Here is a 144,179-nt window from a genome sequence, read left to right on the forward strand (position 1 = left end):
TCATGCAAATAGCCCCCCTGACAATTAATCCCCGCCACGTATAAATATAATACAGATATTACTTAACACGTCTCGTGACGCTCTATTATACTTAATAAAACATATACTGATGCCATTACCAAAGTTTAGCTGTATTATACATACATATGTATCTAGCCTAATAATATTTTTTATTTTTTTTAATACTCTTTATAACAATTTTGCTCGCACCGGTCACCGGTACAAAATATACAATACGTATACTTTCTTCGTAAGTGTGTTGGTTTTATTGATATTTTAAAAATTCTGTATTTTGCTGAATGAAATAAATTAGTATTAATATTGATTATTCGTATTAAACATTATTTTATTAAAATAATGACCATTTATTATAGATAATAACAACTTATATAAAATACTTATCTCTATTAATCGTCAGGGGGGTTATTTACACGGGGGGTTAATTTTCAGGGGGCTATTTGTCAGGGGGTTATTTGCACAGGGGATTATTTGTACGAGGGGTTAATGTCCAGGGGATTTTTGATGGAGATATATGTCCAGGGGGTATTTGTCCTGCGTTTACGTGCACTTAGGATAGGAATATTTAAGATACGAAAAAGAAGGCCAAATTAAATTAGATATTTTTTAATATATTCACTGTCTATGCCAGAGGTCAGAAAATTACGGCCAAATCCAGCCCTCTGCTTATTTTAATCCGGCCTGCAAGTAATTGATAGATTTGACATATAAAAAAATCTAACAATCTAACAATCGAGTTAAGGAGCTAGCTATGTATCACCTTATAAGGTGCTCCTATTGCTTTGTATTTCACCGTGACGTTATGAACTTTAAATTTGACAGCATCTTCAGTGCCCACGTAACGCCTTTTGCAATAGATTTGTTCGTTTACCAGTTTTTCGGCGAGAACAGTTGCTAAAAGATAAGCACATTGTGTGTAACATCAATAGACAACTAAATAGCAGTTTTTTTAACTCAATTCAGTGGTTTTAAATTATTTTCGATTAACACCATTGCTTTTGCATGGCTCTCTAAGTCAAAATATTACATGTAGCCTTTGCCAAATAGTTAATATTTTGTATAAGTAAAGGGTTATGTATAAATAGTAGCAGTATTTATCCATTTTTAAAGGCTTCTGCAAACAGTAAGTTACTAAATAAGTTACTGGTTTGCACTAAATTATTTATTCAAGCAGTCAATGCTATGTTAAAGTGACAAAAAAAATAGTTTTGATGAATAGTTTGCATGGAACTACTACAAATGAAAATATTAATAATAAAGTTGAAAAACGTTAACAAAGAACATTTTAAAGTGAATTTCGAATAAAATGTGTAACATCTGATGGTGGTAAAATTAAAAGCAGAACAAGTATAAGCTTTTTTAGAAAAAATATGATTTTTGTAAAAATGCACTATTCACCAACAGGTACTATAGAAAACATTTAAATTTATTGTGTATTATTAAAACAATTGTAATAACCGTAAACTTTATTAACTATCATGAACTTAACCGTCATCAGTTCTGTGACTATTTTTTTATCATAATATAAGCCGTATATTTCGACTTTCTCTACCATACAGTAGTCCAATGGCCCAGTCATGGTATAGGTTGACTAAGATTTTTTAAATCATAGGAGCGATTAAAATTTTTTTCAACGAAAAACCACGCCCTCAGCTATTATTATCTGAAATTAAATAGATTTGAGAATTAGCCTTTGCTGCAGATATCATGAGATTTCTTAACAGATTAAACTTAAAGCTAAAAACAAAAACAGTGCTTATATTTAATATTTACACAACATTTGAATATTTGAGAGAAATGATAAAGCTCATTTTAATTTTGCTTCCTGGCCCGCTGAACTTAAAATATTTACAATCTGGTCCTTCACAAAAAAGGTTTGCCGACCCCTGGTCTATGGTGTTACACGAGCAAAATAACCTTGTCTATATTCTTCAGTCATATGTTTTACAGAGAGACATTCAAAGCGCGTCATGGCGATTTTACAACTTTATATTTAGATTGTCTTGTATAACCGGTAGTCCTTAAGCCGTTGAACTGATATCCTAGAGACTATCGGTTCAGGTCCCCGCAGCAAACTAAACATTTTAATATTAAGAATGCGCTATTATTAAAATTAAGCCCTAACTGCTAAGCGACATCTATTGATTGTAAGCTGTAATTATAGTTAACAATATATAATAGATATCACTAATTTACAAACCGTGTTTTAAATCTTATTCAATTAAACGTGTAAGTGTTGATTATGTTGTGCATAAACGACTTTTAACAATAGTTTTTCAATGACGCATATTTGAGTCATCCACCTTTAGAGTGTAAATAATAAGTAATAAATTTATATAAGTACAATACAATCCTAAAACTTACTGAAAAAAACATGTTTTACAAGACTTTTAACCCTTTCACCGCGGATGACTTCTATAGGTGTCATCAAGAAAATCGCCAGTACTCATTGGACATTTAAAGGTGCCGTAAGCATTTGAGCCTAATAAAATGGCATTTAAGTATAATTTAAGGCTATAAATCAATTATTTGATCCATAATATTTTTAAAAATATGGCATGAATAGGTGTCCCCACATATTAACAAATTTCGAAATGGCGCCCAAAAATATCAGCTGTGGTGATAATCTAAATGCAATCGGGGCCAGGCCTCACCTAATTTTTTTGTACATAAAAAAAATTAGATAGGGCCGGTAAAGTTTTATTATATTTTGTGAAAATGATCAAATTTTATATTTAGACAAATATTCTACAAGTTTTTCGTATGTATTTGCCCATTTGAGGCAGAAATGATAAATATTACATTGTTTTTTTGTGGGGATCTGTTTTGGATTGGCAGGCGTTCTTACACCTAGAACGAACCAGCGTAGCTTGGCCTCGTGGCTTTATTTTTGAATTTTTAAGTATTGAATTTATTAAAACAGTTTTTAAAAATATAATTATAATTGATCGTAAAAAATGATTACATTAAAAGAATATCCTAAAACTTAAAACTTTAAATACTTGTACAAGATTTAAAATTGGTAGAAATAGTCTTAGCATAAACGCATACTATTACTGTCACAGTAATAATATATTATTATATCATCATTCGTAATTATATGGATAATTTTTAAAAGAAAATCAATATATGTATTTATAAATAATTAAAACACAGATTACTAATTCTGTTTTACATAATTTAGCTATTTACTAGCTCGAAAATATATTAAATGTGTCGAGACTAATATTATCGTTTGAGTTGAGTACCCAGGTCGATAGTTGTCAATCGCTCATTTTACTAGTGCGAGCGAGTAAGCGAGCTCTGCTAGCATAACGGCATCTCGCTCTTTTTTCCGTCTTAAAAATTTTATTTTTATTTCATAACAGACACACAATATAAAGTAATAATTATGCACAATTAGAGCATATGATCCCGTTTCATCCCATATCATAAAAATATAGATGCCCTTAGAAGGAAAAAATCAGTTTTAAAGCATTAATTGACAACCTAAATCTGTCAAGTCTAGCGCGATGCCGTCCTAACAGCGCGCGCTTTGACCATGTTCCGATGAAAAATTTTACAATAAACTTACACTTGTAAATTTAAGATTATTGAGTTATTTGCATAAGTTAAAAATTCAATATTACTGAAATGTGTTTAACAGAAGTCTTTTTACTATTAATAAATTTAAATTTTCAAAATTTGCTTGAACACAAAGCCAATAAATGCATTCAAAGTTTTGTCGACATATTGTCGACGTTCGAGTACAACGCTTAAAATACGATGTCGACACATAGTCGACTTACGAGCGCAAAGGGTTAATATAGAAAATAAATTTTAAAAAAAAATTGTCGTAATCATACACTTTTTTATATGTAAAGTCTGTATTCGAATTTAAATTGATTTCTGATTTATATTTGTTGATTATTTGACATTTTTAATATATGCTAGCTGTGTTTAATTTATTTTAATATTTGCTTTCTGTTTATTATTAATATTAAAGGGTGTTTTAAAATGAACGCAAGATTTGAATTTGCCGTAAATGTTGGCAACCCTGAAAAATTAATAATTTGACAGCTGAGAGTTTAAGGTTAGTAAAAATGGAGTGTTACACGATACAACAACGTGTTTTCATTATTGAACAATATCTCAAAAATTATGAAAGTTGAAAGAAAATTTAATACAAAGTATCGGAATAATGTTTTAAGTTCGTCAACTGCGAAGAGATTAATTGAAAAATTCAGAGAGACTGGATCAGTTGAAGACGCTAAACACACTGGTCGTCCAAAAACAAGCCGTTGAAATGTCAATATCGAAGCAGTGCGTGAGAGTGTTGGTGAAAATCTCGCAACATCAATTCGGCGTCGTGGACAAGAATTGCAAATTTTAAGAAGCTCTTAACAGCGTATACTCACAAAAGATATGTGTCTCTATGCTTACAAAATTCAATTAACACAACAACCATGCACAGCGAAGAGAGTTCGTTGAATTTAATTTCGTTCGTTAATTTTAGGACACCCTATATTTATATTTGTACATAATTCTACACATATAAAGATATGTTTATTTACACATCCTTTTAAACGAGTCCCTGTTAATTAACTCGTACCTATTAATATTCATTCAAAAAAATTATATTACGATGTTAAAAATACATAAAAATACTTTTTTTGTCATGGGGCCCGAAATCATTGTTTTCCCAAGGCCCGGGTACGTTTTCGGCGGCCCTGCCTCTATTAGGTAAAGCTCTTTTGTGAGATTTTTTCAGTTAATATAATTCTTTTTATGTATAAGAGAATTTTGATCGAATTTCATAAGGATCTAACGACGCTGTAACAGCGTTTAAAAAACATCTACCTCAGTTTTGTTAAAATAATTTTCTAAGCAGCAAAGCGATTAAATAAATAAAAACAGCGCAGCGCGTTTACTATAAAACTTTGTGAGATTGCTCAACTTTCGCCGAGCCGAAATAAATTGGATCCGGCAGCACTGCGAAAATTACGAAATCGTATCACTTTTATAATTAACGATAAAAATGTAATCTCTAAGGTCGCTGCGCGCGATATGCTCATCCGTGCGATAGTCATTTTATCACGCGTTCGGATTTTTTACGGGACGGTTCCAAAATTTGAAACCGCATCTCTCCCGGGAGCCATATATAAAGCACGGCGTTACTGAATAACCGCCGCTTTCGAAACTTTCAGATGTCGAATTATCTAAGCGGCGAAGTTGCCGTCGCGTCGTCGAGCGGGACCGATAACGGACACGACGACAGGTAACAAAGGTCGCGTCGTATTCGGTGTCGTTATTTATCATGTAACGTTCGATAACACGAACGAATCGTCTATAAAACGTCACGTGCGGATCTACAATTACATACGCGCACAAAAGATCCCAAATTGCTCAATTTCCTAAATCGATTCATCCTAAATTTTATTTTGTATCTCACGCGACATTATATTCCCGTACAAATAACGACGCAGCTTTCGCATCTATAACAGCAATACTCAACCTGTGGCCCGACAAGCATTTTGTACGGCTCAACACTCATAATCGTCATCAAATATTTTTAAGCTGTGTGGGTTCTTATTCATGAAACTCACGCAGAAATTACCGTAACCAAAGATGATAATACAGATAAATTATACAATAGAATGTAAAGGATGGGACCAAACAAAAGCCCTCGATACGTCTAGAAAAAAGAGTTTCACATAAATAATATGCAATAATTCTCCGATGCATTGACAGAATATTTATTTGTTGTGAAACGGTCACGGGAAACAATATATTACCGGTAGACAAAACAAAAACACCATAAAGCGCAAAATTCCATGTCTATTAAGCAAATGTCACTTTCTAGAGACGTATACATATTTCGTTTGTTGAAGAAACGAGTGCAACAATTGGCTGGATAGTCGCTGTATGGTTATGATTCGTCAACTAGCTTTGCAGCCCTTAATACTTAAGGCTGATCTCTAATGAGGTGAGGACAGAAACGGAGACACGGCCCGAGGGCAGAGAGGGACTCCGCCAGACTATCACTGCAGCAGAGAGGAACTAATCTCCACTACACTGTCGCTGCAACAACCACAAGACCTCTGACGATCTTTCACCCTCCACCAGCTTCTCCACCATCGCTCGGAGAATATCGATCCCGTCCATCATAGTTTATTGCAATATATGTAATCTAACTAATAAATTATTACCAGTTTCCAACGGCATCTTTTTGGCTGCGAAGTCAAGCCCCATTTGGGTTAGTAAACCTTAAAAAACAATTTGCCGTGAAAATGTTATACTTACTAAAAAATATATAATTTTTCGTCACCATACCACGAAAAACAAATCATTTACTCACACTTATCCTCGCGGGCCTTTAAGATGTGAAAATTTTCTTTAAAAAGCCATTTCAACTACAAAAAAATATTATGTCAGTGCCAATATCACAAATATAGACTGAAATAATATCAGAATTTTCAAAACCGGTTGTCATTATTATTATTTTTATTATTTTTAACATATCGTTGTGAATCATCTTATTCTAAAATGAAATATGCAAAGAATGCATATAAAAATTTACTTACTAATTTTCACCTTAATTTATTAAGAGTAACATGTACCAATCAGGAACGTGATTTGTCTAAAATAGCCAAAAATTTTAAATAAACGAATAAATTAATAATTTTGTTATATTTTGAATATATTTGTGTATTTATATATTTTTTTGTTTGTTATCCATAAGCGATTTGGTTTAAAAGTATAGAGCTGCACAAGTGTATGTATGTATATTATATATGTACATATACAATATGCATACGTATATGAAATAAAAATAAGATAAAATAAAGTTACAGTAATTATTTGAGTTTTATTATTATATCATTATATTTATTATGCTGCGGCCCGTGTAACATAGCAATCGTCTATAATTGGCCCGGAGTAAAAAAGATTGAAAATTACTGATCTATACGGACGAGATATAAAACTAAAATATTAGCCAGATCACCTATCAGTGGTGGTTCGCATAACTGTTTGTATTTTTTCATATAATTCAATATATTACGAAACATATTCCTATATATTTATTTTGGAGAAGAACGCATATAAAAATAATATTATTAGCCCGTAAAACGTCAAATGTTTTTTTCTGCATGTTTGGAGCTCACGTCTTCTATCTTTGCCTTCAGATGATTCTGGCCATGTACATGAACCATTTTTATTATATGGGAGAAAGAAGTGTACCGGAGTATGTTTGGTTTTGTTGATAACATGTGCTTGGCGTATTATGTTTCAAAATTTGTTTGCATGGTTCTGTTGCTCAGTACAAAAGTTTTTAACACAGATAGTGAAGGCAGCAAAAAAGAGACCACCGGTGATTAATTTTTATAACAGAACAAAAGGCGGAGTTGATCTAGGAGACAAAATGATTCATTAACAGTCTTTATTAGTACGGGCAACAAGGCGGTAGCCATTCAGAATATTTATGGAGTGCATTGATATTATGGCTTTCAATGCCTACAAGATATAATAAATATTCTGAGTGGCGAATCAACGATCGATGCCGTCGAAAGTATTTCATACGCCTCCTATCAGTAGATTTAGTATAAAAATAAATGTAAATAAACGACAGGAGAACGTTTTTTGCGTAAACTGCAAAAGTTAGCGATAGAATTATTCGTGAAGACTTTTGCCTCCGAAGATCTTCCTACAATACATCGTCTTGTTTTGGTAATAAAATTGCGCGTGTATCGTGTTTTGTTTGTCACAGAGCTGTGTGTCAAATGCATAAAGTAATAAAATACCTGGATTTCTAGGCTCTTAGAATTTTTTAGTTAATTATTTTTGTATAATATATGTAATTTAGGTTGAATTTTTATTTAATATTATTATTTGTAGAGAAAAAATGTTTTATTGTGAACGTTTGAGAAGCCGCGCGTGCTTGACGTCATCGGGTCTGAGTAGGAAATGCGTTTGCGTGCGCACATAAACAATGACAAAAAGGCATATCATGGTCTCGTTCTACGCTCGATTAAAAATATTTCGGTCTCTTGGCAAAGCTACTTCGTTTTTATAAATACTGTTCTTTAATCGGTGCGTAAAGTTAGTATTGATAGAAAATCATGCGCGAACGTTAGTCTCCGAATAATAATAAAATAAACTCTAAATTTAGATCGACATTTATGTATAATAGCCGTTGAGCTCGTTTTATTTTTGTACCGTTAAAATAAATATGTCTAGTGTGGAATGTTAAGTAATAATCCTTAATAAGTAAATAAAATAATTAAATAAAAGCGAAGGGGAAATTTGTAAAATAAATAAAAAGGTACATGGTCGCGTTCGGCGGCGTTACGACTGCCGCCAGCAAGTGAACGGAGGAGAGGCGGCGGGCGAGGTGTTGTGCCGCGTGCCGAGCGATCGCCGACCTTCTGCAGCGAAGCGCCGCGACCGGTGCGACAGTCGCGCCGCCCCCGAGGTACGCCCCGACGCCGCGTCCCCCGCAACCCTTCCGCCTCCGTCGCGGGGCCCCCGCGGCACGAGGCACGCGAGCGCCACGTGGCTTTCACCCCGCCCCGCTCCCCTTCCCCGCTCTCGGCCGGGCGACCCGCCGTCGGACCCCGCGATCGTTTCGTTACTTCCCCGCGCTCTTGACGTTCTGACCGTGCGGGACGACGGGAATCCGCCCCGCCGTACGACCGTCCGTCAAACTGACTGTTGTTTTCGTTCGTCTTCCAGCGACCGAAACCGCCGCGGGGGATTACATAAATCTTATGTAACAGCGCAGTCCTAGACAACATGAAGATTCCGACGGCGCCCAACCCCAACGCCCCCTACTATCAGCAGCACGGAATGGAAATGAATCCGCAGTGGCAGGTAAGCCATACTGAAACGAAACACGTCTACGTTCTCTGTCCTAACTCGTATTCGATCCTTTCGCAGGGCAACGGTGTCGTCATCGAAGGGGGAGCTCCCGGAAACGGAGCTTACATATTGCCACATCACGTGATACCGGCAGGTGAGATTCCATATGTTTTGTCATTATTCCAAAATTTCATTTTTCGACTATTATTTCGGGAGACAATATCGTTACTTTTAACAAATTTATCATAACGTCGATGATATGTGTAAATGTCACTTTGTCGGGATTACAGTTTTATTAAAAGATATAATTAAGGTCACCCGAGCGCGTGACAAAACGAGATGATTTTCTCAAAAGGAATATTAACCCTTTGACGGTATAGCCGTACACGTACAGATACTTATATATTTACATATTATATTTTTTAATTTGATTTAAAATTAAATAAATGAACATAACAAAAAATGTTTTATATAAATTTCCAGTTCAATTAAAAATATAAAATGTTTTTATTTGTATTTAAAATTAATTTTATTTCTTCTATTGTTTATATGCAAACTATATGAATTGATATAATAATCATTACTTGATTGAAAGTTTGATAATTAAAACTATAAGTATATAATATATGTGAACAAAAAGTGCACAGAATTCTAGGGTATATTTATTTACAATTAAAATAAAGCTCTTTCAACACTAACTTGTGTTGCTGGAGCTCCTAAAACCACCATTGCTCTTTTGTATATTTTTATTTTCCTCCTTAACTTCTAAAATATGTTATAAATTCAATACCCACATCTGTAGAAATAGAAAGTCTTTTGCCAATTCATCGAACTATTTCATCAGATGTTCCACTAAATGATTGTGCTTGTTCATTTGTGATTGAAACTGATTTTTTTTTTAATTATAATTGTTGAACCGATATTATTTTTTGGCCCAGTTCCAGTTTTCAGTTCAATTTCGGTACGATGCCCTGATTAAAATACTATACTATAAAATAAATAACTACAGATATAATTATGGCAAAATACTAATTAACAAATATGTATAAATTAACTCACTACTCAAAACGTTTAATTCGATCGTCTAAAAAGTACAAACCGACGTTCAGACTCTTGCTCTCGAAACTGCAACGCGCTAAGTCGCCGTTTGTCATTCGTCGATAAGCGCCTTAATGATTCTATAATGATAAAATCTACTTCCAATAACTTCTCCTTTTGAAGTGCTCGTCCTTATTTTGCTTTCATTTTTTTCCTGTATGTTCTTGTTGAGTTCCTTTGAAATACCTTTATTTTCCCATCAGAGTTCAGCCAATATATTACATGATTTTTTCTTTTCAACTTTATCCATAGTGCATTGAAGAAAGTCGCGTAATTATTATTTTATTAATTTATTTATTTAGCTCAATAGCTAATTTTTACATCAAACAAATTTTAACTAAACATATATAAATAATATATAACATACGAGAGTGTTGTATTTTTATACTGATACTTTTTCTACGTTAAATGTTTTCAAATATTATGTAGAAAGAACCCGAAGCTCCAAATGAATTTTACACATATTGATCGTATTTTTTTCTCAAAAAGCGATAGTTTTGAAGAAAATGGTTTTGGCCACCCCGATTGCCAGATATAAATCTAATTAGTTACCATATGGATGCCAAGGCATGTGCACTTCTATCTTTTTTTAATGCTAAGAGATGTCCCTATTAGGGTTTAAAGAATATTATTAAAAAAATGATCAATTTTGTACTATTTTTCCCTGATTTACTTTTACAACTTCATTAATATTTATTTCTCACCTTAGTGAAAACGACAGAAGGGATTTAAGAAATGGTCTTTCATAATATGCAACTTAATTTTTTTGCCATTATTTTTTAATCAATTGTTTAAAAATGTTTTGATAAAGGGCTACTTTTATCAAAATAATTATAAATATATATTTTTTTATCAACTCTTGATAAAAGCTTAATCTTCTTTACGTTCGCACAATATTTTTACAAGTTTAAGTTCAAATATTTGTAATCCTGGAAAAAGATAAACAAGCTGACTGCAAATTTTTTTTAAAACGCATGACCGTAATTTTTTATAAATCAGATAAATTTTAATAAAATACAGTATTATATGAAAGATCAAATACAAATTTTCCATTAAACTAAAATTACAATTTTTATTAATATTTTTGAAGAAAAAAAACATATTTTTATCAAAAAATCTACCTTTATTTGGTACCACATCTTAAACTATTCTTGGCATTCTAATAACTAAATTTTTCAATGTAGTGGTAGAAATGTTGGCCCACCAAATCTGTAATCGTTCCCATAGGGCTTTTTGAGAATTTAATGATTGCTGGCGAATTTTCTGTTCAAGCTCATCTCCTAAAAACTGAATTAGATTTAAATCTGGCGATTGGTGTAGCCAAATCTCATATTCAAATATTCCTTCTTCTTTTATTTGTAGAAACCCTCTATAATTTAAAAGTCCTTTTGAGTGTTGACCTGTTGAAAAAATCTTGCCATGTTTAACACATTTTTGTTGTTTTTTTTCAATTGTTGACTGGTAGTGGAAGTCGGGTAACGTATTTCTACGACTGATTTCATTGCTCTCCGTAAGATCACAGTTACCACTACACAAAAAAACTTCTATATTTTTTTGTATATGATTAATTGTAATAAAAATCAATATAGTTTCGGTTTATATAGTTTTTTCAATATAGTTTTTTTGTCAAATTTATATTTGTATTAAATCTGACAGGCGTAAGCCCAATGCGTTATGAAGAGCAAATCTATACCAACTGATTACCCCTTTCCGGCATAGTGGTTGCACGGTGAGACCACCTCTTTGGGATTTTTTTCCGCGACTCGCATTCATATCTACGGATGAAACCACCAATGTGTACTTGGCCTATTACCTCCTCTAACCAAATTTTAGAGCGACATCGTCGATGGTCATTCTCGCTCGGGTGTGACACATCATTTCTTATTTTGACTTTTTCGCTGTGACATATTCCTACAGTGCATATTTCGAGTTATTTTTTTTCGTTTATATCTTTTTACCATATCAACATGGGTAAGTTAGTTTTTAAATATACATTATATGAAATGTATAGATTTGGAATATATAATGATTTGAATAGATTTTTGTATATTTCATACATTTATTTACTCCAATGTTAACCTAATTTTGTTTTTTTTTTCAATATTTAAAAAAAAAAATTCTAATATTTTTTTTTATTTAATTTAAACATATCTAAGGCATTTTTTTTAAATATATTCTGCTAAAAAAAATCCAAAAATTCTAGCTGCATCTGTTCGTGTGCCGCAAAGGGTTAAGTTAATTGAACATAATGAATATCTACAAGTATTATAACCACCAGGCTGAAAGTCTGGGAATCAGCGACATCTATATTATTAATTATACATTATTATGTGCTCCACAATTTGTAATCTATGGTGGGTTTGTTTTTTTTAAATAATAGTGCATTTTTATAAATAAAAATTTGAATGCTGCTTCAGGGACTTGAACCCGCAACCACAGAGTTACTAATCTGAGAGGTTATTGACTACGCTATTCCGTCCTTATAAATAATGACCTATTCTTTTATTTCACATGGTCAAAACCTCGAAACAAAACCGTATTTATGCCAAATTTTTAATGGGTTGATTATGTAGTGCAACTCTGTTCAATCCTTTTTTTTTATATACCTGGATAGGGATGGTTCATTGACATGGGGTTAGCGGAAAGGATTCTTTTGACACACTTGTCGCATTGTGATAGTTTTACTGAACTATTATAAATGGATCTTTAGAGTTTGAAAACTTATCATATTCTATACTTATCACTTAGCATATCGTGAGTTTAGAATTTAAAATTTTATTAAATTATATTAGATACTTTTTTTTTGCATGCAAATAATTCTGCGCGAGATCTCGATTTTCGCCCGCGCCAGGCAAGATATGGCATGGAATTATACTCGCAAATATTGTGTTAAAATTTTATTAAACACTGTATTTTTACGAGGTTTTTAACTCCCGCTGCTAAGAAACAACCCCACATCATAACTCAACCTCCATTTTGCCTTATAGTTAGCACAATACAGTCAGAACTCATTTTTCGCTGACAGTTTGTCTAACAAATTCTCTCCGATTTGATCCAAACTATTCAAATTTTGATTCGTCAGACCATAAAAATATCCAATTTCGATGCCTTATATTAGGGGGACTGAAAAGTAATCAAAAGTTTTGTTTGCTTGCAGAAAACATTTATTTACAAGATCATATTAAATGCTAATTAAAAAAAATCTATCATTGTCAATGACCTTTTGACGACGTGTAGGCAAATTTTCAATTTCGTTTTTGCAGAACTCTTGGTTTTTAAATAAAAAAATTTTATTTCGCCAACATTTTAAAAAAAAAATTCGTAACGAATGTTCTATTGACCTAAATAGATGTTAATCAGACATTGCGAGATCTGGTGAATATGGGGAATGGGGTAAAACTTCCAACTCAACCTTTTTTCTTGAGTCAATTTTGCAGCATGAGGCCTCGCGTTGTCATAATACAAAATTCTTTACTTATTATTGATCAAAACAAATTGTTTCTTTTAAATGTCATGTTTCAATTGTTCGAGTTGTTCACAATACACAATCGCTGTAACGGTTTCTCCATGTTAAAGCAACTCCTAGTTTATCACTCCAGAGAAATCCCATCACACACAAAGAAAGACCTTCTTTATTGTTAGGGTTGGTCGAGGGGTTGGAACAGGTACTTGCTCGGAAGAAAGCCATTGTTTTTCATACAGGATTATTGTATAACACCCATTTCTCATCTCCAGTTACAATATGTATTAAAAAATGGGTCAACTTCAAAACAGGATAAGGAATGCACAGATGGTACGGCGCTGATCGAGCACTGTTGCCGATTTATGGTCCTTTCTCAAATGGAACCTGGACTGTAATTGATAACTCTTTTATGGACTAACGAGGATCTAACTCCACCATTGATTTCAGGACATCATCGTCTAATTTTTGAGGTTGTCCTTGAGGTCCTTATTTACATTTTTATTTATTTTTAAATAATGGTGGCACTTGTAAAGTTTTAAAACATCACCATAAGTATTTTTGATAACCTGTGTTGCTTCGTTAGCCTTCATCCATAGATCGAACAAAAACAGCATATAATGGTGCAAATGCGTCTCAATTGTTGGCCTCGTAATCCCTCTACCTAAGGGTAAAATATTTTTATCAAAGTAACCATAAATTTACAGTTTTTACTTTAATATAATGATAAAAACTTATGTGATTACTGGACCAAGTATTGAAATAAACAGATTTGAAAACAATGTTTTTATTTGAAATTAATAAACTGATCCTGTTGTTTTGATGCAATTATAGGACTTCTAGATCGAGGTTTATTGCAATTTACTCTTGTATCTTTAAAAATGTTCACGTATTAAAGATATTTAGTTTTTTTTTTTAAATATATCAACGAGCTACAATTGCAGTTCTTTTTCTGCCATCAAATTATTGTTCCGCCCCATCTTAGGAAGAAATTTTTTTTTTTTGACGCCCACAAAATAAGACGAAACTAAATGAAAAAATGAACAAATTTTTTTTTTAAGTAGATTGTGATTTGTATAGTTTAGAATGTGCATAGATAAATATAGAATAAGAAAGGACGAGTCTAAAAAAATATGCCATAATATTATTATCATTGATAAATTAAGGTGGACTATGAATGTCGTTGCAGGTTTGGGTCTTAAACTTTTGAGTAGTGTATATGTCAGGGCTGTGGAGTCGTTAAAAAAAAACACGACTCCGATTGCGATATTTACCAACAACACGACTCCACTCCGACTCAAAAAAGTTTAATTTTATAAAATATTTTTGGCGTTTTTCTACACGTTTAATATTCATACGCTACACATTCATTATTACGCAATTAAAAATTCATAAATTTCATAATTTAAAAATTGCTCGGAGTCGCTCATTTTTCACGACTCCAACTCCGGCCAAAACACCACGACTCCAACTCCGACTCCACAGCCCTGGTATATGTAATAAAAGTGTAATTCACTACATCAGTAATGACGATTATATAAAATATATTACTGTTACAGGAAACTGTTGAAGCAAATAGAAAGTAAAAGTAAACTTAATGTAAAAGTATATTTTTATATTTTATTTAGTTTTTTTTTTTCTATTTCGAAAGTCGTAAAACGTGCCATGGGTTGTGTACTCCTGCTTTTGACACCAAAATGAATTCTTGATGTGACAAATTTCAAATCATTTGTGGTCATTATTGAGTTACAAAATTGTTCTTTAAAAGAATTATGTAGAATAAATAATGGGTCCGTTCCGTGCAGATCATTCTGTATTAAATTATTGTGTAAAAAAAAATTTAGGTAGTCTTCGAGTTATAACGATTTGACTCTCAAGAGACTCGACTCGTAATTTAATTAATACCTGTATAATAAATATTGTGTCTGTGCAAATTGTTTAGTAGCAAGTCAAAAAGATATTATTTTGTAAAATTAAACATTCTGAATTTAGATAATATACTGATTGACAACTTCTTCAAATTTTGTGTTTTGTGCACTTGATAAGAACTTATGATTTTTTTGTAAACCAAACATTTTTTCAAATAGTTGCGAGTACGCCCTGTTAAATTTCACTCAACTATTCGGAACACTTTTTACGTTTTGTACATGCGTTAAAAAAATATTAGTTATGTTCCTCCCTTCTCGTGAATACGGATGGGCTAATTTTATAACTACTTGTTCACCTAAAGGTGTTGAGAATCATGTTTCATCTTTATAAACCATTAAAACATATTTAAATTTCAAATCGACTTGTCAATCAAAATTTTATACTAAATTTATGTGGTTTATTCGGCATATATTGGGTGAATCGGCATCTAGATTTCGTTGGGATTAATTGTTCATCAATAGAAATATTTTTGTGCAGCAGATAAGATGAGTTTTATATAAATCTACTCCAGATTTCAGACACTAAAGCGAATTCATCCGTATGCAATCTTTCAGATCGTTGTGTTTTCTTGTCTGACTGTATGCACCATGAACTGAACTCTGGGCATTGTTTTTGAAAAGAAAAGAAGTCCCAATTTTTTGGACAACAGATGAGAAGCATATAAAATCGCTATAAAAATCTTCAATTGTTCAATTAAAATTGTCTAATCTTTTAGAACACGGCGCGCTTTTGTTTCCGTGCAGTATTTGATATATTCTAACATGCTTGTATCAATTATTAGTTCTGAAGCGCTTCACACATGATCTGACATCACATTCCTTTTGGAGTATCCAGTAGGTCTTGCGGCACCTTCCAATATTGCGTGAATGGGCCTGCTTCAAATCAGACGCATTATGTTCATCAACTGCAGTTCTTTTTGCATTGGTTTTGGAGATGGTGAGAATTGAAGATGCGCTTGACTTATCCTCGGAGTCAGTGCTTGAGAAAATGCACATCTTGTTCTGACAAGATGTGGTATATTTTCTTCCGTTTTAGGCGGATTCGGAAATCTCAGATTCGTATTCACTTTCACTTGATTTTCCTCGGAGCTAGTCTCATAATATGGAAACCATTCATTGATGATGGAAATTTCTTTCAATAATTTAAAATATTTTCTAGATTTTCTCATGGTAGCTAAAGATGTGTGAAGATAGAATAAATATTATTGCAAATATTTGGAGAAAAAATCTTACAATAAGTAGATTTTTTTTCTTTTTAAATATTTATACGTATTACTAAAATTTGAAACTTTGATCACATATTCACACAAAATCCACAACTCCATTACTGAAGATTTTTTACTTGCACTGATTCAGCCATAGGGTCAACTTTGCCAGGCTTCACCCCTTGAATAATGCACCCAATGCCTAAGGTAGTTATTCGAATTTTGGTTTGAAACAAAAATTCCTTCACACTGATGACATTCTTTCTTTATTACTTCACACAAATTGTTATACCTGCACTTCACTCTCCGAAAGTTGTCCTAGTGGAAGTTCGACCGAAGTCGGTCAAGGTCGCAGTTTTTCGAATAGCGTTCGCACAGCCGGGAATTTCATACGCGTGCACGTTCACACGCTTCTCAACCTCGCGTATTATAACTACGTGCGTGCTTTAAACACAAAAAAAATTAAAGCCAAATGGAGAAAAAGGAGATGGTGGATGATTGCAATGCACCGGAATGGATCAATGTTAGTAAATAAGACATTTTATGTTGAATCGAGGCTTCACTGTCATTAATAAATAATAAACAGGAAACGTTCAAGTGTGCAACTAATGAATAATTTCTATTATTTTTTAAGGAAAAGTATGGAAAGTCAATTTGCTGAATTGAGATTTTATATACAATATATAGCTTAGGTCTTTCTCTTTATGATACATGCAAAATTGACTGCAGATTTTTGCGGTTTTTAACACATTGCATACCTTAAAAATGTATTATTCTTAAAAATGGGACGGGGCTTAGTCGCGAAAGTTACGACCTAAAAATTTGTTCAGAATCACCAAATATACACATATTTAAAAAAAAACGATACCGGGTATGATAAAATGCTAGTCAAATACTTTTTCTTAATATAAAACAGCAAATTTGTGACATATACAATTTTTTTTTTTTACGCTACGCGGCTAAATTTTTTTATTACGCTACGCACGGCCGTTAAACACGGAATTCCTCTTCCTCGGGCTTACAATTAAAGAAATGTTAACGTCAAATTTAAAATACAGTTTTGTAATGATTGTAATTTTTTAATAATATGGTTACCGTGGTAAAATCAGTAAACGTCAAATTGTGGATCTCGTACTAATGAAATAAAATAAAAATTTGTTTGGAATGACTAAATATATACATATTTAAAAAAACGATACCGAGTATGATAAAATGCTAGTCAAATACTTTTTCTTAATAATAAACAGCAAATTTGTGACATATACAATTTTTTTTTTTACGCTACGCGGCGAAATTCGCACGACCGTTCAACACGGAATTCCTATTCCTCGGGCCTACAATTAAAGAAATACTTTAAATAATTGTATTTTTTAGCACTTATAATATTATATATTTGACTAAGAGCACTTATGGAATCAACTAAAGTGGAGAAATAATTTTGGCCGTCCAGATCGGGCAAAAATACCAAACAGTGCCGCGATCGTGAAGACGCCCATATTGAAATTGAATTCTCAGTTTGCAATAAACCATCTCTATCTCTCTCTCTCGTCACGCGAGAGAGCGAAAGGGGAAGTATCTCGCCGCTCGCGCTCGAAGCGTCTTCGGGTATTAACTTCGGAAAGCGAGGGAATTTTTGGAGGCGACGAAGTCGGCCGCCTCGACCAAAATTACCCCCAGTTTACCTCCCGTTCGCGGTGACCTCGGAGAACTTGCGAGAGATTTTAGCGCGGGGACAACCGAGCTCGACCGAAGTAAGCCCGAATTTTCACATTATATTTCCCGTCCTTGGCCAACTGTCGCCTACTTTCGGAGAGTGAAGTGGAAGCATTACACTATGATTATGTTGTTTCGAAAGTGATAGTTTCACAAATGGGACAAATTAAATAGAATTATTTATCAGGCCCGTCATTTTGCCATATGCCAGTAGAGATAGGAATATAGCGACCAGATTTTCAAAAAATAAGAAGTTTCCAGAAATAAAAATCAAGGAAATATATTTACATTATTAAATTATAAAAAGTCATAAAAACTTCCAGAAAAAAATTTTGTTTTGTAAAATTTGTAAAGCAAATTGGAGACCCGTCAATTTGACCAATGCCATAATCTCTAGTATTGATAAATATGGGGGTTTTTTTATTACTAAAAATATTGACAAAAAAAATAGTTTGGTCTTAAATTTTTGACCATGTATACTCGGCGTTATTTGGAAATCTAACTTACATTGAAAGTTAGGTTAGCTGCGATACTAATGAACAATTCAATTTAAAAATAACAATTAATTTCTCTCGTTTTTAGCGTATGGTCAACAACCTCAATATTACGGACCTGGAACTTCTCCACCGGCGCCGCAAGCCGTTGCTGCGGCTCAAGATTTTTCAGAATACATGTGGATGGAAAACGAAGAAGAGTTTGACAAACAAGTGAGTCAATTTCCACTATATTAACCCCGTCATAAGAGGGTGCGAAACTATTTAGAGCTTTGAATGCTCTTATTTATTAGTCTAGGAACTTTTGAATGTTATATTTTTAGATATATTATAGTGTATTTTGAACATTTTATATTATAACATTTATAATTAAAAAATTGAGCAGCAATCCTGAATTATTCCACGCGTTCGATTTGAAATTCAAACTATAAATTGTCATAATGCCGAGTAAAATATACATAAAATTTCTGAAGTAACTCCAAAGTCGTGCTGCAGTCAGAGTTAATTTTGTAATTGGGCACTTTTCTATCGGAAGTACTTTTCTAGGTGATGCAGCAACTCGAAGAAGAAGCTCTGATGGAACAATGCTTCGAAGCAATGATGGCTGACGAACTCGAAGAGCAGAACAGAGGGTGAGTTTCTTTCCTCAACTTAACTTGACTTAACCCCGTTGCATTATTAATCATTGTTTATCCCCGTTTAAGGGAAATTAGCTTGGAAGAACAAGTCTCTCAGTCGAAACTCAACCCGTTGGCTGCCGAATTCGTACCGACGTTCGGTACTTCCTCGGCCGCGCCTAGCACGTCAGGTAATACATTTCCGTCTGAACTTTTCGATATGTAGTGTGTCAAAGCTCACCGACGATGACGAATTTTGCAGATAGAGAAGTTCAACCGGCTCGATCTACCCCGTCCTCGAATTACACTAAATCGGTAGAATCCTCACTGAGTGAACTGTCAATTAGTCAAACCTCCGAAGCTACGACGGAAGCTTCCAAATCGCCGACGACGGAACCCACCGAGCCCGAGACATGCGCCTCGCCGGCGGAACCTAAAATACAAGCGCCCGTCGAGGAGGCGATCGTCGTCGTCGTCGCCGCCGCCGCCGCTGCTGCTGCTGCTGCTGCTGCTGCTAATCCGGTCCTCGTTGAATCTAAAACGCCCGTCGACGAAGACCTGAGTAAAAAATCTGTTGAAATTCAGAAGAACAAACAGAACGTCCCTCCGAAGGAGACAAAAGCAACGGCGAAGAGCGAACCGATCTCTACAAAAACAGAAGTAAAACCCGCCAAGACCGAACCGCCGGCGAAAAAAACGCAAGAGAACATAGCGCCTAAATCGAACAAAGGAGGAGCGCCTAAAGGCCGCACTACTAGCGAAAGTAAAAAGGAGCCGGAAGTCAAACCGCCGGTGCTGGTCGTCGAGGCTCCTGCGGTTGTCGAAATTGCGCCGTCTGTCTCTCCCGTCACCGTCGTCGAACCGGAGAAGGTCAGTTGTTTTGAATATAATAATTTTTATTGAACTCTACGGATAAGCGTTATTTTTTAGACTGAATCAAATGTTGTATTTCGGTTTCTTTCTAAACCGAAACTACTAAGTTCATTTCAAGGAAAAAGGGGATTGATCTTACTTTTTAGTTCAGCTGGTACTGAAAAACGAGTCCTCAGGAATAGTATTTTTACCCGCAATATTAAATTGACAATTTTTATTTTCTGTCTTTTTATTTTTTTAACTTCAATGAACGTGTTTTATAATGGGGCAAAAAAAAGAAGTATATGTTTCGTTCTTGCCGATCTCGGTGGCTATAAATACTATAATTTTGTATAGAATTACAAAAGCAATGTTCATCGTTGCATACTCTTAACCGTTTTTGTGCTACAATGCATATTATGTAGCAACGCGCTCAGTGCTGCGTATTTTTCGATTTTAAAAAGTGTTATAAACATTAGGAAAGCACCTGTTGACTCTCTTCACGTCTTTAGAAGACCTCAATGATGTAAATCATTTAGTCGTCTGCTTGATATTTATTTTAAATTTTACTTGCGAACGACATATTATGTATGGTCATAGTGACGGCCCTAGTGTCGCTCAAGAAAACAAAAAAAATCGTTGTTTTAAAGCACGCTATTCAAATTACCATAATTTAATTCGTCTCGCGCGGCACTAGCGACAAAATGATCGCACGGCATTAGAAAGATTAGATTTATCAATGCAAGTCAATATTGCTCCATTTTGATGATGAAAGGAATATAATCATCGGTATTTAGTTTTACCATTTCTTGTTATATTCAAATATATTTACTGTTGAACTTTTTTTTTTGTAAAGACAATAATTATTGCTGTTTTTCTATAAATGAAACTTGCTCCTTTTTGAGATTTATATTAACACTTTACCGACCGGCAGTTTCACTACCAGACTTACGCTAAATACTGACACTTTTTCGCAAATCTTCGCGAATTTTACCTTTTTTATTTAAATTTATGTATCTTTTGATACGGTCAGAATATTTCGTTGAATTTTTTTGTTTCGATCAAATTAATGCAGTAGAAAATTCCCAAATTCATATACCTTATCGAGTATTGCGAGTTCGACGGCGATGTGTCGTTATTTAGCTTTCAAAAAGACCGAATTTAAATAATTTGTTTTGTTTTTGTATAATTTGTTTTAGGTCGTACCTGCGCAAGTACCGACCGCACCGGCCGTGTTCAACTACGCCGCAGCCGCTCGCGCGAACCTTCCACCTAAACCCGCCACCGCCGCCACGGTGCAACCGGTCGCTTCCACGACTCCGCCGCCGGCCGTCCAGCCCGCGAAACAAGACAGCGCGCCCAAAGAGACACCGCCTTCCGCGACCGCGCCGGCCTCCGCTCCCTCGAACGTCTTCAAGCCGCACCCCAAATCCTCCGCCCCCAAGCAGAGCAAAGCGAAAGAAACCAAAGAGCCGGCCGCCGGCAAGCCCGGCGCCAACGCCGCCAGGAGTTACAAAAAGAACGCCAAAAAGTAACCCCGTCTTTGGAACGCTTCAGTGTCTATTCGTGATGTAAAATAATGAAAACATTGTATAAAGTTTGTCGATTGCGCGTGTATGTATCGCTTTTACGTATCGCAATTGTCGCGTTTTTTATGTTCAATTCAACTGTACATGTTTTGCCCTTTAAAATTTATTATTATGAAGTGTAATAGGTTAATCGTACGTTAGGAGACGCGTCCTCCTTTAGAGTTTTGTGCCTGGACGAGCGGCGTCGATTTTTGTAAAACTTAGTCGTTAGGTGCTTTATTTTTTTTACGTACTGAGTATCGAGAAATCTTTCAAAAATATATATACGATAGCAAATATATTTTTATTGTAATAATTGTGGGTGTTTAAGCTTTTTGGGTCGTTTTATAGGTCACACATTTTTATTATTAATCTTTTGATATATATAGTAGAAACTTAAACAAAGTGGAGTTCGGAGTTTTTTTTACTTTTATTATTTTTATTTATTTAAGTAAGTATCTTATTTAGTTTGATCGTAATTACGGTGTTTGAATTGTTTTACTTTCCTTTCTCTCGTATTTATATATATATATGAATTATATAACGTAGCGTATGATTTGTTTTGCACGCACGAGTGTTAGAAAATATCGATTAGCGTATTAAATTGTTAACTATACCTCCCAGAGGAACGTTTACCTATTAACACATTTTACGACGCTAACGTAACTCATACGAGACGAATCGTTTCGCTCGATTAAAAAATCATAGTCATAGTTTTAAAATATATGTAAATGTTTTCTTTTATATATTCACATATACATACATATATATAAATATTTATGTATTTCTTCAAAAAAGCGACTATTACGATTAATTTAAGTATACGTAAAGATCGTTTGTTTATTTATGTATCACTCGCGCGCGAATAATAAGACGTATCAGGGTATAAGTTTTTAAAGTTTAACGTAATATTATTTATGTGCTGTAAATTCCTCGGGATCAGAGGCGGGGGCGATTCGGGACGCGAGGGTGTAAATAGAGCCGCGCTCCCAACCTGTGATCTTGTTACTGTGCGTTGTTATAGAGTTTTAAATTTTGTTACGAACGCTCCGTCTCGTACGTCGACGCAAATCGTAGTGTTTTTATATATTCTACGTGTAGGATCTAGCTTACGCTTTTCATCAAATTATTATTATTAAATATAAACAAATATATATTCGTATGTATTTTCATGGTTATATTATTACGTGTATTAAATAAAAATCGGGACGAAGGTGTCGCCGACCCGATCGATTGTTCTTTTTTCAGATGTACATAATTATTAAGAGCGTTATGATGAAATACACACAAAAAAAAATACAAAATTCTAGGGTCTAAAATGAGATAGTATTTTTGTATCTATTTTAAAATTGTCTATGTGAAGTCGCGAGACGACGCCCCGGTAACGTAGCTAATTATTTTTAGATATTTAAAAAACGTTGACGATTGTTTCGGTCGATTCGCAGTCCGATCGCGATCTGACATCGGATCGCGTTCGACTGTAAAAATATTGTGGATAATAACAAAATAAAACAGCATTTTCCCACTGCACTGCTCGCCTTTCATTACACGTTTAATGTATAAAGAATATGATTCCTATATTTATAAGTTTGACGACCACCAATTTCAATATGTACCAAAACATCGGAAAAAGTTCATTCACGTAAACAGTAAAACTGACTAATTCTTATAGTAAATTCTGACTTAAAATTGTAATTCAAAATGGTTTTATTGAAAAAGTTCGTAGTCGCTGGCTGAGTAAACTTCTTGTTAACTCATTGCACTCGTAATCGTTTTTGTATTAGAACTCGGGGGGGGGGAAATTAAAAATGTTAAATTCTTATTAAAAATTAAATATGTAGAGCATAAATAGTAATAAACTAATACCAAACATGAAGAAATCAGAACAAATAATTGCATTTCTCTAAATAACGTTTTAATTTTTTTAGGTTCTCTCAAGTACCATTGGTTGACAATCAATAATAATAAATTAACACAATAGGGTGTTGATCCATCTTAAAATATTTATGGGACCAAAAAATGTTTAAATCATAAATAAGTAAATATACCCAAATAACAAAGACATGCTGCTCAGTTTTAGATATATCTACCAGCGAACGAAGAAAGCTTACATCGCTTGCATAAATACAAAATTGTACTGTTTTCCCACAAGATATATCTATATTTATATAAACTAATGTTAGGTATATTTTTAAAAACTAAAATACGTCCCATCGAAGGTCAAATGAAACATTGCAGTTAGTGTCACATTATTTTATATATTTCTTAATTAAAAATATACAAAACTTTTAATGAATAGCTGTATGGTACATATTTGTTTGTAATTTTATATATTCGTGCTAATAATGCATATTTTTATGTAAAAATAGACAGACTGATGCACGAAAAAGGGCACTACGTTTATTAATATGTGGGATGATGATTTATTACAAATTAAAGACACATATTATTTTTTATTTTTCTTAAATCTGCAAGTTCTATTGGTGTACCAACTCGTCAGCGTAAAATAATTTAAAATAATCTATAGGTTTGCCGCCCAGGATATTTACCACTTGATGGCAAATATTGGTATTTATAATGCACACTCATTACCAGTTTTATGATGTGGTGCGATTTGTTTGAGGTACCGTTTCTTCGTCACTATTATTTAAATTGCCTATATTCCATCTTTGATTCACGACAACAGGCCTAATTTCGACATCACTTTCTTCACTATCATCATTAGAAGATGGAAAATCAAACATGAAATCCTCCCCATCACAATCACTATATTTAGCCATAGTACTGTTTTATACAATAAAATTTAAAAAAAAATTTCACAATGAAATTTCAAAAAACGAAAAAAAAAAAGTAATTATAACAAAATTATCAATCACTACATAGTCTTACTTAAACACAATTTACGGACACCCGAGACACTGTCGAAAACACAATAGGCAATAAAAACGTCACCGATGCGTGTCTACTGAAGAACGATCGCCAACCAGTGCCCTCGGGAGAAAGCTACGGCACATATGCTCAAAAAACCCCAGCTTGATTCAAGTAAATATGATATTTTTTTGATAAGATATGCTTCTTGAAACTCTTAACTACAACACTGCAAAAACGCCAATCAAATCATGCGCAGGAAATATCCAAAAATCGACGTTATATTTCATTAATTGAAATGGTGCGCCTGACGCACCTTCCAAATAATATAAAGCCAAGCACTGGTGAGTCCCACTCACCTTACGAGCGCAAAGGGTTAATTCTATCCAATCGTAATTATCCGAAGCAATAATGGTGCAATCGATAGAAACATACACTCAATTACAGCTTCTTGAAAAATCTCAATGGAGGATTTTCACCGAGAGGTTCCAAACCCGCCCTTAGTAAAAATTAATATACTATTGGATTGAAGCACACAGTCACAAAAAATACAAGCTGTGTAACATTTGAAAAATATTTGGAACAAATTAAAAATTTTATAGAAATCAGTTTCAATCACAATTATATCGTGAAACATCCGATGCAAAGTTTTTAAGAAGTAAAGAATTAGCAATAGTCATAAATTTCCTATTTCCACAATTTGAACATTGAATTCATATGAATAACTTGAACCATGTACAAAGTTTATACAGAAAAAAACATATTGTAGAATTTTGGGTGGAAAATAAAAATACATATCCTCATTCATACAAAATTCTAATTATTATTTATTTTATATTATTGTATCAATTAATATAGTTTGCTTATAAACAATAGAAAAAATAAAATGTTTTAAAATATGGTAGAAAATTAATTTTTAATACAAATAAAAACATTTAGAAAATAATCACTCGGAACTGAACCGAAAACCGTAAAAACTGGTATTTATTCCGGAACCAAACCAATTTGTATTTTTTTAATTGAACTGGAACGAAAAAAATAATGGTTCAAATATATGATTTTTACCATATGGACATAATAATTTTAATAAAATTGTTTTCAAAAATTATCCTCATAAATATTTTGGCTTAGTTCATTCGCCAATCTGAACCACAATCTTGTTTCGAAAAATGGTAACTTAATAAAAACAATTAACAACAAAAAACTAATATAACCTTTATAAATCTCGTAAAATACTCATTTAAAATAAAAATACATCACATATTTTATAAATTCGTCGAAGTTTGAACAATGTTATTGCATAGTTTGCTATTTCCTAACCGAAAATTTTGGTCCTTTGGATTTTGAACTGAAGGGAGTTTACTGCATTAATTTGTAACGACCATAGGTATTACTTTGGGGATATCGTATTTAGGCAAACTCCAGTTTGAAAAAACAGTCGACATTGACCAAATTTTAATGTCTCAATATGGGTAATCTTAATCCTTCGCTGCTACCACGTTTTTCGAATTTCTACAAAATCATGTATTCATCGGATCACACTACACGATCATATAAAATATTTCACAATTTCGTTTACTTTTTTTACACTTGCTTAAGCTTAAAATATGATATTTTTCGAGTTCACCCCTTTTCAATTACCTAAATGTGTGGGAAACTATTTTTGAATTTTTAATTTCATAAAAAAATATTGGAAATTGAAAAAAGCGTTTAAAGGTTATACACAATCTTGCAGGTTTGGTCGACGAATTTCCTTTTTAAGACTGACGAGATGATATTTCAAAATCAGTAAATTAGTCAAAACAAATTCTAAAAATAGATCTTGTCTAGTCAATTTTACAAGTGATAATAAATAAAACGATAAAATGTTATTGCTGATGAGATTTTATAAATCTACATATTACAAATTTGAATTATAAACAGTACAAAGTAAAAAATTCATACATATATTAATAAGTATATTTTTATTATATTTAAATATCACATCGCGAGCGGACGCTCGCCGGTGACTCACCGCATATGGAAGAACATCAATCTGAAACGGACGATATGGATTTAACGCGGAAGAGGGTTTAGGTAACGCAGCGTCGGAAGCGCACTCACCCGACGACCGTGCCGATAACGAACATCGCAGCGTTGGAAGCTACAAACGAGACCAGAAACTCTCTATCTAGAAAGCGCGCTCTTCTCCTGTGACGAACGTAGCGCTTGAATGTCCTATTTCTAAAAAAATAAAATAAGAATCAGGATCGGTGACGCTTCACGTGTCGCATGAGAAACGTCGTCGGACGTACATCACGGGCGGCGTGTCCGTTTTACCCCGTTCGGCTTCCTATAACAGCATATAAAAGTTTAGCATATAACATGGAAATAATATTATTAGTCAGCGATCGTACTCACGTATCCAGAAGCAGGACTGAGCGACGGACTTTGGAGCGTACTAAAAAAACACGAGAGGTTATTACGATTAGTGATACCGCTTCTGTTGTAACGTAACGAATATTGCACCATCGAAGAGACACTCACTCGGTATACCTGAAAGACGGAACGGACAAACATAGGGAGTCGTACTCCGACTGCGTGTCTTTGGCGTCGTTCCCGCGGTAATTGATGAATATTTCTCCGAGCTCGTCTTCCGCGTTCGACTTGGCGGCCGGGCTGTTCGGAGGACTCTTGGGACTGAAACGACAGTTTCGATTGTGAAATTGAAAAAGCGACTTTTGTCATAATGATGCGAATATCGCACCTATAGGACGAATAGTTATTCTCTTTCTGGGCGTCTCTTAACATTTGCAAGAGCTGATCTATTATGGAATAATCGGGCGTTTCGCATCTGGAACTGAGCTCCGCGTTGGATCTGGCCATAGGAGTGTTCGGCAGGCTCTCGGGACTGAAATATAAATAAATAAGAGGACGCAAAAGATACCGATAGGGATATTTGGGGTAGTACCTGTCGAAGAAGCGCGACGAGGCTAACGACATCCTGTCTGAAGAAAAGTTGGGTTCCGCCCGGGCGTCTTTCAGCATCTGCAAGTACTGCTCGGCTATGGAAATCTTGGGCGAATCGCTCCCGGAGGCGACGCACACCCACGAATCTGAAACAATGGCGTCGTTCGAATTGCGTATTTGTTTACGTCGCTCTTCGGTATTTGTATCAGTTCGCACCGCTCAGCTGCTCGCCGACGGCCGACTCGGCTGCGCCCTCGCGGGAGCCCATGGCCGCTCGAATCGCGAGAAGCCCCAAATCGCAAAACCGAGGCGAACTTCCTGCCTTTTATGTAGGTAAACAGCAGGCTGACCAATCGCATCGACGTCGCGTAGGGACGTTCTTGGTAACCGCTCGCCACCGCGTTACTATTATCACCTGTCAAAGATATATTTTAACTTTTAAATACACCTAAAACTTTAATTCTTATTATAAATTTATTCCTAGTATTTTCAAAAGAACCAATAGTTTTTTTGCTAATTACGATACAAAATCTACAAAAATAAAAATACTAAGCAGAAAATATAAGCTCTAAAGCAAAAAAATGTGTTTTGGCTGGAAATAGTTTGAAATCGTGTTAATTAAAATGGCACATTTTAATTTTGTATTCTAAATAAATAATCTTTTTAATGACGTTTCACAATTTACGTTTTTTATTTTGTAACCCGCATCCGCTTCTACAGAAGCGGCCGTGCTTCACGGCGGCGCAAAGCGAATCGAATCGAACACTCAAATTTATATATACGCTGTCATTCCGCTATAAGCTTAAAGAAAGCTTTGAGAAAGATGGCAAGTTTATGTTTACACACTTACTATTAGCTCAAAAGCACACAATACAGATATACGCTCGATATACTTATCATTACTTCTGTTTATATTTTAAACAAATTTATAGAAATTAAAATCATTACTATATTTTTTATATCGGTCAATCGGAGTAATGATAAGTATATCGTACGTTTATCTGTATCGTGTGCTTAATTGCTAATAGTAAACTAAAACTTGCCATCTCTTTCTCAATATGAATAATGATGAAATTGATAGCTCTCGGACTGACTGTGTTAACGCTAATAGATTACAGTTTGGCCAACGGATAGTGACAAGTGGCAATTACTAATCAGTTTTGGGTTCCGGAACATTTTCGAGAATCACGATCGCGGCCTCTTTTGATGGCCGTTGGAACTAGGACATCCGCACTTGCCGACTCGCCTATAGCTGTGGCCATCCGGCTCCTTAATACGCTGGCATTACATATTGACTTATTTAATGTTAGCTACGAAGATCTGAACCAGTTTGTATAATTTAATTTTAATATTTTATAATTTTTTGTTATGTTTAAGTATTGTTATATTTATGTATATATACGTTTTTTATGTTTTATAAATTTAAAAATTGTTTTCGACCATCGTGGCGCATTGGGGTAACCTGTTAAGCCACGATGGTCTTAATTTAATCTAAAAAAATTTAAAAAATAAAAGTGAACAATGGACGAGACAGCCCGGCCGTTGTTTATCCGTCAAAGTCTACCAAGAGAATGCGCCGCCGTTACGTCAGTGTTAACAGAGTGCCGCCAAGTTTTAGCTATAATAAAATAAGTATAATATATACATAAACCGGGCCCCACAATAGTGTAGGGAGCCTATTTATATATGTATTTATTTATTTAGGTTTTATTATGGCCAAAACTTGGCGGCCCTCTGATAACACTGGCGTGACGGACACACTCTTCTCTTGGCAACTTGGCGGACTTTTATGCCGGTGCGGGCCCCGCGCACCATCCACTCACTCATTTACATTAATAACATGTAACTTCAAATCTAAAATAAAATACTACTGCAGCGGCTCAATTTGCTTCTAATTGCCACCCGTCACCTCCCGTCGCCAAAATAGTATTTCAATAAATGATTTTTCAAGGCAAATTCAAGTCACTCGTGTCTAAATGGCGGCGCAATTTTGAATTCACGTCAAAAAGCATAAAATCGTGCCGTCGTAGTGGAAACAATCGGTTATCTAGCGTTCATATTAAGACTTTTATACTGAAAATCGAATGAAGCACATCTAAACCAAATTTTGACCAATAGGAGAGCGAAAAAAACCATTATGCCTTCACAAAAGTAAAAATTTCAATAAGTGATATGATATCACTGAAATGACATAATTAAAAAATTATATTTTGGGATATGGGGGCCGATTTAGATTTGTTATGGCCAAAACTGGTTGGCACTTGAGTAGCACTGGCGTGAAAAATATCTCTCTACACTAGCAATCTTCTAGCGATCCGGACGTGCGCCATGGTGTGCGCGCCCCGTACCTTTAAAAATGTAAACAAGTATAATTCAATAAAATACTACTGCAGCGGCTAAATCGGTGTATGATTGCCACCCGTCACCATCACCGCCACATTCGAGAATGTTTTTTTATATTTTCTTTGAGGAACCCGAGAATTTCTGATTTGGAATCATTTCAGCTTTATCCAGTGAAGAGCAAAAGTTAGCCACTCAGCTGATGCTCCCCCTCTCCCTCCAAATGACGTCTTTATGCGATTGTGCATATAATAGTTGTTGTCCTATCAAATACCCAGTTTCATACAGAATCGCAAAAATTAAAAAAAACATACAATAGAAGAAAAGCTTGTTTTGCTTTTATTACCGTTGGTAAACATAAAAATTAAAATGAATAATAATGGCGGTTAAAAAAATATTATTGGAATATGCTTATTAAGCAATTAAAAACTGCTAACATCGCTACAAATCAAACCAAAGATGATGCTGATGTCCTCATCATCGAAATAACCATTGCAGAATCTGAACAAAAGACCGCCGTCATCATTGGAGAAGATATTGATCTGCTAGCTACTTCAATAGGACAAACATAACTACATCAGCAAGTAAGTTTCAAATGAAATGTGGAGATACGCATGTATTTGTCTAAAAGCTTCGACAAATATCCTCGTTTTAAAGAACATATCTTATGTTTCTACGCCTTCAAGTGGATGCGACACATCTGTGGTGCTTAAGAAAGGAAAACTGCAAATTATAAAAATGTTCGAGAAGCACCCCGATTTGTACAAATCAGCTGAATTATTTCAAGTGGAAAACTACCCTCTAAATATATTATTTGAAAATGGAATACATGTTCTTTTTGCAGTGTATAATGCTCCAAAATCAGAACATACAAGACTCAACAGACCGATGCAATCATCTCTTCCGCCTGTGAAGCACCTCGTCAGCATATCACTACTTCCAGATCCAAACTTGGTTAGGAAAGGACTTACGACCTGAGAAATGGGAGTGGGTTTTACAGAACGAGATCCCGGAGCCGACATTACTGTCGACAGCACCAGACGAATTATTGAATAGAATCTTTTGCAATTACAAGAAAGGTTTTTGTGCGAACTGTAGTTGTAGGAAAGTATGATTAAAACGCTCTAAAGTTTGTGGCCAGCGTCAAGAACAAGCATGCCTCATCGATATCAAATAATTTTAATGGAGAAAGTGAATTTTAATAAATATTTTTGTGACAAAAGTGATCCATAGCATAGGATTTATGTGGGTGGCAGATCTGTTTATTAATTTTGATTGTTGTGATAATAAATATACACTAACATGTAAATTAACATTAAAAAAATATTTATGAATGAAACTCTAGAAGTTTTTTGAATAAGAATAGGCGAATATCAAGAATAGGCTGAATTAAGTGAAATGGCCATTAAAAAAATATTACCATTTTAAACAACTTATCTTTGTGAACAAACGTTTTCTAAAACGGTAGTAATAAAAACAAAAAATAGAAATCGTATTCTATTAGAAACACTTCTTCGAATTGCAACATATAAAATTACACCTAGAATCGACAAATTAGTTAGCGATGATCAAAGTAAGTCTGCGTTGGAAGAATGAAGATGAATGTGAAATGAAAGAATGAATATTTTTTTGTTAAAAAAATAATATGCTTACTTCCAATCTAAACCTTGGGTTTATTTGATCTGTAAAAAAATATTTATTTTCAGGTTTGTACAAAATTCAATATCACATAGAAATAATATTTATATTTGAAGATTATAATTATATACCAAGATGTTAAGATTAAATTATGTGATTTTTATTTCTGTATGTGTGTATATTATGTATTCGCTATCGAACTAAATAAATAAATATATTTTTTTGAAAGAGATGAATATTTTAATAATTATAAAAATGTTTTTAAATCTACATTTGTCTAATGGGCCAAAAAAATATTACTGAGCTTAGGTGAGCCAAACGAATAAAAAAAATAAAACACAGAACTTATTAAAAAAAATTTATTAACTTATAATTAATGTAACACTTGTTTTTGTATATTGCTTGATATCTTTTTCACATCAACTGGTAATTTAGCCAACGCGCATCGCAGTTGATTGGTCGTGTTTTCATCGAGCAGCCTGCTACTAACAGTTTGTTTTTACTATATTTAATTTTGAAAAGAAAGAGTTGATTGTAATTCTATTAGTTCCATTTGTAAATTTGGAGGCGCTGATTCCACCTCTACGTTAAATGGAGTTAAGAATATTTTGAACATTTCTTCATACTTTTGAATATATGAAAATCTGGTATCGAATTCTTTAATTAATTTTATGATTTCAATAGAATATTTAAAAAATCATCACTATTAGTCATTTAATAATGGGAAATGAATTGAATTATTTGACCGTAATTGATTTTGATAAAGCTTGAGTTTTGTTACGAAGAATTTTATATCTTGATAACATTCTGTAATCAGCTTATTTTCACCTCGTAACTACTGATTTAATTTCATTGTTATATACGTTAGAAAACATAAATCTAGAAGCCATTGATTATCGTAAAAAACTCACATATATTATTGCTATCTCTGTTCATAAAAATTAGAATTTCTTCTCTCAATTTTTAAAATCTTAATAAGCAGTTTCCACGACATTGCTACGACAAAAAATGAGATCGCTGTATTTAGATTCGAATTCGGTAAGATATTCTTGAAACTGACGATGCTTCGATGAATTGTTTTTAATACAATTAATTACCTTGACAAAAACTGAAATCACATGGTACGTATTCAATACTTGTACACGTAGGTTCTCGAGGTGCAGAAAATAATGCCAAATGAACATTTCAAAATCATTTGTACTTTTTCCCGAAGCTTTTGTGTTCGAGAATTAAATTGATAGCACCAACATTTTTTCCATCCATTGAAGGGGACCCAACTGTCGCGATGCCTATGAGATTTTTCAAATCAATCCGACGGATTTGTGCACAATTTATACATCCTTAACACTAGGTTTACGGGAACTTTTTGATACCTATTATAACAGAAACCCGTCAAAATGACGATAAACAAAATCATATAAAATCGCTATAAAAATATTTAATTGTTCAATTGAAATTGTCCAATACTTTTTTAGTACACGACACGCTTCTGTTTCCGTGCACCCTTTGATGTGTTCTAAGATGCGTGAATCAATTATTAGTCCAAAAGCACTTCGCACATGACCCGACATCACATTTCTTTCGGAATATCCAGTACAGGCACAGTAACAAAGTTTGGTAACCACTGCCCCAATTTAGCGCAATTTCGTATAATGTTCGACTCGCGTATTGTTTATGCGGGACTTATTGGAAAAACCGCTATATATAAATATTGCAGTTCATTCGCAGCGATGAGTAAATGAGACATTTTTCGTTACAAGCAAACGAGAGTTAATCTACGATCTTTTTTAAATTTTCTCCTTTGGTAAAAAGAACGTTCGCGTTATGCAATTAAAAAAACGCACTCTTATAATATATCTTTATTTAACATTAAAATAATTATAATACTTTATAATAGCTATAAAAATATGAAGGTTTATTTCTTAATCGACCGGCTAATAAATTTCTAGCGAATTCCCATCGCTGATTGCGAGTTAAAAAACTACATACAAGTTTATACTAAACAAAAATTTAAAAAAAACATTCGTATTATTTAATTTCATAATACGCAACGATAGAATCGTAACATACTCGATAGAAAAACAGCAGCTATATAAAACTCTATAATTCTCTCTCGATATGGCGCATGCGCGATTGCGAAGCGCATCGAACGTAAGCTGCGCCGCGAACGATCGAATATTTACATAAACTTACGAACGAACTAGCGTCGGTTGTACTGTTAGGTTCCGTTTCACAGTATCTATGGTAAAATTGAAAACTAAACGTACGCCCGCACGTCGCTTCGTCCTCGCGGTGTAACAATTTATAAATTCTCATATCTACGACGCGCGGCGACGTCTACGCTCGAACGGATGCCTCGAGACGTTCGTTTTATTCGATCGGATCGATTTACGGACAATTTGTTTTCTATAGCTTTTTACGGGTGTCATTCTGCCATTTCGACGTCTGTCGTTACGACGCCGTCGAAGTTGAACGCGTCGCCGACGAGCGCTTCGTCCACGTCCATCCGGTGAGCCTCCGAACTGTCGACGTTGTCGGTTTCTGCGTCGTTTTGCAAATTTTTATCGCAAGAGAAATCAGAATTGGACACGAAGTTGTCGCAGATGTCGGCGATGATGTCGTCCGTTTCGCTCTCGGAGGGCGGAACGTTGGAGTCCGAGGGGATCCGATCGGGCTCCTCGGACGGATTCGAAACCTTAGTCTCTTCGACGTCTTCCGCCTGCGGTCGGTCCTCGCCGAACTCGGTCTTGTCCGGAGAGTCGATGATGTTGCAGTCGTCCCCGCTGTCGGACACGAGGTCTAACACTTCGCGTTCGGGCTTTTCGTCGTTGGACCCCCGATCCTCGAGCGGATCGACGAGCGTTTCGGATTTTTCCGCGTCGATCTCTTCGGTCACGTTAGAAGAGCCGTTCTTTTCCGGCGAGGATCTAGATTCGGTTCCGATGTCGCCGACGAGGGAATCGTCGTTGAGCTCCAATATCGGTCCTCGAACCGCTTCGCCGGTTGTTTTGTTAATATCCTCGTCATCGTAACGGAGTTCTAGGCTCTCCGGCTCGGTCGCTCTTCTATCGCCGGACTCTTCGTCGTCGTCGTCGTCGTAATTCAATCCGATATTCTCTAACGCGCTCGTCGCTTTGGGAGAGTTTCGTTTTTCAAAATCTAAATTTAAATTGTCGGGCAAATTTTCCGAATTATCATTATTTCGCTTATCGAAAACGAATTCTACGTCTTCGGCTACGTCAGTGCATCGTTTTTCAAAATTACATTCTACGTCATTAGCCACGCTCTCGGTTTTATCAGTGTTCCGTTTTTCAAAATTAAATTCTACGTCGTTACCTGCCCTTTCTATTTTATCAGTGTCCTGTTTTTTAAAATTAAATTCTATGTCGTTTGTCGCGTTTTCTACTTTATCGATGTCTCGTTTTTCAAAATTAAATCCTACGTCGTTCGTCACGTCTGTCGTTCTGTCGAAATTTAATCGAACGGCGTCGGACGCTTTGCCGATATTTTCTTTAACATAATTAAATTCTACTTCGTCTTCCAATTTGCTTATTATCTTGTCAGTTTCCTCTCCGTCGTAATTAAAATCGAGACGGTCCAATTTTTTTATAGTTTTGTCAATTTCGTTAAGTTCCGCTTCGTCGGTTATGTCCTTTTCGGGATTAAAGTCTATATTGCACAAACTGTTTTCCATCTTATCGGATACGTTCGAACTGACCGTTTCTGCGGTATCTTCAGTTTTCGATATAGTATCTTCCGATATGCAATTTTGCTCTACCGTCGGCGGTGTAATATTTTCGTCCGACGGAGGGCTTTCTTCGGCGACCGCGTTATTCTCTTCGCGGGGACGTTCATTTTCACAAATTGTCGGATCCGCTCGGACTCGGTCGAGTTCCGGCGCGTCATCCTCGGTTTTTTCGGTCTCCGGCCTTCTTTCTTCAGGCTTGGACGTCGAATCCAAAACACTTTCACTAATTAAACTATCAAAGTCCACGCGATCGGCGCAATCGTTGCCTTGCACCGACGTGATTATCAGATTGGCGACCGCTTCCTTCGCCCCGCCGTCAACGTTTTCCTGTTTCGTCGTCGCTTTCTTCGTTTTCTGTTTCTTTCTGAACGGCCTGTTGGAGAATATGCTCCGGAGAGAGATAAACGACAGGCTCTCCACTTGGGTGTCGCTCCTTCTGGCGAAGGGGTTGACGACCAGGTTGGGGTGAGCCGAGTCCGAATCGGATCCGGAGTCGTTGTTTTGGAAATCGGCATCGCCGTATTCGAGATACTCCTCTTTGATCTCCTGCTTAACCTCGGCGCCGAGGGGATTCTCCTGTTCTCTGAAAGCGGAAAGAGAGAAGTGAGAAAAAAAGCGTAATAAAAAAGGCACAATAGGAACTAACCCGTCGTCGGCGGGTTCCGATTTGACGATGACGTTCGCCGAAGAGTCGAAGGCGTCTTCGCTGTCGATCGGTTCCTTCTTTATGTGCTGCAGGAGGTTGTCGCACTTGGAAACGGTCACGTGGACGAGCTTCAGCGATTTTAAATGCGGATTGTTGGGGTTGACCTCGGGCGAGCTCTGCACGGAGACCGTGCAAATCTTTTCGTGTCTGCGGAGCTGAATGCGCTTGGAGAAGTGTCTCTTGCATTTGGAACAGTTTCCGACTGAAACGCGACGGAAGATACAGAGAGACGAATCGAAGCGAGACCGAGGGGGAAACTTACCCGAAGCCGCCGGCGCGCATCGATGCGCGCTTTTCAAATTTTCTGTGGCGAAATTCTTGTGACATCCGTCGCACACCGGATCGGGGACGATCTCTTCCGGGATGCACTGCCTCAGCGCAAAATGCCTGAAACGGGACGCGAGATTAGTCTTTCTTCGTTGGTATGGGATTTGATGACATTGGACTCACTTGTTATAGCTCTGGAGGAGTTTGAACTCGGCCGAGCATCGCCAGCAGCTGTAGAACACCGACGACGTCTTGTGCCATTTGTGATGATCGTCAGCCAGACGGACCGAGGCGAACCACTCGCGACACGGAGCGCATCCCATCCGGTCGCTAAATATCGCAGGCGAGTGCATCTGACCGAGATGCTGGCTGAAAAAGAAATTTGCAAATGGGCGTTCACTCACGTCGGATCGGCGTCGTCGAAACGTCGAAACTCACGTTAGCAACTTCTGCTTGGTGAATCCGGTCTTACACACGATGCAGTTGTACGGAGTGGCGATCTTCTTGGGCGGCGGAGGCGGAAGAGGCGGCAGCGCCGGCGCTTTGGCTCTCCTGGTCTCCGCTCTGGCTTTGACGGCGACGGTTTCGACCTTTTTGACGACAGACGAGGAAAACCTCGGCCGCTTTTCGAGAAGAGGCTGAGGAGAGACACACGACCGTTCCCGCTTTCTGGTGCCCATGCGCTCGGCTAGCAGAGACAACGGCTCCTTAGTGTGTCTGAGAGAGCGTTTGGCGTCCTGCGGGGAAGGGGAAGAGGGAGCGGGAGCAGGAAGGGGCGGCGGCTTCGAGGGGACTTGGTCTTGAAAAGACTGAAAGAATTAGAGAAAGGGTTAGAGAAAAGAGAAAGAGTAAAGGAAAAAGAAAAACGAAACGCGTACCACTCGGGGGGCGTCCGCCTTCCTGCGCCCGCGCTTGAGAGCCGGCTTCGTCCTGGCCCTGGCCGGCTCGTCCGACTCCTTGGAGACGTAGATGACGGGGCCCGATACGCCCAGGATGCAGTCCTCGGAGAGCTCCTGGGTGAGCGTCTGCGGCGGCAGTCCGAGCGAGGTGCGCACCTTGCTGTTGGTGGCGCGGCACATCTCGCGGAACTCGAAGAAGTCGTTCACCTTGTCGACGCACAGCTCGCAGATGAGCGGCGGCATCTTGTCGTTGGGCCGCACGTCGATGGAGCAGCAGTCGCGGATCTTGTGCCGCAGCTCGGGCTCGGCCAGGTGCTGCGGCGGCGACGCCTGCACGATCGGCATTTTGTAGCCGCCGCCGCTGCCGCACAGCCGACAAGCCTTGAACACCTCCAGGTACGAGTGGCGCCGCCCGAAGCGCTCCATCTCGCCGACGCCGACGCCGACGCCGGTCCTCCGGCCGGTCATGGCCGACGCGCGGTCGCTGCGGACTCGACGCTGCGTCGCGCGGGCGCATGCGCAGGCCGCCTATTGCGTCGGTCGACTATCAAATAAATTTTCAAAATATTATTTTAATGGCAACGCTAAATATACGTTTCGCCAACTGTTATTCGCTAAAAAATTCGCAAAAATTAATAAACGGTTTATTTTATTCTAAGTTTTTATTTATATGTGCAATACATCTCAAAACGACTACGACATGGGACTAATAACGAATAACAAATTGATATTTTGCTTTTTACCGTATATGTATGTATATCCAATATCTTGCAACGAATGGATGTATAGTTTTTTAATATTACCAAAATTTGACGGCACGTTCTTTCGGTCTCTTCTTCGAATAAAGGTTGGCTCACACTATCTGAGATAAATCAGACACTTTTATATTTTTACATTATTTTATATTTATGATAATGTAAGTGTAAAATACACATATTTATGACTCGATTACCATAATTATGAATATGTACATTTAAATCAGTTGATTATTTAGATATGGAATTATATTTTTTTTGTCTACAAGTAAAGTAAAATCGCGCGGCTACACTATACAAACTTTCGCTCAGTCGTACCGAAATGGTCATGGAGGAATAGCCGTTAATGACGATAATTGCACCATGTGTCCTTAAATTTTAAAGTTTTGTTTTAATAATTATACACCTTTGGCGACGAGTGGGATCTTATTATTTAAACTCGCGTTAATTACTCTAAGCAAAAGTGGTTATTTATCAATAAGGATAAGCTAGACCAGGGGCTCCCAACCCCGTGCACGCGAGCGCCATGGCGCCCGCGGACCGATTTGTGTGCGCCCTCCACTATTCGACCGCAATAGAATTTTTTTCACAAACACTAATTAAAATTTTTAATTATTTTTAATTATTTGTTAAGCCTCTACTAAGCTCTCTCAAAGTTGTCCGAACCGAAGCTACAGCTGAAATCGGCCGAGATCGCCGACTTTTTTCCGATTATAGCTCCTATAAGTGGCAAAAAAGGAATCTTTGACGAGTCAGGTGGTGCCTGCCGCCCTACCGATATTGTAAAACGCGCTCTAGGATACAAAAAGGTTGGGAGCCCCTGAGCTAGACAATAGTATAGTCACACAAAGTTTCGCGTGTAGGCAAATCTCTATTTAGGTTTTTCTAAACTTTACACGTTCGTTTTAACGGCTTTTATGAGCGAAAAATCCTAAGCTTTAAGATTTATCTTTGTGCCAAGTATATGCAAAATATGAAAGCTTCAATTTCAATCTTTTAAGTGCTGCTGCACTATCGGATATGTTAAGACTTATGCTTTTTTGCAAAGTGATTTCATATATTTTTTTAATTTTATTAAAAAAATCTTTATGATCGTTTTTTCGTGTTGTATTAACAAATAATTTTCTCGTTGCATATTTTCTGTGAATTGCCTACTCTTTTTCAAATTATAAGATATATTATTTTCATATTTATAGGTAATTTTAACAGTTAATAGGTAATTTCTTAAGAGGGGGTGAGTATTTTGTCTATCATTACTCTTGTCTTAAAAAGCAACTAAAAATTAAAGGTGCTTAAAATTTATCTTTTTATCTTTACAATATATTTGTTGTGTGTAGGGATACGCGTGCTGGTTAGTTCTTAGGTTTGAATCCAAAGACACGTGTGCTTGTATAAAAGCTTTATTGAGCTCGGCGTGGTCCAATCGCTTCGTAACGACGATCGGAGCCGACTGTTGTCAAATTCGGGGGCATTCCCGAACGCTGTATGACGGCGTTCGCGAACGCACACAATAGGCAAAACGGGCGTCAACAATATGTTGTATTAGTATATGATATTTTTTACAAATTGACTTGAAATACAAAAATTATGAAATTTTTTCGTTAATTTTTGAGGATGTACGAGATTAAACAATATTAATAGATAGTAGTCGCGTAATAGCAATAAGTAGCGACAACAAACGTTATCGATCCAACCGATAATATTTTTCTATTTCGCTCCCTAGTCGAGACATTCTCGGAAACGCCGGTCAATGGTCGTCGTGCGACTGCGGGCCAAGTTCGTTTGCCGCTCGTCAAAGGCTCACTGCGCGGAATGCTCTTTCTGCATTCCTGCGTCGAATCCTACGCTCGACTCTCGTTTTTCTACCGTAAGCGTCAGACCGTCGTTACGTCGTTTCGCGGCCTTTGAGTCCGCGGAATCTCGATCTACGCAGTCGCTGTCAGATCGAAGCGTTTTCAAACATGACGGGAGTTCGTTAGCGCGGAATGTTTATGACAGATTCCGACCTGTTCCTTTTAACCCCTCGCCCGTCGACCCGTCGACCCGACGATCCGGCGAGTGCGCGCTTCCCCGATCCCGAGCTCGAACCTGACTTACATAAATCGAAATCATAAGAAACATAACCTAAAATCTTATTATGTATTTTTAGATGTTTACTATCAACCAACATATTTGTTCAAAATTGTAAATGACATAAATAGTTTTTTAACCCAGTAAAGACGAAAGGTACGAGTTCTCAAGTGAAATAACTAACCATCTTGATTGATCTTAATGTAAACGTATTTACTATATTTTTACATTGCAGTTGCAAATTTAAACAATTCAAATGTACGATAATATCTGAAATTGCTTTTTTGAGATTCCAAAAATAATACATACATGTAATTTTCTTTATTTATTTCCTTTATATTGCATCTTAATCATATTAAAACTAAACAAATTGAACCATAATTAAAAAACGAATTATTAAATCGAATTTAAATTTCAGGATCACCCATGAAAATTTAAGTCTACTCGTTCAAGTATCACATTGACTGCTAGGAAATGTTCGGTTCGCCGAAGCCCGCCTTCGGGCAGACCGCCGGGACCTTCGGTAAGAACGCTTTCAAATCTCGTTTACCGATTGCCTCGTGACCCTCCATAACCTCCATGACCGTATTTCTAAGGCGGCTTCAATCCGACGAATGCGGCTTCGCCTTTCGGCCAAAACGCGTTCGGCAAACCCGCCACCGCTGGATTCGGCACCGCTGCGCCTTCGTTCGGCGCGCCGACGACCGGCTCCGCGCTGTTCGGCTCCCCAGCTCCCGCGACCGGAGGCATCTTCGGACAACCCGCGAACCAGTCCGGCTTCGGTACGTATCTCGTCCAATATGCGACTATTTTAAGGTTACAAACCTCACTGTTATCTCGCTGACGGATAGGATTCACACAAAACACCTCCGGCGGCGGACTATTCGGTGCGAACCAGTCGAGCAATTCGCTGTTCGGTCAGACGACTCCGGCCACTCAGACGTTCGGCGCTAAACCGGCAGGTAAATATTTAATAAATTAATCACAGTTAAGCAAATTGTTATCTTCGAATACTTGCAATATTTGCATGATTAAGTTCTCTCAATCAAAAATCGCAACTCAAGCTCGTAACAAAGATCTATAGATATCGAGTGACAAAATGTTTAGCGATGAGAGTCGACCCAATTTACGATTTCCCTCCAACAAATATAAACAATATTATCGTCGATGTATATAACTACGATTCGTCACTTTCGAACACAAAGGTTTCGGCGGTTTTGGAGCGACGTCCACCGGACCAGTGGGCGGTCTCTTCGGGGCCAACAATCAAATAGGAACCGGACTGTTCGGGCAATCGGCTGCTCCCGCCCCGCAGAACGCAGGACTTTTCGGATCCCCCGCAGGTACGGTTCGTCGAAACGCGAGTGGGTATTCACGACGGTGCTGATATTTTCGATTTTATCAGGAGGCTTCGGATCGACGGGTCAGACCGGGACCTATGTGAAGTTCGCGCCCGTCAGCGGAACCGACGTCATAGTCAAAAACGGCCAAGGACAGAGTATCAACACTCAACACCACTGTATCACTTGCATGAAAGTATGGATTTATTTTTATCAGGTGAAATACAGACGAGATTTTAACGGCCGTTTTTTATTTTTCAGGAATATGAAAATAAATCATTAGAAGAACTCCGATACGAAGATTATCTAGCGAATCGCAAGGGACCCGGTCAGACTTCCATGTTCGGATCCAACGCCGGAAACGTCGGAGGCGCCTTCGGACAACCGAGCACCTCCGGAACCCTCTTCGGTCAGACGACACAAGACAAACCCGGCGGAATCTTCGGTCAACCTGCGCCTTGTTAGTATTGTTCGCTTTATTCGATTTTTATTTATATTAAATTTTTAACTTTACTTTTTAAAATATACATATGTTATTATTAAAAGCAAATATCAGGGGCTTATTCATAACTTATTGCGAAATTTAAAGATAACGTAAATGGAATATTATAACTTTTACATTTTTCAAATTTAGATAAGAAGATAAATGTTTCTATTATGCAAGAACAAATATAATCACAATCATGAAAGATTAACACAATACATTATGTCGATTACTAGAGTAATTCAACATATACATTGAATTATCTTATCTTTTTGGCAAAAATCTTTTCTTGCAGTTGCAACAATCTCATGTTTACATTATCTTATACGGTGATAACGGTGAACACCTTATGAATCTTTTCCCAAAGAAAAAATCTAAATATTTACCTTACACAAATGCACAAACAATTCATTTTATGGAACAAAGTATTTATTTAAATGCAAATATCTCTTAAAATAATTCCCTGTTTAATTACACCCTATTGTAATTACGCCATCTATTGGCGATGCGATGAATATTTGCTATGTAAATATTGTTGTATTTATAATTTTACAATAAGATTATTTTTATTGTCGCGTTGCACTTGAATGTCATCGCAACCTAGCTCGACTCAGAGTCGATCGCCTCGAAAAAAAGCTGGAAAATATTAATCTGCGGTGATTGTAATCAAAATAATTTAACTTGTACCAGTCGTTAAAAAAATATATAATATTTACTCAAATCTAATTTTGTGCACGATGCTCTGTGGAGTAATAGCATCTATTTACATACAAACATAGCCCATTATTGCATATACGTAACATATGTAACTTCCGACCTTTTAGTTCTAAACGCAAGATTTATTTACATCATAAAAAGAATTGATTTCGTCGACTGAATATAATTATTCGAATTTATATAATTACAGCGGCTTTCGGTCAATCGTCAATGTTCGGAAAGCCAGCTACGACGGGGTTCGGAGCTCAACCCGCCGCCAGTGAGTATAGATCGAATTATAAATTCCGAGCGAGATGATAACCATAGATCTGTTTAGGTAATACGTTCGCTTTCGGCAGCAACACTACGAATCAAACTCCGATGTTCGGGGCCGCCAAACCGTTCGGTAACACGGCGGCTCCGGTGTTCTCGACTCCCACTCAAGGCAACACCTTCAGGCCTGCTCAACAGCCGACCTTTTCGTCGTTCGGCACTATGCAGCAGGTAGCGAACGTTACGACGTACGAAAACTAAAAGAAATTACAACCTAATCGGCCGTTTCATTAGCAGCCCGGTAGCATATTCGGCGCTAAACCTCCCGAAAACAACACATTCGGCATGCCGCAAACTTCCACGGCCGGATCGTTCGGCTTCGGACAAGCGCCGGCTCAAAACACGGGAGACATCTTCGGAGCGAAACCCGCTACCGCCTTCGGAGCGGCCGCGCCGGGTAAATTTGTGAATAAAAAAATCATCAATGCTGTTTCGATGTATGTAATTTAATTATTTTTTCTTAGTTTTCGGCAGCACCGCGCCGTTTGGAGGGACCGCCAACCCCGGAGGCACCGCGGGAAGTCTGTTTCCGTCTTTCGGGGCCAAGCCCGCCGAAACCGGAGTCCCCACGTTTGGTAATTTCAACGCTACCTCTAACGCGAACCCCGGTTTAGGTCGGACTCTCGATTACTTCCGCGCGTCTCCGATCTTACGTCTTTTAAAGATACGTTTTTAATTTAAGGCGGTGGAATAAATCTGAGCGGCAGCATGTTCGGCGCCAAACCGCAAGGAACCGGCCTGTTCGGAGCTCCGACGGGAACTGGGGGCGCGGGTCTTTTCGGAAACGCCGGTAACCCCCAATTGGTTTCCAATTTGGGAGCTCTAGGAGGTAATTCGATTCGAAACTAGTTTTCTCGTTTCCTTTCTGTCAATATCCATCCTTCGACTGTAGATAATTGTCAAATAATTATCTCAATACCTACCTAATATCCAGGATCTTTGGCGATATAAATAAATAATGCTTTTTATTAAACCTTCTTTTTGTGCCAAGCAGGCTCGACTTTAGGAGGCGGCTTAGGAGGAACGTTTGGAGCCGGCGGTCTCGGGACGGGGAACGCTTGGGGAGGACTCAACATGAATTCGAACTTAAACTTGGGTGGCGGAACTTTGGGAGCGAACACGCATCCCGGTGCTCTAGGGTTGGCGTCTGCGGTTTATATATATATAAATATTTTTCAAAGTGGTATTCAACGATTTTATCATTTTCAGTGGTGTCGGCGGCGCAGTCGCGGGAGCCGGAGTGCACGATCGCCTCATTACCTTAACCCGCGCTTATCCGTATGGCTATTCGGCGTTGCTTAAAGACATTTCTCCCAATTCAGGTAATTTTAAATACGTTTATTTCGACACTGATTCACGATTGACAGTATATAATATTTTTTTTAGATAAAGTGGACGATTCCTTAAAACCGACGAATCCGGCGGCTCAGAGAGCAGTACTGGAGAGCGATAAGTATCGCGTCAGCACGGGAAACACCAGGCTTCGAGTGAAACCTCTGCACGCCATGTCTAAGAAATCACTATTCGACGGATTGGAAGAGGACGATCCGTCCATTCAAAAATTAATCCTGAAGCCGAACGTCAAACGTCTCGTTCTGCGACCCAAACCCGCCAACGTCGACAGCTCCTCGAGTCCTGAGCGAGTCCAGAACGATGCAGCCGATCGGAACGCGGGCGACGTTTTGGCGTCCGTCGACCCTCCGATCGGCAGTCCGCAAAATCCGGCCGAACGCGACGATTCCGTTGACGCGCAAAGCCTATCCTCTACTAATATACAGAAAAGAATCGGGTTGACCAGTCCGCGCGGAAGTATTTTGAAAAACTCTTCGAATACGCCCGACGTCGGCACTGATAATAGCAACTCGGAAGACGCATCCGAGAACAGAAGATCTAGTTGGTAATGAGAATTTCTTTTTTAAACTATTTCTACTCTAAGAAAGTTCGATAACATTATTCGATTTTAGGTTAGCGACGAAGCAATTCCGTCCGCGACCGTCCGATTCTGACGAAAGCGCTCCTCTCGACAACACCGTCGAACAATTCTTAAATGCGCGGAACCCTCAGCAAGAGAACGCCCAGCACGAGAACGAACGACGATCCGCCGCCAATCCTAGACTCTATCCGGATCTGTCAGTTTATTATGAATTCGCCAATCCGACGAACCGAGGCGACCCTAGAGGCTTGCTCGACATCGAAGATAAAGAAAACATTGAGAATCCAGCGTCGAACGACGGAGAAGAATCGCCGACCGAAAGCCAGTCGTCTGCGCCTCATCCGACGGGAATCAAACTGACGAGATCCGGCTATTATACCATACCCTCGATGGACGCTCTCAAAGAATACGTCAAGCCCGATGGAAAGTGCATAGTTCCTCAGTTTACGATCGGAAGAAGAGGCTACGGAAACGTGTTTTTCGACTGTGAGATGGACGTCGCCGATCTCGATATCGATCAATTAGGTACGAAATAATCAAATCGGAGGCCTTCTCGAATGCGTGCGCCCGTCAATAATACCATTTTGTATTGCAGTTCATATTTTAAACAAGGAGATCATCATATACCCGAACGACGCCATCAAACCTCCGATCGGCGAGGGACTCAACAGACCGGCTCAAGTCACGTTAGACTACGTCCATCCGATCGATAAGACCTTAAAAACGCCCATCGTTCAGCCGGAAAAGTGAGTTTTAAGTAAATTTATTCGCACTAAAAATATCACAAATTGACAAATAAAACAAAATTTCATTCGACAGATTAGCAAAAATGGATTACGAGGGTAAGCTTAGAAGGGTCTGTCACAAGCACGGAACCCGCTTCATCGAATATCGTCCGCAAACGGGAAGCTGGGTTTTCAAGGTGCTTAAGGCGCATCTGTAATAATATATTCTGAACGAAACTGTTTTGATATTTTATTATTATTTCAGGTACCGCACTTTTCTAAATACGGCTTGACTAATTCGGACGAAGAAGATGAAGGTCAGGCCGATCCTCAACGAAAGCCTCCTTCGCAGCAGCCGTTGAAACTGCCGCCTCAACCAACTCAGCGAGGACTAGGAGGCTTTTTAATAGGTAAAATTAGCTTTAAATATAAACGAGTCGTCAAATTTTTACTCCTTTTTTTTGGTCGTCTACAGGAAACTTTCCGACTGAGATTCAATCCGGCATCAATCCGCTGATCGAACATAACAATCAAACCATGGACAGTGTAGCCGTCGATACCCCCTTCATCTCAAGATTGAACGGAGTCACTAAAGGTAAGTTAAACGGCGTTTAAAATTGTTTTTCTATTTTTATACATAAATTATCTTTTCAGGATTAGCTATGGACACGTCCGAAGAGAATAGCATGGATTCTGCCGCTCTCTATCCGGAAGCTGGTCACGCATCTTTTTATGGATCCAAAGGTATTTTCTAATCCTCACGTTTGAGCATAAAGTCAAAAATAAATTGTAATTTTTATATTAAAATTAATATATATAATAAAAATATTTATAAAAAAAAAAAAACACCATGAAACGATATTTTCTACTCCCTTTACGATTGTGTCACGACAAAAGCTCCACACGCCACTTGGTCCAACGATAATGTCTACAAACAAAATATTCAAAATGATTTTTTAATAGGTCGATGAATCGAGGGATGATGGAAATTAGCACATTACTAAACATAAGTAAGTCAATCAAAGCAGATCCGATCGCATAATACAAAGTTTATCGAGTGTCGAATTCTTTAAATTATAAAAAAACGTTATAATTATAGAAAAAACATATGCTGCTGAAACATAACACATCTTTATATTTCCTTAATTAAGTATCTTTTTATCAGTGCGTTAATTACAAATTATATACGCATGACTAATGTGTTATCTATTCAACAGATTATAAGATTTATCATATGATATTACGAGGTTTACGAAATATGTATTTAATGGTATTGATATATTAAATATACGCATTTTCATGTTTTAACCCTTTGAATAGTGAGCTAATTTACACACATTTTTTAATTTGTTATTGTACATCTGGGAGTGAGTTAATTTTACGTATTTACGTGAGCTAATTTTACGTAAAAAAATAGTAATTCTTAACGTTTTATTGCTTTGATTTAACTTATTACGATGTACAAAGTTTATGAGTGTCGAATTCTTTAAATTAAAAAAGAGCGACATAATTATGCAAAAACATATATGTTACTAAAACAATACATCTTAACTGTGTATATTTAGTTTGCACGATTTAATAATTTAAAAATAATAAGATCGATCATTGCTTTTATTTTTTTATCAATGCGTTACTTACATATGCTTTCGAAAGTCGATAGAAAATTATATATGGGTGCCACAACATATCAATAAAATATTACAGACAGTAAAAAGATTATAACAATTGAATCTCAAAAATACATAAAAAGTAAACAAATGATATAAAAAAGTTTTATTTAATATAATTGTGACTTGTTCCTCCTACATAAGTTTCCAAATTATGTATTATTTGTCCAATCAGCCCTGATATCTCTAATCCTTTCTGCTAGGAGAATATACTTCAACCGTTGTTAACGCCAGATTATTCCTGAATTTGATTATTCTATGTTTTTATGTTTTCGCTTATTTAATATGAATAAGTGACAATTTTAATAAATAATTTTTTAATTTTCCCTTTTATTTATTTTTATTAAAAACTTCTTTTAAATGCTAACTATCTCTGATTATTTATCTTATTTCGTAAATAATATGATACTATTGGTAAAAAAAAACAATCAGCGGATGGTGAATGGTAACACATTGAGTGCGCATACTGTTATATAATTCTTTCTTCGACTTTCAAAAGCATATGTAATCAATGCATTGTATAATTATGACGCTCTTTCTTAATTTAAAGAATTTGACACACATGATAAACTTTGTAAATTGCAATCAGATTTAATTTGAGATACTGTGAATTTAAATTTTTAACGATTCACTTTATTTATTATAACATGAAAATGTATATATTTAATATATCAGTACCATTAAATACATATTTCGTAATTTTCGTAATCATAATGTGATAAATCATTTGGTACTGTTAGTAAAAATATAACGTTGATAATAAATGGATAACACATTAGTCATGCATATATAATTTGTAATTAGCGCACTGCTATAACGATATTTAATTAAGGAAGTATAAAGATCTATTATGTTTTTTTGTATAATTATAATGTTCTTTTTTAATATAAGAAATGATACTCGATAAATTTTGTATTAAGCGATCAGATTTGCTTTGATTGGCTTACTTATGTTTAGTAATATGCAAATTTCTGTCAATTTATTAAAAAGTCAGTTTAAATATTTTGTTTGTGGATGTTATGTCATTGGACTAAATGGCATATGGATCATTTATTGGTTTACACATTTTGTTGTGAACGTTTAGTGGTTGAACAAGTCCATGGAGTGTTTGTCGTGAAATCCGTTACGATATATTTTTATTCATATTTACTGGATTTCTTACTTATTATAAACGATTAATTGTTCAAAATGTATTTCTAACTATTCGATACTTTGCATATGGTGCTGATTTTACGAGTGAAAAAAAAGGCGATTTTGCTTATTTTTTGTGACAACTTGCACAATATAAAAGAAATCTTTAAGGTTTTTTAACCCTAAAGGGTGTGATTTTGCAGCCAAAAAGACGCCGGTGGAAATTGTTAATAATTTATTAGTTAAATTTACATATTGCGAGTTACTATAATGCGCAAGATTATTTTCTCTGAGCGGTGGTGAAGAAGCTGGCGGAGGGATGATGTCAGTGGAATATCCTCAGAGGCCTTGTACGTGAGGCAGCAACATTGTAGTGGAGGTTGGTTCCTCTGCTGCAGTCGTGATGGTCGTTCATGACCAAATGGTCCTCGTCTACTGGCATATCTCCTGTCGGGTCGTGTCTCTGTCCTCTCCTCATTGGAGACCAGCCTTAAGTAATAAGGATTGCAAAGCTAGCTGACGAATCACAATCATGCAGCGTTAATCCAGCCAATTATTGCACTCGTTTCTTAGAACAACAAAAATATGTATAATTTTGCTTAATCTTTCCGAGGTCGAATTGTGCAATGGGAATATTGTAGCCTTATGGAGCTTTTTGTCTTCCGGTGATGTATTGTTTCCCAAGACCGTTTCGCAACAAAGAAATATTCTTTCAATACATCGGAGAAATGTTGCGTGTTATTAATGTGAACCATTTTTTTTGGACGTAACGAGAACTTTTGTGTGGTCCCATCATTTACATTCTATTGTCTAATTCATCCATATGATTACGAATGATCACCATTGGTTGCGGTTATTAACGCGAGTTTCAAGAATAAGACTACAATTATTAGATTGGACTGATCTTGTCGACGGTGATAAACCACTCCTTCGTTTGTTTCGCACAAAATACAGGCGATATATCACTGTGCCGTAACCGAAAGATTGATACGATCGACAAGTTTGATTTTGTTTATTCAGTATTTTAAGATATTACTTATTTCCGAAAATGTGGCTAGAGCGAAAACCTTAATGAACCTTATCGAATTCTCTAAATTTTGTCAGTTCTTGTAGTAATTTTCTCTGAAATTTTGCAGCATATATAAATATTTGTCACATTCGTTTGCAATTCATTTTAAATTTGTGTTATACACATGTCCGTAGCATAGATTGTTGGCTATGAAACGCGGAGACTGACATAATGGCTATCGTTATTTATTCGCTAGTTATCAACCTTATAACCGCATGAAATTTAGCTCAACTTTATTAAAACATCATTATATAGAGGTTGATAATTGGCGGAGAGTTGAAACTCTTTAATCTATCTAATAATGTATTATTTAATAAACTATTTTGTTAGTTTAGTATTTTTCGTTGCGTTTGTAGTCTACAATATTTATAAAATAGCAAGTATGAAAGACATAGTGCAAGGATATAAATCGATTTGTATAAAATAGTATCTTGACATTGCAAATTACAGTACTTGATTAACTTTGTTTAAAACCATTGTTATTGTTAAATTTTATCGATTATTTCAGACGCTACGAGTCCCACTTCTCAACTCGCAAGATTAGAAAATCGCAGCAGTCACACTCTGCAGTTAATGAAAGCTTCCTTTTTCAACGCCGTCGACGAAGGTAATAGGATTAGGATAATGTATCGACGTTTCTCTCGATGGTCTTTTAAATATGTTTGCATTTTGCAGATATGGACGACGTAGCGTCCGTGACCGATCAGATGGTTCCCCAGCTGTCTGTTCCTCGAGGAAACGCTTCCATAATCGCCGACGTGCCGTGTTCTGTGTCCGTTTCGACGCTTCACAGCAAACCGGAAGCGTCGCTGTACTCCGGTCTGTCTATAAAGCAGCCGGTGGTCAAACCAAAATCTGTCGTTCTTCAATATCATAAGAGAGTTTTATCTTATAAAAATACAATAACTGGACGATTCGGGTCCGAGTGCTACGCCGATATGGCAATGGGCTTCGCCAGACTAGCGAGAGTCGGATGGGGACCTTCTCTGCACTTGACGGCGTTGACCACTGCCGACGTAGTCGACGATAAGACTCGAGGGGGAGATCTCTTGGTTCTGAATTCTCTGACGAGAGGACGAGGGGCCGACGATATATCGCAACAGCTGATTATGCGGCTTCAAATAGCTGGCGGCGGTCAACCGTCGAAGGATGATAAATTCAAAGTAAGATTTTTATATTCCTACATTTTAAACCAATATTACTACGCACCACTGCTTGAAATTTTTACTGTTAACCGAGAGAATCTTATTTTATTTTAAATTTATTTTACAAATGATACGTGTATTTTATAAATGTATTTTTATTTCATTCGTCATTACAACATAAAGAAGTATACAGTTGATAAAATATATTAATTCGAATCGTACAGGATGATTATTATTATTTTCCACGATTATATGCATCATTTTTGTTTCATATTTGTGCAGAACTCGATTGAAAAATTATTGAAGATTTCGTTAAAATATTCCGAAATCGGCAACAGCTCCGACGAGTCATGTCCTCATATATCACCGTCGAATCGGCAAATATTAGCAGCGGAGGAGTATTTGGATGAGACTACTCGATTAGAAGGCGTCTGCGACAATGTGGTAATGATTCGTAACGTTTATGTGCAACTTTGCTCTCGTAGCGATGCTAATTTTGTATATTGCGGTTTCAGAACTTTGGCGTAAACCCGTCTTACTGGAAAGACGTTTGGTCGCTGTGCATCGCTCTTTGGGGAGAACCCGGCGAAGAGGGATCGGGTAAATATAAACATACGTTTCACCGCTCCATAGCGGATTTAACGATTCTGTATTCGCAGATCCCAGCTTACCCGACGGCGGAAGACTCCTCGGACGACACGCAGCACTGTCCGAATGGCTTCAATCCGCATCGAACTCTCACAGCGACGAAGCCGGCGTTTTCACTTCGCTCGCGTCTAGAAACATATACGAGGCGTGCCGGTTAGCCCAAAAGTTGGGAGATCATTTCCTGTCGATTATGATATCTCAAATCGGAGGCGAGATGAGAGTTAGAAATTTAGCTGCCAGACAGTTGGGTCTCTGGAGAGAAACTTGCGCAGATCGATCCATCGATTCGGTGCGATTGATCATATACGCTTTGCTAGCCGGTCGTTCGAGAATTTTGGTCAGCGGCGACGGGCCCGAAGGAACTTCGACTTCGTTGCACGCGTGCAACGGACTCGATTGGATCAGAGCGTTCGGCTTGCATTTCTGGTATATTTGCGAGCCAGTCGCGACGATCGGCGACGCTGTGCGCTCGTACGAAAAGTCTTTTTATGAAGAGTCGCGATTGAGGAAGAGCGGAAACGAGCGACTCGACGAGAGCGATTCGATGGAGGAGGGCGCCGAAGAGTTCGAGTTCGATATCGCGACTGCCGAAACCGAAGATATACTGTACGGTCGAGTCGCTTTTCCGTCGCCGCCGTACGAAATCAACGTAGACGAAAACGACAAGGTATATAAATATATATTTAAAACGGATAATTTAAGAAACGTAATCATAGTTTGACTTGCAGGCGTCGAAGCGAGTGCTGGATCTTCGCTATCAATTGATGGCACTTAAAGCGTCGCGTTGGCACTCGATAGATTCTCTATTAAATCCGGCTTCTCACACTCCCGACTTTCTCGACTATCGCCTCAGGTGAGTAACGATTCTCAGGCTTCGGTTATTTACCGCAACTGTTCGTTAATATGTTTTCTACAGCTGGTTAATACAGCAATTTTTAGAAGGAATCGGATATTCTCATTGGTCGGCCCGAGGGTTGTTCAACATCGTGACCGGATTCGCCGCACAGCTAGAGGCTCACGGAATGTGGATTTGGGCAGTGTTCGTTTTGCAACACGTCGAGGACGGTGACGTGTGAGTGTCTGCCCGCGTTAAAGCGACACTCGACGATATATGTATAATAATTTCGAACTATTTTCAGGCGCAATCATATGGTCAAGAATCTAATCATGCGTTATGCAAACGATAACAATAAAGAGACTTCAGAACTATTGAATAAATTTGGCATTCCTCAGAAGTGGGTGTATCAATCCATGGCGCTCAAGAATAAATACAGCGTAATTATATTAATGATCGTAAATTTGAAACGTTTCAATAAACTTTTATATTATTTACTTGCAGGGAAATAGAGAGAACGAAGCTCGGTATTTAACTTTAGCCGGTCAATTCGCCGACGCTCACAAAGTCATTATGGACGAGATAGCTCCGTCGACGATTTTAAATGAAAAAACAAACCTTTTACGAAAGCTTCTATTGCCGCTCTCGTCTGCGGGCAACTTAGGACAAATTCCGCAATGGTCCACTGGAGGACATTTATTATTAGAATTTTTGGATATATGCGATGAGGTATGAAAAACCCAAATAATCGAATGCGTAAATAGCAAATTGTACGTTGTAATTGTAATTAATTATTAATGACTAGGTGAACAGTCTACAAGAAGGCGATTGTGAAAATCTGGCTTATCAATGCGAAGCTCTAAGAATACGTCTAGCTAACGCGTGCGCGGCGGTGAACATGTTCCCCACTCCGACTTTAAAGCACACAGTAGTGAGGTATAAGATTAAATTGTAATATAGAAACATAATCAACGAATAGAATTACTTATTTTCGCTAATTATAGATGCGAGATCGGCGCTAGATTGGCTTCTATCGGTTGCGCGATCGCCGGTTTAGGATCTACGTTGAATAAGACTAATATCGCTCCGCTTTTGAATCTATTGCATCGCATGGATTTGCCGTCGGATTACGTTAGAAATTTGCTGGATAAGGTATGCAAAAAGTTATTATTATATAACATACGCTACGCTGACGATTCAGACAGTAAATATACTTACGTTAATTTGCTGATTTGTTAGGATGTCGATATTTTTATTTAATGTAAATTATTATTAACGATAAAAAAACATTTCAGGTCTCGGACAGTTTAACGGAAGATCCGGAACCAATTTTGTATACGGAAATGAGCAGTTCCAGCGAAGAGAACGATGTCGAAATAATGGTGAATTGATATTGTTTCACGCCGCGTGTGAGAATTCGTTCGGTGCAAACAGTCGACAGTTGTGATGATTAAAGCGCTGCGCTAATTGTTTTTTGATAATTGTTTATATATACATATGATTTTAACGATAAATTAAATAATTACAAACAGACTTACGTTTATTAATAAATACATTACAATTGTACATCTTTGGAATCGAAAATCTTCACTTTCGGGGCTTCGTCGTTCGCCCTCGTGACCAATTCGTTAAGTTCCAACACCAGAGGTAACATTCTCCTGCCTTCAAACTTGGAATCTTCTATTCTCATCTCGCTCGTGCTTCTCCTGATCTGTCGTCTGTCTCTCAAATTTACCTGAACGCCCTTAGATTCGCAAATTTTGCTCTCGAATTTCTTCTCCAGCGCGATCGTCAATATTTCGGCCAACCTGTGGGCGCAATGAACGATCTCTTTAGCTTCGTTCTTCGACAAAAGCAAGCATTTGACGTCGGCTTCTTCGTCCAAATCTGGGCGAGGCGATTCCGCTTTCTTGCTGTCCGATCTGCACGTCGAAGCTCGTTCCCGTTCGCTGGGAAACTTCAGTTCTTTCGAATCGTAAAATGGAGTCGGACAATCGTCGTAAAACGTCTTAGGAGGCCTCGACAGGGAACTGTTGTAATCTCTCCAAAAGTTATTCCACTCCCCCCGCTCCTTTGCCGGAGTGTCGTCGCTCACGTTCGCTTCCGTCGGGTCGTTTTCTTGATCTTTAGTACACGCGAATTCGCTATCCAAGCTCTTCTCCATCCAACTAGTGTAACAACTGGAGCTGGAGCTCAGGCAGGGCGCCCGACTCGCCGGGCTCATCGTCGCCTCGTTCGAAACTATAGACGGATGTATCGTCAGATCGGAGAGCGGCGCCGCGATCGAGTTTTCCGCCGACTTGTCGCTCGGAGATGTATCGCGAGTCGAAGGTTCCGATACGTAGTCCGGAGACGACGGCGCGTTCTCGATCGAGTAAGTCTTAGTAGCGCCGATGGGTGTTTCGTTGTCGAAACACGAAGACCTCGGAGTGAAGCTCTGCAACGAACTTCTTCTTGAGAACGCCGATCTCGAAGCCGTCGACTTTGCGAAGCTAGATCTGCCGCTGAGCAGTTTGTCCTTCTCGATGCTGCGTCTGCGCCTCGCGACGTTTCGGTTCACGGTTATCTTCTGCCGGATGCACTTGTCCCATCCCAGAGTTTCGTCTTCCGAGTCCGCAAAATCTGATATTTTAGAAAAATCTAAAGAAAAGTTCTCTCGGTAGACGCACTCGGCGCTCTTAGTCTCGACGTTCGACGAGTTCCGCTTCTTGGACTTTTTCGCGAGCTGAACGCGCTTCGCTTGCCTGAGGGTGCTCGTTTCGATGGAAAATCTGCGATCAATGCCCGGAAGAGAATTGGTTCTTGTCGTTTTCGTAAATTCTTTGCTTCGTACTACTCTCGGATCGTCGCTCAAAATGAACCGATCGCTCCTGGGAGCGTCCAAGTTTTCGGACTGCTTTATCAGAGAATTGCCGTAAACGATCAAATCTCGGTAAGAATTTTTATCGCCGCTGTCGCTCTTGCCGTCCGCTATCGTGCTTTTTCTGGAGCTGGTTCTGGAAGATTTCCCGCTATCCGAAGAGGTAACTTTCGGCGGTTTCTTGACTATATCGGGCAGAATCGAAGACGGTCGACGAACGCCGCTCACGATCGACTCTGCAACGGAGTCGCATTTTCTGTTGGTTTTTACCGACGCTAGGCTCATGGTTTTGCCTCTTTGTAATAAAGTAAAAGTTTAATAATTCGATATTTGCCAGACGCGTCGCTACATGACCGTCGCATATTACTAACTAAAACATCAGAAGGATAAATCGGTTAACACGTGAACAAATTTTCACACTCCATTGACTCCAGTGGTTCTGCATCGTTTTCCCTTTATTGGTTTATTATTAATCATTCAGCACGTAAATATGAAATAAAATGTAGAAACACTTATCATTCAAAACTTAAATTTTTTAACTCGATCGCTTTGTGATATAAATTAAATTAAATTACAAATCAAGTATAACCTGCTAGAGACTGACAGAAAAAAATCCGTTTGTTAGATTTTGAAAGAGCATTGTGGTCGGAACATAAAAATTATACTCATTAGGTTATTACCCCTCGATCCGTGCAGGTCCTACTCTTTACGAACGCATCGGGAACGTGCCGAATGGCTCATGTGCAAACATCTAAAAATCTTTTGTAAAATGTGAAAATTTTTGGCATACAACTTGAGAAGACTGATTATAAATGAAGAGATTATACAAAACATATTTTGTTCATAGGTTCGTATACCTGCATAAGAGACGTTGGGACAAAATGATGAGCTTCCTATAAAAAAAATGAAATCGACTGTCATTTACAGTATTTTAATTTGCGAGTAAAACAAAGTTCCACTAATAAAAATAATTTGTATTAATTAATTAGCCCATAATGAACAGAAATAAGTTTTATGAATTTCTAAAGAAACATATTAACCTTTTAAATAATGAGTTAATTTATACACATTTGCTAATTTGATAGTATACACCTGGGAGAGTTAATTTTACGTATTTTTTAAAGATTATTTATTATTATTACATATTGCATTGATTTATTTTACTATTTTTTATGTATTATTAGGTTTTAATAATTTATTTCACTTCTATTATTATTATTTTTTTATTTATTTTACATATTATTCGGCTTTTGTGGGATTGTTTTTATATCAATTCAGAGGCTAATTTTTTATAAAATTAGTATAAAATATTTTTTGTTATGTTCAATCATTTTCTGTAGAAATTATTTACATCAAATTTAATTTAAAATATATTATATAAATATAATGTTTTTTATTATTTCTTCAGTTATATGTATATGTAAATATATAGCTATCTGGGGTACCTCAAAATGGGGAAATATCGACCGTCGTGCATGTACGGCGATACCGCACAAAAGGTTAATATCAGGAAAGTTAATGCTAAAAAATGCATTTACATAATAATATAAAAATAAAAAAAAATATTTGTAATAAAAAATATTATAATATTTACATAATTATACGTTTGTTACATTAGAAAAGTTTGAGGGCAAGTGGGTTATTAGATAGGGTTGAAATTCAACCACCTGTGAAGGTACATTAAAAGACCCCTTTTAGAATGTTTGTTCCGACTCGATGAAGTCGTCCGGGAGACCCACACTAGGCTGGTTAAATCTATAAATACATACGCGCATAACTAATCGATAATACTAAATAAAACATAAAATTTGATGTGATTCAACTATCCGGAGGAGACCAAGTGACGGCGGCCATTTTTCTATTAATTTCGAGCAAAAAAGCGGAACATCGAATCAACCTGGCCGGATCCAAAACGGGTTCCGCCGGCGCTCTGGGGGCGCGGGCGTCACTCGCAGCGACTCTCAGTTTTAACGATCTCCGTCTGCCTCTCTGGCCGCTCGCTATAATAAAAAGCAATTAAAATATTTCCACGAGATAAATAAAAAGTAAAAACGTCTCTCACGTTCTTTTCCGTTATCCTTGTAGTCCTTTTTCGCTTCGTCTTCGTCGTAAGATCCCTGCGATACCGATCGACGCTTCGGCGGCTAAACGTGAAAAACGTCAAAATCGAATAATAAATTATACGCGATACGAAAATGCAGCGGTATATACTTTTTTTACTTTGCGCTTCTGTCGCTGGTAATCTTGACTGTCGTAGAAGTGAGGACGAGCGCGTCTCACTCTGCCCGTCCGTCTTCGCTCGTCTCCGCCGGGGTTGCCGTTGTTGACGATCGTATTGCTCACCAGAGACTGACGAGTGCGAGCAGAGAAGAAAGAGTGGCCGCACTTGCACGATTTCGTGGCTACGGCGACCTGTGCGTTTCGAATTTGACGTTTTAAAACGACATAACCTAAAAAGTGTCGAAAAGCGATTCTCCGATCTCGAGCTCGCTCTTCGATGCTCACCTGCTGATCGCACTTGGGGCAACTCTTCGCGATCATCTTACTCTTCGCCATGGCGTTTTAAACCATATCTCGAAAAGAGCGACGGATCAGCTGTCATTTTGCGACGTCCGTATCTAATTTGGCCGTAACGCCATAATTTTCGACCAGTGTTAATAAAACGCTTTTTATTTTTAGTGTCGTTTATTTCGTTCACAAATTACATTTTTAATATCGTATTATAGTATAATATTTGGTTAGGATTATGTCATGCTTTTCATACAAAATTTAATTACTTGTAAAATTAAATTAAATCAACACGCTTTCAGTACTCGTTTTTATATATTTTATAGGAAATTTAAATCATAATACGAACGTTTTTAACCACTTCCTTTATTGAAAACATATTTTACAAAAAATAATATTTTCATCTCTCTTTAGAAAACATAGACGCACAGTTACCCCTCCCCTCGCGTTTTAGTCACAGATAATCGGAAACGTTCATTTTGGTCAGACGACGTCGTACGCGACAAAATCGCGTTTTCGTTACAGACGCGTGAATAGAAAAGTATCCATCGCGATAGGACAGCCGTTGGACGCGCAGACACACGCACAAAATATTATAGTCGATTATCGGTAGGAATATGTATAATAATTTCATTACATTGTTTCGTCCTTGTATAAAAATTGTATAATGAACACATTTAATCATACTGTTCGACTGCGCTCTTTCGAATTGCTACGCGGAAAATAAACGCTAAGTGATTAAACGCAATCAATCGATAATATAATGTGAGTGTCACCGACGGAAGCGGAAATTTCCTAAACGAACAGCGGGCGGCCGGACTTCGAGATATAACCGAAAAGTAATCTCCGCCGAAGTAAAATCTAAGGGGCGACGAGCGAAACGAACGCAGACTAGGCCGCAGCGCTCCAGTCGACGCGTCGGTTGCGTTCTAAACTGCGATTACTCATATACGCGTATATAAACAGAGCGTGTTTAATTTTGATATTGCAGCTGGCTTCAATTGTTGCGGTCCATTTCCCTCGTGATGCTTGTCACGACCAGCATGGGAATAGCGCTCAGCATCATGCACGAACCCATGCCGTAGAAGCACAGCGAATACCCGCCGGTCACGTCTTTCATGTAACCTGGATGAAAAATGCAAACGCGTTACAATCTCGCACCGTGCTGCTATAGCGACGCGTCACCGCGCGTATTCACCTGCCAGCGGAGGCACCGTGATGGCGCCGATGCTCTGGAACATTCTCACCAATCCGTACGAAGAGCTGATGCGCTCGGTGCCGAACAAGTCGGTCAGCAGCACGGGGACCAAAAGGAACCAGCAGCCCAAGCAGAGTCCGTAGCATCCGGAGGCCACGGCCATCGCCCACCACGACTTGACCAAAGGTAGACTCAGAACGGCAGCGCCGGCCACCAAAACGCTGAAAATTTTCGTCGATAAGACTTCTGAAAAACCTTATTTACATTATTAGCGAGACGCTACCTGACTAAGTATGCCTTTTTTCGGTCGAAAAGTTGCAAATCGCACAGCCAGCCCAACGTCAATCTTCCGCACAAATCCAACACGGCGCTGATAGCCACCAAGCTTCCTGAAAATCAGCAATGGTTACATTTTAATTTTTCGTCGTATTTAATCACATGACGTTATATGCGATACTACTTTGATAATCAAAAATTACACTGTGTGAAAATTTTGCACTTTTTTATAAATATAAAATAGCTTTTAAATTTATTTACAAGAAATCTGGTCATCGTGACTTGCCAGTTTTTTACATATTTAGTAACGACAGATTGTCGACACCGCCCTTCGATAACTTTAAAAAGTGTTTTATCGAGTACACGCTGGGCTGAGAATACGACGAATTGTACCCTAACGCTCCTAGCAAAAAAAGCGCCATGATAAAAACACAGATACGATTCGTACTCCATCTAGTAAAGCATTTTCTCCAAAGACTTTAGCAGTTCCTTCAGTGTCATAGTGTCATTTAGTTTTTTCCGTGTCATAGTATCGGCTTATCAGCTATGTCATATTACTGATTACCTACTGTGTGGGTTTGCCTGTCAAAATTATTTGAATTAGCTACATTATTTTCATAATAATATTATAAATATTTTTAATGTAACAATGAAGCGACAAACACATAGTTTGGTATCTACATTTAATCATTCAGTCTACGTCCGTTAAAATTCATGAAGCACCATAGTTTTGAAGTTGAAATTAAGCTAAATGAAAACCCTGTACCACTCTCACACTCTCAATACGATGGCAAGTCCCATACGAATTGAACTAGCTCACTGTATGTGTACGAGAAAATATTAAAATCTCGATGTACCGTATTGAACAGTTGGTCGGTCATTGCCAGAGAAGAGTCGACAAGTGCTCCAATCCTAGCCTCTACAGGCAAGAACAGAGGACGTGACCGGGAAGTGAATTCTCAAAACACACGCGTTAGAGCGCCACAGTGACGTCACGATGACGTTTCACGTCGGCGCCGAAATCAGTTCCACAAATACTCACAGGCGTCGCTTCATACGCTGCTGTGAACGCGGGACCAGTTAGTCATAGATTGGATGATGCTGGACAATTACAAGATATACCGAAATGAGAACAAATCAATACAATATCATTAAAAAAAGGTCAGGTTGTTTGGTTTGATAGTAAAAGTCGGCGCGAGCGGTAGCGAGGCGCCTCCAAGACGACGCTAGAAAGAGACGCGAGATGTGACGTCGACATGGCGCCCTAATGCATGCTTTATGGGAATGCGCGACCGGGAACTATGATCGCTCTCCAAGGTCTATATTTGTAGTTGATCGAGCACCGAACGGTTGGCAACTATGCCTCTGAACAATTTATAAAAGCATTTAATCACATAACACTTTTGCAAGTTGACAACGAAACGTATCCCAGCGCTCCTAAAATTAAAGGACCGGGAAACAGGAATGGATACTACCCGAATTCCTTAAACTTTAAGGAATACAATTTACGCTGTACTTTTTTGAGTTGCAATTCATTGCGTTGATTCGGTGATATTGGTCAAAATTCGGCTTAGATATGATTTATTCGATTCGTTACTTTGACGCATTACGCTGGAAATCCATATAACGGAGCCATCTTCTAGTATGCTGCGGCATCATAAAGAGTGCGCAATACTAAAGTACTCGAACCGAAGACAGCGCGGAGAATTCGTACGGCCGTTTCGACTTTCATGCATAACGCTTGGTTTTCGCGTAATAAAGTTCGTTCAATACTTTGAGTAGTAGATTAATTTATTTTATAAATGAAAAACTTACCGGCTTCCGCTTTGGAGTGCCCTATGGCTATCGTCTGAGCTGGCAAGTAATACAGCAAGTATGGCGATCCGGTGGACATGAGAGTCACGGATCCGCTCACCAGCATGAATCTGCAGTCTTTCAGAAGCGACAAGTCCAAATACCTTCAACGCCAAAATTACAGTCAATCAATAAACGCTTTATCGAGTTTACAGCACGAGTATACCTACTTGGCAACCTAGTGCAATTAAATCTTATTATTCGACAATTCGAAATCTGGTGCTGCAAAACTCTATATATGTAGATAAGTTGTATTAAATATAGCTCGAGCACGGCGACGTTCGTGCAAATGTCTGAATTACCTTACAATATATGGAGTTTATAGAAAATTTCGAATTGGTAATTGTCGGTACGCACCTGGAGATGCGATCCACGCAAGTCGTTTTCTTGTCCAGGACTTCGGCTTCTATGTCGTTTTCGACTTCCACCACTTTGCTGGGGATTATGTCCTGTTTGGTGATCAATTTTTGAGGCACCGCTATTGTCGGCGCCGATGGCGGCTTTATGTACATTGACCTGCAATTTCTTCATTTTCATTCATTCAATATTATAAAAAGTATATATTACATTTTCTCCTAACATACTGCCAATGCTCTCTATTCTCTAAGACTATTTAAGACGACACGTTGCGTGACAGTTTAGTCGATCGAGATTACTGATTTGTAATGAAAATACTCGAAGCATCGAGCCTTTTTATATCCTTTAACTTGAACTGTCGACAACTTCAACTCTAAGTTCTCGACAAAGCGAGTGTTTATAACGAATTTCAGTATTGAGTCGGAGCATTTTAAGCGGAGTTGGAGTCGTAAAAAATCGACCAACTCCGACTCCTTTTCAACCATTTTCACTCCGACCGATTTTCTAATTGTTGTTAAGTGAGTAATATGAAGTAGACAAAAGTTATTATACACTTAATCAAATACCCAACAACAGCCAACCGGCCACCGGCAGGCGTGGTCACACGTAGACACATACAATGGCGCGGCACTAATCCAAGCGAATTACATCCACGGTCATGTTTCTACACTGGTCATATTTACATTTGACATATCAGAAATAATATGTATTTACTAATTACTTTCACACCTAATTCGTTAACACATCATCTGGCTGTCATAAAAATTCAGAACTCGACAATATTTTTTTTAATTTATAACAAACCTATTTCACCCTTTTCTAATATATATGTATATCGAATATACCTAAAAACAGAAGCTGATAATCGTATTTATAGAAAGCCTCGTATCTGACTGAACCTTGTTCACAAATAAATTATGTGAAGAAAACGGAATTATTATCATAACTTTACCTCTATGTCCTACTCGTCTTATATAGCGCACGGATGTGGCCGTTTTCCGCATTTTTAAACAAGGTTAGAATAAATAAGCGGACCCTCGGATTAACTGCGTTGAAAATAATTATTTTATCATCTTTCTATTCCGAACGATTTAGGAAATGCGGGATCGTTCCAAGTTTAGATTTGTAAATGAGCGAATTAATTCGACGAATAGTCCCCTCCTCGAAACGAGCAGTGTACTATTTTAAATACCTTATTTTATGTATAACATATTTGGATCGCCGTAATCGGAGAATTACCTGCTGAAAGGACGATGCCTCGATTTGTAGACGCACGTGGAGTCTGTGGTGAGGTCTTCTACGCTGTGCAATATGCTAGATGAGCGGGTAGCCCTCAATCTGAGACGTCCTTCGGCCCAGTGAGAGCCGACGCCCAAAACGTCCTTGCCTTCGGACGACTCTTCGGAATCCGAGACGATCTGAGCCGGCTTAGCGACCTAAAAGCGATTCGCATTATTATCCACTACTCCCGTAAGCTTCATAAGATTCCCATGTCGTCTGGACGAAGTACCGTTACACGAAATAGCAAGCTTTATCTCTTTCTTTGTTGCGTGCAACACCCCTCCCACTTTTATTTCTAGGGGCTGGGCGTCAGTCCTGGATTGTTAAAAGAATAAATTTGATTAACCTACAATACCACTAACTTCATTCCATAATTTTGCTACTTATGTATCTGATTTTTTTAATTTTGCCCAGAATTTTAATGATCTTTTAAATAAATATAATTATTATAGTCATTATTAAATATGTTCCTACTATTGTTGTTTCCAAAATCAATAAAATATTTATATTTATTATAATAAAATAGCATTATTATATAATAAAAATAAAATGGTAAATATTTCTTTAAAAACGCAGGGTAACAGGCCAACGGTGTATGGCTGAGAGGCAAATAGTAGTGGATTCTAATTAGAATGTAACGGTAAACCATCGAGCTCGATAGGGAATCTTATGATGCCTCCCGTAAAGCGACCGAGTGCGAAGGTGCCGATTTACTTCGACGAGACTAGGGTGAAACAGTTCGCAGATGAGATTGTTCCTAGGAGAGTTAACTTTCAAGCTGAGGTCGCTTCCCAAGGCTGGGTTTTTCCGGAGAGCCCCCGCATCGGCCTCCGCGGTTAGTAAGATGTTCTTGTTGTTCAAGAAAGCGTCCACGTCGTTGAGGCGCTCCGCGATGAACAGACTTTCCAGCCGATTGTCTAGTTTGGCGTTGTCTGAAACGTGCGTCGTTCAGATTTCATTATGAGCGTCTTTCGACTTTCGAGGCGATGTCGACTCACTCGAATTCGGACTGGCGAAGGTCAGAGGGGCAGAATCTGCCACTTCCGTGGTGGACGTGGCCGCCGACGGCTGCTGACCTTCTTCCGGAGAAACGGGATCTTCCGAAGGCGGCGATCTGTAAATGGCGGCGCTCACGCACACGTGCAGCATTCCACCGCCTGAAAATGAAAATTTTAGTTTCACGAAAGACTATAGCTAAACTAACTCGGATGGTAAGTACCCAGAAGCAGGATGGTTCCATGAAATCCGTATTTGTTCACTAGAGGCTCGATGATCAGAGGAAATACGAAGCTCCCCGCTGCAGTTCCACTCACGCATATTCCGTTAGCGAGGGCTCTGTAAATTTACAAGTTTAATGCTGAACTCTATCGATAAATTGCCATCGACGCGTATCTGCTCTGTTCTAGAATTGTTTTCAAAAAAATATACTACACAATTTTACAAATTTATGATTAAATTTGAAATTTTGAAATTAGCGAATAATCAAAAAAATTCCAAAAAACATCTGATTCCATCTCGCAAAGGAGAAGTTCTGTGTCTTCGAGATACTAAATTTATCTATAACAGAACGCTTCAAACAAATTTAAAATCTTATCTCATCAGTGTTTGACGATGAATGGACTATTGCTCAGATGGCAACTGGTACACAAACATTGGTCACAAAAAGATTGCTCATACGAACATTAGTCACAAGGCAACATTCACATGAAAATTGGTCAGCAAGGCGATTACTCATAGGAATATTGCTCATACAGTTTATGGAAAAGTAAGTTTTTCAGGAAAGTTATTTAATTTCAATACACGTCCATTGAGTACAAATAATTTAATAAAACCATTCTTATGAGTTAATCCATCTAAATGTAAATAGAAAACTGGTTTAACATTTAAAAAAAACATACAATATAAATTAAATGGCCGCTTCTGTATTTTTTTGTGAAATTATATTTTCACTAGTGAAATCCAAATACATTTTCACCAATAGATATATATTTACCTAAGTTCGTAGCATTCTTGAATTAGGATCTATAATTTGGAAGGATATTTGGTTTATTATCCGTTCTCATATCCCAGCAACTTTCTTTTAGGAGCGTTGGGATACGACTCGCTGAGTTCATACAGAAAGTTGTATGTCGCTAAGCATTTCTTTAAACTACTAAAAGGTGCTGTCGACAATCCAGCACTTCTCGAGGAATTTCAGTTTTGGATTCTAGAATAGCTGTTGGGACTTAGACGTCCAACTCGCCTATGACTGTCGCCATTCGGCTCCTTAATACGCTGGCATTGCATATTGATCTGTTTAATGTCCGCTACGAGGAGCTGGTCCGGTTCATATCATATACTTTTATTATTTTATGATTTTTTGTTTGCTTCTTTATATGCGTTATTTTAATCATATATTTTGCAGTAGGAAATATTAATTTGCTTTGTGACCAATTTTCATGTGAGCAGTTGCCATATGAGCATTAATCATCAAACCGTGTCCGACGTATTCACTGCCGCAAAAAAGCGACGTTTTTCGGTAGGTAATGATTTTATCGCGACAAAAGTAACTCGAACGGCCAGAACATGTTGAAGGACAGAACATGATAAAACATAACACGAAGAAACCGAACTGTGATAGAACAAAACAGAACTATAACAGAACAAAACGGGAGAAAATAACATGTTTTATTATGTGTTGTTCAGATTTTTAATGGGTGCGATTTAATAGAGAATTATTTTAACATATATGTGCATTTAAATAAATACTTCGCTTCATAAAACGAATTGTTTGCGCATTACAAAAATAAAAAAATGAGCATTAAATAAATATATTTATGTTCAATAAAAATATTAGATTGAGCTACATTAAATTTGTAGTGTGCAATAAAACGAATGATTTGTGCATTAAAATAAATAAGCTGTGTGTTGGTGTAGCAACGACCGAAGTTAAGCAGTATTGGGCATGGTCAGTACTTGGATGAGTGGCCGCTTGCTGACACACCGGATGTCGTTGGCCATAATGCGGCCAGTTATTGAACCATTTATATAGGGGATATATTGTAGACAATTTATATAATCCTCCTTTTAAATAAATTTGTTTCAGAGAGTTATTCATGAGGACTAACGCGCCTAATCTGTCCAACAGTTATAACTTTTGGTGGTCGGAAAAGCAAAAAACAGTTCAAAATGAAAAGTTAAGGGTTGCCATAGAAAGCTGAATTGGTAATAGATAAAGCTCGTCATCCGAATAAAAGCAAATTGAACACGAATGACGGTCTTATGGATGCAATTACCGCCTAATGTTACAAGTTTAATTTCACCCACGGACCGAGGTGTTATATCATCAATGAAACGGCTTTACGGAGCTGGTCTTCTCAAAACCCCTTGTCGAGGAAGACGATGGCTTGATCAATTTCTGAAAAAAAATGACGATATTGGATTCTATACATGGAATATCATAATCTTAGTCAAAAGAAAATCCAGTAACACTTGTTCGGTCGTGGAGAAAGATTCTTCCTAACGTGGAAACAGATGTATTGGATTCTAAAGATATATCTGAAATATACAGATTAAGGGAATATTTAAAATACTATTAAAACGTCGATCGGGAAAACATCAAAGAGTGGTTTGATCGCGATTCAAACGATCCCGGTTTACAACGCTCACTCAAATAAAAGAGGAAGAAAGCGATAGTGAAAATACAAGTTAATAAAATACAAAAGATCACATTAGTCACATGACAGCATTGACTTCTGTTTCTGAGACTTTACTGAACTACATCGACCAAAGGAGATTCAAATATAACGATATAATGCCACATAGTAAATTTCGTACAGATATTTAATATCTATTTAATAATTCCCAAAAGCAAACAAGAATAGCAGATTTTCTTAGTTAATAAAAAAATAATATTCTGTATACATATTTTAAAACCAAATAAAAATTGATAGCTTGGATTATCCGTGTTTTTAAATTACCCATGCCTCCCTCCCCAGCATTAGACCGGATAATTGAGATTATACCGCATTTAATTAATAATAAAGAGATGCGACAAAAACAATATTTTATTTTTCTCGTCGTATTACGTTTTATCATGTTCCATTTCTTCTTGTTATCGAATGTGTCATATTTCAAAATAAATGTATTTCATAGATTAACGTTTAGTATATAACTTTACTTCGTGCTTATTATTTTAATAATATATAAGATTATTAAAACACTATTAGAAATCGGAAATATTACACGTACCTATGCTTGTCAAAGTACTGAGACACTATTATGATTCCAGGTGTGGTCGACAGTCCTCCTCCGATACCTTTACAAAGATAACATATTTAAGTATCGACATGATTGCTACGATCGAAAAGATGTGTTAATACTCACCGGTTAGGATTCCAAAGGTGAAAAACAAATGCTCGAGAGACGTAGCGAAGTAACTGAGGGCTAATCCCGCCGAACAGCACAGTCCTCCCAGGAATACTACTGCTCGACAAGAAAACCTTTGACACAAGGCTGAAGACACCGGCGCTGTGCGTTTATGACAAAATAAGAAACGTCATTATAGGATATACAGTATTATGTAATATTAAAGCGTACGTATGTATATGTTAATAATCATAAAAAAAACAAAACAAGATCGTGTTTTTTAAATATATCTTCGGATTTTTTATAAATAAAATATTTGACGTATTTCGTTAATTATGAAAAATAATATAAATTAAATGGCCGCCTCTGGACTTTTTGCAGCAGCCGACCCTTTTGATGTAATTTTTTATGTATTTATCGTACATTTAGGGCGGCATCTCGGTTATAACTTGGCGGACGTTGGTTATTATGTGTTCAAACGTTACGGGTTTGTCAGCGTAGACACCATCTTTGCGTAAACTCACTAAAAATCCATTGGCGTTAAATCACATGATGTCACCAAAACGTGAAATAATGTGACAAAAATAATCGATTATCATGCACCTACAGCGCTCATCGTTGACTATTACAGTCCGATCTTTAAGGTTTTCAAAAAAGTAAGGCCCAACGACGTTGTCTGACTACATTTTTGGCATGTGAATGCTCTTTCGTGAATCAAATGAGGATTTTCCTTGCCTCATATATGGCAATTTTGCTTATTAACATATAGGTGGAAATGTGTCTCATCAGAGAAGAAGATTTTCTTTGTAAAATCAGCATCAACTTCCTGCTGCTGTAATACCCATCCTGCGTGAATTTTTCGTTGTCCACGATTTCTGGGCTTCAGTTATTGTGTTATCTGAATTTTACATAGGTGCAAGTCCAAAAGCTGCGAACACCGACGAATCGACAATTCCAGGTCTTCAGCTACACGTTCACTTACAGCAGCAATATTCTCGGCTGAACGGGAGTCACGATGATGCACAGCCCTTATCCTATCTCCAACGCTTGCAGTCTCTTCAAATTGGTTCGCTCAGTAGGACGATACAATTGACCATAATCTTCTCGTAAATTTCGATACACAGTTCGTGCAGAAATTGAACAATTTTTACGCGTTGGGCGGGTGGTTAATCGATCCACATTTACATACTTATTATTATTTATTTATGTGCGATGTATAAATGTTACAGTGAGTGTGTATTTTTCAGTGAAGTTATATCCATACAATATTAAGTCCAAATATATTTTCACCAGTAGATATGTATATTTCTACTAGCAAAAATATAATTTAACCGATAAGCGCTAGTGAAATTATATGCTGCTCTCAATTTGACAGTTGCGAAACGTTCATTTGCTGTTCAAATCTAAATCTAACGTAATGAAAGTTCGAAAACTAATTATAGTTTTAGAACTTTCCAAAATACAAATTAAGGCAACTCATATCTTAGGGGGAAATAAGCGGAAGAAGAAATACAGACAAGCGTCGCATCTCGCATATTGCTTCATTGTTAGTCTGCACTTGAATAGTACACATATGTTTTAAAAATATGGTAGCTATCCTTGTATATATATATATAACTTTGGACTTCTGATATAAGAGTGTTGGTCAAATTATATTCAAACCGATTTTTTACCAATAGGAAGGCGTAAAAACAATTATCACTTCTCAGAAGGCAAAAATTCACGTCAAAAGCAATAAAATCGTGTTAGCGTCATAGCGGAACTGCCGTTACCGAGCGTTCCCACTGCGACGGCATCGGAGAAAAAGACTTCATCTTGAAATACAGGAAGTGAAATCATATGACAAATCTCTAAATATTTTCGAGCTCACAGTTCTATATATAAATTTAAAATACAACTTATACGATTGCATATTTAGCAGACCCTAGTACTGATAAAGAAACTCACCTAAAGCGAGACACAGCGCCGTCAGTATAGCAGGAATCCAAGAGGCCACGGACGCCGAAGAGTCCGGAAAAGTCTCGAGAACTTCGACGTATAACAGTCCATAAGATTTGACCAAGCCGGCCACCCAGAACTGGACTAAAAACGCCCCGGCTACGATCAGCCACCCATAGCCGCCGTCCCTATTTCTGGACCTTAAAATAAATATATTCGCGTGATGATTTTACTTAATTTATTATAAAGCGAAGTGTTCCGAGCCTTGCACCGATTTTCAAAAGTTACGTTATTATTGCTATCGCGTTTATTAAAACAATATAAATTTACGAAATAATAGTTTTAAGTCACGTTTTCCCGTCGGAAACGATATGCCCTATCGATCTAACTGCGATTCTACTAAACGAGTTAATCTAGTAATTTAAATTCTTAAGAACGATAAATTTGCCGTTCCGCATGGGCCGAGCGTATACGAACAATAACGAAGTATCTCGGAAGACTCGGAACGCTTTGCGATAGAGTACTACGTCGCTACCTCTCAGCCTGCGACTCTACGGAGCGGCGTCGCTTGGACTTGGAGCGTCGCTTGCAACGTCTCTGGCCGCTCTTGCCCAGCTCCTTGGACTTGGCGATGAGCGGGCGAGCTGTGAGACTCGATATGGTTAGCAGGTTGTCCTCCTCCTCGAGGTTCGTGTCCGGGGGACTCTGCACGTTGTACGCGCCCAGCGGCAGGTGTCTCGGCCTCGCCGGCGCTTCCAGGGCCGGAGCGGACTGGACCGACAGGAGGGAACTAGACATCACGTCGAGGGATACCAGAACCTCGTCCGCCTGCAGCAACGGCTGCGCTCCGTTGATGGCCTCGTTCGAGACTGTTCCGTTTCCGTCGCACGCGTCCTGAAAAAGTTCCAATTTAGTACGCGCGCGTCCTGACCTAGCTGCTTGAATAGTTTTACAGCGATTTATTCAAATGAATGCGTCCGGCAGTTCCTCGAGTACAGAATACTTTATAATCTGGTATGACCTTTGTTCTAAACGCTAGGTCGACAATATTCAATGACGCGCGCGAGCGTAAAGCGGATTTTACGGTTTAAGTTTATCCTTCTATAATAAAATTCAGTTATGGAGATATTTTAGAGTCGATCATGAAGCACATTGCTATTCGATTATTCCCTTTTATATATATATTATTGATTCGTTCTATTTGCGAATATATTATTTCGCATGCTACCGCAACTTTTGAATAAGGTCAAATGGAAAGGCTTAGTCGTCGACCATCTGTAATATGTGTATATATTAATAAATTGCATACATTTTATCGAAAAAAAAAACATTATATGAATAACGATCTTTCAGAAATTTGAAGGCTTTCTTGTGTTATATACAAATTTAATCATATCCTAAATAAAGTTAACGTTTAAAACGTCATATTTTTCTCTCACCGTTTGTATATTTTAATTGAAATTTGATTAACTAAATAGTTTCGATACATATTCAACGCTCGTGACGTTACTGCAAAAAAGGAAAAACAAAAAACATAGCGATGGATATCCGCATTGAATTCTATTGAATATTTTGTCGAGTCGCTTAGGAACGTTTTAGACGGGACGCATGTATTATGTAAAGTCGAGGAATAAACAAACGAGGATAATCGATAGCGGATAGGGAAGTCGGTTGACGTCATCGAGCCGCGTCAATCGATATACGGAGACGTCTCTCACCTGCACGAAACTCCACTCTCTGGGCAGCGACATGTTTCGCTCTGTCTCCTACTCTCCGAAGCCAGACACACCGGCAGACCGAACTGGTACTTTTGGTCTTCGAGGGCCCCTCCTGATCCGCGCCGGCCGGATTGGGACCCCTTGTTCATTGATTTTTTAAGGTTTTGTTTTATGTGTGGAGCCGTTTTTACAATATATCTTCTACCGAAGGTTGATCTTCCGCCGATCGCCTTCGATCGCTTTCGACTTTATCTTTATATCAGTCGACCGACAAAACTATAACGAAACTCGTATAAAAATATTTAATATACTCTTCTTGCGAGAATCACATGCCGATTTTTTTTCTACTCGTGTAATCTATCGACCGACGATCCGGACGATCGCGGTTTCGATCGGCTCTCTCGCTCCGCGCGTTACTCTGCAAATAGGAAAAACTCGATTAGAGGGGTGACAAAGTTCGCAAAACAATATGGCGGTCGGGTGCGGAAATGTCACCTTCGCGATTTTTTATTAATTATAAGCTTCGCGATAAACTGAACCAATTAAAACATTTTTAGCGCATTTACGATTTACTTTGTATTATTATCGATAATTTATTTCATTCACGACCCTCACCTTGTTTTATCGACTCTTTTTATATATCAGAATATATACGCGATTATCACGCACATATATGCGTATACTTATGTAGCGGGTATAAAAACAAATTAAATACGTAACACGAGTTATTTTGCCGAGTGCGATTCGGAGAGTGAGCGTAAAGCGGCGGAGAATCCTAAGCCGCATGTGCGCTATCGATCCAGTTCCGTAAACGACCTCAAAGCAAAACAACGAACTTTCTAGCAACACTTTCTTTTTTTTTTGTTTATTGTTTATTTGTTGAGCTCTTTAGTCTTTAAAAGCGCTAAATACGCAATAATTCAAACCATCGTAAATTTTAAATGCGCGTAATTGACCTCAGTCTACGATTTACCGCAAATTGTTTTTGTTGTTTTATTATAAACAATAATATTACACTTTTAGGAGACAATTTATTAAATAGACAATAATCTATAATTATAATCTAGAAATCAATAAAAAGGGTAGCGTTTCTACATGGCCGAAATATCTGATCTTAAGGCTACCGTCGAACTGTTTGACGTTTGTTTTGACAGCTCTCTCTCTGCGATCGCCGAAAGTGCATTTCGCAAACTGTGTTTGATTCAGTTTAAACTATACGAAGTCGCATCCACATCGACAAGATGGCGAGTGAAGATAACCTCAAAGATGATTTGGCTCCGCTCAATATTATGGAATACACCTTCACCGAAAAGATGCTCTTCGTCGACACGACTCAACTGAAAAAGTTTGCGCAAACGTTTCCGAACATTCATAAAAAAGATCTCAAGCCGTTTGTTTTGCGTGAGTCTCTTGTGGTACTACATATTTGGTGCTAATTTAATTTTTTTTATTCGCCTTCAGTGACTCTGAAGGAGATGGAAGGGCAAACTCCTCGCGTGGGAGGCGTTTCGAATATGACGCATTATGTGGCGATCAGGTCACTGGTGCACGCTTTGTACAGAGAAGCTTCACTCGCCGATAAGCACAGACCGCCTTTCGAAGAAGTCTACGATTATCTGGTATCTTTAAAGTGAGTCAATTGAAATTTAAGCTTCGAAGAGCGATCTATTTAAACGAATTTTTTTAAAGGTTATCGGCAGATTGCAGTCGGGAATTATTAAACATAATTTGGAATCCGGAGGTGTTTAATAAAGTTCCTAAAGCTATCGGAATAAACCCGACGATAGTCAGTACAAGATGGATGATCGATATATCTTATTGGTATTCTTGATAATATTTTTACACATTATTCATTTTGCTATACATTCTCGTATTAAGATATCGTCGATTATATTTTTTATATTTGCTTTTTTAACCTTTTGAGTAGTGAGTTTTATATTTTATATATGTAAATGTATATTACTTATATTTAAACTCAAACCTAACCTAAACGAATGGAACAATAAAAGCTATATTTTATTTTAAATATTGTAGTATTTTATTAAACGATATGATGTCGAAATTCCGTGAATTTGTGAACAAATACAGTTTTAATGATATTGAACAGTTAAATTGTAAATCAATAGTTTGATACGTTTTAGTTAGTGAAATTATATTTATTCTAGTGTAAATATACCTTAATATCTTGTAAATATACTATTTTATAATATTATAGAATACATATTCATTTATTATTAAAATACATATTAGTTTAATATTTAATAAATAACTTTAATTAACATTAGCACTGTGTCATCTTAACATTTTGCCGGGGACAAAATGTTAATACAACATATAATCTTACTCCACACCAAACGTTGCAGCCTTATTCAGTTAACGTTTTGTCATGTAACCGTGCTCGGGTACTTCAAAACTGAATTTTCGACCACCGTACATGTATGGCAATATTACTCAGAGTAAATTAGAGTATTATCATAGTTGTTACATATCATATATTTAATTTTGAGATTTTCGCTCTAATTATAATTATGAAATTTTAAAGTAGAAAAAGTGAAACCAATTGCAAAATAGTTTTTAAATTTGTTTATGTAAGTATAAAATTGTAAAAATGTATACAATCTATTTCTGTAAATAGTTTTTTGCTAATGTGCCTAAGTTTTTTGTTATGGTCAATTACAGCTACTTGGGATTATATTTAAAAACATTTTTTTTGACCCAAAATTTTAGCTGATTTATAAAGTTATGCTCTGATTTCAAATCTGTCATTAGTTTACATATAATTTAAGATATTAAACGTTTGTTAGCAATAAATCGTAATCATCCATAAAAATAAAAACTCCAACAGCAACTCATTACATCACTACGATAACAAAAAAGATCATTTTTTGAAATATCAATAATATAATAGACGATATCTAAACGAGTAACTTTATTAGAATAAAAACAAGTTATCTTATCTACGCAACAATAATCTCACTGTAATGTTTATTTCTTTCAGTCAACGAAACACGGACGACGTCAAAAACGAAGATAAGGAAACGAAAATTGATTTTTTCCGGAACCATATTAGAATAATTTTATTTTTAAAATTGTCCGACGGCGCCAAAAAGACTTACAGCTTACGATGGCATCAACTGGCAAAGCTCAGACTGGACGTCTCCGAAGCTCTGCGATTGATAGAAGAGGCCGAAGAATTGCTTAGACTGCACGACGAAAAAGATAAAGAAAACTTACGAATTATGAGAGCCGAAGGACATTTTTGATCTATTTATATACGTACAAATAAAACAACTTTTACTAGAAATAATTGTTTATTGCATTCGTTTACGAAACATACGCTTCTAATTCGTCATTAATATATTATTATTTATATTTATTTATTTTTAAATCTTCCGTTGTAACCTGACGGGCGTAAGCCCGATACGTTACAATGGGGTAAATCCGTACCAACTGGGTGAGTTAATCTGATATAATGAATACCTACAAGTATTAACCACCAGACTGGTCTGGAAATCGGCGACATCTATATATTTAATTATAAATTATTACGTGTAACACAATTTATAATCAAAGATGTCACTGTAGCTAAGGCCGGTTATTTTAATAATAGTGCGTTTTTTTATAAATAAAAATTCAAGTGCCGCTGCCGGGACTCGAACCGGCAACCTCAGAATTGCTAGTCTGACAGGTTACAGATTGCGCTATTCCGTCCTTATGGAATGACTATATGGAATGACTATAAAAATATATTTAAAATTCGAGAGACGAGAATCGGCCGCGTATCACATGCAAGAACTAATCGCTAAATCGCTAAACTATCTTAACTATATACAATACGTTATATTCGTTATCGACGGACAGATTGAGTTATCACGTTCGCTCGTTATAATCGACGACGACTCGGAACGCAATCGCAGCGACCTACGATCACCTCCTGGCGCTCTTGTTACTCTCTGACGGGAGGCCAGACGTCGAGCACCTCTTCTCCGGAGCGAAAGCGTCTTTTTTGACACCGATCGGTTCGTCCAGTTCGAAGTAACGCGGCTCTTCATCCAGGTCTATCTCGCTGAACTTGTCTTTTTTCTTGTCTTTCTTGCCAGAGTCTTTGCTGCGGCGCCTCTTTATCTCATCGCTCTTCTTCGAATCTTCCGAGACCCGCCCGCTCGCTTCGTTGCCGTCTTTTTTCTTAATGCTGCTTTTCTTGAAAGAGTCCGCTCCGTTGTTTTCCGTCTCGTTGGTGTAATCGTCAACGGAGCGTATCACGTGACTGATTCTGCGCCTATTTTTCTCGGAAGCTATTTGAATCTCGCTGTCCGAGTGATATTCGGACGGTGAATACGTCAAATACGCCACTTTGTTGGGGGACATGGCGTAATCTAAATCGTCAGCGTCTTTGGGTCGATCCGACTCTTTTCGCTCGTCGGGAACTCGTCCGTCTTCCGTCGCGTGGCTCTGCACTATGACGTCGTGCGAACCATCATCGATCGGAGGATTTTTAGGTACTCCGTCGGTGTCGCCTTCGGCTCCGTGCACGATGACGACTTCCTCTAGATTGAATCGCGCCTGAGAGAGTTGCCTCTTTCCGTTTCCGCCTTTGCCGTCCCGACCGACGTTGGTTATTTTGTCCCTGGCTTTCTTGGTGAACTCAGCGACGCTCTGCGCGGCTTGGATGGCCGTGTTGCTGCACAGGCAGAAGCTGGTGATGAAGAGCACGATGCCGAGGCTGATGGACACGGCCATGACGTGCAGGCTAATGTTGGGACGCGACGTGGGCTGAGCGGCTCCGCACTGCAACTCGTCCCGTTGATAGAAATTGTTCGGAGGGGCTTCGTCGCCCATCTTGCAGTGCTCTCCTCGCTTCTCGAACTCCGGCTGACATATTTCTTTGCAAGGAGGGCACTTGAGCGACCCTCTGTGGAGCCATCCCAACCGTAGAATGCGCACGGCTAGCTCTTGACCGGCGTGGAAGCACTCGTAAGAATAGTTTCCCACTTTAATGTGAAGTCGTCCGTTTTCGCATCTGTACTCGTAACAACCCGAACCCCAATGCTGCCACTGTCGAACCTGCAACGTCGATCGTACGCGATAGATGCGATTTACGAATACCGGTGTAATGAATATTTACCTGTCGACACGATCTCTGCTCCCACATTTGATTGGTGTGATCGAAACATTTCGACTTCTCTCCGTACGTTTCCAATGCGAAATTTTTATCAACCTCTGAAATGACGATCGAACATTTATAAACAATAAAGACGAGACGTAAGATAGTAAAGAATGTATTACTCGGATTGTTGTCGCGGAAAGAACAACGCGAACTTCTGACGGCGACGCTGCGGTACCGCCATGTGAACTCCTGGATGTACGGACAGTAATCGGCGAGACTCACGCTGCCGCCGTAGTTGCCCTCAGTGCCCGGCTCGGCGTCAGGTATCTCGTCGAAATGCTAAACGATACGAGATCGAGTCATATGAGAAAGACCGGACGAAAACGTCTGACAAACCTGATACTCGGGCGGAAGAGGATTGTTGTGAAAGATCAAATTGCAAAGCGCTACGCTGTCTCGTTGCTGAGAGCACTCGGTCTGCAGCGGATCCTTCTTCACCCTCAGACAGAACGGATGAGCTGACCTTCGGCTGTAAGTGAAAACGTGTATTTGAACAGATTCACGACGGAGGTCAATCGATTCGTAATAAGCGATAGATTCGCATGAGACGTGCAACATTACAATCGTACCTGTTTTCGTCGTCTAAGTCGTCGCTGCGGCCGCGTTAAGAGCGAGCGTAAAAGTTAATATCTAGTTTTGCACATACGTTATATACAGAATTTGTTAAAAGTTAATAAAATCACTCACTTAAGCGTGCTGTTGTTGATCCACTCCTTGCATGATTTCTTGGCAAACTCGCATCCGAGGCCTCTTCCCCAGGCTAAGGGTTGAGCGTTTGCGTAGTCGGCCCGGTACCAGCCCGTGTCCTCCATGAGGGCGAGCGTGATTCGAGAGAATACCGGATTTTGAGTGTGCGTTCCCGTCATGGCTTCATTCTTAAACAATAAAAATTTAAATTCAAAAAAAATTAAATATTTTGATATACATATGTATTTCGAAAGTTTTATGCAAAAAGATCACTCAACAGTGTTACATTGGGACTAAAAAATCTAATGATATAATCTTCATTCTTCCGATATTATGCAATTTATACGAATACAAATTAGTTTTTAACCTATTGAAAAATAATCTTTTACTTTTAAAAAAAAAGCAAATAAAAGGATAGCATTTAGATATTTAGATTTAACGCTTTCACCGCGTTTGACTGCTTCAGCCATCATGGCGAACGAGCAGATGGCAGATCAACTTTTGAGCCTTATATCACATTGTTTAATATATTTTAAGGTTGAAAATGATTTAAAAGTTAAAACCTTTATCTAACGACATCTCTTGAAATTTGTTTAAACACATTTGTAGATATATTAAAATTAAATATTTTTCAAAGAATTATTAGTGTTTCTAATTTTCGCCACCGTGGCGCTGCCATCGATTTATTATAGAATTGTATGGCAGAACGTTTTTTACAATTTACACCGAATGTTCGACACATATTCTAACTTTACTGCCAAAGGGTTAATAAGTCGGACACCTATATGAGTGTTTCTGGGCCTCGTCATCATCAGTTGCACATTTATTAATAAGTTTTTAAGCGTTTATTTTGATACTTTTGCCTAGGTTCAACGTTGGTGCAGAATGAACGCGGGTAAAATATCAATATTGTTAAATCAAATAAAAAAGTTTAATCGTAATGGATATATTTTGTTTTAAAAAATTAATTTTCTATAATATGATATCAATAAATAGTAAAGATACGAAAGTAAAGTAAACGAAAGATAAACCGGAACCAAAGAGAAAAAGACTAAGATTAACGAAAATGACAGTACTAGTTATGAAGAAAGTGATTGCGATCGTCGTCTGTGTTGTAGGTATCTATTTTCTAATCGAACGAAGCTCGGATAACTCACGGTGTCTGCGAGTGTTTTAAAAATATTTTACCGATATAACACAATATTCTCATTTTACCCTGCTGTCTGATAATTATTTTTTTAATATTTGTTAATACGATATTCTATTCGGGTTTGATCAAAATTAAAAAAAAAAACAATTTTATTCATGTTCAAAAATAAGGAAAATATTATATAATTAATCGACTTCCATCAACGTGTATAAATCGAATAAAAACTTTTCAATATGTTTTATAGATGAACTAGTTTATCTATAAGTTTAACACGATACAATAAAAGCAATAGTGGTACTTCTAAAACTCGTTTTTCCCAATGCGTCAGAGCCGTTCCTTCTCCTCCTTGATCTTCCAACTCCGCTCCTTCTAGCGAGTCGCAGTCGAAATGTCGGCGAACCTAAAATTCATTAATATTCGTAAAAAAAAGTTGTCGAATGCAATTTAAAAAATGTAAATGAACTGACTTCTGCGACGACTCTAGGCGTGACCATCATTTGCATGTTTCGATTCACGTAGCCGCCTCTGACGATCCATTTCGTTCTGGTGATGTTTCTCACCACTCTATCTGACCATTGGTGAATTTGAAGTCTGAAATGTGAACGAACGATAATATAGACGGAAGATAAAAATAATACGACGGAACTCACTCTTCATTCAGTGGCGGACTGCCCGTGTCCAGTCTTCGCTCCGTCAGAGGATTTCCCTCGTCATCTCTGAAAGAATCGAAATGATCGTATGAACGCGTGTATATTATAAAATTAATCGGAAAAGTCAGCGGCATACCTGTAAAACGCATAAAGAGACACGCTGAATCCCAGAGCGTGCAGCATTTCGTGCTGGACCGTAGATAGCATAGAACCCAAGTCCTGCGGCCTGATGGAAAGCTCGTTGGGGCAAAAGTTAGCGTGGCCCGCTATGGGTCTGAGGAGAGGCAAACGCGTCGGTGAGTCTCAGCGAACGAGTCGAGGTCGCGAATCTAACTCACCGGTCCAGGGCGCTCTCCTGCTGGCAATGAGCGGCGTAGGCCACCGTCAGGCCGCGCTTGCACCTCTCCGTGTCGACGGCGGACACGTAGAGCACGAAGTCGGCGTCAGCCGCCCCCGGCCCCGGGACGGATTCCCCGTCGCCGGTCTTCACTGCTCCACACGCCTGGCCTGTGGCGTTGCACACGTAGCACGGCTGTCGAAAGAAAACTCTTACAAGGCGACGGTCAAACGCGCAATCATATAAATCGAAGGCGAAGGATAAAAAACCGTTTGCATAATCTTTCTGCGACTTGCGTACATTTTATCCTATCGGCGGCCTCGAGAATGCTAATGCGAACGCGGCTGTTTAAAAAATGCAACAAAAACGATACTGCGAGTCGTCCTTACATTCAAGTGTTCTTCCGGCACGTGAACTTCCCCGCAAGTGGTCACGGGCCGACATGATCCGATGCAGTGGGTCCTACCGCCTTTCACGAAAACTTGTCTGCTTGAGCATTTTCTGAAATGGAATAAAAAAAATATTATTACTCTAATACAAATGGACTATTTTTTAAACAAAAAAGGCGCTGGAACTCACTTCTTGTCAAGCTTTTTACTAAAGATAATTATATTCAAATATCATTTAAAGCAGCTTTTTCTATGCCACAAAGTGCATAAAAAAAATAAATAAAATTAATCATGTTTTTTCTTCATTTAGACATGTCAAATCTAAAGTTAAACCAACAAATACAAATATACAACTGAAGAATAAACGTAAATTAAATTGTAAAAAAATATATATTTCTAAAGCTTTGTTCAATTCTCGTCTGACAAATCGTCTCGATTAATATTTTTAGTGTTGGTATCTATGGCCGAATGAAATCTGAAAAACCACAGATAAACGTATTTCGAAGGATCGAAAAGTGGCAAAGGTGGTTCAGCGAGTTTGATAAACAAAAGTTGGACAAGGCTCTTTCTTATTGGATTAATAATTAGATTCATTTGCAGAATGGAAATAAAATTCATAGCATACATATGTGTATCAAAATCAATATTTCATAGCATAAATCAAAAGCAAGAAATGGATATAAAATTCATCCATCTTTCTAAATGTTATAGGCCAATATTTCTGGTCAAATACGCGAGCCCAAAGTGCAAACTTTGTTTTCTATCTAGCATCCTTTTCTCAATTGATTCTTTCAACTTGGAACAAAATGTTTTCAAATCAATAGAAGGATCATTTTTTGAAAAAAAAAACGTGGTGTGAAATGTACAGCAGCAGTAACAGCAGCACATTTATAATATGGGGGGATGGGAAGGGGCATTTGCCCTCTCTTGAATTGGGCCAGAAAAGCGTATCGTTTAATGAAATACTATGAATTTTATTGAAATCAAAATATAAAACAAACAATTACTGACTAGCCAACTTTTGCCCCTCTTTCTCTGGAAAAAGTTGAAATGACGTTCCTGATTATAAACCAGAAATTCTCGGGTCATCCCTCGAATAAAATTTAAAAAATATAGACTCGAATCTATCCCGAAGATATTTTTAAAAATATGTCATTTCAGTGAAATAATTTATTTGTGTCTGTTATTCTTGTATATGTGTGTGCGAATATGAATTTGTATGCATACGTATATATGTATATATTTGTTTGAATTTTAAAATTGTAATAAATTTTATACTTTTGGCAATTTTGACGCAATAGGTTAACCTGTCACGATGGTCCTAATTTTAATAAATAAATAATCATTATTCATAATTGAGAATGAGATAGCAAGTTTGGGTTTACGTCTCTACATTAGTTTTAAAGCACACGATACGGATATACGTTCGATATACTTATCACTGCTTGCAACGAGAAGAGAGAACAACTGCAGACCGGCTAACGAACTTGGCCGATTTACTTATGCCTGCACTACACTCTCTGGAATTTGGCCAAGGTTCGCCAAGGACGGAGAATATAGTGGGTTACTTCGGTCGAGTTCGGTTCTGCCCGCTCTAAAATCTCTCGGAAGTTGTCCGAGGTTACCGAGAACGGGAAGTAAAGTGGGGGTAATTCAATTGACTTGGCCAGCTTCAAGCGCTTCCGAACATTGTCGGCAAACGGACCGAAGTCAAAGGTACGGAAGTCGGAGCTGCTCTTTCGAGCGCGAGCGGTGAGACACTTCTCCTTTCGCTCTCTCGCGTGTTAAGTGACGACAGTGAGAGAGATAATGATATGGTGTTTCGCAAACTGAGATAGAACGAATAGCTCGGTTCAATTTCAGTATGCGCGTAGGCGTCCTATGGTCAATACGCATGTCGAGCGCTGCATCGTGGTCACGTGGTCAAGTTATAATACCACATACTTATCGAAGACTTCAACAGACTCTTACTGACATCTTTGAATATTTTAGGGCACTAAAAGGGATTAATTATATTTTTGATAGTATATTTTTATAACAGAAATCGTTTTTATATTTTTTTTCATATAAAATTAAATAATTAAAAAATAATTAGTGGTACTTGATTTTGTTAAAAAAATCGTTTCGAATATCCTTATGTATTTTCCTAGATCGGTTTATATAAATGTCACACCATAACGAATTCTTATTTAGAATCGATGGCGACAAATTCTAGGATAGTCACAGATAATTTTTATGTCTTATGGGATTTTGCAAAAGCCGACAAAGATTTTGCGTAAATTGAATACTTACGACCGAAAAGTTTTCACTGATATTGTATTGGTGAGTGTCCACACAAACTATTATAATTATCAGTAGCGTAATTTTAATAATATGACAATTTTAAAATTGCGATTATTTGGCACATTTTGATCGCGCGCAAATATGCCAGCTGTACGTGACAGAAGCCGCCGTCCGGACGTCATTCACGGCCACCGTCCGGACGGCATATGAAATTTGCGGCAGTGTGGTCGCTTACTCGAAGTCGTAGGTCTCGGCCGACTTCAGTTGTAACATTAATGTTTGATCGAAATACGATACGAAGATACCGAAAATACGGAGAAAGATGACGCATTACTTCTTATAGTAGTGTAGGTTTTTAACAGATAAGATAATTTCGGAGATCGTCGAAGAAAATAACTAAAAAAAGAAATCTAGTTTATTATTCTCGCTAAGCGGACCTACCTGTTCAATCTGATGACGTCGCCGGTCTTCCTAACCATCAAAGTTTTCTCCCAAAAGTGCACGGACTGCGGTAGGATGGTGTTCTAAAACGATAGCGAGTGTAAATTTAGAGCGAGGCGTAAAATATGCATCGAGTCAGTCGTGCACTTACGTTTATGAGATCGAATTTATCAGTGTCTAGCCTGCAACGAGAAAGAGAAAAGGTGAGAGCGGACGTCGGACTGGTACACGCGCGCGAATCTCACCTGTACACGGAATGGTCGTAGTGGAGGACTATCCTCAGAGGTTGATCCAAGCTGCGCTTCCGCACCAGATGAGGCTCCTCCTTGTGCACCACGACGCCCTGCACCACCTGAACGAATAGAGAGCTAGGTCAGCGAAGAGATCTTAAATCGTCGTCGTCGCGTTAGGGCATCGGCGATTCCCGAAAGCATTTTGAAACGGTGGTGAAAGGCGAAACACAATAGATCGTCTAAAGAGCGGCCGCGAGCAGGTGATCGTGACGTTTTCAAGGATGAAAGGCCATCGTCGTTCACCGAGGGCGCGTACTGCAGTTAAAAGTGACCATAGATCGTAAATGTCGACACTCGAATCCGTTCGACGGACACGATTCGGTGGCTTTGCGATATCGCCACTTTTCACTCGAAAAGTGGCGATATTCGATTATGCGAAAGACAGAGTGTGCAAATGTCATTTGAAAACTGGCAAAAAACATTTGATCGATGACATTTCTCAACCTCTTTGTCTCTAGAGAACGCAGATATCAGGTTTTGCTTAGAGCGTGTCGTATATAATTATCGAACGTTTCCAGTTTTTGGGATTTTACTAATTATTATTATATAAAGACTGCGTCGTAATGCATTCGAATAGTTTATTATAAAAATACACAGTTTCACCGATTAATTACTATAAGGAGAATACCTGGCGATTATTTTTAATCGCATAATATAAAAGACGTTTATTTTTAACTCGTTTAAAGCTGAATTATGGCCTCTAGATTGTAATTATGATTTTTTTTGAAATAGGAAAAGTAAAAGCTTTATAGTGAAGATACAAAAAATAATCTATGGCATAGGCTCCCAAAGTAGGCACCGTGAGCTTTCGGAAAATCTGGGGGCCGTATAAATTATATTCCAAAGTAAGTAGGGCACTGAGGAGTAAGAGTGGGCAATAAGATTTCTTAAAAATAACACTTATTCACTTGACCGCACACATTCGTAACAGTAAAGAATAGAGACACACTTTATTATCGGTCGACATAGAGGTGGAATCCCCGCGAAGACTTCAGATTCTTCTTCTTGAATAAACAGAATAATCGAATATACTACTTCTTGACTAACCGCATCTTAACATCCATTTTAATACGCTATCGATTGCAATTGAAAATATATTTGCGTCGGAAAATATCCAGCAATTTAATCGAAGCTTACTCCAAAAATTTGAGGGATTAATCAGTTCACGAAAAATATAGTAGCATTTGGAAGTACAGGTATTTGCTAAGAAGCATTTTCTGCAATGGATCCTAAAAATAATAAATTAAATATATATTATCACGAGTTCCAAACCGGTGAGTCTTTTGAAAAGGGTAAAATCGTACTCGCGCCGACACGATTTTATTGCTTTTGACGTGAATTTTTGACTTCTGAGAAGTGATAATTGTTTTTTGCGCCCTCCAATTGACCAAAATTCGGTTTGAATATACTTTGACCAATAATTTCATATTAGAAGTACATAGTAAAATCGGTAAGAATAGCTATCATATTTTTAAAACATAGCTTTTTTTTCCTGAGAGTTGAGTTGAGTTGGACATGATGAAAGTTCTAATACTTCGGAAGTTTCATTAAGTCAAGTTAGGTTTGGTTGATTCGTGTAGGTTAGGTTTGGGTTTGAACAGTATGTACGTTTCGCAATTGTAAATTTTAGTTCCACATTCGCCGTCGAATTTTGACATGAATAAGTAGAACGCCGAATGAAATAATCATTGCAACAAAAGGTGACATCGCGACATATTAAGCACTTGATAAATATATTACATAATAATGATATGTGAAATATTAAATACTTGCGCACGTAGGTTCCCGTGGTGGAGGAAACAAATGTTTCAAAATTATTTAAACATTTTCCCGAGGTTGTTATGTATTCAATGAACAGTTTTCCAACATATGCAGGTGAGTCGATATGCTTGAGATTTATTAAATCGATTTAAAGAACTTTCGCGCAATTTATAACATTTTTTTTAGAATCTCTTTCGGCGGTTGTATCTTTAAAACCAGGCTAAAAAGTCCGCATATTTTACACTCGTATTTTTTGCGCAGAAGCTAATTTTTTTGTAATCAATGGGAATATTGATATTTTAAGCAAACTGTGTTGAAAAATGTTCATGCTTGTAGAATTCGAACATCTAATTGATCTACGTAGCATACCAAAAAAAATTTCGCTAACTTTCCAGTGTTTTTTTTTGCACATGCCGAATTTTTTAATTGTCGATAGGAAATTCGAAAATATTTTTATGCACTTATATTGACAAATATTTACACTTGTTGAATTCTAATATTTTATTGATCTACACAACATAGAAACACAGAAATATTAAAAAAAAACTGAATTTTTTAGGGTATATTTTTGCGGTTTACTTCGCGCAAATATTATACTAATTAGATAAAAAATTCTATATACTGTTTATTGAACTTTGTTGACAAATGTAGAATTCACAAACCGTATTGATCTATGTAGCATAGAAATGCAGAAATATCCATCCTAAACATGATGAAAACAGCAATGCGCCGTTTCATAAAAAATCAGTGAGAAATACACCAAGTTTTTTGAAATTATGTCAAGCGTTTTAAGAATTTTTTAGCCTTTTGCCATAATTAGGCGCGAGAGACTGATTGTGGTGAAACGTCTGACTTTTTTCGGACAGAATATTTAATTTATTTATTAAAATTAAGACCACCGTGACCTGGCAGGTTAACCGCCACGATAGCCAAAAGCATTAAATGTATAACAATTTAAAATATATATATATATATATATATATATATATATATATATATATATATATATATATATATATATATATATATATATATATATATATATATATATATGTATATATATATATATATATATATATATATACAGCTTTGGCCATTATAATGAGGTACCCCGTAAAATGGCGTGTAACTCTTTACAAGTGCATAGTTTGACCGAAATATTTTAGCACGTAGTTTTAACCGTAATTTTAAAAACTTACAAAGGAATTTATTGTTTTTTATGTGTGATTTCAAACTTTGTCGTTTTATTTTATTTAATAATTTATTTTGAATATTATATAAACATTTAAAAAATGACAAAAGAACGCGAAAAGAGCGAATATTATTTTATTGCATTCGCATATTAGTCCAGTCAAATAAGGCGAAATAAAGGCTAAATCTCGGAATGAAAGATAACAAGCTGAAATTTTGCACAGACCTTCGTTTTGATGTACTAAGGACAGGGTGAAAAGTCTCATAAAATATCGTGTCTGCTAATCTAGATATAAAAGGTCAAAGGTCACAAAATTTGTTTTTTTGCAAATATCTCGCGTTTTATGCGTCGCACGTCATTAGATGCTTAACAAAACATGTAAAGCATAAAATTTTCTACAAGTTTGGTTTTAATATTTGTTTTGTATCATTAACCGTTTTTGAGATACAGCTCGAAGAGTGGGAGGCGTACATCCGTTTATAGAATCCAGCGAGTATTTCTACCTGCTTAGCTTGGTATAAGCTTTGAAAAAGTAAACAATCGTGAAAAAAGTGGTCTCGGCAAGTCGTTTGAACCATAATTTTATTACTTTCTTCGTTGTATTATTAGGAATTAAGAATGAAATATTGCTCGACAGGAAATTTGTGCGAAAAAATTGAAAGAGTTGACAGATGTCCTTACGGAGTATGTACAAGATGATATGAAGATCATTTCCAAATTAAGAGAAAAATATTTAACTGATATTATAATTACAACGAAGATTGGATCATTCCCTATTTTTTCTTCTCGCGATGCTCAAGCTTAAATTTTATCCATAGCTTGGTATGAAAATAAAAAAGGCACTTCGGAAGAAGAACACTTGCGAGTAGTGGAAGCTGCTGCGGCGATTATTAGAGAAGATATTCGATCTTCTGTTGTTGAGACCAAGTCCTATCCGCCCCCGAGTAAAATATTAATGAAGAAATTCCGAAAACATTATTATATTTTCTGCAAGAAGTTATTATAAAGAACAGAAAAGGAAAGACGGGGCATTTTAAAACGAAATACACAGCTATAAGTCATGCTATAATGACTTCCATACGAAAACGGTCCTTTTCTTCGCAGTTATTAATAGGCCTATCTGTATTTCTTCATAGAAGAAATATAGATAAGCCAAACATCCAAAAATACTTTTGGATGTTTTGTCAAGTTTAGGTTTTTTCGCTTCATATAGTGATACTGTAAAATGTTAAATTTCAGCTGTTTATCACCCACAGCCTCGTAATCAACCATCAGAGTCAAGTGCCTTAGTACAGTATGCAGCGGATAATGCAGAAAAATATTTATACTCTTGATGGCTATAATACTGTTCATATAATGGGAATGATAAAAATAATAACTCCAAAATCTGAAGTTATATCCGATGACCGCATAAAGAAATTTACAACAAAACCAAGTGCAAAGGAGCTAGCAGCACTATCACATATACCCCTTCTAGTGTATGAAAATCATGTCGTACCCGGATTGAGCAAGAGATTCAAGTTCAAAATTTTAATGATGTAGAAGAACTAACCGAACAAATATTTAATGTAGTTGATTTGTTGTGGAAGTACGGAAAGTGGAAAAATATCTCACCGTTGTCAGGGTGGAATGGATTTATTGAACAACTTACAAAAAACAATGAGAACTTTGTAACTTCTCGGATTCTGTTTCTTACTTTTATTCATCATCCTGCGAGTAATATGGACACAATTTACACCACATTACAGTGCGCTATAAACACTGCCAAGAAACATTAACAAAGAACATGCTTAATAACTTTTGATCAGCCGTTGTACATAAAAGCACGTGAAATCGTAGCAGCTTCAGATGCTAACTCAGACTTGTCCAGAGTAGTTGTGAAACTAGGAGGCTTTCATATGCTTATGTCTTTTATTGTATGCATAGGGTATATAATGAATGGAAGCGGAATCAAGGAAGCTCTCAGTACAATTTATGCTTCGAATTCTGTCGACAAAATGTTGGATGGTCACGCTTTTGCAAGAAGTATCAGAGGCCACACGCTATTACTTTTTGCATTATCGATGATGATTTTTGAAGATATGGAGATTGAAAGTTATAATGCTATAGATGGGTTCATTCAGCAGATAACAATTTGAAATGTTTCCTATGAAACTGTGGAAGAATGTACAGGTAACTCTGGCTCCGTAGTTTACATAGCGTTATCCTATAAACGGATGCGCGCTTCCCACTCCCCGTGCTATATCTCGAAAACCATTAACCATACGAAGAAATAAATTATGACAAACTTGTAGAAAATTTTATTTTCTATAAGTTTTGTGAAACATCTAATGACATGAGACACAAAGGAGGCGAGATATTTGCAAAAAAACGATTTTTATGACCTTTGACCTTTAATATCTTGATTAGCAGACACGATATCTTATGAGACTTTTCACCCTATCTTTAGAACGCCAAAACAAAGGTCTGTGCAAAATTTCAGCTTGTTATCTTTCATTCCGAGGTTAAACCCTTATTTGACTGGACTATATTGCATATTATTGACTGACTATAAACACAGTACTTCTTTACGACACGCTGTTCAAAATACGTTGAAATGATTAAACGGATGTGGTTCTTACAAATTAAAGCCAAGAACTGAAAGAAAGCCAAAGACAACTGCACAGGAAGATCGAATGTTGGTTCGCTAATCCCTTAAAAATCAGCTAACTTAAATCGTTCTTACCGGAGGGTTTCGGATGTAAAATAGCTGAGATAGATAAATATAGTTTTACATAGGAGACATCAACAGTTGAAACCGAGCGCTCTTACTAGTTTTTACAATTCATCAATTATTAAAATCTTCGTTAACGAAAAATACAGTAATGATCTCGGCGAAGTTACGTATATAGTCACAAACTGCGTTAAAAACGCATATATTTATAGATTCAAAATTACGATATCGATCGATCAAATCTCACCTTTCTTTCGTCGAACATGTGTTACTTTATAAGTCGTCGAAAAAGAGGTTGCGCTAATATTGAACAGTTTTTTCGCGGTGTAGATCCGAATCGGATATAATATATGAAATAGGATGTTTTCGTCGGCTCGCTAAGGTTTATGGTAATGCGTTTAGAAACCCGAGAAGCGGAATAAATCAACATATCGGTCGATGAGACGTATTTTTCAATAAATTTTGGCGAAAAGTTTAGAAGAGTAGAATCCGAAACGCAGTAGGCGCGTAGGTCGTTTCGAGCAGTCGCGATTGTTACGACCGCGTATAACGTATGCGCATGTTCAGAAAAGGTATTAATAATAGAAACGGTATCGTATTCAAATTCGGCCCATAATTCACGAATCGAATACATAATCAGCGTAGACATTAGCATGTCTATATAGGGCGGGCGTGTCTCTCTGTAAACACTTCCAGACCTATTTTTTGCGATTAATGCGCGTTTTCTGGCGGCGGATTAGCATGCGATGACCTTATTTACCAGACGCGAAAAAGCTGCATCGTGACCGTTAATGGACAATTAACGATTTCTAAACTCGAACGCATCAAACGACGAATCGACGACGATTGCCAATTTATTTTTCCACTCACTCGACGTTATGAGTAACTTGTGAAATATCGCTCGTGTACAGAATTTAACGTTAGCTCGAAAGTCCGCCTAATTAGACGACGCAGTCCGTTTTTGTATTCGCGGTTCGTATTCGTCATTCGACGTGAGGACTGAAATTCGTGTAATGATCGTCGATTCGCTTCGAGTCACGGTTAAGTTTAACGAGTGTGTTGTTTTACTTGTTGTGCTTTTTACTCGCTAAATACTGTGAAAAGCGATAGAATGAACTATGGGAAGATAACTCGCAATGTATGCATTTGGCACACTATTTCAACGCGAATACCAAATTATACACGTACGTGAATTAATATCGATAGAACTTATAATTTAAAAGTCAAGTTATATATTTATTATTTTTATTTTATTGATTTATTTAGCTAATCTACCTAATTGTTAAACAGCAATGGTCCTAATTTGGACCCCTGTGGTACACAGAGATATTATTTTCTCTTTGGAATACGCAAAACTTTTTGCTTTCTTTTTTTAAATAATTATTAAACTATTTCACGTATACCCAGGCCTGCCGAGAGGGGGGGGGGAAGGGAAGGGGCAAGAATATATTTATAAAAAAAATAAAAACTGACCTCAAATAATGAATCTGAACTAAGCTACAGATGTATGTACCTATATACTGATGTATTTCAAGTAAGTTTCTTTAGCTCTTTTTTATACATATTATACAATAAATAAAAAGAGCGGAACATTGCCTTCAAAAGCACCCACTTTCTAGGTATTACTTTCACAATTTAAATTATTATTATGGTCAGAATTAAAATCAATTTTCGGTCAGAATAAATATAACACATGGTCATAATAAAGTAACTTGCTGCCATAGTCACAAGGAAACTTGAAGTTAACCTATTTTATTATCTCATTGTGGTACTCACATATGCGTCTTTGCTTTTTGAACAGTTAGTCATAGATTGGATGATGCTGGACAATTACAAGATATACCGAAATGAGAACAAATCAATACAATATCATTAAAAAAAAAGGTTAGGTTGTTTGGTTCTACAGTGAAAGTCGGCGCGAGCGATAGCGAGACGCCTTCCTTTTCCTATATAAATTTGTAATTATTAATAAATAAAAACCATGTTATAAAATGAATTTTGTTTTACTTTAGAATGCTACACTTTGATTATCATTCACCGCAATGGTGGTCTTAGCGAAGGTCTAATAGTTGGTGTTGACAAGAGCTGTTGATTCAGCGTTGGCGCGTCAGAACTGTCTAGATGTAAACGAACAGTTGTACCAATATTAAACGATAACACTATGTCCAACTGAAAAATTCGAATCTGACCATATGTCAACATAAATCTTACCATTTAATATTAATTCTGACTGGTCTGATTTCAATTTTGACCAATTAATATAAATCTAATATTTATTCTGACCCATGCAATATAAATTCTGACCCGAAAAATACGTGTTTATTCCTAAAAAACAGTCTCGAATCTATCCCGAAAATATTTTTACATTTAATTCAACAGTATTCAATTTTTCTGCTGTTATATAAGGATTTGGATTATTTTTTTTATTGTTTTCCACGTCGTATTTGGGTCACTTTTTATTTCATCTAACGACTTTTCATTTTTTAGCTATTCTTAATGCTTTGACTGCCATATTTCTACATTGTTGGTCTGTTTTCCATTTTTCATGCAATATTCCACTCGTTTTGTTTTTATTATTTGAAATATATATGATTCAACTCTTATCTTAAAAACATTTTTAGCATTAACATCATTAACTTTCACGCACATACTATACCGCTTTGTCAGAGAATTTCGCAAGAGAGAGATGGGCGAGTATATCCTCTTTTCTCTCGCACGTGTGCGGCGAGATGCACAAATGCGTCTGACACAGCGAGAGAGCCAGGGCAAGGTGCCTCACGCTCTGATGCACGCATCAGACGGCGCTTCAATCGTGCATCAGTATTTGTTTACTTATCATCGAGAGAGTTTAGGTTTAATTTTTATAGATATGTTTTTTTATAATTTTTTATTATTATTATTTGTAAAAAAATATATTATGATTTATTGCGAACGTTTGGATAACTGTGGGTGCTTAGCGTCATCGGGTATGAGTAGAAAATGAGTTTGTATGCGTGCATAAACAATGACAAAAATGCATAGCGTGGTCTCATTTTACGCTCGATTAAAAATATTTCTGTTTCTCGACAGTTAAACAGCGGTTATATCGATATTCTGTTTTAAAATTAACTTGACTATATATTTTACTATCCACAATATTTTCCATATCATATTAATATCCATGTTATCTACATTATCTATTATTTTAATTTTATTCTATCATTAATTACATATGTTTTGATCGGTAATTCTTAGAGTTGTTTTCACTTTACATTGTACCCTTTTACTACTGATAAAAACTAAATCTATTAATGTACTCGAGCTATTTAGTTATCCTTTTATTTTCGTTATTGTCGTAAACAAAATATATTTAAGTATAAGAATCCTCACATTTGTTCTAATTAAAATTCCAATATCCAATAAACGGTATCAAAAATGTTATCAGAACTTCGTGCTGTAATGTTATTTATGAATTACAAGAATGAATTTGGATCACGATTTATTAGTCACGTAACCAGCAAAAAATGTAATCTAACTTAAAAAATATTCTTCTAGCCTCGAGACGTTTAAAATTCATCCATTGACGCATGAGCATAATATTATCGCATTATATACGATTAAATTATTTATACATATGAATCGATTCACAGTACTTTGTCTCGCTTTGCATCTAAGATAAACGTTAACATTTATTTAGTGACGAATTTATGCTTCTAAGCAAATAAACAGGATTGTTTTAAAAGATTATTATATACTCGACCTCGTATAGATGATAGCTTTTACTTTCGTACGACTCGTATAGATTATCTATAAACAAAGAACGTAATTAAATAATAATTAAAAATAAAATTACGCAGGTTTAAAGTTGACGTTTATTAATCGTTTCGCTCGTGAGCAACTTCAACTACAGTTTGATTATATTATTAATAAAATGCAGAGCCGCACTCCTCACCTTGGATTTATAGAATCGGTTCATTCTATATATATATGTAGTATGTACATTAATTTTTAAATAAAAAACACACTTCAGTTTGAGTTTTTTTCACAAGTTGAATCTCGACGTAATTATCAAATTTTCTACAAAACGTCAAATTGGCAGTGAGGTAAGAAAAAAAACACTCTTCTTTATATGCCCATTTTTATTGCACATATATATATATAGCTCTCTGAGATTCGGTGCAGCGATTAAAATTGATCGATAATAAGAATATTAAAAGATCAATTCTTAGGACAAAAGTAAATATTCACTATCAAATAAACATTAAAGTGACACAGAGACGTCATTTCAGAGGGGGTAAAATTTGGCTAGTAAGTGGTCGTTTTTTTAATATTTCGATTCCATTAAAATTCATAGTATTACATTTAATGACATGCATTTTTCTGTTTAGAATCCACGTCAAAAGCAATAAAATCGTACCGTCGCGTCGCAGTGGAAAGGCTCGGTTATCTAGTCATATTAAGACTTTTTATAGCAATATAACGACTTTCTGAGAATCGAATGAAGTACATCTAAACCGAATTTTGACCAATAGGAGAGCGCCAAAAACAATTATTATTATAAACGCCGACACGATTTTATTGCTTTCGTCGTGAATTTTTGACTTCTGAGAAGTGATAATTGTTTTTGCGCTCTCCTATTGACCAAAATTCGGTTTGAATATGCTTTGACTAATAATCTCATATAAAAAGTCCGTAGTAATATCGATAAGGATAACTATCATATTTTTGAAACATAATGTAATATTCAAGTGCAGACAGACTATGGAGCAATATGTGAGATGCAACGTGTCTGTACTTTTTATGTTTATTTTTCCCTGACAGATGAGTTGGCTTAGTTTGGACTTGACCTAATGTTCTAAACCTATTTTTAGAACTTTCTTTAGGATAGGTTTGGGTTTGAACATCAAATGAACGTTTCGCAATTGACAAATTGAGTTTCATATACATTTTAGGGCAGCATATTAACGCCTATTTTTCATATATAGGTATGTCTTTCGTGTGAGTATCGAAAAACAAATTAAACAAAAATGTTATAACACTATTTTGAAAAAACCTGAAGTGATTTTAATTTACTTGTAAATCCTCAAGAGCAAATCATATAAGTACATATGTTAGATGACTATGAATACATGCATAATAAATGTTGAATCTAGTTTTATACGATAATATATTTTGAAACCTGTATACAATTTTTGACATTGGTAGTTTTTTTTATTATATAATCAATATGGTTATACAATCTAAAAGTAGACCTAAGAATTTTATATTATCACTTTTTGTAGTTAGAGAATTATTTACAGTGATTGAAATATCAAAATTATCATTAAATATCATCCAGTTTTTTTTGTCATTAATTGTTAATTTGTTTAATCTCATCCATTTACTAATATGAATCAAATCACTCTGTATGTTTCTTTGCATGTCTATGTATTTTTTAGAGTTATATATTAGCCTTGTATCGTATACTTACAGTTGAATCCTTTCTGCAAGTTTACATAGGGTTTAATCATTTATGTATAGATTAATTAATAAAGGTCCCAAAATAGAAACCTGTGGAATTCCAAAATTAACCACCTCACATTCGATTTGTGTATCATTTATTACAACTAATTGTTGTTTATTATTTAAATAGCTTTTTAATAAATTTACCGTTGGTCCTATTATTCCAATATGTTTTAATTTCTCTAATAATATGTTACTAGTTGTAGAAGTACGATTGATAAATTGGAATGGTTAGATATTTATAGTATTTTTATATAAGTTAGAAAATCATATGTCACCAGAATATTTTAGTAAGTATTTAATAAGAAATAAAAATGAACATAGATTTAATACTAGAAATAGAGACAATTTAATGATAGTTAGGTATAAGAAAAGGAATTATGTACGGAAGTGTGAATTTGTATAATAATGCCTGCACTACACTCTCTGGAAGTTGGCCAAGATTGGCCAAGGACGGAGAATATAGTGAGTTCAGTTTTGCCCGCTCTAAAATCTCTCGGAAGTTGTCCGAGGTTACCGAGAACGAGAGGTAAAGTGGGAGTAATTCAGTTGACTTGGCCAGCTTCGAGCACTTCCGAACATTGTCGGCAAAAGGACCGAAGTCGGAGATGCTCTTTCGAGCGCGAGCGGTGAGATACTTCCCTTTTACTCTCTCGCGTGTTAAGTGACGAGAAAGAGAGACATAATGATATGTTTTTTTGCAAACTGAGATAGAACGAGTAGCTCGGTTCAATTCAGAATGCGCGTAGGCGTCTTATGGTCAACACGCACGTCGAGCGCTGCATGGTAGTCACGTGGTAAAGTTATAATACCACATGCTTATCGGTGACTTCAACAGACTCTTACTGATATCTTTGAATATTTTTGGGCAGCAAAAAGGATTAATTATATTTTGATAGTATATTCTTCTAACAGATATCGTTATTATATTTTTTTTATATAAAATTAAATAAGTGAAAAATAATTAGTGGTACTTGATTTTGTGGAAAAAAATCGTTTCTAATATCCTAGATCGGTTTATATAAATGTCACACCATAACGAATTCTGATTTAGAATCGATGGCGACAAATTCTAGGATAGTCACAGATGTGGTGTTCGTATTCTGAAGTATCATTTTTATGCCTTATGGCATTTTGCAAAGCCGACAAAGATTTTGCGTAAATTGAATATTTACGACCGAAAAGTTTTCACTGATATTGTATTGGTGAGTGCCCACACAAACTTTTATAATTATCAGTAGCGTAATTTTAATAATATGACAATTGAAAAATTGCGATTATTTGGCACATTTTTCGATCGCGTGCAAATATGCCAGCAGCCGCCGTGCGGACGTCATTCACAGCCGCCGTCCGGACGGCATATGAAATTTGTGGAAGTCGGCGACCTCTGTCGACTTCAGTTGAACTTCGGTTCGGACAACTTCCAGAGAGTGTAGTGCAAGTATAATATTCCTAGGGCGATCCGCAAAAACAAAACTGTAACGGGTTTCCTAAATGGAATAAAAAAAACACCTTCATGTATTAAGAAATAAATTATAATATTAAGTATTTTTTTATTTTCTGTTTATGTTATATATTATGTGTATGTTTAGTTCAAATTTGTTTGATGTAAAAATTAGCTATTTAGCTAAATAAAATAATAATAATAATAACAGTATCACTGTCAATGTCTTCGCTTACTGTTTGAAGCTTTGAATTAATGACTTTAACAATTGCATCTACACAGTTTTCATTTTCATTTTAACATGCTAAATCGTCATTTATTGTCAAAATTTACTAAAAACCTCTTCGTTATTTAAATTTACTGTCCTAGATTACCGAAATAGTTCCCTTATTTGGTTTATGTTATTTTAGGATTTGGCCCAAATAACCAGCAGTTCCAATAAACCAGTGGTCCAGTTAAGCGAATTCGAATATATATTATAAAACGTCAAACTTGCAGTGCGGTATACAAAAAAATCATCCTTCTCTAAATGCCACTTTTATTGTACATATAGTTTTGTCGTTCTCTCAAAGATTATTTTTATTATATTCGGCGAAGTGATTAGAATATTAAAAGCTCGATTCTTAGGACAACATTCATTGTCAAATAAATATTTCAGACGCTAAAAACGTAAAAGAAAGAAGAAAGTACGGGTAGATAGGGTCAGATTGTTTCTACCGGTACGCGACAATTGGGCGACGGACAAATGGGCGATTCCGGTCAATTGGGCGATGGTTATTTGGGCGACGGTCATATGGGCGACAGAAAAAACTTGCACGCTTTGCTTTATTGTAAATATTAATAAAATATACATTAAAACGAAAAAGTATATTAAATGCTAAAAACAATTTTATTTTCAAATTATTAACTCATATTATAATTATATACAATACCATGTAAATATTCTATGATATTTTTTTCTATTGTACCTCAAAACTTTTATAAAAATTCTTTGGTCTGTTCTTTTTATTAAGATATCCATTAAAAACATATTTTTCCTTGTCTTTTTGACTATGCCTGAATTATCCATTTATGAAAAATATAAACTGTGGTAACTCAAATTGGTCGTTCTCAACAATGATCTATAAAAACCAATTATCTATAAATAGCACATAAAATATAACCCACATGTGAATAAAAAGACACATACTTATTTTTTTGCTGTACTGAATTTTTTACCAAAAACACAATGACACAATGACACTGTGGCAAAGTGACAAAAACCACGACAAAAATAATTTTCAAAGACGCAACGAAACTTTTTGCGAACATTTTCAGTGAAAATTCAAAAGTATACTGAGCGCTAGTTATGGGGTTTTATATTTATATATAACTACCCTATCTAGTTTTAAATAGATAACTGTAAAATATGCGATTTTTGTGAATTCGCAAAGTTTATTCTCACACTAATTTCCAAGGCGCAAAACATAAAAAAAATTCGCGGAAAGGGCAAAACCCACGATAAACATTTATCAGCGCTAGTTCTAGGTTTTTATATTTATATATATAACTACCCTATTCAGTTTAAAATAGATAACGGTAAAATATGCGATTTTGGAAATTCCAAAAGATTGTTCTCACACTAATTTATAAGTCTCAAAACATAAAAAAATCGCGTAAAGGGCAAAATCCATGATAAACACTTATCAGCGTTAGTTCTGTGTTATTATATTATTATATAACTATCCTATCTAATTTAAAATAGATAACTGTAAAATATGCGATTTTTGGAAATTCCAAAGGTTTGTTCTCAGAGTAGTTTCCAAGGCTCAAAACATAAAAAAAATTCGCGTAAGGGCCTACTATAAACATTTATCAGGTAGTATACTTATAATAAAATTACCGACTTAAGCCGTGTGTTTTAAGTGTTTTATGATATCGGGTAACTCTCTAAAATTTTTGAATAAAAAAAATCACTGTTAAAGTGATATTTTATGATTAAATAAGCACAAATGATAAGTAAATATATACATACTATATCTTATGTAGGTATATTATATTTTGTTTAGACCAAATAATGTTTTCATCTTTTAATTCTATTCTAAAAAATATTACTTATATTTTCGTATGTACGTATATATATAATATACATATATATATATATTTTTTTGTTAATATGTATTAAATTATGTTAATTATTTAATTAATTATAAGATCATGATTTACATCACATTTATTTGTAATGCATTATTATTCTATCGCCCAAAAGACCGTCGCCCAAAAGACCATCGCCCATTTGTCCGTCGCCCATTTTGAATCGCCCATTTGACCGTCGCCCAATCGCCGTCGCCCAATTGACCGTGTCCCTGTTTCTACCCGTATACTAGTATCTTTCGTTTATGCGACCTTGGCGATCGATAAACACCGACTAAATGCATCGTTAGAATTATCATAACGTAGCCGAATATTTTTTCTATCTAATCTGATTAAAACTCCTTTCACTGTACGCTCGACAATTAGTCGTTGATGCCTTTACGTAAGCGATTCTCGACATGCGTATATAATAAAACTCGTTTATTATACAATAAAACGACATACATATTCATCGGCTTTTTTACGAGGCGCGAGCGGAATGTGTATATTAGACGTTTTTACCTCGTTTTTTCACAGAAGAAAAAATGTCTCGTTTCAGTCTGCTTCTTTGGCGTCCCTCCTTGACATCTTCGAACGCGGTCACCTCTAGCGAAGCGATCACTCGATTGCCACCAATTTAGATCTTTTAGCTCCCAAATCGCGATGTCTTCGATTGTAAAATTAAATAAAAAAAAATCGAGACCGCCGCTGCAGCGAGAGCAAAAGCAAGGGCGACCGCGAAAAGGCGAACCTATCGACCTTCCTCTGTAATATATGGAGATGGAAATCGACAGCGCGAAAACAACGCTCGTCTTGCGGCTATTTTTTCATCGCTTGGCGAAGTGAAAAACAAAAATCTAGTGCAACAACATCCGCACGTTTGTTGTTCGATTCGAGAAAACATCGCAGTGGTCTCGGAAGCGCACTTATACCGGTATAATTCGGCGGCACTGTTTTCGATTAATGCGGAACGGCGTCATAAAAGCGTATCGAAAGTAGAAGAGATGATTTGAATAAATTCGCGTACACGGTTATGCAGAAAATGACTCGGTTTAATATTATAGGCCGCGACTGAATAATATTTCACGATTTCTTTTATGCACGATTGCAATTTCGATATCTACGAAAGACGAGCGGCGCGACCTATAATTCGCAAGCTAGCGAAAGTTTTTTTAGCGAGAGAATCGAAAATTTCCTCGCTGCGTAGCAAAACATACATCGTGAAAATTCGCAAGGAAGTTATTTTATCGTATTTTCGTAGTAATTTTCGATTCAAATAAATAAGTTACTCTCTATACGTATACGCAGTTGCGTAGCTAGGGGGCGGGCAAGGGACCGCCCCGGGCGGCACTTGCTTGGAGGCGGCATTTTCGCGATGGAATGACCATTTGTGTAATGTGGTTCTTAAACTGAATGCGTTAACATGAATAGTTAAGAGTGAAGTATACGTGATAAAAATATTTTTTACAGCCATTTTTGTTGGTTTCTTAGAATCGGTAAAAGTCGAAATTACACCAGATGTTTCTCATTTTTTCTTTGAGTCGAGCGCGTGCTAAAATAATGAAATGCCTGATAACCATTACCATATTTCATTAAACTTGAAAACTGATATTTTTTATAAGCATATTAAATGTGAAGGGTATGCAGCGTAGCTGGGATGGGGGTTAAAAGGAGACATCTACCCCGAAAAGTTTTGGCATATTAAAGACATGCATTAAGTTACAGATTTTGTATTAGATAATTGTATGGGGGGAAGGGGACTAAGTTAAGAATCGCCCCAGGCGGCTACAAACGCTAGCTACGCCACTCATAAATGTATCTGTATGTATGTGCCCCAAAATCTAGATAACCTAATGTACATATATGTTAAAAATTACGTTGATTTTAAATACGTGGCTAGTCACACAATTGCATTTTCAAGGTCGTCGATGCCGGCAAAATATTCCTACTATATCGGCGGATATATAATATTTTACAGGTCTTCCTTTACTAAGGTGTGACTTTCATAGAACGTTGGAAATTTAGCCAGCGCACTGCAGAGACTTTTATCATTAGATCATTAAAAATGTATACGCGCTACTTCAGGAATACTTTAGTATTGCGCACTCTTTATGATGCTCTAGTCTGCAGCATACTAGAAACTAGCTCTATTATTTGGATTTCAGGCGTAATGAATGTAATGAATTCAAGCTGGAAAAAGTATAGCGTAAATTCCTTCGATATTTATACTTGAAGGAATACAGGTATTATTCTGGGAGCGTTGGGATATGTTTCTTTGTCAACTCGCAGAAGTGTTTATATAATTAAACTACGGTGCTCGAGCAGCTCCAAAAGTGGGCTCCGGAAGGTTGTTATAGTTCTAGGTCGCGTCCACTGTTCTTGCTTGTAAAGTCTAGAGCTGGAGCACTTGCCAACTCTTCTCTGACAAAGGCCGTGTGTGGGTGTGCGCATACACATATGAATTTGTATGTATTCATACGTATATATGTATATATTGGTATGTATTTTAAAATATGTAATATATTTTATATTTTAGGCATCTTGTATTTAGAGCAAATTGGTGGGGCGTACCACCCAAAGTTGCCATCTTTTTTTCACTTTTGAATAGTGACGAAACGGATAGATCTTAAAGTGACTCTGTTAAATGAAACGGAGTATAAATACTATTTACGAGGATAGAGCGAAACATTCGTTCTTTTGACATTGCATTCTTGGGGTTTTTTTTTGGTAGTGGTCCCAACATCAGTAATGGGTCAAGGGTATACTATAAATAAATAATAGTTAAGAAGCTTAATTTTTGTGATTAAATAAATTGCACCACAGTGGATTCAATAAGAAAAAAGTTTAAACAAGTATAAACAATTTTTGATTCCCTCGAAAACAAATTATTGCGTCTTTCCAGTCTTTAAGATTCTTGTATATATTATAATATATAACCCTATTTTCAAACGTATAATTCAGAAATGCGCATTTGTAGTTGCTTTTATTATTCGCATATTTTAAAAGCTATCATGGTCGTCAATGAAGTGCAAAAAAATATTAAGCGATAACAGCCGATGATAATTACCCGTATTGCATTTCCACGTTTTATGCGAATGACACGTATTTGTTACAGAGCCGGAAGCGTAATAGCTTTTTGCTGTGTGACATTGTGTAAAATTACACGAAGAGTAGCATTATCCGTTGGAAGATGTCGAAAAGGCGATGGAAGGTTACTCGTTATTGCAGATACCAGACTAGGAAGTAAAGGTCGCTTTTCGAATTTGCAGGCGAGTTTCGAGAACTATTTCGATTATACTCGAACGTACGTTTTTATAGTGGTTTCTAAATCTCATAATCGACTGAAATACAAAGCGACGCTGTAATAACTGTCGAAACCGAATGCAAAATTTAGACTCGTTCCGCTGAAAAATGGAAATTTTCCAGTTGCGTCGCCTTCGGTACCGTTTGTTTTTGGGCTCGAATTCGTGTTGATATCGTAGGAATAGTTTATCATAAATTAGCGGATTACTATGTGGCATTCCGGGGCACGGTTTAAACCGGACAGAAATGCGTCTCGATTAATCCTCGATCGAGCAAACCGCGATGTAACGTATCGTTGCGTCGAATTTGCACAATCACCCCTGCGAACCGTTTCATTGTTGCACATACGTGCAGAGCGTGCGAAAATTTCTAATCGAATTTAGCGCGGAAAACTCCCAGCGCTGGGTTGCCACTCGAAAAAAGGCCAGATTATCCCCTTTCTCTCGGATCGATCACGAGCGAAGAATCACTGCTTGCTTAGGGAGGAGTCGCGTTGACCGCAAAGAGCACGGGCCCCGAATTATAGGGAGCCCAAATATATTTATAAAAAAATATTTCAATCAATACGTAATTAACATAAGTAAAATAAATTACAATATATAATAAATCGAGAGGAAGAGAGGCGTGTTATAATACAAATATATTCACATTACTACATTTTTGAAAGTTGATTTTAAAACAGTTACTCAAATACATATATTATCAAAATACACGGAAATAATACTTAAAATTCAAAATATGAACGCATTCGTGCATTGTTTAACCGAATGTTTAATAAGATCTAATATATTTCAATCGTATGAAAAAATATAGAGTTGGCTTTTAAATAGAATATCAGGATGAAACAATTAACACGCGTTTGTGGGCGATTTAACACTAATTAAGATTAATTGTCGACAATTATTAGATAAAACAAGGACAAAGGAAGATGGGACACTACGTTTGTACGTATCCGATCTCGCGAGTAAATTTTCAAAAATATTCTTACTGCATGATCCTTGACGGCATTTAAAAATTATAACAATTTAACAATAGATACATTATTCAAAGTTGTATAACATTTTATACGATGCATCGAGCATTTCTTCGGAGGAAATAGCACTTTGTTAGGAAAATAACACAAATATTCGACCAACGTTACTTTCGACATTCTGCGAACTGAAAACGACAGTTTAACCCTAGTAGGACCAGAACCGCAGGATCCAGTTACCCGCGCGTTTTAAAAAGAACCAAGTACCCTGTTATTTTTGACGGGTTATTTTAATTTCGTGATTTCTCCAAATGAAATATATATCTCACACAATTTTCACGATGCAAAATTCTCAGGCTATTATTTTATTTCGCAAAACTCATTTAGAGATTAAGTGAAACAAAAAAATCCCTATTTAACAATCTGATAGTATTGTTTCACAATGTTTTATGACATATTTCTTTTCGGTATTCTCAAAAATTTGCCATTTAACAAATATTATTTGTTTAATATTTTAAGCACACGGAATACTCGGAGGACGGTTGTACACAAAAAATGATTTATGATCGTTAGAGCTTTGATGGCTTGATGGATAGCTCTCTAGCAAGAGATGTGAACAGTTTTTTTAATACTCCAATGCAATTTTGATATTCATTACACAGAATTATTTGATTTGATAATTAATAATATTATCGATTCAGAAGCAACAAAAAATATATTTATTCTTCACTTTTATAAACATGAAAAGAGAAAATTATGTGATTCATAAATAGAAGATTATAAATTTATGATGCAATGATCGGCACTTCATAAAGTTTCTATTAATCCTTTGACTCATAGTAGAAACATATTTTTGCTGTGAACAATATATTGGGACGGGTGAGCCCTTTCGTGTGTTTTTACGATAAACAAATTCATATATTAAAATTATTCCACGCTCACAGACAAAAGCAAAACAAGAGTGGTTCAGAAATATTTTTTGCCATTTATTTCCATCTTACTTTGGTTTCATCACAAAATTGAATCTTGTCTGCGGACTTTAAAATTCATATATTATGACTAAAATTAAATATCAAATTGTTTATACGTTATTCTATGAATATTTTAATTTATCAATTCTACGTTTATTTAGGGCACAGGGATAAAGATACATATATTAATTATATTATAATTTTTAATCTGTATTTTTCGGTCGATTAAATATTGACATATTACCGATCGCGAGAATAAATATAGCTGCTATGAGAAATTAGCGAAGAAGCACCTATACTTTTACGTTGGAGATTTGCTCGATTATAGCGAAAACAATAGCGTTGCGGTTAATTTTAATCGAGACATTCTAAATTTGGAGAAACGATTAATTTCTCTCGTATTTTACAATGCAATTAGTTAAATACGTAAATATACACGACGGTATTACGCCAAACAAAGCCGCATGTCCAACTAACGGGCCAAAAATACCGATCGATCGGTTAATTAAATTCAACTACCTATACTTACTTATTTAGAGTGCGTTGATAACTCTTTTATATTTTAATAGCGCCGCTTTCTACAATTTTTAATGTGGCTTAAAAAATAATCTAGCGCCTCGTTGTTAACGAATAATTTTGCTACTGCAATTCTGCTACGATTCGGTATGATTCAATCAATTTTACTACATCGGGGGATCGAATGAATCTAAATGTTTGTTCCTTTATTATTATTTTTATTTTAAGGGGCGAAATCGTCTGGCTTATCTACTAATTTATAAGCTTTAAATATGTTCTTCGGTGGATGAGTTGAAGATTTTTTATAAACAATTAGTTTGCGAATCGAGCGCGCTGAAATTGTTCACCAAAAAAATATAATGCAGGATATGAATCATACAAAGAAGGTATGGTAGTCGCATCTTCGAAGAGCAGGATTCATCATAAATATACGAATTGATGGCAAATTTCAAGGGCTTTGAAAATGCCGATAAAGGCGAAGAAACTGCAAACTACCGATGCTGAGAAAAAAATCCAAATAATCCTAGATTTTTTCAATGAATAATTCATTAAAACTTTTTTTTATTGAATCCAATTAATTTAATCACAGCTTTTTACATATTATTTATATATCATTTACTTAGGGTAAACCATGTACCTGTTCCAGATGTTGGGAACACTACCAAAAAAATAATGCAAATACAAAAGAAAGAATGTTTCGTTCTATCCTTATAAATAGTATTTAGTTTATTATTCACTATTGTAATTTACACAAAACCAATAGTTCTGAACATATTATTAAACGCACGGATTTTATTGCTTTTTTTATTACTTAGACATATAAAACACTGAACATATTTATGTATGTACATTACAATTAATTACATATTTGTAAACGTGATGTTTGGTTATATTTGTCAATCGTATGATATTTCTGGAAGCAATCTTTCATATGAAGATATGTTTTTAAATTACGTTTTAAACATCTCCTCTGTTTTTCTTTCACCAGTTTATTTTAGATATTTTAGATAAATTTACTATATGGGAATAGTACATATTTGAAAAGCTACACCTAGTCCACATCTTGACGATTTTCTTATCCTTTGATGCAAATACAAAATATGGCAAAGTGAATTATCAGCAAGTGATATAAATGTGCAGAATTAATAGGATGATCCAATTCGAGAATCATATGTTAGCGGCACTGTAAATATTCAGGCGTGTTCAAAATGTCAAATGCAGGGACGTCGTTTCAACTTATTTCAGTGGAGGTCAAAGGTTGGACTATTTTCAGTGGTCTATTTTTATTTCGATTCCATTAAAATGTTGACATGCATTTTTCTGTTTAGAATCCACGTCAAAAGCAATAAAATCGTAACGTCGCAGTGGAAACGCTCGGTTATCTAGCGGTCATATTGAGACTTTTTATTACAATATTACGATTTACTAAGAATCGAATGAAAAAAACCATTATCAATTCTCAGAAGTCAAAAATTCACGTCAAAAGCAATAAAATCGTACCGTCTCTATTGCGGTAAAATCGCTTCGTTATCTAGCATTCATATTTAGACTTCAATGGCGCAAAAATAATTATTTCTTCTGAGAAGTGATAATTGTAGAAGTGCAGAAAAAATGTGACGTCTGTCTGTGGTATTTCTTACGCTTATTTTCCCCTGAGAGATGAGTTGGCTCAGTTTGTATTTTAGACTAAAACTAATTAGTTTTAGAATTTTTTAGGTTAGGTATGGGTTTGAACAATTAAGATAAATTGAGATTCATATACATTTTAAAGGAGCATATTAGCACCTATCAGTAAAATTATATTTTCGCTAGTAGAAATATATATCAACTGGTGAAAATATATTTGGACCAGGGAGCATGTAATATATACAGAGGCGGCCATATAATTGATATTATTATTTATAATTAATGAAATATTCAAATGTTCGATTAATAAAAATGATCCGAAGATTTATTTAAGTTTGTGTTATTTTAGATGTTCGGAGACTGAAGTTGGGATATCTTTCAGCATAAACAATGTAACGCAAAAATCTATCGTACAACTGAAGGACTACTCTCGATTAAAATAAAACATTTATCCTAATTAATTTTTGCGACGTTATATACCTATAATAGGGCAGAAAACAATAAATATATAACAATTGATTTGTCAACATCAACTTTAATGCTCTCAAAATATTGAGTTGAATTAAAAATAGTAATTTAATTTATTTAAAGAAAATATGTACGTAAATGTAAAAGCAAATATTTTTAGATTGAGAACCATAGATAACCATTTACACGGGATAAACTGGTCAAAAAATTGTTTCCATAATCCATCGATGGATCAACAGAATTTAATAATTTAACAATTCCATGTAAAATAGTTCGGAATTACTAAATCTTTTTACCGTAATATGTTGATCTCTGTGTAACTTATGAAATAAAATTCTGGAAAACATTTAGGGCATGACATACATGCCTTTGGACCACTAAAGATTAATATCATGAAACAATAGTATATTAAAAATAAATATGCAAATAAAAATTTATTGTTTTTTACTATTCCCTTGAAATTTATTAGCCAGGATAATCGAGAGATATAATAACATTCGGGATAAGAGTCGTTTTTTGATATTATACTAAACGACCGAAAACAATCTCACTGGGTCTCGTCATTTATATTATGAAAATGTATTTGCATCCCGCTTGGCGCATTTATTTTAATATAAAGAGGGGGCGGTAATTATTCTCATCCGGGGCCCCGGTCGTAATGGACCGCTTTTCGCATGCAAATGCCTCCTTTTTCGGATGCAAATGACCAATTTTCCCGACGGTGCGTGCAAATCGGAATCGGCGTCGGTCTCGCGACTGTCGCGACGAGATAATTGTCTGCTAATTCGCGCATCTTATGAGAAAAGTCGAGCGAAGAGCGTAGAAAGTACGCGCAATTAGCTCGAACGCTAGATTTTCTCACGCGCGCGAAAGTCTCGAAGGCGACGCGTCTCCCGCACCAGGGCGTTACCTCATGAGCGCGGGGGTGCTGGTGCTGACAGGGGTAGTCGGGCGCCGGCCTCGGTCCCGCGGGAGCCCTGGCCCAGCCGAGTCCCGCAGCCGCGCACAGCAGGGCCGTCCACGCCCAAGCGCGCGCCCTCATAGCCGCATGCCCCCGGAAGCCTCCGCCCCCTTTCACGACGCGACGAGCGAACGCGACGTCCGACAACGCCGAAAGCCGGCGAGCGACTGTCAAACCGGCTCACTCGATCGACTCGCCGGAGACATCTAGCGGCTCCGCGTGTGAACTAACCTTCTCTCTCACCGTTGCGGGAAAATGAAAAACCGAATGTTCGCAAACTTCGTGTATTCGTTTCGTCGTACAGTGTATAAATAAGGAACTTAAACGAGGCATAAATAAATAGAGTAGAAGTAGTAGTAGCGGTAGTGGCGGTATCAGCGCCTTCTCGGGACGAAGGTGAGACCGCGCGCGTCCGGCGGCAGCGCCAACGAAGCCACGCGCGCCCCCACGCGCTCCGGACGCTCGCAGACGACGTCGAAGTTCTGCAGAACGGTCGCGATCATCAGCAGTCCGTAGTGCTGCAGCAGCCCCTTGCCCAGGCATGTGCGGCGGCCGGCGCTGAACGGGATGAAGTGGGAAGGCACCGGCTTCAGCGACAGCACCTCCCTCTTGACGGTCTTGGAGGGTTCGTTGGACATGTCTCTGCGCCTCTTCGATTCGCTCTCCGACTCCACCCCGGAGTCGTGGTCCGAGCCGCGGCGATCGCCCTTCACCTGCGTTAAAATACAATTATTAACTCGCAAATAAATTTAAATTTCACTTAAATTTTATTTTAATAAATTTAAGTAAAATTGCACACAGCGAAAATGCTTCATATTCTTCGCTATTTTTAAGCAAAAAATTGTGTAATGTAAGTGTATCATTCCAATGTAAATTACTAATATAATTTAAAATATTTTTATGGCATGATATTTTAATATTAAATAATCTATGATCGGAAATATCGCTGTGCGTAATTTTTTAATATTATATTTTTACTGTTTATTTATTACAACGCTGATTATCGCGACTCTGAAGGTTTCTCCGATGCTCAAACATTTCATACATATGTATGTCAGATCAAATTGTTTTGTAAAATAAAAAAATATTTAATAGTAGTATCGCCAAAAACATTTTATACACGTTGCGTTTGGCGAGCTAGTTCGAGATTGACCGCGACGGTAAAGAACGAGGGGCGCGATCGCGACTCTAGCGACTAAAAAATCATCAATAATTGACTGACTTTCGACACCGTCCCTCGGCGACCTTAAAAAGAGCTTTGTTACGCTATTTGATCGTATCCCGGTAGATGCGTTATATTTTCCGATTCTGTTCTAACGACAAGAATAGGTACTTCGCTTCGCTGCGATTCAGAACAGGAAAATTTTTTTAAGTTTTAACAGATCTTACTTTTTGCAAATATAAATACACATTTATGCGACAAATAAATTCTTAGCAGTGAAATTTGTCAAAAGTGCATCTCAAAACCAGTTAATAACTAACCGAGCGTTCCCATTACGACGTGATTTTACGATTTCTGTGAAGCCAAAATCGGACGAAACGCGTTAAAATACAATTTTGTTTAATGGAAAGTCAAAAAGACACTGCAAAAACAATTCTCAGTTCTCGGCAAATGTTGAGTCACGCTTTTGAAAATATTTTAAATCAAAAACAATTGAATAACCCTTAAAACTTATTAATTTAGATTTAATTCGTTTCATTGTTACTAACATGCCCGCTCTCAGAACCGTTACGTATAAAAGCTAGTCGTTAAATAAATAAATGTAGATGAAAATGAGACCGCAAGCTCCCGGCTACTGCGATTCATATTCATAGAAAAAATAACGGGTAGAATTTGAATTCCCTCGTATAAACGAATCGTGTGTTTTGAACGAGAATAGAAATATCGTTACGTTAAAAAGAAAAATATACATCAAAATGGACACAGGAATGAGTACTATCTTAAAAAAAGTGCATAATTTACATGCAGTGCATACAACATTTGGGGGAGCGGATTGAAGCATTCGCCCCCCCTTGAATTTGGTTAGAAAAATGCATATCATTTAATGAAATCAAAATATTAAAAAAATTACCATTGACTGGCAAACTTTTGCCCCCCCCCCTGGAAAAAGTCCCTGATTCTAAACCAGAAATTCTTTGGTTATCCCTCAAAGAATATCTATAGTAAACAGTCTCGAATTTATCGCAAAAATAATTTTTTAAATATGTAATATTAGTGAAATCATATCGGAATATATTTTTACTAGTGAAAATATAATTTATCTGGCAGGTGCTAATAAAATTATATTATTTCAACTTTTTCATACGTAGCAATATTATGTATAAATTAACATATACAAATCATTATTATTTACATGCGATATATAAATGTTACAGTGAAGTTACATTTTCACAAGTAAAGTCCAAATACATTTTCATCAGTAGATATATTTTACTACGACCGAAATATAATTTAACTGATAAGCGCTAGTGAAATTATATGTTGCGCTAAAATGTCTATTTGAAACCTGTATTTGTTGTTCAAACCTAAACCTAACCTACACGAATTAAGAAAACCCAACTAGTAGGTCAGTCTAAATTGAATCAAACTAAGCCAACTCTCAGGGAAAAATAAGCAGAAGAAGAAGTACAAAGAGATGTTTCATTTTGCACATTGCAGATTAAAAATATAATGGCTATCGCAGTAGGGCGCAAAAAATTATACCTTCTCAAAAGTAAAAAATTCACGATTTTATTGCTTTTGACGTGAATTTTTTACTTCTGAGAAGTGTTAATGTTTTTGCGCTCTCCTATTGAGCAAAATTCGGCTTATTGTATTTCATGTGATTCTCAGTGAATCGTAGTATTGTTATAAAAAGTCTCAATATGAACGCTCGATAACTGAGCGATTCCACCGCAACGACACCGACACGATTTTATTGCTTTTGACATAGATTTTTGACTTCTGAGAAGGAATAATTGTTTTTTGCGCTCTCATATTAAGCAAAATTCGGTTAAGTTGTTCTTCATTAAATTTATAATACCTATAAGTCGTAGTTAAATCTAGCGTTCACATTACGACGGCAACGGCACGGTTTTATTGCTTTTGCAGTGGAAATTTTTGATGCGGATTTTTGCCTTCTGAGAAGGGATAACTATTTTTTGCGCTCTCCTATTGGTCAAAATTCGGTTTAGATATATTTCATTCGTTTCTCAGTAATTCGTAATATTGTTATAAAGTCTTAATATGGACGCCAAATAACCGGGCGCACTGCAACGATTTTATTGATTAGGTGGTGGAATTTGTCCAGAAAAATGTATGCCATTTTTCAGATGATGGAATCGATATATTAAAAAAATGACCACTGACTGGACAATTTTCGCCCATTTCTGGAAAAGCTGAAATGACGTCTCTGCATACAAGTTTTATAAGAAACGAACAAATCATTTTAGCTGTATATAATTTATAATTGTATTAATATTTCACTTCAAAGCCAAAATAATCAGCGAATAAAAACACGAATTTGACGTAAAAATCGATTCCTACATTTGAAAAATATTTGTTGAGAGTAACAAAGATCGAACGGATTTACAAGAAAATCTGTCCTAAATCATAAGCGAAAACTGCTGAAAAATATTTTCATATAAATATGAAATTACAGATCGACTTAGGTATAATATATCTCTAGCTATATATTTTAGTTCCGTGGAAATTTAACAAAACGGATCAGGAAAATATAGTTTAAAGCTGATATTTCTGACTGGCGGAATTAATCAAAAAATAATCTCACCGATAATTTACCGATAAATGAGTATATACGATATACAGAAGATCGGGAATAACGATTATTATATTATTATAGCTTTTCTTATAAGAGCTAAATTTAACTTTATAGATGGATAATATCGCCCAAAAAAAATTTTCGATTGACTGAACGGACAGGCGACGATAAATTTATAGGTATTATCAGATTGCGCATATATTAGATTATTCTAGAATTACCATTTATATTTTCTTCCCCGTAGCTTTAAATTTAAATGGCCTCCGAATGGCTTGGGTTATAGCGGTTTTAGCAGACACAAATACTAAAAATTTACCTTGTAAATGCATCGCATTAATTCTCTAGCCGGCCCGATCGCCGCATTGATTAAATATGGCGGATATTCTATAACATATTCGTCGAATGTATTTTCAATCGTAGTAAATATGCGCGTACATACCTCCACCGTCGTCGCCTCGACGAAGCGCTCCGGTCGGAACTCTTCGGGCGCCTCCCACAGCGCGGGGTCTCGGTTGAGCTTGTGGTTGTTGAGCACCACCACCGTGCCCTTCTCCACGAGGTGACCCTTGACGGTGGTCGTCTCGGTGGCCACGTGCGGCACGATGGGCGAAGAGACGTAGCGCAGCGTCTCCCGCAGCGTCGCCGTCGCGTAGGGCAGGTCGTCGGCGTCGCTCATCGTCACGGGTCGCCTGCGTCCCGTCGCCTCGTCTACCTCCGCCTGGATCTTGGCCTGCGTTTCGGGGTGCAGCGCGACCAGCAGCAGCGCCTGCGACACGAAGTTGCCCAGCGCCGAGCTGCCGCCGAGGAAGTCCTCTAGCGCGAAGAGGATGCCGTCGCGGGACAGCTGCGGCTCTCGACGCAGCGCCTTGAGCAGGCCGTCGGTGAAGTCGCGTTCGCGCTCGTCGTCGTCCAAGTCCAGCTCGCGCGCGTCGGCTATGCGCGCCAAGATGAAGGCGCGGATCTCGGTGGACCAGTCGGTGAGGTCGGAGACGAAGCCGCCCGCCACGGGCATCAGCCACGGGAAGAAGTCGACGGCGCGGCCCTGGTTGATCTCGAAGAATATCTTGTCGAAGAGCAGCGCCACCCGGGCGAACTCGCGATCGCGCTCGGCGTCGAATCGCGTCGAGCACATGTACTGCGTGAAGAGGTTCAGCGCCGTGCCCATGACGACGCGCTTGAAGGCGAACTCCTCGCCGCGCGCCCTGGCCTCCTGGGAACGCGCCCTCAGCGAAGAGGCGAACTCGCGCATCTCGAAGTCGCCGATCTCGGCCATGGACTTTTTGTACGGCGAGTCGGGCCTGGGATTGCAGTGCTTGCGCGCGATGCTCCTGCGCTTGATCTGCACTCCGCTCCAGTCGCACAGAGCGAGAGCTGCAAAAATTTAAATTTATTGTATATTCAAGGAGAAGCATAGCATAATAAACGAGTAAAATTCCCACTCACAGTTCTGCCGGTTGTCGCCGAAGAGCTTGTGGTAGCGGACGAAGTCGGGGCGACCGCCGAAGCTCTTGCCTCCGTCGAGCAGCACGGCGCGCATGGCCTCCGAGCCGCTGACGACGACGACGGGCGTGGAGCCGAAGCGCAGCGAGTACACGTCGCCGTACTCCTCCGCCAGCTCGGTGAACTTGGGGTAGGGCCCTCCGGCGCCGGCGAAGAGATGCGAGTTGCCGACGACGGGCAGAGGGCGAGGTCCGGGCGGGAGCGAAGGGCCGGAGCTGGTGCGGGAGCGGGAGCCGGAGCGGGAGCTCTTGAAGATCGCCGCCAGGGCGAAGGCGACGAAGAGGAGCAGCGGTGCGACGATAGACTCCATGTTGCCGCTTCCCTTCGACGCTCCCGGTGCGCGGTGTCGAGTGGCACTGAGGAGCGCTGCGGCCGGCGGCGCCTTTTATAGCCCCGGCGGTCGACGTCGACGGCGGCGTCGAGCGTCTCGGCGGCCGACTTTTCGCTTTCGGGTCGCCGATCCCGTTATCCCGAAACGGGAGCGCTCCCGATCTTTTCGGCCGAAATCCCGACTTTCCGGAAAAGTCGCCGATTTTTCGAACGAGTCCCGGTCGTTCCCGATCGATTTCGAGAGAAGAGAGCGAACGTTTCAGCGAAGGGCTCGACGAGCGGGAGTGCGCCGAACCCCAGGGATCGGGTCGACGATCCGCTTTCCGAGAAGTCGATTGCGAAACGATTCGGCCGCCCTTTCGGCGAAATCCGCAAACAATGGGCTGAGATTTGCGCAGTCGGCGATTTTTCCGATGCTCGCGTTTCGCTGTCCTCTTTTGCCGAACCCGCTCCGTTGTTTTCGCTATATATTAGACTCTTTAGAAATATCGAGAAATAAACAAAAATATATAAAAGTTAAAATTATAATTTAGCAATAGCGAGGACTTCTAGGGCAGAATTCAATTTATAATAATATATAATAAAATATTCTAATTTTAAATTATTATATTAGAAAATGTCAATGAAGACTTTAATAATTTTGTAAGCAAAAGTAGATACAAAAAGTTCAGATAATAAAAATATACATCTAAATATAAATATTTGTCTTAACAAATATAACTACTTATCTGAAATTTTTTTGCAAAAATTACAAAATTGGGCAATGAGAGTAGTTTTAAATAAAAATGTTAAAATATTTATATATATATACATAAGTTATAAAATAATATATTATTACAGTATCTTAACAAATATTAAATTATAAATAAAGATGTACATAGATTTAATACCAGAGATAGAGATAATTTAAAAATAGTTAAGGATAAGAAAACGAGTACGGCCAGTAGAATATTGTACCGAAGTGTATGTACCTAAGAAGATTCGCAAATATAAAAATGTAACGAATTTTATCAATGACGTTTACGCTCCTCGGACATACATATACAAAAAATATAAATATAAATAATTAATTTTAATTTTAAACTAAAATTTGTGTACGTATTAACGTTTTAGTTTGAAGCTTAGGATAAAGTTAATTATTATTTTACCTTGGAAAAATACAATTTATAGCAAGCAACAAAGCGCCGAGCCGATGCGATCTCAAAAGCACGAGACGAATCCTGCGGTTTGCGTCTATTTGCTACAATTTGTTACGGTGTATTAAGTAGGTACGTTAAATGCAATCAGTCCTAATAACTCAGGACTCCTTAAAGTGTTATTTAAAAAATAGCAGCGTAATTGTATTTGTGAAAACTATTAAAAATTACACTTATGTGTGTTTTGTTATAAAAATTAAAAGTTGTTTATAATTGTTTCGGTATTTTTCTAATTTTGTTCTACGTTTTGTAAATATAATTGTTACGATTTTTACTGGTTGATTTTTATGTTCCACATTTTGAAATATTTATTAAGATTATCCAAAGATTTTTGCAATTTATTTGAGACCGGTTATAATTATAGTTTAAGTAAAACGTAAAAATGCACTATCCAACTGATTCCAAATTTTAGTTATGTTACATAGCAGTTTCTACGTTATTCGTTTCGGCCCTCAGTCCTAGAATTTTTTATTAAAATGGTCAAAGAAATTTCGTCAATTTAAAAAAATGGCAGTTTAAAAGCCGTTTACCTCTCCCTGATAATTTACAATATGTAGTAACTAATAGGAGAAGTCGGCAAACTACGACTATTGCAAGTATTCATAAGAGTTTTAAAAATGTGTTCAATGACTGCGACTTTATTAAATATTGGTGATATGTTTTAATTAGCTTATTAAAAAAATATAATATACAATATAATAAAGTTTGGCCGCGAAGTATAATTTTTTTGAATATTTTCTCGTAAAATTTCTTTTTTTTCAAAGTGCAAGGCTCGTTTGATTCTAAATCGCATTTATTTAGATATATTACAAAAAAAAATGCGGGTTTACTTTATGACTTTTATTAGTTGGAAGCTAATACAGTGACAATTTTTTTTTTTAATATATGCTAATTAATCAAAAATAAAAACTTCCATATTTAATTTTTAAACTATTGGTTGGTCCACTGTTCTCTTGCTAGGCCAAAAATAAACAGAAATTAGCAAGGAAGTGGCCCTTATGCATAGATCAGTTTAAAAACAGATGATATTTACCAATTCAGATAAGAAATGTTTTCGCTAGCATCATAAATAACGTGAAAACTATAAATATATATATATATATATATATATATATATATATATATATATATATATATATATATATATATATATATACTTATATATATATATATATATATATATATATATATATATATATATATATATATATATATATATATATATATATATACTATAACTATATTTTTCTGATAATATTTTAAATAACAACTATAGAAATTCATGAGCAACGTATTTTATTTATTATTCCTTTGTTTATATTTAAATCGTAACTATTAAGAAATCGCAGTTTAACGGTTTAGTTTGAATTGAGAAACGTTAAACATTTTTTTAAATACGTCTCAATAAAATTACAGAATATTTTATTTTTTCATATTAATATAATTTTTTATTTACTGAATTTAAAAATTCTTTTAAATATTCGTAAAATTTAGTGTCGTATGATATAATGAGAAAATATCAAGAAATTGTCTCTAGATTTTTGCTAAATAGAAAAGCATTTATTGTAAAAATATCAAAAACTCCACTTATATTATATTTACTATCGGAAGTTGTTGACTAAAAATATTTTTTTTTAATTTTAATTTCTATTTCATCGTGCAATACATGCATTTATATGTATATTCTGTTAATTTATGTAATCAGTATCATTAGAAAAAATTCAAAACCTAATACATAAATTAAAAAAAGGAACCAGAACTGATGATTTAGATGTAAATGATATTAAAAAACTTGGGAAATAGTGAACTAAATTAAATTATTTAGTAAATAAAGTACTCTTCGAATGAAAAATACTTGATCATTTGAAGATTGCTGTTATTATACCTATAATAAAAATTAGTAAAAAGGAAATGCAATTAACATGTTGTGCCGAAAAAGTGATAGAACATGTAGTAATCAAATAATTAAAGGATTTTATTATTTATCAAAACGTTTTATGTGAACAACAATCGGGATTCAGATAAAAACATTCCACTGAGACTGCATTATATGTAGTGGTAAATGATTGATTGTTGGCCAAGGGTAAGAACAAAATCATTGAAGCAGTTTTCTTGGATTTCAATAGAGCTTTTGAAACAATAGACAAGAATAATGTTGAAGAAATCAGAGAATATCGGTGTAAGTAAAATAGTTTTAAGATGCTTTATTAATTATTTAAAAAAAAAATATTACGGTGTACCACAGGGGTCTAAATTGGGACCATTGTTGTTTATATTATATATTAATGATATAGATAATAATGTAAAAAAGTGAAAATGACATGTTAATGTATTGCATAGGTGATAATATTAAGGAAGTTATAGATAAAATTGCTTATTTATGTTTATTAATTATAAAAATATGTTAGATAAAAATATACAAATAGTTATAGATAACTCTATTATAGAAATAGTTGATATTATAAAATAGTTAGGAGTAATTTTAGATACAAAATTAAATTATAAAAAACATTATAATTACATATTAAAAAAATATTATATTATCCAGAATGAAAAATATGTTAAATAAAAACACATAAAAATCATATTGCCCCATTTTACTTATTGTGCGACAATATTAGATATGTTTTATAAATTTGCAAAAATTACAAAATAGGGCAATGAGAGTAGTCTTAAATAAAAATATATTTACTAGTTGTAAAAGTATGATTGATAGATTGGAATGGTTAAATGTTATAGAAATATTGAAGATGAATGTTTTAATATTTATATAAATTAGAAACTAATATGTTAGCAGAGTATTTTAATAAATATTTAATAAGAAATAAAGATGTACATAGATTTAATACTAAAACTAGAGACAATTTAAGGATAGTTTGGTATAAGAAAACGAGTACGGCCAGGGGAATTATGTACGGAAGTGTGAATTTGTATAATAATCCGCAAAAATAAAACTGTAACGGGTTTCTTTAATGAAATAAAAAAAAAACATCATTACGAAATAAATTATAATATTATATATGTATTTTTAGTTAAAATTTGTTTGATGTAAAAATGAGCAATTAAGCTAAATAAATTAATAAAATAATAATAAAAATATTAAATTATTTAAAGTTACTTTTATTTATAAACAATAATACGATATAATACTTATTAAATTAAATTGGGAAGCGTTTATTAATAAATATTAATATAAATTACACAGACCGTTATCAAATTAATTAAAATTAGATAAGTCATTTTCTGCAATGACAAAATTGCAACATTATTTTCTAAATAATAATTAATAATACTTATTTTTCTCATTGCCTATTTTTACAGATAATAACTATCGATGTTCTGAACCTAAAATAAACATAACGTCTAAAAGTTGTTTCGCGTAATAGACTACTATCAATTTTAGCAACTCGTATTCCGTCTTGAACGCGTGCCTAATTAAGCAGTAAATTTACGAAGATATTTTTTATCAAGCAATTATTTATTGTCGCATTTAGACTGTAGCATTTTAAACAGCCAGGTTATAATTCGACTTCAATATAGGACTGTTAACCAGCGCGGGTTAAATTCAGACGGACGAAATTATAAACGAAACATTTAATTTAAGGGAAGTCCGCAATATATTTTAATTTGTTTTTTTTTATGCAACAGTAAATTTTAGAACTAGAACGGAGCGAATACGTTCCTCTGCGATTTATTCGTTTTTATTTTTGGGTCGTCGACGACCTTGCTAATTGAATACATTAATATGTAATATAAAATAAGTACAGCGTTTAACAATCTGCGGTCCGCAGGTCTTCGAAAAGATACCGGTTCTTACAAATAATATATAGAACGACAAGATTACTTAGGCGTTAATAATTAATATTGTATTTTGTGACGCAGAGTTTTGATAACTTATTTTTTATATAATTTTATCGTTCGTACGGTCGGTATCAATCTATTATTACCGAAATCTGCACGTTCTAGAAGAAAACTAGTAACAGATTTTAATAAAGCGCATAGCTGTACATAATAGATAATATAATATAATCTCTGCGACAAAAAAAACGTTAAAAAACGTAATTGCAACGATATAATGAAAATAGCTACGCGTCACAAGTAGCCGTAAAAAAATATAATTACGGTTATAATAAAAAATATTTAATTCAGAAAGTAAGAAAGTTAGTAAGGGTGCACAATGCAGTCGAATATAAAAACACACTCTTTACCAAAAGAAAATGGATAAGAGAAGTTAATAATCCCAAAAATATCAACTGAAATTAATTTATTATTATATAATATTAAATAAATGTCGTTTCGATTAGCTTAAGACTTGAGACTAATGATCAAAATTCGGTTTAATGTACATTCGATTCCCAATAAGTCGTAATTATGTTATAAAAAGTATTATATGAACGCTCGACAACCGAGCAATTTCACCGCCACGGCGACGGAACGATTTTAATGCTTTTGACGTGAATTTTAATCATAAAAAATGCATGGCATTTAATTTTTTTTTTTTTAATATATTTATTTCAATAATATAAATAATTTTACAGACATAATAATTATATATATATTATAGTACATGTTACTGGTTTATAATCATTTTCATGTTTACAGTTAGTGATTAGCTTAATTTAATATAAATATAAGAAGATAAGGCAAAACGTTAGTGGTAATAATTAAAGAAAAAAATTAAAATCCTTTTACAATTTATAACAAATCATATCAACGTACCGAAGTAAGATATATTTTGCTGAGATTAAACTATGTTTGCATTTACTTATTTTTATTAGTTATTAGTATTTTTTTATTGTATCATATTTATGTACTTACTATCACTTTTATATTTTAGGTTTTTATTTATTTATTATTAGTTATTCGGTGTTGAAGTTTTTTTATGAGCTTCGCTAAAGTTTTATATTAGATGTCGAAGAGGCTCGGCTTTGTTATGCGGAGCGCGTGTCGCTTTAAAAAAATATTGGCGATTCGCGTTCTATACAATATGTATAGTCCATCCAAGATGTTAGCGCTCATCATCGTTGTGTTGGAAATAAGGGTGCGTGTACGCATGCATGCATACATATACAGTTTTCTGCGAATTTCGGTACACCGATAGGAGAACGGCTGTTTTATGGGTAGGGTGACCATACGTTGGAAATTTAATTAAAAAATATAATATGTTATATTTTTATTATAAATTATTGTCATGTTGTGTAATTTTGTAATCAAAAAAACAATTTCTGTAATATTCTATTGGTATTTTCAAAAATATTATTGTAAACAAATATTCAACATGGAGAGTGATTCCATGACTGCTATCATGTTTTTGAGTTGAATATGTATATAAATAAATAAAATAAGTAAGAAAGTGATATTTTACACTTTCCTCAACAAATTAAATTATAAAAGTAAAAATTAATTTCACTTATAATTTCACATGGTCACCCTATTATTTTTTTTTCTTACCAATACTGTAACGATGAGCGTTCATATCTTGGATGGACTGTAAGCTAGTAGCGTCCTCGAATACGACTTTATCGTCTGGAATCCCAGAGAAGCAAAGCTCTCCATGTCGTCGGAGAGAATTCGTATTTACATCCTTTTGATAGAAGCGTTGTGATACATTCTTAACTTAGCGTCTACTCGATGAATCACTTTTAAAAAATGTTTGAAGGGTCGACAATCCATCGAAGCGGCCAGGATGTCAGCGACCGAGAACGCTCCTCGGTTTCTTGACGAGCAAATATGTTTTCGGAGATAGCTATGAGGAGCTAAAAAAAATTTGTTAGATGGTAAAGTCTATTTTAGTATTTAATGTTATAATTTAATATATGTTAAATAGCGTGTGTATGGATACGCATGTATATGAGCGTAATGCTCATTGTTAATGTGTTGCCATTGTATACACCTATGTATGTATGTGTATATGTGAAATGTTAAATAATACTAGTTTATATAACGGCCACCATGACGAATTGGAAAAACCTGTCAAGTCAGATTGTTATTAAAAATAAAAATGTTTGTATATTATCTTATATTTTAATATTGTAAAAAAACGTTTAATAGGTTCTCAACAATTAAGATTGTTTTCACTTTGTTATTAGTTATTATTGAGAATAGGATATGAAACAAAATTTTTGCTTCGAGTCCGCTATGATCGGAAAGAACGCGTTTATTTTATTAGAATAGATTATGACCGATGACAGACGTCGAATACAGTTAAAACCCACAAAAATATACATATGTCTAATCTACACTGCCAACTGGAAGTATTTTTTTGAAAGCGACGGTCGTATGAAAATCACATTTTTAAATAATGGCGTTGATTTATTTTAACCGTGTCCTATTTGTGCAAAAATAAATATTTGCAAGCACACGTTTCGGTATTTCGATAGGTTAATAGTAAGCACCATACATAGTATTATTTAAATGCTTTAAGATTTAAATACTTTGCTCATTCGAGTCCATATAGTAGGAGTATAAATATATTGACATATAATATTATATATTTTTATCGAAATCTCCTAAAACTTATAATTATTACAACCTAATTTTCTTTCATTTTTATTAAAAAAAATAAAAGTAGGAGAAAATTAAATGCTATCGTGATTGCTATATTTTATATACATAGTAAAGAGTTCACAGGGAAAATATGAAAGGCGTGAAAATGATAGATTCTAGTAGGAATAATATAACATAAGTATGGGGACCCGACAAAGCCGAGCCGACTAAGCCGCCCCGACATAGCCGCGCAAGACAATCCCGCGCAATACAACCCCGACATTGCCGCGACGATAAAGCTGCGCCGACATTGCCGCGCAAATCAAAATTATAAAATTGAATAAAATGAAAGAAAATGATTTTTTTTATTCTAACTATTTTGATTTGTGGACAGCTCTATCACTAGTGATTCGCTTTTTGAACAGTTAGTCATAGATTGGATGATGCTGGACAGTTACAAAATATACCGAAATTAAAATAAATCAATACAATATCATTAAAAAAGGTTAGGTTGTTTAGTTCTACAGTGAAAGTCGGCGCGAGCGGTAGCGAGACGCCTCCCTTTTCCTATATATGTATTTTTGTAATTATTAATAAATAAAAACCATGTTATAAAATTAATTTTGTTTTGACTTTGCGCGGCTATGACGGCGCGGCTTAGTCGGCGCAGGATTGTCCCGCGCGGCTTTGTCGGGGTGCCCATAAGTATAACTACGAATGTTACATATTGTATCGCCAAAATTGTCGCCCAGTGTATGATTGTTGATTAATTATTTATCAATTGAAATTAACGTAGAACATTTTTTCGCGTTCTTCTTGCTACTTTTAATGAGATAACACAACCGTGGCGTCAAAGATAAGCTACGACTTCTCATTGCGACGTAGAATAGGTTCTTCTAATTTGCATACTAGAGCAGACGCGTAATTATTAATATAAAATCATCGAAACTACTTTTAACCGAAGCTTGTAACTCAACTTTGTTGCCTTTGTTATAAAATAGTTTCGGAAACGTAGATACGGAAATAAAAAAAAATCGTAATTAATTTGCCAATATATTAATCGTATAGCGAGCCTTAAGATCGACGCGGCTACAAAAAGGCTTAAAAATACACATTTTTTATGCTCATTTCGACTCGAGATTGAACAACATAAAAAGATGAATAAAAAACACTCATTATTTCTAATTTGCGCCTTTATGTTGCTGATAATATATTTTGTTTATATTGCGGAAATTTTTTATTTATTAATTGCGATCGGGTACATTGATTTTTAATTTTTTTTAATAGTTTTATTATCCGACACGTGCTTGCTGCTTGCCTATGTAAATACTTTTTTACGTACTCTATATAACTAATTTTTATGCATTGTGATTTCATTTTTTGTTCTTAAATTTAGAGCAGAAGGTAATAAATGTTTGCAATAGCCTCTACAAATAGTTATTAGACTTATTCGCTGTTCCTCAAAGGAGCGCCTGAGAAAACCTGGATTCAACGAGGACGCCGAGGATCAAATAAAATTTAGAACCACCGCTTCATAAGACTAAAAAAATGACAAGGAGCGGATACCTTTGAGACATTAAAAAGAGTCTAGGGTTGACTACCACCTTGTTAATTAGTTCCATGCATCTCTCCCGTTCCTTGGCTGCATAAAACAATTCTTCGGTAGTCATCCTCTTCCATAGGTATATATTTTTCCATCAATACATTTTCTTTCTTCCGATTCATTTTTTACATTAAAATCTTCTCATTATTAAGGTATATTTCGGACCTCGAATCATGTGTCTGAGGTACTCCATCTTCCCCCGTTTGATGGTTGAAAGGAGTTCTCGATCGCGTCCTAGTAAAGTAAGTAAGTCCAGGTCTCGTATCCGTATAAATAACTGACCAGATATAGCACTTTCTGTTTCAATTCTGGTTTAAAAAAGTAACTGCTTTGTGATACCAGCTTTTTAAATTAAAAAAACTAGCTTTTATGAATTTTGATACGGACTATAATCTCTTCGTAGGGGTCCACTTTGTCATTTATCCAGCTACTCAGGTATTTATAATGCTTTACCTTCTCAGTTTTATCTTCGTTTAATAACGGGGGGCCCACGGGGAGTTTGCTTATAATCATAAATTTTGTTTTGTCGGTGTTTTTTTAAACATTCTGTCTTTACACTATCCAAAAACCTTTGAAGGTCGTCAACCGTCTCAGCAAATATTGCCGTGTCATCGGCATATTGTTAATTGCCTCCTTACCGTTTTATTATTATTTTTTGTCCCTAGAGTGCTTTTTGAATATGGTTTCAGAATATTAATTTAAAATCTGACACTTCTCTGTATTGGAATCAGAGACGTCATTTATGGAAGGGGGGGGAGGCCGGTGAGGGAATTTGCCCACCTTTAAATTTGGCCAAAAAAATGCATGTCATTTAATGAAATACTATAAATCATAATGATAATGAAATATTTAAAAAAAACAAACACTTGTGGCTAACCCTAGAAAAAGCTTAAATGACATATCATATTATCCTATTCTAAGCCATAGGTTCCCAAACTTATATGACCCACTACCCCCTGTCATCATTTTGCTTAGATGCGGCTGAAAACATGCCTGCAACCGTTATGATATAAATTTATCTTTTTAATCAGCATTAATTTTTATCAAGTGATCTATCAATTTTGCAGGTCTCATGGATTCATTGGAAAAACTTTTTTGCAAATTAGACACGTATTAAAAATACCTTCCTGGGCTCCCCAGCTACCCCCAGAACCACCGGGGCTCCCTTTGTCCCTCCAATACCGCTAGGGGAGCCGAGGACCGCAGTTTGGAACCCTATGTTCTAAACCATAAATTCTCGGGTTATCTCGCAAATTTTTTTTAAATAAACAATCTCGAATCAATCCCGAAAATCTTTTTTAAAATATAAAATTTCAGTGAAATCATGTTGGAATACCTTTTCACTGGTAGATATATATTTTTATAATATTACCACCCTCGAATATAAATATAATTATAATAGTGATAAATAAACCATCGATATAATTGTGTTGATTCATTTCTAAATATTGCCAATTTCTTCATTTTTACGGCCAACAACACGGGTTTCGTCCGCGTCGTTCCACGATCACTAATCTCTTGCGCCTTTCGAAGACTGATTCATAATCTCTTGATTCAAAAATCCAGGTCGATGTAGTAAATACCGACTTTCAAAAAGCATTCAACAAAGTTTGTTATGAGCTTCTTCTTCAAAAGCAACTTCGGTTTTTTCCGATTATGGCACTATCCGACGTTTAACGGAAGCCCATCTCCATATATAGTCTAACTTACTCTGTAGATTTATATAATTTTAAATCATCTGCGTACAGAAGAAAACTTGAATTTGTAACTGCCGTATTTATGTCATTAATAAATAACATAAAGAGCATTCTTGATGAACCCCCGAAGGGGTGATATATGCGTGATGAACTTCGACGATAAAACATTGGACGGTTCACAAAATATTTCTGACGGTTTTGCGCAATATTTTTGTTCTGTTTTCGAGTAATATTTTTCACCTCCTTCTTGTTCTTGTTCTTCAGTACTGACCATTAAAGAAACTGAGCGATCAGATCTTAAATACGGCTTTAACAAATTAAAGACAGAGCGTTCTTCTGTGCCTGATTTGATTCCTGATTTCATTTTGAAGGGTTGCGAATTCAATCTCGCTGCTCCTCTAAAACGTATTTTGATTTAATTCTTAAAACATCATCATTTCCTGATTTATGGAAATGCACAAAAGTCACCCTCTGTTCATAAAAAGGATGTCAAATTGTGTATAAAGAACTATAGACCAGTCGCAGTGTTGTCATCTCCTGCTAAATTGTTTGTAATAATTATCCATAGATATGTTTTTAATCACTTTCGGCGAGTTTTGTTGCACCAACAGCATGGGTTTCGTTCCGCCGTACCACTGTTATGCCTGCACTACACTCTCTGGAAGTTGTCTGAACCGAAGTTACAACTGAAGACACTGCCGCAAATTTCATATGCCGTCCGGACGGCAGTCGTGAACGATGTCCGGACGGCGACCTCTGTCACGTACAGCTGGCATAATTGCGCGCGATCGTAAAATGTGCCAAATAATCGCAGTTTTTAAATTGTCATATTATTAAAATTACGCTACTGATAATTATAAAAGTTTGTATGAACACTCACCAATACAATATCAGTGAAAACTTTTCGGTCGTAAATATCCAATTTACGCAAAATCTTTGTCGGCTTTTGCAAAATGCCATAAGGCATAAAATTAATACTTCAGAACATGAACACCACATCTGTGACTATCCTAGAATTTGTCGCCATCGATTCTAAATAAGAATTCGTTATAGTGTGACATTTATATAAACTGATCTAGGAAAATACATAAGGATATTCGAAACGATTTTTTTAACAAAATCAAGTACCACTAATTATTTTTTTATTATTTTATTTTATATGAAAAAAAATATAATAACGATTTCTGTTAGAATAATATACTATCAAACATATAATTAATCCCTTTTGGTGCCCTAAAATATTCAAATATGTAGTCCCCGATAAGCATGAGATATTTTAACTTGACCACGTGACCACGATGCAGCGCTCGACATGCGTGTTAACCATAGGACGCCTACGTGCATACTGAAATTGAACCGAGTTACTCGTGTTATCTCAGTTTGCGAAAAACCATATAATTATCTCTCTCACTCTCGTCACTTAACACGCGAGAGAGCGAAAGGGGAAGTATCTCACCGCTCGCGCTCGAAAGAGCAGCTCCGACTTCGGTCCGTTTGCCGACAATGTTCGGAAGCGCTCGAAGCTTGCCAAGCCGACTTTATTACCCCCACTTTACCTCCCGTTCTCGGTAGCCTCGGACAACTTCCGAGAGATTTTAGAGCGGGCAGAACCGAACTCGAGCGAAGTAACCTACTATATTCTCCGTCCTTGGCCAACCTTGGCCAACTTCCAGAGAGTGTAGTGCAGGCATTACTAACCTTCTGTCCTTCACCAAAACGTTGACAAAATCTCTCGATGTGGGAATTCAAATAGACGATATACAAACAGATTTTGAGAAGGCCTTCGACAAGGTTTGTCATAGGTTATTATTAAAAAAATGTCGAAACTCGGTTGCTCGGATGATTTAACTCGGTCATTCTCGAGTTATTTGAGCGATCGTAGACAGTTTGTAATATATGGCGGCCGATTGTCGAATGAATATTTTACTTTTTCGGCGTATTTAAATGGTTCGTATCATGAATTTTTAATTCGTCTTCTTTTGCTATATCCAAAAATAGTCAAAAGTGTTTAAAATTAATATATCGTTTAGAACCTACATATGAAAAATGCTTAAAATAAAATTCGTCTATTTTTCTCTTAATAAATTAATTATAAATACGTATCGCGTTTAAAAATAATTATGAGAGAAGGGCTGAATTCTGAAAAAGCTCTCTCGCTGGATTCAGTCGGTAAGATGAAAAGCCATAGTCGGGATTCGTGTCCCCGTGCGGAATTGCCGGCGATCATCTGCACCTACACGTGACCTAATAATCGCCATTACGAAATTGAAACCGTAACGTCGTCGAGCTCTCGTTTAGCGATCGTTCCGGGAATCCGACGGTGTTTTTTCAGTCCGATCGATCGAAACAATGGACATCGAACGCAGCAAAACAAGCGTTTAGGGATATTTGTAAACAGCCGCGTTGCGACATCGATCTCTCGCGTGATTCGTTTAGACAAAGCCGGATTCTACGAAGACAGGTTTTTTCCAATATTTCGGCGAGAAATTCTCGGTTATCCGATTGCGCTTCGTCCGATAATCGCCGCAATACGCGTGTTCGGTTTAGAACGATCGGATTGCGCAGCGAGACGACTTTTGTTTTTTGTCAATTGATAAAATCATTATAGTTCTGAACGCTTCTTTCGGGGACACGAGCGACCTTTGAACGGGACTTTTTTACAATAGCGCGTCGTATTGACAAAACGAGAAAAACCTTTTGGAGATAAATTTACTGTGAAAATATTTAACGACAGTTCGAATCGCCGATATTTGCCTATCTGGATCAGCAAGTTAAATGCCGATCGGCGGACCCCTTATATTTTTTTTATATTTATTTCAATGAATAAAAAATAAAACATTACTATCATTATTGCGATAATATGAAAAAATAACATATACGCACTATACTTAAAAAGATAAAATAAGAAGAATAGCAAGGTTTAAAAAACTACAAATAAAATAACACATAATACGTTGAAGTCAAATTAATAGAAAAAAAAACAATACAGAACCCGAAGCATATGAGGAAAACGCGTCATTTATTAATTTGATGTTCAATATAATTTATATTCCTTTACTAACCGAACTTATGATAGCTAAAGAGGAACTTCACCCTCGCAAATTTATATAGTTTTATATTCAGAAAATACTAATGCTAACGACAGAAATACACTAGGCGAAATCTTTAATACAATAGTACAATATATTGAAAAGGTACACACGTATACATATTATTACGTACGTGTGTACCTTAGAAAAAATAAGCTACATTTTGTCACGTAGTCAGAATTTTGTCTATATTTTCACAAAACACTTTCATTAATAAATATATTGCGATACATTTACTAAAGTAGGTTGCTTGAAATTTAGATATTTTATTTCATTAAAGATAAAAGCACATTTTTAGGATTTGAGAAAAAAAAAATTTTTTTTTATCAGTAAATAAAGAAAATTAACTATAAATATTTTCTATCGACGGTGCATTTTTATGACGTGTATTTATTCAGTGGATACTAGAAAATCGATGAGAGTTCAATTTCATGAAACTAAATTAGGAATTATGTGTCGAGACAACCCGGGAATTATAAGATTTTTTGCTGTCTGAGTCCCGGGAATAAAAAAAAATAACCTGAAATTTTCCGATTCAAATTTTATTTAATATATTCTATATTTTTTTTTAAATATAATCTGCATAGTCGAAAACCATGTTTGTATACAAGCAAATTCAAGGATCGGCAAAATTACTCAATTGTCCTTGTGACGTCGCGTCGGGAGTGATAGATAAAAAAATCTTGAACATTTATCGATCAACGAAAAATATTGTAAAGGAAACAAATAATGATTTATTGTAACGAAGGATTATGTCGTCTTTGCAATAAAATCTTTCATCGTAATTTTTAAAAAATCACTTAAACGAAAATAAAATATTTCCAAGTATTGGTACACGATACTTTTTGGCATGTAATTACAAATACGATGCACGTAATTTTCCTAAAATAATTCCAAAGAATTCTCCTCAAATTGATTTTATTCATTGAAAGTGTCAGTTTGTCTTTTTACTTCGGCCAAATACGTTCTTCTCGTACTTGCGGTTCTGCGGATTTTACAGATAGCTGCGGACTTCGAACTCAAAATATTTTGAACTAAAATGACAAAGGCTACTATTTATTTACCTTACTTATATTTGCCGTTTGTCATTTTTATTATTCAAATATTTTAGCTCATATTGGATAAAAATCAATCCGAAGTGTGCAAATATTTCAAAAAACTCAGACAAAAGGAATCAGCTCAATATATCCACTGTCAAAAGCAAATCTTTTGTAAGCAGATTGAAAAGACACTCAAATTCAATCGATAAAAAAACTCTGGAATCGACCGATATAGAATTATCGAAAAGTGTAAAGAGGATCAAAATAAGTCAGCCATTGTTATCAAATTACGTTAAATGCAGTGGCGTTGCTAGGGTATGGGCCGCCCAGGGCGATTTTTAAAATTGTCCGTCATACATTTTTTGCAGGGTCATAAAATCAGCATTTCTTAAAATAATAAATTATTTATTATTAAGCTCTTCTTATTCGTGGATTTATATATGTTTTAGTGCATTCAGTGTTAAGAACCACGCTAGACGATCCCATCGTGAATATGCCGCCCCCATGCAAGTGCCGCCCCCTCTGCCCCTTAAATCAAAATCACTTTCTGAAACTGTCGCCCTGCTGGCTGCTGAAGATGGTCTTTCTGTCAAAACTATTATAAATAGTGCTTTTATCTGTAAATCCATCGAACGAAAGGGTTATACACTGCCGATAAATCAGAATAAATTTTATTTTTTACATTTGCAGAGATTATTAGCAAAATAAATCACCCTAAAGAGTTTATTTATTTATTTATTAAAAATATGACAGGTTAACCTTATGCGTCACGACTGCCAAAAGTATAAAATATAAAACAATTTTAAAATACATACGTATGCATTCAAACACATACACATATAAGTAAAAACACGAAAACAAGATAAAAGAACAGACATAAATCAACTCAACAGGTGTGCATTGTGCCACACGAATTGAATCAAAACCCCATATGTGCACGAGAAAATGTAAGAGAAGAGTTGGAAAGTGCTTCAGTTCTAGACCTTACAGGCAAGAACAGTGGATGCGACCGAGAACTATAACCACCTTCCGGAGCCCACATTTGGAGATGCTCGAGCACGGAAAGATTGTCTACAATGTCTTTGAGCAATTTCCAGAAATGTTTAATTTTTTTAACACTTCTGCGAATTGACAAAGAAACGTATCCCAGTGCTGGGATACAAGAACGGATAATACCCGTATTCCTTAAAGTATAAATATCACAGTAATTTTCTAGCTTCAATTCACTACATTGACTCATTACGCCTGGAATCCAAATAATAGAGCTAGTTTCTAGTATGCAGCGGATCAGAGCATCATAAAGAGTGCGCAATACTAAAATATTCATACGCCCATTTCTTAAGATAAAACCGAGTATTTTTAAGTTGGGTGCTCGCTTCAGCCTAACTATGGATGAATGAATAAGTTTACGAAATAGATGTTTTAATATCGTCGTTCATGGTAAAAACAATATTTTCAATTTAGGACTAGTCTTCAAAATAGTAAAATGTGATTCTTTTGAGATCCGAAGAATTATTAAGAACGCTTGAAATAATTCAAAATTATTTTTAAAATCATTTTGTGACATCAAGATTCCGATGAAGAGGACAACGACGATGAACAATATATTCAGGAAAGTGACTTTGGAGGTAATGAGGTGCAGCAATTCCAAGTGAAAAACTATGTTTTAAACCGAGCTTTAATATGGCTCTAAATGAGACTCGAAAAATAATCAAAATATTTTGAAAAAGTCCAACGAAAGCTATAATTTCACAAAAAGGCTTAAAGAGCGAATTTAATGTCGAGCTTAATTTATATATCGACACGAAGACAAGGTGCCCTTTTTCCCGTGATCGAAAGATTTTTAAAATTAGGGAATTGCATCAGATTTTTTTAATTGAAATAATAGACGCAACCTTCAAAAGGAGTTTCAGATTTTCGCAAAAAAATTATGTAACTGTGTACATCATTTTTTTCACATGATTTAAGCAAAAAACAATCATTGTCTCAAGAGCCGAGGATTCTCATTTCTCGAGCCCAGGGAATTGAAAAAACCCGAAACTGCAGAATCCCTAAATTAAATCCACAAGAATTTTTATGTATTATTCATAATTAACTTATATCGTCCTACTCCCGTGGGATACTAAACTATTTTATGTCGAGTGCGTGTGAGGTTTTCAAAGCCTTGGTTTTTTTTTGTTAAAGTTAATCTCGCAAATTGATTTACATCGATAATGCTATACGATTTTTTATAGAATTATGAAGTCATTAACAATAATAATTTTGAACGATTAGTTCCGAATTCATAGATATACGAGCGGTTAGGCGGTATTTCCGGGTCGTTTTGGGATTTTCTAACATCTGTTGTAGGTTACTTCCGGGAAAACGGCGATTTTCCTCAGCGCCGCCTTAAGAAATAACGGTCGCCGTAAGAATAAATTGTTGCTTATTTTTTTAGATCGCAGTGTCGATATGAGAAAAGGCTAATGCTATTCGAAGGTTATTTTTTATAGAAAAGTTTTTAACGTACGTGCATACGTCGAGCCGAGATCGCGTAGATCGCACCTCGATTTCTCCCAAAAAACCAGTCTTCTCTCGCGCGTGCCCTTCGAGAAACCGCGACCGTCGGACGAGTCCCGTCCTTCAATTGCGGCAATTGCTAAAATCGTTTTAATTGATTTATCGCCGTCGTAGGTGACGGTTGTTTACGCTTCGTTTTTGCCGCTTATTCTGATTCGTTTTTTATTTATCGCGCGTCTCGGAGGCTCTTAGGCGCCGTAACCTATCGATGAAAAGACGACGATAGTATAAAAACCAAATATAACCTCGTCGCTTTTCGATTATCATTTTTACCATAGCGCATCTCTATTTTATATACGTATACAAATCTAAGTCGCTAAGAAACATAAATTTAACGGTGCGGTATCAGGGACGATATTTGCCCCCCTCCTTTAATTTGGCTAGTATGAAATCATAAAATAAAAAAAACAACCACTGACAGATCAACTTTTGCCCCCCCCCCCCCGCATTAAAAGCTTTAATGATGTTCCTGATTATAAACAAGAAATGCTCAGGTTCTCCCTCAAAAAAATCTATCCCAATAATATTTTTTTTAAATACGTCATTTGAAATCACAGTAAAAATATAATAAATCTAATATGATATATGTATGATATGTAAATATATGTATATTTTCACTAGTGAAGTCCAAATACATTTTCACCATTAGATACAAATTTCTATAAAATATAAACGAAAATATAACTCACTTTGCCAGTTACGAAACGACCACTTGCTGTTTAAACCCAAACCTAACCTAATGAAAATTCTAAAATTAATTATAGTTTTAGAACTTTCATTAGATCACATCAAAAATACAAACTAAGCCAACCAATCTCTCAGGGGAAAATAAGCGGAAGAGCAGACAGGCGTCGCATCTAGCATATTGCTCCATATATTACATTATGTTTTAAAAATATGATAGCTATCATTACTGATTTATTATATGAGATTATTGATCAAAATATATTCAAACCGAAGTTAAGGCAATAGGAGGGTGTAAAAACAATTACCCCTTCTCAGAGAAGTCAAAAGCAATAAGATCGTGTCACGTCAAAGGCAATATAATTCAAATATACATTTCAAGTGATGTTCCGAATGAGCAACCGCCTTGTGAGCAATAGTCCGTTCACCGTTATTTTTATTATATTTCACTAGTGAAGCCCAAGTACATTTTAACCAGTAGATATATATTTCTACTAGCAAAAATATAATTTAACTGATAGGTGCTAGTGAAATTATATGTTGCTCTAAAATGTACATGAAACTCAATTTGACAGTTGCGAAACTGTTCATTTGCTTTTCAAACCCAAACCTAACCTAAACGAATTAACCAAACCCAACTTAATCTAATGAAATTTCTAAGACTAATTATAGTTTTAGAACATTCATTAGGTCAATTTCATTTGTGCATTTCGCATATTGCTCCATAGTTTGTCTGCACTGCTATTACACTGTAAAGCTATCCTTACCGATATTATTACATACTTATATGAGATTATTGGTCAAAGTATATTCAATAGGAGGGCGCAAAAACAATTATCACTTCTCAGAAGTCAAAAATTCACGTCAAAAGCAATAAAATCGTGTGGAGCCGTCGCAATGGGAACGCTTGTTATACGTAATACACGTATAATTTTAATGTATTAAATTGTAACCGCAGAATGAGTTAATTCTTACTAATGCGGAATAAATAAAAAAAACAGTAATGACACTATTTTACCACAAAGAAATCCGGTATCAATTTTACTCTGTCAAAACACTAGTATATAGGTATAACACGATACGTAGAATATTCCAGACAATTTAATATTTTAATTGTGATTTTTTTGGGATCAAACTCGATACAAAAAATGAATTTACTGACGTAGTTAGTTTTTTGTTAGCATGTGCAATTTTGTTTTTTCACATAGTAAAAAGTGTAAAAAAGTAACTCACCAGTTGATCTAACCTAGTCGTCGCTAATGTCATTGAAAGTATCCAATATATAATTATTATCATTCACGCAACGCAAACACTAGACTTAATTGTATTGTATGTGTAGTTTCAAGTCCAAAATTTATTAACACGTAAAATTGAACGTTTTTATCGATCAAGTTTACTTTTTTTATCACCCATGTTAATTCTGTTTATGCATGTGCATACATTGAAAAAGTCTATTAGCCAAACATATAAGGTGGGTCAAAAAAACTCTCGAAATAAATTAAACATACGATGGCAAATCGATTACGTGAATTATTCCCTTTTTTGTCACAATAAGATAATTTAACATATGCATTTAATAATTATATAAATTGCATATAACACCGCTTTCAAAATTGTTGTTCACGAAATAAAATGCTACGCATCACGCGTAGCCATAATAAACATAAGTTTATACAATATAACAAAAAAGTATACACGCTAGGAAAACGAGTAATTAATTAATAAATAATACTGACGAAGTAAAATGTATGGTTATTAACTTAACGCAAGATACAGAACGAACACCGTTGGATTCTACTGGATATTTTAATCTCTTCTTCTGCAGAATAGATCACGAGAGAACGCGTCGTTTAGTAAAAGGTTTGAAAAATAGAAATGAACAGTTTGGTTTCATCACTCAACAACGCGCTAATTTTAATATAAAAATGAGTATGGGACTTTTAATGTTAGATATAGAAAAAGCTTTCGAAACAGTGTGGCATTATGGTTTGATTCATAAACTGAACAGAAACAAAACTCTTGTTTATGTGCTACGCTTAATACGCCCATACCTAAAAAGTAGAAGCTATGTTCTTTAACTAAATAATACACTCGAATCCCCGGAAAATTCCAGCCGGAGTTCCTTAAAGAAGAAGCTTGTTCGGGCCGTTCCTATTCATCTTGTATACGAACAATATCCAAAAATAAAAAATATGCGTTTATCTATGTACACTGACGATACAGATATTTTAAGTAGTGCTTACTGTCTTTAATTAATTGCGAATAAATTACAAAAAATCTTTTGAAATATTAAATAAATATTTTAATGGGTGGAAAATTATAATCGACCGAATTAAAACAGAAGCAATTATTATCTCAAAAAAGGTAGAGAAACTTTGCCTCCATCCCTCTTAAATGAAGAGGATGAGTTGGAAAACAAGCGGCAAATAGCTGGGTTTACATCTTCGCTCTAAAAGACTTACCGCAATTGCGGCCCTTAGACCGATATTTAATATAAAGAGCTCATTAACTATAAAAAAGTTAATCTATTATATAAATTAGACCACCGTTTACAGCAGTAATACTATTTTTATTTATTCAAAGCAAAGTTATTCAAAACAAAGTTATAAAAATATATAATACACTAATCTTTAAAAATTGCAAATATATTCATATCAGAAAATATTATAACAATATATCGCGAAATCAAACTAGCCCACTAATCTCGTGCTTCAGTGATTACGATAAAAACCACATTAAATTTAAATGCAAGCACAAAATGCCAAAGCATATATTGCTATAGAGGCGCAAAACAACACATCAATAATTCCAGATATTCAATGAAATGTGATTAAAATATCACTAATTTATTTTTTATATTTTTATTTTAAAGATCTCAGAAGAATAGAAGTTTACCGCTTTCGCTTTAGTTGTACGAATTTGAGACAGAAGATAAGTTCGATTAGCAAACCTTCTAACAGAAAATCTCGCATATTCTCACTAGCTTTAATGCCAGACATTCTTAAGTTATTTATAAAAATGTTTGAAAATTCTTCAATAGAAGCTATGGAATTGTGAATCATCCAGGTACATCATTTGAGGGAGGGAGTAGGTGGAGAAAAGAGGTAATTTAATTAAATACCATGATTCTTAATAGCTGAAATAATGTTTCTGATTCTAAACCAGAAATTTTCGAGTTATACATCAAAGAAAATCTAAAAAAACAGTCTCGAATCTATCCTGAAAATATTTTTTAAAATGTCATTTTAGTGAAATCATATCGGAATACATTTTCACCGTTAGATATACATTTCTAATAGTGAAAGTATAATTTATCTGGCAGGTGCTATTGAATAGTAATATATACATTTACATACGATGAATAAATGTTACAGTGAATATATATTTTTCAGTAAAGTTATATATTTCACTAGTCCAAATAAATTTTAACCAATAGCTACATATTTCTGCTAGCAAAAATATGATTTAATTGATAGGTATTGATACTTGTTTTTTGCGCTAACCTATCGGTCAAAATTCGGTTTAATGCATTTCATTCGATTTTCAATAAGTTGTAGTTTGTATTAAAAAGTCTTAATATGAACGCTAGATAACCGATCGATTCTACCGCGACGGCATTGTTTTTGTCGTGGATTGGGACCCCCTTGAATTTATTTTTATTTCATTTAATGATACATATTAATAAAATCAAAACATTAAAAAAAACGACCACTGACTAGCGAACTTTTGCTTCCCTTCGAAAAAATCTGAAAATATCCGGTTTCTGATAAACCTTAAAAAAAACTATCAAATCCGCAGACACTAAAGGTTGATTTTTTAACATTCAAAGCGACAAATAAAATAATATATAACGCCCCGATGAGTATTTTCTATTTCAAGCGACTCTGTATCTATTGTAGAATGTCTAATTGTTTAGTGAATATTTTATATTTCTTTCGCTCGATTCAATCGTTCTGAAAACTTAGTAAATCACAGTTATACATGAAGTTGCAATACATTTACGATAATTCAATGAACCGTTGTATAAATATTTTTCCATGGGAGAAATTAGCAAAGATTAGAGATGGATACTGAATCGATTTCTATTTGGTCTAAATTCGATAACGATTTAATAAAAGACAATCATATTGAATCACAGGCGAATGCACATAATCAAATGGAATTTACAAAACTGGACCAGCAGCGAAAGCAGCATTGCTAGGGCTTCTAACCCGGGTAGAACCGAAACCGGGTACAAGCAAGTTTTTGAAAAAACCCTGTTATTTTTAACGAATGCTTAATCATTTGAATTTCAATATAATATATATTTTCTCCATATGAAATATATATCTCACACATTTTTTTAAGAATTTATCGGATATTCTTCTATTTCGCCGCAACGATATTCGGAGCTTCCAAAAAGTCCGCTGAATTCACAGCTGTATTCAGACCAGGTAGTGAGAGCGATTTATCGAAAATGGACAGGGATCGTATTGTATCACAATGAAAGTTTTATGACGATATAAAGAGTACATTTCGGTATCATCGAGCACTTTTCAGCTAACAAAAAAATGAGAGTATTTGTTTGCTGCATTCATTTAACATTGAATCAATGGGGATTCAACAATGGGCTACAGTTCTGCGAGCCTAGTATTAGATTAAGATTTGATTATAAATTATTCGCATAGGTAATTAATTTTTATTGTCGTTTTAGAAGTAAAAAAAATATATTCTAATTCATAAATATTAGATTATAAATGCTATGATGCTTTCAATAATCCGCGAGAATTGACAATGGTCGGCACTCCATAAAGTTTCTGTTAATTCTTTGAGTTATAGTAAAAAAAAAAACATTTTTGTTGTCAACGATACATTGGGACGGGTGAGCCGTTTTACGTGTTTTTACGATAAGCAAATTAGTTTATTAAAATTGTCCCACGTTCACGGACAAAGGTGAGACTAGAGTGGTTCTGAAATCTTTCTTTGCCATTTTTACTACGCATTATTAAATTATTTAATTCCAAATTATCATTTAATAATACTTAAAATTAAATATTTGAATAAAATAAAAAAATAAATAATTTAATTCTTACTTTGGTCTCATGACAAAATTTTGACATTTCTATATTATGACTAAAATTACATTAGTTTTATATGATATTTCGCTACCAAAAACAATTTTCAATTCTATTTAGTAATATAGTTATAAATATATTGTTTTATCATATGCAATAATTATTATGAAGCGACTATATACACAAGATTACGATATTGATATTGAATTAATGAATAATAATAATTCAGAAAAAGTTATGGGTTAAAAAAAATCTGACTCTGAATCTTTAATTTAAGTAATGAAAAATACCATTATTTCGATTACGAATGCTATCAAAGCAAAATAAATGGCTTCATGCGATTTACAAAAACATTTTATATTACTAGAATCTACTGGTAAACGAAGTCAAGAAAGCTTTCTATTTATTTTAATTTTTCATCAAAAATTTGAAGTTTTATGGTACATGAGACACTAGATACATTGATATTTTTAAAATATTACTTTTTAGAAAAAAAATAAAATCAATTTTATTTTGGAATTTAAAATGCATGTAATGTAAAAAATAGTCGAAACCGAACCGGCACCCGGTTAATTTATTGGAAAATACCCGGGTACCGGATAATGAATTTAAACGGGTATTTGGATCTCCTAAGCATTGTACACTTCTACCATTAACAACATGTGTGAAATGGTATTTTCATCACTTTTGAACTGAAATGCAAGTTACGACTCACTAAAAAAATATTATTATGTATAAGAAACAATTAACTAGGCTTTAAAATTGAGTTATTGTTTAGTATGCGTATGTCAATGTATTTTTCAATAAATCTTGCACTAGATAAAAATATTTCATAAATAAAAAAAAAATCCTAAATAAAAAAATCGACACATATTTTAATTTCCTAAATAAAAAAGTTGAACGTATTTTCAGATCCAATGCCGATATTTAAAAAAGTTAAGAAACACTGCACTAAACGGTTGTTTATACTACATACAAAATACTCTTCAGAGCATCAAATAACAACAAAAATGTTTTTTACCGACTGCTTCAAAAATTTAAATAATAAACGGAAACTCTAGAATAGGCATAAATATTTTTCCCCAATGACAATCCGCATTTTTTATAAGCTATATTCCACACCTTATTTATATAAGTATATAATATGTTTCGTTATCGACGAGTTAAACTTTTGAAAAACGAGTGGTCTGTCAATCGAAGCTCTATTCAACCGCAATAAAAGGAAAAACTAAGAAAACCTAATCTGCAAACTTTGAGCGTGCGAGAATTATTTTATAAAACGTTACTTTTTTAATCATTGGGATATTATTACGGATTTAAACTAAATTGTATATTGTGATCGATTTACTCGAGTGTCGTCGTCGCGCGGAAGGACGTCGGATTTGCAATAATATTCTGAAAAGTAAATCGGGACAGGCTGGTTACCGTTATTCTAAGATTTCAATAAGGCGAATTGCATTTCGTAATCGGGGCCTTTACTGTTATCGCAGCCGGAGCGGACAAATAGCGAATCAATCAGCATAAATCTTTCGAATTTGCGTCTCTCGGATTGAACTTGAATCGGGGCGAAGAGAAATCGGGAGGCGAGAACCAGAAGCGCGCGACTTGCGCAATTCTCCGCCGCGCCGGGGCGAAGGGATCGTCTTTCAGCGGTCGATGTATAAAACATGCGGAATACGAAACGTTTATTTACGTCGGTCGAAACGCTTTGAGAGTCAAATCAGCGACCGCTCTGACGAGCGGACCCTTACCTTCCGAGACCTTTCGCATCGCAGCCGCACGACCGATGTCGCCCCGATCTTGTACTGACTTTTTTACCTGGAGAAAATTTGGGTCAAAAAGGTCTTCAGTTTTGATTATTTTAATATAAGCGACCCGATAATGTCAAACGCGCCCTAATAACGAAATAACACCGTCCTTTTTTCTTGTACTTATATGTTACTGAGAAAAATTCGCGTCAATATATTTACAATAGCTGTCGGTCTCTCACTATCGTGAGGTACCGCAGCTAGTGAGTGTACAAATACCGGATCTGCAACTTTTTGTGTTATACATATTTATATATAAGATAGTATAAATTTCATGAAAACCCTCTAAACCTAAAGCAATATATGCTTTGGCATTTTGTACTTGTTTTTATTGTAGTTACCGATTAGTGTGGTTTCTCGAGATATTTTTATAATATTTTCTGATATGAACATTTTAAGGCTAATATGCAGTTTTTTAAGATTAGTATAAAAAGATTATGTATATATGTATTATTTTTATAGCTTTGTTTTGAATGACTTGTAATTTAGAAAAAATACTATTACTCGTGTTACTCTACACTGGACCATATGTTAAAATGACTAAATAATTGCTTATAAAATAATTTTAAATAATAAAATAAATTGTATAGTTTACTCTTGTACCCGCCATTAAAAGAGGTTCCCGCGCTTCAATTCATGTTTTTTAATGGCAACACTTCTGAATTCAAATCATTAAAGGCGAACTGTCACAATAACAGCACGCCGAAAATAGTTATAGTAAATTACATGAAATATACGGTAACCAATAATCACAGTGAATTTTTCTAACACAGTGTTAGTTGAAGATTATGCAAAATGGTTTAAAATGTAATTAAAGACGATATAAATAAAAATAAAAATTATTAGGGTGTCAGTTAATATATTTTTGTGTGTAAAATAAACCATTTATGATAAGTTAAATTAAACTCCGAGAAATAAAAGCTATTTTATTTTTCCGTTCATAGGTTCTGTGTATTATACACAGCGGCTTACCATATTTATGAAAATCTAAACCGGGACAGCTAAAAAAAAGTTCATCTCGAAAATTTTGTGAAACCGGAAAGTATAACCTATGTTTATATTAAAATATATCTAAATCCTAATATTTTTAAAACACTGATCACTGAGCATCATCAGAATTGCAATCATTTTTAAAAGAAGTGGAAAAACATAAGAATATCGTTTTATAAAAATACACAATTTTGACCGTAACAAAAATATTATTATTATTTTAAGTTAAAATATTAGAGAAGCATTGGTAAAGGGTTTTTCATACTCGACATTTAGTTAGGTTAGGATATGTTCTATTTTATTTTTATTTATTAAAATTTTGACCATTGTGACCTGACAGGTTAATCTAATGCGTCATGATTGCCAAAAGTATAAAATATATTACAATTTTAAAATGCATACAAATATATACATATATACCTATGCATACATACAAATTCATACACATATAAGTAAAAACACATCAACAGGTGTGCATTGTCCTACACGAATTGAACCAAAACCCCATATATGCACGAGAAAATGTCAATATCTCTATGCACAGTATTGAGCAGACGAATGGCCCTTGCCAGAGAAGAGTTGTCAAGTGCTCCAGTTCTGGACTTTACAGGTAAGAACAGTGGACGCGACCGAAAACCATAACCACCTTCTGGAACTCACATTTGGAGCTTGTCGAGAACCGAAGGATTGTCTACGATGCCTTTGAGCAATTTCCAGAAGTGTTTTATTATATTAACACTTCTGCGAGTTGACAAAGAAACTATTCCAGCGCTCCCAGAATAAAATCACTGGGAAACAAGAAAGGATAATACCCGTATTCATTCAAGTATAAATATCGAATGAATATACGCTACACTTTTTCCAGTTTCAATTCATTACATTGACTCATTACGCCTTGAATCCAAATAAGAAAGCTAGTTCTAGTATGCCGCGGACTAGAGCATCATAAAGCAACGCTATTGGCCTGTAATTGTCAATGTGAGACTTGACACCCTTTTTATGAATCAGGGTGACCTTAGAGTATTTCTAGAACTCTGGAAAACAGGAGGGTCACAAATTAAATATAAATAACAGACTTGCATCCTTTCAGAATGTAGTCTGGGATAAAATCTGGTCCTGAATAAAAAATGGAGTTTAGCCTGCCAAATCCATATTCCATATCAACCAAACGACCTCAAATATCTAAGTAATTAACGTAATAACAGATTTTATATTTATATAGTTAGTTGTTTGTGTTCATCGTATGTGCATGTGTCTGCCGTGCAATTAGCCAAGATTGTGGTAACCAACCCCTTTGGAGGTGAAAACCGGCAGATATTTGCGCGTAAGTAGCACAATTTAATAAATAGTATAAATAGATTGATTAATATAATATATAAATAGTATAAGATAGAAATAATTAGTATTGTTACATAAAAAAAAAATGGCCGATAGCGGCGTGAATATAGCGGGCGTAATTACGCCAGAAAATAGAATAAAAGAAATGGATGAATTAAAAACAAAATTAAATGTATTATTATCAAATGGTAATATATTATCAAAAGAAAAAAAAAACATTATAACTAATACATTTGATATAATGTATAAACATTTATTAGATGTATTAAAAACTAATAGGGACGATGTAAATAATAAAAATGAAAATAATAACTCAATAATTGAGTTATTAAATGAAGTTAGAAAAGATGTTTATAATATAAAGGATAAACTAAATTTAAATAACAATATTATTAAAAATAAAATGCAAAAGAAACATTATTCGGAAATCGTAAAAAAAGGAAAAGATATTGCGATAATTATACCTAAAAATTTGCAAAATATAGAGCAGACAAAAAAGGATTGCAAAAATTTAATTAAACCAACAGAATTAGAAGTTGGAATACAAAATATAAGACCAATAAGCAAAGGAGGTATAATAATTACATGTGATAGTAAAGAAGATGCATCGAAAATTACGACAGATGCAGTAAAAAAACTAGGAGATAAATATAATATAAAAGTAGGAAATTTAAAGAAACCAAAAATAAAAATAATTGGAATTTCTGAAGAATTAAAATATGATCAACTAAAAAAGTGTATAATGAAACAAAACACATGTGTAGAAGAAAACAAATGTTATTTAGAAGTAAAACATATTAAAAAAAACAAATTTAATAAGTATGATGCTATTATTGAAGTAGATGTTACGACATTTAAAAATATAATGGATGTAGGCAAATTAAATATTGAATGGGATAGGTGTAAAGTATATGAAGACATATTCATATACCGTTGTTATAACTGTTATGGTTATAATCACAAAGCCAGTGAATGTAAAAATAAAAAAAATTGTATAAAATGTGGTTCGGAAGAACATTTAATAAATCAATGCAACAAAAAAGAAAACTGTGTGAATTGCTGTAGAGCAAATAAATTACTAAATCTTAATTTGAATGTGGAACACAACTCCATGGATAGAAATTGTTCAATTTATAAAAGATACGAGCAAAATTACTATAATAAAATACAATATAATATAGTATAGCAATTAAAAAAATCAAGTTCATATGGGAAACAAGAATCAGTAACTGGGATATTAATCAATGCACAAGGTTATTTAAAACATAAAGAGGAAATAGAATTAATTACTGAAAAGGAATATCCAATATTTTTAGGGTTAACTGAAACCCATATCACAAATGACATTGAAGAATTTGAACTAAATATTGGCAATTATAATATAATTAGATGTGATTCTAATTCCAGACATACAGGAGGTGTTATACTGTATATTAGAAATGATATAAAATTCAATACTATATTTAAAAATAATCAAGATAAGACATACTGGTCTATCACAGTTAAGATTTTTATTGAAAAAATTCCCATAATATTATGTATAGCATACAGATCTCCAAATAGTAATCCGAATATATTCATAGAATTTATAAATAATATTGCAGAATGGAGTTTTGATCAAATTTTGGATACTGTTTTAATTGGAGATTGGAATTTTAATTGGAACAAATGTGAAGATTTTTACACAGCAAAATTAGAAAAAATATCAAATATATTTGGTTTAAGACAATGTGTCAAAGAAAATACAAGGACTAATAATAGATCGAGCACATTAATAGATTTAGTATTTACCAACAACAAAAAAATTTATTGTGAAGTAAAATCAACTCCAAGAATAACTGACCATTCAATTGTATATATTTATATAGAAAAACATAATGAACTTAAGTTTAAAAAAACAAAAAAAATTGATATAATTAAAAAAATTAATTTTAATAAATTAAGATTAGAATTACAAAAATGTGACTGGAATGTAGATAATATGGATGTTAATAGGATATGGAACAAAATTTATAAGAATATAGTAGATTGTAAAACAAAAAGTCAATATAATTTTAAAAAGGAATATCGTTACAACCCAAAACCGTGGTTTAATGATGATGTTAAAAATGCTATAAAGAAAAGAGATGAGTCATACAAAATTTTTCAAATATTAAAAACAGAACAAATAGAATATAAAGTCTTTAATGAAAAATGGAAAACATACACACAATGTAGAAATATGGCAGTCAAAGTATTAAGAATGGCTAAAAAGAAATGGTATGAAAAATTGATAGATGAAATACAAAATGATCCAAATAAGATGTGGAAATCAATAAAACAATTAATTAATCCAACTCAGAAAAACGACATAATAAAAATGGAAATTAATGGAAATATATATCAAGATCCTTATATAATGGCAGAAAAGATGAATACATATTACATTGAGAGCATAGAAGAAATTGTAAATTCAATACCAAGGATTAGTAATTTAGTACAATATAATAATAAAACATTAATTGTAAAATTTAGTAAATTTAAATCAGTATCATTAGATGAAATTCATAACATAATATGTAAATTTAAAAAAGGAACTAGTACTGATGAACTAGATATAAATATAATTAAAGAAACATGGGAAATAATAGGAACTAAATTAAATTATTTAATAAATAAAGCACTCTCATTAGGAGAAATGCCTGAAAATTTAAAGATTGCTACTATTGTACCTATACCTAAAATAAAAAATAGTAAAAAAGTTGAAGAAATGAGACCAATCAACATGCTACCGTGTATAGAAAAAATAATAGAAGAAGTAGTAATCAAACAATTAAAGGAATTTATTACTTCTCAAAACATAATATGTGAACAACAATCGGGATTCAGAGAAAAGCATTCCACTGAAACTGCATTACAAGTAGTGATAAATGATTGGCTGTTGGCTAAGGATACAAACAAAATCATTGGAGCAGTTTTCTTGGATTTCAAGAGAGCCTTCGAAACAATAGACAGAGAAATAATGTTGAAGAAATTGGAGAGTATAGGAATAAGTGATATAGTTTTGAGATGGTTTAATAATTACTTATATAAAAGAAAACAAAAAGTTAAGATAAATAATGTATGTTCTGAAGAGAGGTTAGTGTATTATGGAGTACCACAAGGGTCTAAATTGGGACCATTGTTGTTTGTTTTATATATAAATGATATAGTTAATAACGTAAGAAAATGTAAAGTTCATCTATTTGCGGATGACACATTGATCTATTGCATGGGTGATAACATTGAAGAAGTTGTGAGTAATTTGAATGATGAATTAGGTGTGTTAGAGATATGGTTAAAGAATAATGTACTTAAATTAAATGAGAATAAAACTAAATGTATGTTTATTAATTATAAAAATGTGTTAGATGATAGTACCAAAATAGTAATAAATAACTCTAATATAGAAATAGTGGATAATATAAAATATTTAGGAGTAATTGTTGATACAAAATTAAACTTTAAAGAACATTGTAATTACATATTAAAAAAAATTAGTAGAAAAATAGGTTTATTATCTAGATTAAGAAATATATTAAGTATAAATACAAAAAAATTAATTTACAATAGTATAATATTGCCCCATTTTAATTATTGTGCAACACTATTAAATATGTTGAATAAATTAGATAAACAAATGTTGCAAAAATTACAAAATAGGGCAATGAGAGTAATCTTAAATAAAAATAGATTAACTAATTGTAAAAGTATGATTGATAGATTAGAATGGTTGAATGTTCAAGAAATATTGAGTATGAATGTTTTAGTATTTATATATAAGTTAGAAAATAATATGTTACCACACTATTTTAATAAGTATTTAATAAGAAATAAAGATGTACATAAATATAATACTAGAAATAGAGAAAATTTAAAGATAATTAAGTATAAGAAAACGAGTACGGCTAGGGGAATTATGTACGGAGGTTTTAATTTATATAATAGTCTTCCAAGAGAAATCCGAAACAGCAAAAATATAACGGGTTTTATAAATGGAATAAAAAAACACCTTCGTACATATAGAAATAAAATATTATAATATTAAGTCTTTATTATTGTATATTTTTTCTTTCTGTTATGTATTTTTTATATATTTTTATATATGTTTACTAAATTTGTTAGATGTAAAGATTAGCTATTAAGCTAAATAAATTAATAAAATAAAAAAATAAAATAATAGTATTCAATCTCAAATGAAAGGGTGCTTCTGGGGAATTCGTCAGTTACTACTTTATTTTTTCCCTTTAACTCTCAATGGTTAATTGAAGTATTTTAATTGTGTTCTTAATATCTACTCTATATCTACTACACATTTTATTTATCATATTACCTGCAAATATTTTGCTTTATGAAGAACATATATACATTATATAAAAATTGAGAAGTATTCGTTTACATAATACGTAAATTCACACAGTAACGCGGGAACGGTCGAAAACGTGCTTGGATCAACCGTATAATTATCGAACACGAACGTGAAAAAATTTAACAATATCGGATAAATTACAATTTAATAATAATACTACTACCGAATACTGTAATTTTGGCCATTCTATAATAAAAAAATCCTTAACAAAGATACGATAAAGATTTTATTATGGTATATACAATAAGAGCAATCAAGTTTGAAATATTTTTTTGGCATGATATTGGACTTTTTAATTTAAATTATGTATACAATTATATACTATTTTTTTATGACTTTTACCCACTTATATATCATTTGCTTACGGCGCTTTATCACTATAGGCACATATGACGTTAGTATGAAAAAGTCATATCCTCACGTCCAACGTCTTGGGATAATAATATGTAAGAATATAATCTATCTTAATGTTAATAACTAGTGTATAAATCTCTTACCTTATTAATTATTTTACAGGTACAATGATGATTTTGATGTATTGCAAATCAAAAAACTCACTTTTCGGTCTCGGAGCCCGTCGTCAGAACTCTAAATTTAAATTTTTTTTATTACAAAGATTGTTTTATAATTGTTTATTATAGTTTAATCAGTGTATGTTTCTTATTCTTACACGCATTTTCATAGTTAAAACGTACCTAGTTAATTTACAATCCAAATATTTATATTCAGCCAAATTGAACAACGCACTTGAAAAATTAATGAAAATTATTTTTATAAACAACTGTCACGTTGCTACCGGCCATCTTGTTTTATATTTAAATGCTGATTTTTCATTGGTCGGCAGTCAGAGCCTCTAAGCAAAAACAAAAGAATTCAACACCAGAGATTCGAAAATAATCGATCAAACTCAATTTCTATTTTTGTTAATTATAATTAAATATTTTTGTTTTGTTTACCTGAATTATTATAAACCATTCATATAAAGCGATACAATTATTTTCAACGTTATACGTATGCAATATTTTCTTTGAAAAATCTCGTTAACTTGCTAGAAATATTTTGCGTCTATAATGAGGCAAAATGCAACATGAGCTGGCACAAAATGAACAAACAAAAATACGAACGGTGATTATCTTTATTATCGCAGACGTCGATTACGTAATACGTAGATCTCGACGCCACATTTTTCGTCTATACCAGAAGTAACAGATTCGGAATGTATTATGGATACTTGTGATGCAGACTATAATCGCAATCACTTTCGTCGATCACATCCCGTTTCTTATGCGGTTTCAGTTAATCTCATATTTTTTGGCGTATTATTCTGACGCCTTTCTTAGTTTATACTTATTTTGAATGTAGTTATTG

At 35.5% G+C, this 144,179-nt stretch overlaps 10 protein-coding genes and 2 long non-coding RNA genes across 29 annotated transcripts; 4 read left to right on the forward strand and 8 right to left on the reverse strand.

Moving 5' to 3' along the window:
* The first annotated feature begins 8,360 nt into the window (after positions 1-8,360).
* On the forward strand, positions 8,361-23,321 carry Paip2 (polyA-binding protein interacting protein 2). 2 transcript variants are annotated; one of them, XM_088198687.1, is made up of 8 exons: positions 8,361-8,470; positions 8,731-8,868; positions 8,935-9,010; positions 18,843-18,967; positions 19,301-19,386; positions 19,459-19,562; positions 19,634-20,241; positions 21,423-23,321. In XM_088198687.1, the coding sequence occupies exons 2-8, from the start codon at positions 8,791-8,793 to the stop codon at positions 21,756-21,758; spliced, it is 1,413 nt and encodes a 470-aa protein (XP_088054813.1). In that variant the 5' UTR covers positions 8,361-8,470; positions 8,731-8,790; the 3' UTR covers positions 21,759-23,321. The 2 variants fall into 2 exon arrangements, with proteins under 2 accessions (XP_088054813.1, XP_088054815.1); XM_088198689.1 differs by having other exon boundaries at positions 19,468-19,562.
* On the reverse strand, positions 15,103-18,847 carry LOC148230232 (uncharacterized). Its single transcript, XR_015811504.1, has 2 exons — positions 18,381-18,847; positions 15,103-16,839 (listed from the first exon to the last, which is right to left on the reverse strand). It is a non-coding gene; the product is annotated as an uncharacterized LOC148230232 (long non-coding RNA).
* Positions 23,322-26,527: 3,206 nt separating the features above from the next.
* LOC148230233 (uncharacterized) lies at positions 26,528-28,010 on the reverse strand. Of its 2 annotated transcripts, none has more exons than XM_088197044.1 (8): positions 27,825-28,010; positions 27,610-27,754; positions 27,406-27,549; positions 27,186-27,338; positions 27,060-27,099; positions 26,954-26,991; positions 26,763-26,882; positions 26,528-26,694 (listed from the first exon to the last, which is right to left on the reverse strand). In XM_088197044.1, exons 1-8 carry the CDS (start codon positions 27,874-27,876, stop codon positions 26,670-26,672), a joined length of 717 nt encoding a protein of 238 aa, XP_088053170.1. In that variant the 5' UTR covers positions 27,877-28,010; the 3' UTR covers positions 26,528-26,669. The 2 variants fall into 2 exon arrangements, with proteins under 2 accessions (XP_088053170.1, XP_088053171.1); XM_088197045.1 differs by having other exon boundaries at positions 27,195-27,338; positions 27,825-27,995.
* Positions 28,011-29,869: 1,859 nt separating this feature from the next.
* On the forward strand, positions 29,870-30,928 carry LOC148230234 (uncharacterized). Its single transcript, XR_015811311.1, has 3 exons — positions 29,870-29,966; positions 30,447-30,532; positions 30,793-30,928. It is a non-coding gene; the product is annotated as an uncharacterized LOC148230234 (long non-coding RNA).
* A 2,502-nt stretch (positions 30,929-33,430) lies between these two features.
* On the reverse strand, positions 33,431-37,700 carry LOC148230235 (uncharacterized). Its single transcript, XM_088197043.1, has 6 exons — positions 37,186-37,700; positions 36,746-37,116; positions 36,491-36,676; positions 36,303-36,427; positions 35,981-36,242; positions 33,431-35,917 (listed from the first exon to the last, which is right to left on the reverse strand). Exons 1-6 carry the CDS (start codon positions 37,672-37,674, stop codon positions 34,012-34,014), a joined length of 3,339 nt encoding a protein of 1,112 aa, XP_088053169.1. The 5' UTR covers positions 37,675-37,700; the 3' UTR covers positions 33,431-34,011.
* A 2,010-nt stretch (positions 37,701-39,710) lies between these two features.
* On the forward strand, positions 39,711-53,570 carry Nup98-96 (nuclear pore complex protein Nup98-96). Of its 13 annotated transcripts, none has more exons than XR_015811432.1 (33): positions 39,711-39,828; positions 40,450-40,554; positions 40,628-40,813; positions 40,883-40,993; positions 41,237-41,374; positions 41,437-41,567; positions 41,633-41,831; positions 42,763-42,831; positions 42,889-43,055; positions 43,119-43,281; positions 43,349-43,498; positions 43,567-43,713; positions 43,879-44,023; positions 44,094-44,206; positions 44,271-44,781; positions 44,849-45,342; positions 45,413-45,563; positions 45,637-45,739; positions 45,808-45,952; positions 46,018-46,137; positions 46,197-46,286; positions 49,918-50,016; positions 50,085-50,572; positions 50,837-50,998; positions 51,070-51,154; positions 51,214-51,869; positions 51,919-52,055; positions 52,142-52,274; positions 52,342-52,477; positions 52,542-52,766; positions 52,843-52,973; positions 53,042-53,189; positions 53,333-53,570. XR_015811432.1 is itself a non-coding variant. In XM_088198095.1 (33 exons), the coding sequence occupies exons 2-33, from the start codon at positions 40,506-40,508 to the stop codon at positions 53,426-53,428; spliced, it is 5,901 nt and encodes a 1,966-aa protein (XP_088054221.1). In that variant the 5' UTR covers positions 39,711-39,828; positions 40,450-40,505; the 3' UTR covers positions 53,429-53,570. The 13 variants fall into 13 exon arrangements, 8 of the variants coding, with proteins under 8 accessions (XP_088054221.1, XP_088054223.1, XP_088054225.1 ...); XR_015811433.1 differs by having other exon boundaries at positions 51,931-52,055; XR_015811435.1 differs by having other exon boundaries at positions 43,349-43,459.
* On the reverse strand, positions 53,563-55,796 carry LOC148230237 (uncharacterized). Its single transcript, XM_088198103.1, has one exon. It carries the CDS (start codon positions 55,180-55,182, stop codon positions 53,593-53,595), a length of 1,590 nt encoding a protein of 529 aa, XP_088054229.1. The 5' UTR covers positions 55,183-55,796; the 3' UTR covers positions 53,563-53,592.
* A 666-nt stretch (positions 55,797-56,462) lies between these two features.
* LOC148230238 (uncharacterized) lies at positions 56,463-57,556 on the reverse strand. Of its 2 annotated transcripts, none has more exons than XM_088198104.1 (4): positions 57,403-57,556; positions 57,109-57,309; positions 56,960-57,041; positions 56,463-56,897 (listed from the first exon to the last, which is right to left on the reverse strand). In XM_088198104.1, exons 1-4 carry the CDS (start codon positions 57,451-57,453, stop codon positions 56,716-56,718), a joined length of 516 nt encoding a protein of 171 aa, XP_088054230.1. In that variant the 5' UTR covers positions 57,454-57,556; the 3' UTR covers positions 56,463-56,715. The 2 variants fall into 2 exon arrangements, with proteins under 2 accessions (XP_088054230.1, XP_088054231.1); XM_088198105.1 differs by having other exon boundaries at positions 57,118-57,309; positions 57,403-57,542.
* A 7-nt stretch (positions 57,557-57,563) lies between these two features.
* Positions 57,564-71,191, reverse strand: Sln (monocarboxylic acid transporter silnoon). Of its 2 annotated transcripts, none has more exons than XM_088198109.1 (15): positions 70,990-71,191; positions 70,375-70,792; positions 69,192-69,550; positions 68,666-68,856; positions 66,737-66,880; positions 66,602-66,668; positions 63,591-63,706; positions 63,370-63,528; positions 63,086-63,303; positions 62,330-62,526; positions 61,091-61,249; positions 60,695-60,837; positions 58,887-58,992; positions 58,604-58,824; positions 57,564-58,530 (listed from the first exon to the last, which is right to left on the reverse strand). In XM_088198109.1, the coding sequence occupies exons 2-15, from the start codon at positions 70,405-70,407 to the stop codon at positions 58,403-58,405; spliced, it is 2,241 nt and encodes a 746-aa protein (XP_088054235.1). In that variant the 5' UTR covers positions 70,408-70,792; positions 70,990-71,191; the 3' UTR covers positions 57,564-58,402. The 2 variants fall into 2 exon arrangements, with proteins under 2 accessions (XP_088054235.1, XP_088054234.1); XM_088198108.1 differs by having other exon boundaries at positions 61,091-61,258; positions 70,990-71,183.
* Positions 71,192-71,415: 224 nt separating this feature from the next.
* Positions 71,416-73,678, forward strand: LOC148230240 (uncharacterized). 2 transcript variants are annotated; one of them, XM_088198112.1, is made up of 5 exons: positions 71,416-71,532; positions 71,566-71,775; positions 71,836-72,004; positions 72,064-72,195; positions 73,373-73,678. In XM_088198112.1, the coding sequence occupies exons 2-5, from the start codon at positions 71,616-71,618 to the stop codon at positions 73,635-73,637; spliced, it is 726 nt and encodes a 241-aa protein (XP_088054238.1). In that variant the 5' UTR covers positions 71,416-71,532; positions 71,566-71,615; the 3' UTR covers positions 73,638-73,678. The 2 variants fall into 2 exon arrangements, with proteins under 2 accessions (XP_088054238.1, XP_088054237.1); XM_088198111.1 differs by having other exon boundaries at positions 71,466-71,775.
* Invadolysin (leishmanolysin-like peptidase, invadolysin) lies at positions 73,667-105,458 on the reverse strand. The gene is made up of 15 exons (XM_088198107.1): positions 105,239-105,458; positions 81,724-81,830; positions 81,630-81,660; positions 81,479-81,561; positions 78,755-78,866; positions 78,367-78,560; positions 78,165-78,302; positions 78,029-78,094; positions 77,846-77,969; positions 77,677-77,778; positions 76,229-76,416; positions 75,878-76,010; positions 75,661-75,820; positions 75,500-75,594; positions 73,667-75,438 (listed from the first exon to the last, which is right to left on the reverse strand). The coding sequence occupies exons 1-15, from the start codon at positions 105,368-105,370 to the stop codon at positions 74,302-74,304; spliced, it is 2,802 nt and encodes a 933-aa protein (XP_088054233.1). The 5' UTR covers positions 105,371-105,458; the 3' UTR covers positions 73,667-74,301.
* Positions 105,459-105,557: 99 nt separating this feature from the next.
* LOC148230242 (cytochrome P450 307a1-like) lies at positions 105,558-110,999 on the reverse strand. The gene is made up of 3 exons (XM_088198110.1): positions 110,494-110,999; positions 109,490-110,421; positions 105,558-106,002 (listed from the first exon to the last, which is right to left on the reverse strand). Exons 1-3 carry the CDS (start codon positions 110,858-110,860, stop codon positions 105,664-105,666), a joined length of 1,638 nt encoding a protein of 545 aa, XP_088054236.1. The 5' UTR covers positions 110,861-110,999; the 3' UTR covers positions 105,558-105,663.
* Between the last annotated feature and the right edge of the window lie 33,180 nt (positions 111,000-144,179).

The sequence above is a fragment of the Plectrocnemia conspersa genome, unplaced genomic scaffold (assembly GCF_051122295.1).
Source record: "Plectrocnemia conspersa isolate PC_06_02 unplaced genomic scaffold, ASM5112229v1 ptg000011l, whole genome shotgun sequence".
In the NCBI taxonomy this organism is placed as follows: domain Eukaryota; kingdom Metazoa; phylum Arthropoda; class Insecta; order Trichoptera; family Polycentropodidae; genus Plectrocnemia; species Plectrocnemia conspersa.

Bases quoted from the DNA above. Each gene is read 5' to 3' on its own strand.
- Nup98-96 (XM_088198095.1), top strand. From the start codon at position 40,506: ATGTTCGGTTCGCCGAAGCCCGCCTTCGGGCAGACCGCCGGGACCTTC. The intron at 41,375-41,436 runs GTACGGTTCGTC...CGATTTTATCAG, and splicing joins ACTTTTCGGATCCCCCGCAG to GAGGCTTCGGATCGACGGGT. The intron at 51,870-51,918 runs GTATATAAATAT...ACGTAATCATAG, and splicing joins ACGTAGACGAAAACGACAAG to TTTGACTTGCAGGCGTCGAA.
- LOC148230233 (XM_088197044.1), bottom strand. From the start codon at position 27,876: ATGGGCTCCCGCGAGGGCGCAGCCGAGTCGGCCGTCGGCGAGCAGCTG. The intron at 27,550-27,609 runs GTACTACCCCAA...TTTATATTTCAG, and splicing joins TCGTCGCGCTTCTTCGACAG to TCCCGAGAGCCTGCCGAACA. The intron at 26,695-26,762 runs GTGAGTGCGCTT...CGTCCGTTTCAG, and splicing joins GTTATCGGCACGGTCGTCGG to ATTGATGTTCTTCCATATGC.
- Paip2 (XM_088198687.1), top strand. From the start codon at position 8,791: ATGAAGATTCCGACGGCGCCCAACCCCAACGCCCCCTACTATCAGCAG. The intron at 18,968-19,300 runs GTGAGTCAATTT...GTACTTTTCTAG, and splicing joins AAGAAGAGTTTGACAAACAA to GTGATGCAGCAACTCGAAGA. The intron at 19,387-19,458 runs GTGAGTTTCTTT...TCCCCGTTTAAG, and splicing joins CTCGAAGAGCAGAACAGAGG to GGAAATTAGCTTGGAAGAAC.
- LOC148230235 (XM_088197043.1), bottom strand. From the start codon at position 37,674: ATGACCGGCCGGAGGACCGGCGTCGGCGTCGGCGTCGGCGAGATGGAG. The intron at 37,117-37,185 runs GTACGCGTTTCG...TAATTCTTTCAG, and splicing joins AGGCGGACGCCCCCCGAGTG to TCTTTTCAAGACCAAGTCCC. The intron at 36,677-36,745 runs GTGAGTTTCGAC...TTTCTTTTTCAG, and splicing joins ACCAAGCAGAAGTTGCTAAC to CCAGCATCTCGGTCAGATGC.
- LOC148230237 (XM_088198103.1), bottom strand. From the start codon at position 55,182: ATGAGCCTAGCGTCGGTAAAAACCAACAGAAAATGCGACTCCGTTGCA.
- Sln (XM_088198108.1), bottom strand. From the start codon at position 70,407: ATGTCGCTGCCCAGAGAGTGGAGTTTCGTGCAG. The intron at 63,707-66,601 runs GTACGTGTAATA...GTAAATTTACAG, and splicing joins CAGTACTTTGACAAGCATAG to AGCCCTCGCTAACGGAATAT. The intron at 62,527-63,085 runs GTAAATCGGCAC...AATCGCTTTTAG, and splicing joins TTCACCCTAGTCTCGTCGAA to GTCGCTAAGCCGGCTCAGAT.
- LOC148230242 (XM_088198110.1), bottom strand. From the start codon at position 110,860: ATGGAGTCTATCGTCGCACCGCTGCTCCTCTTCGTCGCCTTCGCCCTG. The intron at 110,422-110,493 runs GTGAGTGGGAAT...AAATTTTTGCAG, and splicing joins CGGCGACAACCGGCAGAACT to CTCTCGCTCTGTGCGACTGG. The intron at 106,003-109,489 runs GTATGTACGCGC...ATTTTAACGCAG, and splicing joins TCGAGGCGACGACGGTGGAG to GTGAAGGGCGATCGCCGCGG.
- LOC148230238 (XM_088198104.1), bottom strand. From the start codon at position 57,453: ATGGCGAAGAGTAAGATGATCGCGAAGAGTTGCCCCAAGTGCGATCAG. The intron at 57,310-57,402 runs GTGAGCATCGAA...CGAAACGCACAG, and splicing joins GCCCCAAGTGCGATCAGCAG to GTCGCCGTAGCCACGAAATC. The intron at 56,898-56,959 runs GTGAGAGACGTT...TTTTTATTATAG, and splicing joins CAAGGATAACGGAAAAGAAC to CGAGCGGCCAGAGAGGCAGA.
- LOC148230240 (XM_088198112.1), top strand. From the start codon at position 71,616: ATGGCGAGTGAAGATAACCTCAAAGATGATTTGGCTCCGCTCAATATT. The intron at 71,776-71,835 runs GTGAGTCTCTTG...ATTCGCCTTCAG, and splicing joins TCTCAAGCCGTTTGTTTTGC to TGACTCTGAAGGAGATGGAA. The intron at 72,005-72,063 runs GTGAGTCAATTG...ATTTTTTTAAAG, and splicing joins GATTATCTGGTATCTTTAAA to GTTATCGGCAGATTGCAGTC.
- Invadolysin (XM_088198107.1), bottom strand. From the start codon at position 105,370: ATGAGGGCGCGCGCTTGGGCGTGGACGGCCCTGCTGTGCGCGGCTGCG. The intron at 81,562-81,629 runs GTAAGTGCACGA...CTATCGTTTTAG, and splicing joins ATAAATTCGATCTCATAAAC to AACACCATCCTACCGCAGTC. The intron at 78,867-81,478 runs GTAGGTCCGCTT...ATTCCATTTCAG, and splicing joins GACGTCATCAGATTGAACAG to AAAATGCTCAAGCAGACAAG.